Source organism: Natrix helvetica (genome assembly GCF_964273705.1).
Source record: "Natrix helvetica genome assembly, chromosome: 1".
In the NCBI taxonomy this organism is placed as follows: Eukaryota; Metazoa; Chordata; class Lepidosauria; order Squamata; family Natricidae; genus Natrix; species Natrix helvetica.
Genome location: NC_138548.1, coordinates 275,188,999 through 275,333,177, shown reverse-complemented (window position 1 = coordinate 275,333,177; position 144,179 = coordinate 275,188,999). Strand labels below are relative to the sequence as shown.

The following is a 144,179-nucleotide window of genomic DNA, read 5'->3' as shown; positions in this document are numbered from 1 at the left end:
GCTGAAACCATGCTGATTGGTGGTGTTTATTACTTAAAGCCAAAGCCTAAAGGGCAAGCACAGGCAAGTATGCAAACTCCAAAAAGGCACAACGCAAACCCAGAGAGAGTTGTCCCAGAGAGAGAAAGCGTTACTGTGCCAAAGGCTCCTAAAGCCAACAAACAAAGAAAACAGAAACAGATTGCTCAAAGCAAGCCTGAGGGTCCTCATGAAACTGTTAATGTTGAGAATTCACTAACTGGTAAACCTTTGCATTCCAGGTGTATTCACAAGTGGCACAGAAGATTGGGGCATGCCAGTTTCCGTGTTCTTAGAAAGATGCCGGAGTTCGCAAAAGGTTTGGATCTAAAGGGGTGTAAGGTGTTTTTGGATTGTGCGGTTTGCAAAAAGGCTAAATCCAAGGCGGCTGCAATTCCCAAACACGCTACACGCCGGTCAACACGCATTTTTGATTTGGTACACACTGACATAGTGGGTCCTTTCCCACCAACACTTGGTGGCAGAAAGTATTTTTTAACAATTGTAGATAATCATTCTAGATATGGATTTGTATATCCTATGAGAGAGAAATCTGAGACCTTTCAGATCTTTAAAGACTTTGCAGCGTTTGTTTCTACACAATACCAAGTTCGCATCGCCAGAATCCAGAGTGACCGTGGTGTAGAATTCATGTCTCAGCGTTTCCAGGACTGGATGCGTAAGAATGGAATTCTTCATCAGACATCTGCTCCATATACACCGGCTCATAACGGAGTCGTAGAAAGAAGACAAGGGGTTCTACAAACCATGATGCGTTGTCTTCTAGAAGATGCCAATCTCAGTAACGCATACTGGGGTGAAGCAATCAAATATGCAAATTACATTGTCAACCGTACTTGGAGCAGTGTAATCAATCAAACTCCTTTCTACATGCTGTATGGCTACAAGCCTAATCTCAAGAACCTCCATATTTTTGGTTCATATGCTATGGTGAACACTCCTATAACTCAAGGACCAAAGAGACTAAGATTTATGGGTATTGATGATAATTCAAAATGGTACAAATTCATTGATACTAAACATGTGATTGTCATTTCACAATCTGCTAATTTTGAGGAAGACATTGACTGGTCCAGGATTCATTCCAATGATCCTGAAGTTTATTTTCCTAGAGATGGTGTTCCAGATGCCACGCAGCCTGATGACAATTCGCAGGCAGATATTCCTTCTACCAGTTCTTCACAACCTGATGTTCCGTCTTCTCAAGTCGCGGATGCTGATGCTAGCGACGAACGTGAGGACGAGGATGATGATGAAGAAGAAGAAGAAGACTGGTCTGTTGTTCCTAGACGCTCCAAGAGGGCCACAAAAGGAATCCCTCCACAACGTTATTCATGGCAACTGACAAAATCACCAGTACCTTTGATTTGCAACGTTACTCTTCCTCCAGAGACATTCACACAAATCAAACAGCTTCCTGATTCAGAACAAGACAAGTGGTATGATGCAATGCAGGATGAAATGGACAGTTTAAAGAAACTTAATGTATTCACACCTGCAAAACCTCCAGCAAACAAGAAAGTCATTGGCACCCGATGGGTCTACAGAATCAAGAAGAAACCAAATGGTGAGTCTTTATACAAAGCCAGACTTGTAGCTCAGGGTTTCGCTCAACGTTATCCTGAGGACTACACAAACACTTACTCACCAACAGTCAGAACTGAAAGTGTAAAAATTGCTTTAACCACTGCAACTATTCTTGGTTTAGAAGTTTTCCAATTTGATGTGGACACAGCTTATCTACATGCAGACCTAGATGAAGAGATCTACGTGAGAAGCCCTCCAGGATTCCGAAAGCAAGAAGGGGATACCTGGTTCCTGAACAAAAGTCTTTATGGTCTGAAACAGTCAGGTTTAATGTGGTATTTATGTCTTACTGACAAACTAAATTCAATGGGCTTTATTAAGTCCGAAACTGATGAATGCGTGTTCACAAAAAGATCTAACAATGCATATGAGATAATTCTTGTTTATGTTGATGATATTGTTTATATTGGTCCAAATAAGAAAATGAGTGAGATTTTTGCCAAAAGTTTGCAGAGATACTTCACACTAAAATCTTTAGGACACATTAGCACTTATTTAGGTGTTCAAATTGAAAAGACACAGAAGGGGTTTGGTCTTTCACAAGAAGAGAAAATTGACCACATTCTACATCATTGCAACATGAAAGATGCTAGCACAACAAAGACACCCATGCAAACAGATTTTCACAACTTAACACATGAACCAAGTTCTGAGTTCGAGGATCAAACACTCTATCGTTCAGTCATTGGTTCACTATTATACATTAGTAGTTGGACCAGACCTGACATCGCACTTAGTGTTAATCTTTTATCACGACACGTAGGTAAGGCAACACAATTTCATTGGTCATGCATTAAGAAGTTGTTGAAATACCTGAAACACACTAAACACATGAAGTTATTGCTAGAACCAACACACACTGATCAACCAAAGTTGATTTGTTTTTCTGACGCCGACTGGGCGAGCGACAAGAAGTCACGCAAAAGCACTTCTGGTTACATGATGTTCCTAAATGGTTGTCCTGTTTACTGGCAAGTGAGAAAACAGAGTTTTGTTTCATGTTCATCTACTGAAGCTGAATATGCTTGTGTTTCAGATGCTTGTAATTCTCTAACGTGGTTTGATGCTTTGATCACAGATATCTGGACACGTCCGATTCGACCAATCACCGTGATGGAAGATAATGTATCTGTTGTCTATATTTCTGAGTCACATTTCACAGGTTCTAGGTCCAGACACATTGACATTCGTTATCAAAACACAAAGCAATTAGTTAAGCAAGGTTTTGTTAAATTGCAATATGTTTCTACACATGATCAGATCGCAGACATGCTTAACAAACCACTTGCCGCAAATCAACACGAGTATCTGCGAAAGAAGATGTGCCTTAATTGATGATTTGATGACGTCAGCCCAGACTAGCAAAAGAAGGGGTGTCACGATGTTAAAAAGTTTGCTAGGCCTGAACTGCCTGAACTGACACTCAAGAGTTAAACTAAGAAAGCTTTATTGCGCAGGTCATAAAACAAAAAAAGGTTCTTATCTGAAAGTGATTTATTGCGCACGCGTTACACATTCCAAAATTCCTCTCTTCTTTGTTCGGCAGCCAACTTTGGCTAACGTAGCTTTCATTATCAAAATGTAACCAATTAGTTACTTTTGTTTTTCATTTACTTTTATTATTTTATTATTAAAGTTTGTTTATTAATTAGAATATTTTCTTAAAGAGTATTTCTTTTCTAAATATCTCAAAAGATATGCAGAAGGGAATCAGCCACGGTTCATCGATCTCTAACAGGGTGTTTTTTTCCCCTGACATGGCAAAACCAACCTGATAATGAAAGGTCCAATAGAAGTGGCCAGCAACCTTGATTTACGACTACAATTGAGCCCAAAATTTCTAAGTGAGACAGTTGTTAAGTAAATTTTGCCCCATTTTATGACCTTTCTTGCCATAGTTGTTAAGTGAATCACTGCAGATGTTAAGTTAGTAACACTGTTCTTAAGTGAATCTGGCTTCTCCATTGACACTGCTTAGTCAGAAGGTCACAAAATATGACCACATGGCCCTAGGACCCGGCAACTATCATAAATATGAATCAGTTGCCAAGCATCTTAATTTTGATCACATGACTATGGGGATGCTTCTATGGTCATAAGTGTGAAAAGGGGTCATAATCCTTTTTTCAGCGCTGTTGTAACTTCAAGCGGTTACTAAATGAAATGTTGTAAGTCAAGGACTTCCTGTACAGGCCAATTACCTGCTTACTAACAACTTCAAATAGTAATGCAATTTGGTGGAATTTTTCATTGCCTATTGCAAGTCCCAGGAGAAATCACATTTATTCTTCTAACAAAAAAATAAAAGAGAAAGAAAGAAAGAAAGAAAGAAAGAAAGAAAGAAAGAAAGAAAGAAAGAAAGAAAGAAAGAAAGAAAGAAAGCCTGTTTCTGATTACAACTCCATCATAAACCACAATAAACCACTAATACTAATACAAACTCAGACTAAATTGAAGATTAAGATTGCCGCCATAAGTACCTGGATGTAAGATTGCTATTCAGAATTACTTATTCCTGACTCCATTTTGAATTTAAAAGCGGATTGAGTTTTAACCAGATATGTTAAGGCAGCTAAATATATAATATTATATTAACTTTAAATATATAATATTTAGCTTTGAATTAAAAATGCAAATCCCCCCTACCGAAAAAGAGCTATGGTTAAAGTGCTAGCATGGAATGGTACCCCAGTAAAAAGGAGTCATTATCTTCTATTTGACTATTCCTTCATCTGTTGACTCCCTTGTGTTTAGTCATCATGAGCTGCAAGGAACTTAGAAATCCCTTCACTGCCATCTTAGGAAAAGAGCATCTCAGAGCAATGCTTCTTTGCCTTCTCCATCCATCATTCCACTTTCTCTGAGCCTGTGCGAAGAGGAGTTTGCGACTGTGTAATTAAAGTTATTTTAATGTGCTCTGGATGAAAGGCTGAGTATACACTGTAATCTCTAGGACTTGGCACTGATTGTAAGAAGTGGAAGACTCTTTTTAAAAAAAAATGAAGATCTGTATGTAATTTTTCTTTGGATCATTGTATGATGAAGAAGACGAGCTTTAAACATCAGGGTTCAGATAATCTGTGGGTCCCAATCTGAATTTCTCTGCAATCTGATTATAAATCCTATCTCTCTCTGGGAGGCTGATTGATTATGCACAGGATAGGGGGTAAATTGATTAGTTCATGAAAATTGCACAGAGGAGGCATGCATATTCTAGTGACTCAGTTTATAAACAAATAAACCATTTATCAACATCAAGCCTCTTATGCTTTTATTCTGCTGTAGGAATGGGGAGGTGGGGAGAGGCACATTTACAGCTCTTCTCCAAACTGTACAAGGTCACATGGCCGAAACTCGACTGAGTGCTTTCTTGGCCAAATGCCATGCTTAAAGGCAAAAATTAAAACAAAGGCCTCATTCGAAAGATCCAGGGCTCCTTTCCGTCCTTGATCATCCAAGCCAGGCTCGGAAAGGCAGCACAGCATAAAAGAAAGGCACTGAAGTGGTAGAGCATTGAGATGCTGCAAAGGGAAAGAAGTCAAAAATTGGACCATGAATTGAAGGCTATTTTGGCAATGCCTCTATTTCAACTTGTTTTAATTATCGGAGAATGCTCTATGCTTGCCTGCGTTTTCCTGGGTTCCTTCCCATCTTCTAAAAAGTTACACATTTTCCTGGAGGGAGGGGTCCTGGCTGTTTCCTGCCCACCCTCACTGCTTTCTTGTCTTTTGACCTGCTCTGTTTGAGAGTTGAACAAGCTTCCTGATTCAATTGATCTGACTGTCTTTGCAGCTTTCTCTTTGTTTGCAAAGCTAAACAAACCAGTCGAAGTACCTACTGGTGCGACTCAGGTAAAATTTAGAATTGTAAATCCAAGTGTGGGGATAGAGGGGAAATGGCAAGGCATTTGATGCTTGAAGGGTTCATATGTCTAAATTTTTACATCACCTTTTTTCTTGTTTGAAAAGAAGGCAACCTGCGTTGGAAATATTTGCAGATGGTGTCCATGAGTTTTCATTTTGAGCTCAGGTGTTGCATTTCATTTTATTCTGAACAATGACCTTTTTCCTTGCTATTGCAACTTTCCACAACAAAGAAATGGTCCCTTTTGAAATTCTGTCCCTGACTTGGACACTCTAAAAATGCTGCAAGAAGACGACAGAAAGAGGATGGTCTGGTTCTAGTTGTGGAACAGCTCTGAATAGGTTTCTTTTCTGCCATTCTTTTGGCTTGGAATCCCAGAGTGCCCACCTGCTGTAATTTTGCTTCAGCTTTCCATTCCTGCATTCAGTCCAAAAAATTTCCCCCCCTCTGTTGGCAGTTTGTGCACAAGTGATTGTGTGCTTTAAGACATCAGGTTTCTGTTAAGTCAATGGAAAATACTGCAGTTAAATGAAAGATCGTTTACATTTTAATGCATTTTTTTTAAAAAAAGAATCACCTGACTTGCAGTACAATTAATTGCAGAAATTGCTTGGTTCACCCTAATCCTGATAATCTGCTTCAAAAAGCCGACATAGACTTGCATTGAACATGCTTTTGCATCTTGGCATGTTCTTTAAAGTGCACATAAAATTTGCTGGCAAAGATAGTGGCCATTATCAGAATTCTTGCAGACAAAGAATGGAAGTGAAACTCTTTCTTTCACTACCCCCAGACTTGGTGAACGTTTCTTCTCTGAAGCCTGTACTTGCAAGGGAGAAAAAAAATCACCAGTTACCTTCAGAGAGGAGTTTCATGCCCTGAAAATAATAGCTTTATAGTATTGTCATTAAGACTTCATTAAGAAGAATTAATCCCTCACATTCATCCTATTCCACTGATGCTGCTTGCATACACAAATGCATTTCGTATGAAAATTTACATTTCAGGCTATATCTAGCAAAACTGCGAGGGTGTATCCAAAAACCACTGCTAAATATCCTCTCAAACGAGACACTCTTACAACACTATTCAGGTCCCTTTGTGTGAGTGGGAAGAGAGCGTACTGCGCATGTAAATAATTTTTCCAGAAGATGTTTCCTTTTATTTAACCATGCCATCATCTTTGCCTTCTTTTATTTAAAGCTCTTGATAGAACAATTGAGGTTCAGTTTACTAAAGTTAAGAGGCCGGCATTGTTGGACGACTTCACAAACATCTGTTGCAGATCTCCTCATTTGGTTCGGGATAAAGCTGGCCTGGTATTTTCTGATATTAATTATACTGCCGTCCAGGTCATCTGGTTTTGTCTTTACACATTTCTCAGCAGGGGATTTTCAAAGACTGTAAAGGAGCTCAAATTTAAATACCATATTTTCCATTAGCAAAAAAGAAGTAGAAGAAGAAGAAGAAGAAGAAGAAGAAGAAGAAGAAGAAGAAGAAGAAGAAGAAGAAGAAGAAGAAGAAGAAGAAGAAGAAGAAGAAGAAGAAGAAGCACAGTCTCCGTACACGATCACTAATGCGTATGGCTTTTCTACAATGAGAGGGGGGAGGGGGAGGGTAAGTAAGCAAAGAGCTAAAACTAATTAAAGAAATTCCTAGAAAAAAATAGGCAAAGGGATGGAGCATCACCAATCCATGGAAACTAGGAGTAACAGCCCATTCTTTTCTTTTTTTAGCCTCTATGCCCTGGGATCAATTAGAATAATTGTGCCTGATTTGCTAACTCATCTCCTTTGTAAGCCATAGATTACAGTTCAAGTTTGTTTGTTTTTTAGAAAAGGAAAAGCTATATTTTCTATATCTCCTCTCTTGATCAACAAAAATTCTGTTCTAGAGAGGCTTAGGACCCATCCCAAAGGAACAGGAAGACAGGTCTGAACATTTCACCTTGGGATCCTATGATTAGGAGTCATAACGCTACTGAGTCCAGCCCAGCATCCTGCTCATTGCAAGAATCTAAACTAAAACATTTTGATAGTGGTCTCCTGCCTTCAATTCTGAGTTAGTCTTCCTTGGCATAAATGAAAAGTCAAGTTTACACAGGCCTCTTTGATTCTCCAAGAATAATGCATTAAGTAAAAAAGCAGAGAAAATTTTGTTTTTCCAAACTTCTCTTTATGCAACTTTCCCGTTGGCAAAATTGGTACTAATCAACAGACTTATGGATTAGGCATTCCACTTTCAGCAGAAGACTGCTGGAATTTTCACTGCCTGAAGAAAAAAATGCAATGACATCAGGTTTTGCACCTGATGTTTCCAGTTGTTGGAGATGTAACAAAACACATACTGAATTGTTCCCTTGTCTATACCTCCAACATAAGGAGCTCACCAAGCTAATTTTGTTTTGTTTTTTTGTTATTTTCTATTTTTTATCATGGATTTGTCAAGTTTTCCTTTCTAGTAATGCTTTTTTTAAATTTATCAGTCCCAAACCTTAGCTGTAGAGTTAGATTTATGGATGCATTATTCTATGGAAGGGCTATCAAACTCCCAGCCCACGTGCCAGTTGTATCACACACTGGCCATGCCCACGCCTGGTTTAGAGAAGGGGGGAGAAAGTCCTGATAATCACATGATGCCGCCGTGACGATATGAGTTTGGCACCCCTGTTCTATGGCATTGGAGTCCAAATTCCTAATGCTGATAATAACTTAATGCAATAAATGTTTGGGGCCTGCCTAATGAAGTAGGACTCCTTTTCATATTGGGCACCGAAAACTCTAAAATCTTCCTTTGAGAGACTTCCCAGCTATCCTCATTCAGGGGGCATTTACGCCCCGAGTCCCTTTGGGTATAAAAATCGAAATAAAGGTAAAGGTAAGGTAAAGTTTCCAAAGAAAGTTTTTTAGGGGGTGCCATTCCATTTTGGAAATACACTTCTCAGATATTATCTTAAGGCCTACCATATAGTATTTTTATATATGCAGTGGAGAACTTTTTATCCACCCAGATCTGTTAAGAGCTACTTTAATGTTTTATATCATAATTGTGATTTTGTGATTGTATGCTTCATGTATTGCTTTGTTATTGGTGATTGCTTGACTATGTGCTAACAGGTCTGTCAGGGGAAAATATTTCACCCTGAACTAGATGAGGTCTTAGATCGCGGCTTTTCCAAACAGGCATATCTTCAAGGTGCGAAAAAATAAAATAAAATCCCGGAAACATATTCTAATGAGAAACAAAACTTTTAATACAAAAATAAGAAATAGAAAATAAAACAAATCTATCTAATTGTTACATTTTGGTAAGAGCAGTTTTGTCTACCAGCTTCCTGGCAGACGGACAAAGATCAAAAGGAAAGAAGTCTCTGGAATGTGTGGTGTAATAAACATGTTAAGCATGCGCAATAAATCATTGTCAGATAAGGCTTATGACCTGCGCAGTAACTCATCAGTAATTATTCAGTTCAGCTATTCAGTTCAGGCTAGCAAACATTTAACGCAGTGACAAGGTCAATGGTCATTTTTAGCAACTGCATACAATATATAGAGTTTCTTTATCTTCTCCCCAACCCAGTCCTTCAAGTCTTTCATTGATATATCCATCACCACCTTAACTTAGGTTCTACTTTGCTACTAGTCCAGCTCCTTCTTCTCTTTCCTTCCAGTTTTCCCAGTACCAGAGCCTTCTCTAGAGAGCTGGGTCTTTGCATAATATTGTATGTCCAAAGTAGGATAATTTGGGTCTGATTATTTGTGCCCCAAGTAAGAACTCTGCATGGGTTTTTTTTCCAATGATCCCTTTGTTTGTTCTCATGCCTATCCATGGTGTTCTCAAGAATCTTCTCTAACAATTTTCTCATAACAACAACAACAACAACAACCCACCACCAATTGCAACCAGCCTGCCTTCCACTGAGGAACTGTATGCTGCATGAACCAGAAAGAGGGCTGAAAATATATCTAGAGACCCCTCACATCCTGGACATAAACTGTTTCAACTTCTCCCCTTAGGATACTGCTGGCATTGCATGCCAAAACAATTAGACAGAAAGATAGTCCCCCCACCATGCCATCACCCTGCTGAATACCTAATTCCCACAGGCCTGTCTTAGTCTTAAAGATATTTACCCACGGAGTAGGCAGTATTGCTATTATCCTTCTCATCTTCTCTTTTTCCATCTTTCCTATTTCCTGCTGTTGCTTTTATGTACACCATATGTGTACAGCTTATGCACCAGAGACAAATTCCTTATGTGTCCAATCACACATGGCCAGTAAAGGATTCTATTCTAACACCCGACTTCCAAAGCATCAATTCTCTTTCTACCCTGTTCCATCAAAGTCAGGATTTTTCATGATAGTTTTCATACAATGCACAGGTAAAAATTATTTACATTGCTTCTGCTATTCTGGTCTTTGTAGGTAAAGTCACATCAAGCCCCCCCCCCCCAATATCTTTTCCAAGGCCTCCATAGCTACTTTGCCAAGTACTACTAGTCTGTAGTCTATTTCTCAACTGGTCGTTGTTGTTTTTTACTGATCCTAAAACACAGAAGGTACCTACCACTACAGTATTATTATTGATGCTCCTGATTTTTATACTACCTGTGCTTTGTTTTCTACTGGGACTGTGTTCTATGTTGTTTTATGCTGTTTTTATAAGTTTTGTATTTTTAGATGAAGTATTGAGAACTGTTATTGGATTTTATTAAATAAATAAATAGTCAACCTATGGGTCACTGGACAGCCTTACTGGCTTCTATTTCATTACAGCTTCAGTTAAGGGATGCAATTAAAAATCTACAGCAGATATGAATAAGGTATCTAAAAGACTACCTCAGACCTCATCATTAAGATAACGTAATTCAAGAAATGTCCAAAAACCTGTGTTTACCAGGTCTTCAATTCAAGGCCTTTGCAGCATTGAGAAGCTGTTTGTACCGGACTTAAGCTGCATTAGTTTTAGTCAAGCCACTGACTAATATTTTTTTTTAATCAGCAGTTCCTACTCCAAAGAACAAATAATAATTGGTTTTGTAGAGTTTGTGTTCCCGGTATTCTGTCTTTGATTTGCCTTTCACATTTTCTTCTAACATTCTCTGGGGTGCTATTGCTCATTCTATTGGGCAACAGTGTGAGTGCCTCAATCTCAAACACCGCAGATAAGTCTAAGCAGAATTTCCAAAATGGTGAAATATGGTTTGAAGAGGAAGTAATTTGCCTCTTTAAGTTTCAGCTTGTTAGCTCAACTATTCTTCATTTTTCTCTACTCTGGTGTTTCCCCTTCAGCTCTGCATTTTGCTACTTGGCAGGTTTGACAACCATTTCAAATATTTTCCAGAAAAAAATATTGAGAAACGTTTGTGTCTGCACACGTAAACATTTATCAGCTTATCTTCATTCTGATTTTTAAAATTATTACTGTTTTCACAGTTCTCCGTTCCGCAAAGCTAGAGCCTTGTATGCTTGTAAAGCAGAACATCACTCAGAGCTGTCCTTCACTGCAGGGACCGTATTTGATAATGGTGAGTATCAGAGTAGAGATGTTACCTTCAGAGGAATGGAAAACATGGAAAAGTGATTTAAAGTGATCCCAAAGGTGCTTTTTCAAGAGGCAACTGGACTTTCTGGTTTTTGAAGATGTTTTGCTTCTCATCCAAGAAGTTTCTTTAGCTCGGACTGGATGTTGGGAATGAAAGGATTTATACTCCTTGCAGACAACTTGCTAAAAGAATGCACCAGCAAGGAGTATAAATCCTTCCATTCCCAACATCCAGTCAGAGCTGAAGAAGCTTCTTTTGGATGAGAAGCAAAACATCTTCAAAGAAAATCCAGAAAATCCAGTTGCCTCTTGAAAAAGCACCTTTGCGACAACCGTGACTTGGATGACTGAGAATCTTCATAGACATTTGATTCTAAGGGATGGAAGACATGTAATATGCTTCACATCACGTAATGTAACCCAAGATTTGATCCTATCACAACTGGTGATAAAGAAAAGAAAATTTCTTTCTTTCTGAGAAATACCACGAGCACTGACACTGCTATTTTCAGTCTGAACTTTTGTTACCAAAAGCCTGTTAGGTTTCTTTCATAAGGATAAGTGCTGAGTTGAACTCACTAGAGAGAAAGCTTCTAGGGATGAAGGGAGGCATTCAGTATGGCCTCCCATAATATGCAGCATCTCATTTCTAGGTCTGAACATTTGGAAACTCCAGCCAAATGCACATTTTTAGAGGAGCTTTTCCAACGCCAGAGATCATAATGCAATTTACATTTAGTAATGTTCAGGGAATTATACATTTGTGAAGGCCATAAAATCCGACCCTCCGTTGAATGCTGGATCCGTAATGCAGGATAAAATGACAGCAGCCAAAACAATTAGCCTTCCAGCCTTAGTTCAAACCCTGCCAATGAAATAGAGCACACCACCTATTGAATCAAATGGTCTCACAGTCAACAGCCTCAGCCATGAGGGAATGCTTTAAAAGAAGTGGTGGGAAACCTATGGGATGCACAGCCCCCCCCCTTTTTTTTTTAGTGTAGCCTCGAGTGTTATAATACGGCTGGGATTTTCTGCACCATTTCCCATCCTAGATATAGTTTTGTGGAAAGAAGGCGTACATGGGGCTGCACTGCCCATATTGTGATAGAGATAGGCATCCACAGAGGAAGCATGGGATGAAGCATATATCTCTTGCTTGCAATGCAAGCATTTTTAGTCAGGAAAGTCAAATGAACCCTGTGAGAAGTTAGAAGCAGCAGCTGGTAGAGGTCAGAGCTGTAGCCAGCAATTCATGAAGACAGAGCTGAATTTGCAGTAATGTAAGATTCCTGATTTTGTCTTTGGTCTGACCCCTTCCTTCAGTTCAGTTCCCCAATCAGCCATAAATGCACAATTCCCAGAGGGACACACTAAAACCAAGGAAAAGGAGATGGATTGAGAGCATGTGGTTCTCAGGCATCTCCAACTCCATTGTTTTTTGGAAGCCTATCCACATTTCTGAAATATACTTGGTACGGATACACATACAAAGCACACATACAAACACACAGAGAGGGGGCGAGAATGGCTTATGTTATATATTTCTATATATAATTCCTTGAGTGGTCACAAGATTTTCCTCTTGTTAATACTTTAAAATGGTTTTATAAGATACAAATACTGTTTCTTTGTTTCACTCTTACATAGTTCAACGTTTAAATCTCAGGAAGAAGTGCTCCTTTGTTTTGCTCGGTTAGCTATAAGAAGTACTTGGCTACCTTTAAAAAGAATGGAAAATAAGAGCTAGGTTCAATATTGAAACAAAATGCTTAATATTTACACGACTAAGCTCAGTTCTTATTCTGAAAAGGGGTTTTTTGAGTGTGTGATTTTTCCTCAATTTCTTTCCTTTTGTGTATATGTACAGTACGTCAGATAGAATGAAATATGAACAATGTACAGATTAGGATAGAAAATAGGAAAAGGATGCAGATTGGAAGTAATCGTCAAAATCTATTCATATACAAGGATTTACTAAAATGAAATCATAATTTCCATTTGCTAGCCTCATATTTGGTGTGATATATTTTCCTTCTTTGAGACCAAGATTACAAAAGACATTATGACATAACCATACAAGACCTACTCTAAAAAGAGGTAGAAATAGGCTAGCTGCTTGTGTAAAGAAGGTGAGAGGAATTACACTTCTCTCCCTAAAATCTAGCTTGAAGTTTCTTGGCCACCATCTTTGATGACAATTATCCAAGTATCTCTCAAGAAGTAGATCTCAGCCTTTTATGTAATTCCAGTGTGACTTATCACAAGGATTTTCATTTTGACTAATCTTTTGATTTCTGCATTTGCTCACACCATAATAATGACTGAAGAATCCTGTCCCCATGATCTTTCTACCTTCTTTTAAATGCTGCCAATCTGTTCTCTGGATCATTTGAATCTGAGGAAAAAAGTATTGATTATTGAAGCCAATGCTCCTCCAATGAGCCTTACCAAAGTATTTAAGCGCCATGGTGGTGCAATGGTTAGAATGCAGACTAATTATGTCAATTGCCAGCAGTTCGATTCTCATCAGCTCAAGGTTGACTCAGCCTTTCATCCATCTGAGATTGGTAACATTGAGTACCCAGATTGTTGGGGGTAATATGCTCACTCTGTAAACCGCTTGGAGGGGCGGTAAAGAACTATGAAGCAGTATATAAGTGTAAGTGCTATTGCTATTTAAGATAAGGAAGCACCAAAGGTTTTTAAAATGTTCTCCTAGCCCATATAATTTCTAGTTTTATAAATCTCAAACTATTCTGAACTAGCCTCATTCTGGTTCTAAGCCAGTAGATTGTTATACAGCAAGGTAGTAAAATATGCATGATTTTAAAATTAAGTGTAGATGTTGCAGGAAGCATTATCTGTAAAAAGAATTCTTCCAGAAAGTTAAGGATTAGCCTGTTATTGACTTATCTGACTCTTGAAAGTTGGGAGTATTCAAAAGATTTTTGGAAGAGGAATCCAAGAGCTCATTTATCAAGAATAGATAGTGTATTTAATTTACAAAATACCAAGTATAGTTGCTAACTCATCAACACCTGATCTCTATTTTTACTGACTTCTGACTCATAACCTATTATTTCTTAATAACTATTCGGACTGAGGTGTCATGGTGTAATTGCTTTTTTTTTTTGCTAATGTATACTGTTCACCTTAGGTTTAGAGAGTTTAATCTAAGATTACCCCAAGAAACAAAGACGGCTCCATTACTTTCCACATTTTTCCAAGAGTGTTTCTCTTGATGTCTTGATTCATGTTTTCCATCTGTCCTTGTGTCTAATGCCTTCTTAGAATTTAAATTAGTAAAGGAAGGACTTTATCAAAGACAACTATAGGAAGTCTCCTTAATGAGCAGGTCAGTAAGAGACTTTTATATATAAAGCCCTCTTTGCTCCCAAGAGTGAGTTTTACATTATCTGCATAGAAACAGCAATGGCTTCTTGACAATATTTCCTTCCTTTTTGCCTTCCTCCTCCTGTGGGTAACATGAATGGCCAGGATTATGTAACCATGTTGTCATTGGTGTTTTTCATAAACAGGAATATAATTTCCTAAAGCTTGTTAACTACATAAATACAGAAAGCTAAAAAAAGACTGGGAGGAGGAGAGGAAAGAAAGGAGGTTGTAGGAAGAAATATAACACAGGGAGGAATTTTAGTTTAAGATATAGGCTATGGTGGGAAATTAAACCTCAGTGCTACAGAAAATGAGATATTTTAGAGGAACTATGAATTAAGAGGATGACCTCTCCCTGTGGCTTGAACTTCCTCCTGAAACAAAACACTAAGAGTCATAAAGCTCTGTGTGATTAAAGTGTTCTTCTTAATTTTATTCTTCTTGGGTTCTTCACCTTAAAAATTTAGGTTGTAAGCTGTGTGGACTAGGAAAATCTCTTTGTTCATGAGTTATTCTTTGAAGTTCTAGAAACACAGGAGATGCGGGTTATTTGCCATTGATAATGGAGTGACCAAATTAATCCTTGAAGAAATTAAACAGAAGAAATGGCAATAGCAATGGGACGTAGATTGATATATTGCTTCACAGTGCTTTATAGCCCTCTCTAGGCAGTTTACGGAGTAAGCATATTGCCCCCAATAATCTGGCTCCTCATTTTACCAATTTCGGAAGGATGGAAGGCTGAATCAACCCTGAGCCAGTGAGAATCGTACTTCTGAACTGCTGGCAGTTGGCAGAATTAACCCGCAATACTACATTCTACCCACTGTGCCGCAACGGCTCTTGACTGCAGAACCTAGAGCTAGGTGGAAGCTTTTCTCTTCTGGGTAGAAAAGTGTGGGGAAATGATGAATTCTAATCTAGTATGTCTGTATGATTGTTACTCTGTTCTGGGCCCTTTATTGTTTATTCCCTAGGTTTCTTGGTCTTCCTTCAGTAGACAAGAAGGATATTGCGAGTGAAGGCATATATATACATACACATATACACCCACACCCACAAATACCCACCCACCCACACACACATGTATACATGTCCCAGGATAATGTTGCAGATCTAATCTAAGTCAATCACTGGGACCAGAGATTTATTTTTCCAAGCTTCCATTTTCATGCTGGAGCTTATCTTCAGGGAACTTCTTTCTCTCTCCAGAATGGGTTTCAGAATGTGTGACACTTCAGCCACACATTCTGGAGAGAGAGAAGTTCCCTGAGGATGGGCTCTGAAAGCTTTGAAAAGTAAACCTTTGGTCCCGGTGACTGACTCAGATTGGGTCCTACAAGAAGGGTAGGACACCTGCTTGGACTTCCCTAATTGACAGGAAAAGTAATCTGAGCATGGAAGTCAAAATGGTTGCCTCTTCCAAATCAGGAAGCCTGGACTAGCTTCAAAGGATAAGAAGTAACTGTGAGTATTCAGGAATAATTCAGACCCTCTCTGTATTGAAGAGGGGTGCTGTTATTCCTTGATTTACAACCACGACTGAAGTCACAGTTTCGGTGTGATGGTTGTTAAGTGGGTCACCGTGTGACATACATGATTTTATGGCCATTCTTGCAGCGGTGAGAAAGTGAACACCGAAGTTGGAAAGCAAACCCATTTTTCTCTATGGGGCATTTGGGGCAAGAAATAGTAGTAAATGCTGTTTTCCCATTTAAAAAAAAAACTTCATAAATGTTGATCATGTGACCACAGAACATTGCAAACAGCCATAAATTGGCCTGGTATCTAGCATCCAAAATGCAGGCATGTGATTGTGTGCGTAGGTCGGGGAAGCAGTTGTCAGAACTTTGAATCTGGATCACAGCTCTTCCCCCCCCCTTTTTTTTTTGAAGGGCTATCTGTCAATCTGTGTCTTCCTGTAGTTGAGACAAACTTTTTTTTAAAGCACAAATTATATAAACGCCACACCATGCTGAACAAAAGAAGTATGTCTTTAATATTTAATACATTTGTGGCTCAGCTGTAAAACGAAAGAAGGATATTGATGCCTGATTTCGATTTAAATAGAAATCAGGAGTACAACATCTTCTGCTTCCATTCCTTACCTGAGAACTAGGACTATAATCAACAAAACACTGAGTAACAGAAAGAGAGAAGACCTTGTCCCACCTCCTTCTCCATCCAGCCTTACTGTAGCTACTGTATAACCACGAATTCAGTTCAGAGTGAAACATGTGTGTGCACATTTTCCTCATGCATCTAAAGATGGAAAGAGAGAGAAAGAACAGCAACTCAATGGCAGGAAGTTCCACAGCCACGCAGTTCCAGGTCACCTCCTGTTCATTTCCCACGTCTTAACAAATCAGTATAGATGAAATTGCAATGCTTTTGTACAGGTAGTCCTCGACTACAACCGATCACTTAGGGACCGTTCCAAGTTACAACAGCATTGAAAAATGTGACGTCTGACCGTTTTTCACAGTTACGACCTTTGCAGCACCCCCCCCCCCCCCCATGATCCCGTGATGAAAATTCAGAGGCTTGGCAACTGGTTTATATTTATGACCATTGCTGTGTCCCCAGATCCTGGGATCCCCTTTTGCAACCTTTTGACAGGCAAAGTCAATGGGGAAGCCAGATGTACTTAACAACCGGGTTACTAACAATGATTCACTTAACAACTGTGGCGAGAAAGGTCGTAAAATGGGAGAAAACTCACTTGGACAAATGTCTCAACAAAAATATTGGGCTTAATTGCGGTCGTAAGTCGAGGACTATGTGTATTCCCTTAACCTTTTCAAATCAAATGCTCGTTTTCAAAGAACAACATTCTGTCTTGGCCCTACCTATATTTTTGTCACAGTAAGGGGACCATGAGAGCTTGTGAGTCAGTTGCCAAGTGTCCTTTGCACCCGTTCACAGGAGTTGTTCCCCACAGCATCTACCCATTTCTGGTTATGGCTTAACAACGTTATCGTCCCTTCTGCAGAAAATCAATGATATTTTTCTTTCCCACCCATCCTATCGCTCTTCATATGTGCTACATTTTTATAGCACTAATTTGCTTAGGAAAAGCAGATTGATTATAAAAATAAATAAATAAAACTCTGATAATGCCTGGGAGCATCAGGATATGGCAATATATTAATAAACCCGCATCTATAAGCCCTTGACTTTTCTTGCCCTTTCAGACTGCTAGCTTGCTGACAGGGCATTCACCTTGAAGAAGAATCCTTCTGAGTAGCAATGATGAGAAATGAAAGAAAATTGGGTGCATAAGCTGTGCCTCCACTAAATTCTAGGACATAATTCTGTTAAGCTAAGGGAAAAGCGTTACAAACTGGAGGAGGAGAGGGAAGATCAATTGTACATGTTGTTTTGTCCTGGTTTCAGGTAAAAATGTAATGTTGAAACACCACACATGTGGTGAGGTGAGGTGAGGAGAAACAAATGTTTCCTATAGAAAACAAACTGCTCCTCAGAGTATAACAGCACAGATGAGTTCATTTTACAACCAGATTGGTGGTTTCAAATGAGAATTTGAAATGAGAAACTGTGGCTCTTCACTATCGGCTTCGTTATGTGCTTGATTTTAAGATTCTGAAGCCAGCCAGTAGATGGAGCATGCCACTGGTGGACAAAAAGTACTTCACAACATCTGGAAAACTACTGTAAGCTTGCCTGCCTGTTAGGTATGCTTTGGCCTCTGGGGTCATTCTGAAAGGCAGATCAGTGTCATGTGTGAACTAGAAGTGCAGATGAATGCAGATTTGTAAATGCAAATCACCAGAATACCCAGGCCTTTTTGAGAGCTGAGAAAGAACATATCCACACAGGACTGACCTGGATTGTAGACCCCCAATGTACAAAGCTCCGAGGGGCATCATCAAGACAAAATGATGTTGCGTCTCTGTCCCTACTTCTTTCTTCAGCAACGCAGAACGAGAAACTGACATATATATTGGAAAAATTCAAATTTTGTTTTGAATTCTCAGATTTACAAGTTTAATAACCTGCATGTATCTTTCCAGTTCATCCATCTCAAGAACCTGGCTGGTTGGAAGGAACCTTGAATGGGAAAATAGGATTGATTCCTGAGAACTATGTGGAGTTCTTATAACTGGACATGTTCATAAACAACCCTGCGGAGCTTTACATGGTATCCATGACAACCGATTAAGAGTATTGTAGATCATTTGCTGTTTACAACTGTGAAAAGCAAGGTGAAGGACTCTGATACCTGTTCAGAAGAATGTTCATGTAAATTTTTAAAAAAATGTATGTTTCTCTTTATATAATGTGTTGTTTGCACAAAAATGCAGCCGACAAAAGCTGGAGAAGAAACTAGTGAGGATGAAGGGCTTCACTGGAAAGTGAACTGCTGTGAGAAGCGTTAATGCCACATTTCAAATTATGTTTTGTCCTAGACAAGATATGTGTAAATGTAGTAGCTTAAATTGAGCATGATTACTGGAGACAATTTAACTGGAATTCTACATACACACAGATATACATTCTCCTCCCCCACCCCAAAAAAAAGGAAGAAAGAGAAAAAAAGAAAAACAGGCAGAACTAGCTTTTTGATGTCCTGTATATATCAGCGTCCAGGAAAGATCAGAAGGACAAAGATTTAGTTTTCCACTGCCTGGCAAAAATAAACATTGAATTTCCTGGGAAGAAAGCATGTCTGTCCCTTTTATCTTTAGCAAGTAAAAAAAAATGTTCGTATTGATCAAGCCACTAATGGCTTTCTTTTGCAGAGGCTGGCTGTCCTTGATAGGGTTCACTCCATCCTCAGCATATAAATAATTCCTATAATGAGAAATGCATCATTGCATGTAGACCAAAAACAACACACAGCAAATACACATACATATCAAAGCAAGACATGGAACCAGATTTGAATATTTTTCCACAGCTTGCATACATCGATGAAGATTCTAGTCGTCCAGGTGGACTTCTCTGGAAGCAGCAAAATGTTTCTAACCAACAAGAAAAGAAGTCCAGTTGCCATGACTCAACTTCTATACAGCTTGTGTAGCGTTTTTCTTCCCCCGCCCCAAAGAATCATCAGCATTATAAATCAAGTCATATTTTGGACCAAAGCACATGAAAACTTTCTCACTCTTTTAATCAAAAACTTTTTTAAAGGTCTGGCTGAAATCCTTGCAATGTTTTTCAATGTTTTCCCTGCTATCCTTCCTAGAGGTGAAATAGCAGCTTGTTTCTATTAGCACTTAAACGCAAATGACCTGTGTTCTCTCTGTTGTCACCAGCACAAGTTATAGAAACAAGCACCCACATTTTTTGGAGTATTTCTCAGTTTTGGGGATCTTGGTTACTTCACTACTGTTTTCTGAAGTATTAGCTCCTGTTTATTTAATAAACTGGCCTGAGCAGGCTGCAGTTGCCCTGTACACTCAATTCTCTTCAAAGCTTGTATTTATTATGTAGCCTAGTAACAATGTTAAAACTTGTGTGTGCGCGCACAAACAAACACTCACTTACTCTTACAGTTTTAAGTTTCTCAACTCTTCGTAATTGATGTCTTTCGGTAAAGGCTGTCTTGGTGAAATATCTATTTAAGGCACACTAACCTTTATCTGAAGTTGTTCTCCAGATGTATTGTACATTATTTTTCATAGCTGTAGATTTTACACTTAAGGAAAATCGTGTTATTTGAAAGCCAAACATTTCTGATACTGTGTTTGTATTTTCTTTTAAATAGAAGTGTTTAACTTGAAATTTTATGCTTTTCCCCCCGCCTTGCTCTGCTGTGTTTTCATACATTCGTGGCCATAGACAAGTTTCTGGTTTAAAATGTGCTTTTTAATTTAATCCTAAACTGTTCAGTGGTAACATAGCTGTATTTTTCACTGACCTTTGTTTTAAAATTGAAGTGTAAATATGACAATTTGAAATATGTTGAAGTAAAAGATTTTTATATATTCAGATTTTTAATGGAAGTGTGGACATTTGAAAAGTATTTAACAGGAGATGTGCAATGTATATGCCAAAAGTTGAGTACCTTCCCTGCTCAATTTCATCTGATACCTTTTTAGTACAGCAGCTGGTGTTAAGCTTTACACATCTTTAATCTGTTTTAAGGATTATTTTTGAACGTTTTTGAAAGAGAATAGCAGGTATCACCTCCTCGGATGCTAATTCATTTTAAAGGTCTTGTATTTATTAAGCAACTGACATGCATATTGTATGCAGTTTTCATGACGGTTTGATTTTTTACATTTTCGGGGATGCATTTAATAGGCATTTCAGATTCCTAATGGTAGAATCATATATCATTGCCAACGTCATCATCCACATATCACTTTTTGGGGGAAGTTGTCTATCACTTTATAAAATACGCCCATTCACTTACACACATGATGGGAACAATTAAGAGTGAGTCTAGGGCTTACACACTTTCCACGAGCAGATTAGTAGTTTCCATCCTCATTTAATATTTTGACAATCCAGAGTATATTAAAAAGATTTACAATCCATTATTTGGAATTGGCTTGTTTCAAGCATTTTTGTGGAATGTAGTTATAAGAATATTTCTGATTTTTTTTTTCAGAAATCTTTCCAATTCATGTGTTTTTACTTCTACAGAATGGAGAAATGATTTTAAATTTCATTACAAAGCTCTAAGTGGAATGGACGTCCTCTCATTTCTCTTCCAGAACCTATCTCCAAACAAACCCATTTACCGTATTTTTCAGAGTATAAGACGCAACCTTTTCTCTCAAAAAAGAGGCTGGAAATCTGGGTGCATCTTATACACTGAATACAGCACTTTTTGCCTCCCAAAACCCTGCCCCCTTCACCAAAATGGCTGTGCATTGCCTGTAGGAAGCTTTTAGAGAGCTCCTGGGGTCTGGGGAGGGCAGAAATGAGCAAAAATAGGCCTGGTTTTTTGCTCAGTTCCCCCCCCCCCCCTCAGCCCCAGGAGCACTCTATAAGCTTCCTAAAGGCTAGCCAGGCCCTTTTTTTAAGGTGACCAACTTTTTTACGATGAAAAGGAGGACAAATAAATTGGGAAAAATATATCGTAAATGAAAGAAATATTTTATTCATTGCAACAATAATACACTAAAATATGATATATGCATAATGAAAACATTTGCAACGTTTTATATTGTAATTATGCTTACATGCCTGTTAATTATTATTTAAATGAGTACTTTTCCATTGAATTAATATTTTTTGTCAATGTATCATCTTCTAACAATATATTGGAAATATCTGAACAAGAAATATCCTTCATATTGAATTTTACGGCAAGTGCTGCAGCTAGAATATCAACATTCAATCTCGATTCTCACTTGTCGAAAAATCATTGGCAATTGAAAAAAACTCTTTCAACTGCTGCATTAGTTCCAGGGCAGCACAACGTAAATTGAACAAGTATAAATAAATGTTCACATGGAATATGTTCATTTTTGAAATGGCTGAAAATATCCACCCATCTTTTATCAATTTCAACATGTTGATTTTCCCATTGTATTAATTTTTCAGAATTTAAATATACATTCAGTCTTCTAATTTCTTCAAAGAGACAATTATCGTCTATTTTAATGTCTAGCATTTCTTTAGATAAAAATTCAACACAAGATTCAATATCTGTTCAATATACTTGCGATGAAGTAAAAAAAAAAACCATTAAAAACTGTTTAATAAAATATGTCGCATAACGCGCAACAGATTAGCCTTCAAATATCAAAAAGGAGGACATGTAGGAGGACACTTTTCGAGGGAGGACAGAACTTACAAAAGAAGGACTGTCCTCCCTAAAGGAGGACGATTGGTCACCTTACTTTTTTAAAAATGAAAAACAGGCCTGTTTTCGCGAAAAACGGGACATTTTTGCCTCCCCCCCCCTCAAGGAGCACTCTGCAAGCTCCCTAAAGGCTATTCATGCCTTTTTTGGGAGAAAAAATGAGTCAATTTTTGTGAAAAACAGGCCATTTTGGGGAGGTTTGCAGAGTGCAAAAACTTTTTTTTAAATTTTCCTCTTCAAAACCTTGCTGCGTCTTATACTCCAAAAATACAATACTTTCAAATGTATATAGCTAAGTGTGACCTAACTACCACATATACTTATTTCTCCCACTTGAGGCACTGCCCAGTGGGACTAAAAGCAATTAAACGACAGAAAGTTTATTTTTTTCAGAGCAAATAAGTTTCTCTCCCTCAGAAGCTGCAGTATGTATGCAACGTAAATAATATCATCTAATAAACTAAGTATATCTAAAGCACTATCATATACTACCACTGCACATTATTGTTCCAGGATTCATTTTTAATGACAAATGTAACTGATTTTTTTTGTTTTATTTATTATTAAATTTGTTTATGACCCATCTTGCAGTTCGAGGTGATGCTAAGTATAATACCCATACTCTTAATAAGGGAATATTTTTCCTTTATTAAGGTTTCCAAACACACCTAATGTACATAGGTAATATTTTGAACTTCACCCCCTGCTTTGTGACCTGTGTTAGTTCATAAAGTTGGGACTACCTACCACAGAAACTTTACATATCTACTCAAACTAAACTACTGAACTAGAAATATGCAATTGTTATCTTCTTTTCTCTCTTCAAGATATGTTACACTGAAACAGAAAGAGGTGAAACATTCTGAAAGCAAAACTAGCAGCATTTTAAAACCTGCCTCCTATCAACCGTTAGCCTATGCCCAAATCAATTCTATTTCTGTTTACTATTGAAAGCTGCCTTGAAGCTTTACATGCTCTTTGCTCACTGTATGACAAGAACTGGTATAAATGCAAAGTATCCTGCTTGTACCTGGATGGCGTAAGTTAATACTGGAAATATGCTTTCTGGTAACAGTACGTTGATATTGAACTGTATAATTGTTATGTAAAGACGTACTTTGAAAAGATTTAACTGAAAAGATACACTGCCCCAAAAAGGCATCTTAATGTATCTAGATAACTCAGGGACTGCATTATTTTGACACCTGCAGCCTAGTAATGGAAGTTGATCAAGGCTTGTTCCGCTAAGTAAACAAATACTTCTACAATTTTTCAGGCTAAGTCTTTTTCAAGCCCTGTGTAAAGTTTTAACTTAGACATTGTTCAACCATCAGATATTTTTTTAAGAGACTGCTATCCTCAGGAAGAGTATGCCTCCATAATTATTAGCCCCAATAATCTCAGAATTTATAACACTTCTTTTGTATATGAGATTACAAAAGCCCAGTCTAGCACAATACCAATGAAGAAGAAAAATAACAGTTCCCAAAAGAAACCAGCATGGCTTCATAAAGAACTATCTGACAAACTGAAAGACAAAAAAAGGTAAGTATAAAAAGTGGAGGAGGGGGACATAACTAAGGCAGAATATCAGCAAATAGCCCGAGCCTGTAAAGATGAAGTGAGGAAAGCTAAGGCTCACAATGAAGAAAGGCTTGCCACAAAAGTAAAAATTAGCAAAAAAAGCTTCTTCCAACATGTTAAAAACAAGAAAAAAGTTAAGGAAACAATTGGTCCATTGCTAGAAGAAAGTGGCAAGAAGGTGACAAGCAACAGGGAGAAAGCAGAACTATCTAACTCATGTTTTGCATCTGCATTTACACAAAGGGATAAAACAGTCCAACCTATGAAAAGCAGCACCACAAAAATCAGATTAGGAACACAAATTGAAATAGGGAAGAAAATGGTAAGTGAGCACCTGTCTACCCTAGATGAGTTCAAATCACCAGGACTGGATGGATTACACTCCAGGATTCTGAAGGAACTAGCAGACGAGATCTCAGAACCACTGAATTATATCTTTCAGAGATCCTGGAACACCGGGGAACTACCAGAGGACTGGAAAAGAGCTGATGCGGTTCCCATCTTCAAAAAAGGGGAAAAAATAGATCCAGGAAACTACACACCTATCAGCCTGAGCTCAATACCAGGAAAGATTCTGGAAAAAATAATCAAGCAACGAATTTGCGAACACCTAGAAGCAAACAAAGTAATAGCCAAAAACCAACATGGATTTGTCAAAAACAGAGCATGCCAGACTAATCTTATTGCATTCTTTGATAATGTGACAAAATTAGTGGACCAGAGGAATGCCGTTGATATAGTTTACTTGGACTTCAGTAAGGCTTTTGATAAGGTAGACCATAATCTACTACTAGATAAAGTAGAAGAATGTGGGTTAGACAGCATCACCACCAGATGGATTCGTAACTGGCTGACCAACCGCACTCAACGTGTAGTCCTCAATGGAACTGCACCTACATGGAGGGAAGTATGCAGTGGAGTACCCTAAGGCTCTGTTTTAGGCCCAGTACTCTTCAACATCTTCATCAATGATCTGGATGAGGGAATAAATGGGGAACTCATCAAATTTGCAGATGACACCAAGCTGGCAGGACTAGCCAACACTCCAGAAGATAGGCTTAAGATACAGAAGGATCTTGACAAACTTGAACATTGGACACTATCTAATAAAATGAAATTCAATGGTGAAAAGAGTAAGGTTCTACATTTAGGCAACAAAAATGGAATGCACAGGTACAGTATAGATGATACCTTGCTCAGTAGTAGTAACTGTGAAAGGGATCTTGGAGTCCTAGTGGACAACCATTTAAATATGAGCCAGCAGTGTGCAGCAGCTGCCAAAAAAGCCAACACAGTTCTAGGCTGCATCAACAGAGGGATAGAATCAAGATCACGTGAAGTGTTAATACCACTTTATAATGCCTTGGTAAGGCCACACTTTGAATACTGCATTCAGTTCTAGTCGCCACAATGTAAAAAAGATGTGGAGACTCTAGAAAGAGTGCAGAGAAGAGCAACAAAGATGATTAGGGGACTGGAGACTAAAACATATGAAGAACGGTTGCAGGAACTGGGTATGTTTAGCTTAAGAGAAAGAAGGATTAGGGGAGACATGATAGCATTGTTCCAATATCTCAGGGGTTGCCACAAAGAAGAGGGAGTCAAACTATTCTCCAAGGCACCTGAGGGTAGAACAAGAAGCAATGGGTGGAAACTAATCAAGGAGAGAAGCAACTTAGAACTGAGGAGAAATTTCCTGACAGTTAGAACAATTAATCAGTGGAACAGCTTGCCTCCAGAAGTTGTGAATGCCCCAACACTGGAAGTCTTTAAGAAGATGTTGGATAGCTATTTGTCTGAAATGGTATAGGGTTTCCTGCCTAGGCAGGGGGTTGGACTAGAAGACCTCCAAGGTCCCTTCCAACTCTACTATTGTATTGTATTGTATTGTATTGTATTGTATTGTATTGTATTGTATTGTATTGTATCATATATCTTGGAGTCTAGGCTTCAACTTGAGGGGCTAGTAAAGAATGTGTCCCCTTTGAGAAGCATTCTCTTCCACCACCACCACCACCACCCATGGATTTTACAACTGGACTAGTCCATTGGTGGGTTCCTACCGGCAGAGCTACTGGTTCAGGAAAACCAGTGCAAACCAGTAGAAACCCACCACTGCTAATACCCCTGTGAATCCTTCTCTATCTCCTTTGCATGTTTACATATTTGAAACTAGGAGCAGGACTGGTTCAGTGGTGCATTTCTATCGGTTCGCATCAGTTCTCCTGAACCTGTAGCTCTGTCATCAAGCAGAGAGCAAACTGGTTCTCTGTTGCTTTGAAAGTGGGCCCGCCTGACCCTGGGATACACTTACCTTTATTTCAGCTTTTGAAGCCCAGCTGATCAGGGGCGGCAGATTGAATTGCTGCTGTTTTCCTTGCTTTCTGAGCAAATTTCTTTCAAGTGCGCACACACACTTAGGAACCAAGCTGGATATTACTGAACAACTTCCCGTCTCTCCTATCCACTGCTAATTTCAATCCTGCTGATTATACAAGATTATGAGAATTATGTAGCTTTGGGGTTTTTCTTTTTAATTAGTTAGCAGATTCAAAGTCTTTCTAGTCTGATCTGTGGAAGCAGGAAAAGACTTGTATAAACCTCATCCTATTTCTTGTTCCAAAGACATGTGCTTCTGAAACTATGGAAAAAAGGAATCGTGTCAAGTAATTATAATCAGTAATCAATTGAGGGAGTTGTTTATTTAATAGCAGGACATCTGGACCCAATCAAAAGTTCAACCAGAGCATCTCTGCCCATCTGAGTCATAGTAAAGATTTGAATTGGGTCAAATGAATGCCTAATCAATAAAACGTTCAGACATCTTTTGTTTTTTCCAAGCAGATGTTTTCATGGCAGCATTGCCTGTTCACCTTTCCAGATGGAGATGCATTTCTGGATTTATCCTCCTATAATGCCCAAATCAACACAGCTTGATAAATAAGCTGCTGAGATGTTTTCTTTTGTTTTGCAAATCAAGTAGGAATTTTATGGTTCTTTGTGGCAGTTTCCTCTGGGGTAAATATTTATCTATAGCAGTATGACTAATTTTACTTAAGTTTCATTATCTTGCAGCTTTAGATGGGGGAGGGGGGAATCCAGAGAAAATTAAGCTGGTTGAATAACAAATTGGTAATTTAAAGCATACAAGATTTATATCAAATAATTACAGTGCACAATTATACTTGATAGCTTAAATAGCATGTTTCATAATTCTTAATTAAAGTAATGGATGCTGTTTTGCAAATCTTTTTCTTCGTTTTCAGTTAATATATAAAAAATAATAATACCTGGTGTGGATAATATACAGTTGCTAATACAGAGGTGATAGTTTTTGGCACATTTGTAAACAGCATCACTGCGTTAATTTATGATACGTTTCTGTGTTTATAGAAGCATCATTTATTTTTTCATTCCTTTTTTTAAATTATACAATGAACAGAGTTCTCCCAACAGAATGATTAAAGCAAAAGGAAGAAAAAAGCTTGTTAGGCCACAAATCTTTGTGAAGCAAAGTAGACTCACTAGCATTTAGACTTATATATTGCTTCAAAGTGCGTTACAGTCCTCTGTAAGCGATTTACAGAGTCAGCATATTGCCCCCAACAATCTGGGTCCTCATTATACCGACCATGGAAGGCTGAATCAATCTTCAGCTGATTAGGATCGAACTCCAGGCTGTGGGCGGAGCCAGCCTTCAATACTGCATTCTAACCACTGCGCCACCATGGCTCATGGTGAAGAGAAAAATAGAACTGAGGTATTTTTTGCAAATCTTACCAAGGAGGAATGGTGTACAGGGAAGAAAAAAGCTGCCTTCTCCTTTAGGTCTGGCTAGATTCTGCATAATTTTGGTTCTATAACAAGCTTCCTCAAATTCAGCTAACTTAAATATGTATAATGAGGTGAAGTTGGCAGGTGCCAAGTTGGCATTCCTTCTGTACTAAAAAAATCCGCTGAGATATTTGAAGATGACATAATATTACATGATCAATTTTGCAGCCTGGGTTCTTTCGGCAGCATTTATCGTCATGCTTGGGGGTTGCGCCTGATAACAGACTTCATTTACAAGAGATAACATATTCCAAACAAAATGCATACTTTCTATGTCACAGGATCTAGAATTCATTGCACTTCCGTGGCTTCCATTCTACTGGGAAAGCCAAAATCCCTTTGCCACATAAAAGGATTATTAAAAATAAAAACTGGAGCAACTATTTTTACTCATCCATTTCAAAAATAAATAAATAGAATCCCCCAACCAAGCTGGCATTTATTTCCACAGGAATCAAGAGGAGAGATTCAGTAACTTCTCTCCAATGGGAAAACATGCCATCTAGAAGGTCTGCAGAACTTCACCGCTGCCAAAAGGAAAATTGTTTTATGGTGTGTCCTTTAATTATACTGTTGAACTAAAAATAAATTGGGAATCCAGAGAAGTCTAGAGCTGCTATGAAATCAGCAAAAAATCATGATGGCTTATGGATGGCTAAGACAAAAAAAAAAAGAGTAAAAATTTCCTATGATTCATTCAGCCAATAATGAGTTCTTAAAAGATACAATAAAGATTAGTCTTCCAACATCTTAAAGACTGATTTCTTTCTTCTTTTTTTAAAAAGTGAATTAAAAAGTGAATTGCAAAGAAAATCTCAACCTTACACGGGAAAAGACCCGAATACAACAAAACCAGCATACCTACACCCGTGAAAATCTACGAAAAGAAATATATATATATACACACACACACACACACATCCGGCCGGCCACGCCCGGGAGCTGCGGAGGCAGAAATGTTGTCGGCGCTCCCGGATGACGAAGCCACGAACGCAAGTGGGGAACGACGAGAACCTTCCTGCCTCTGCTGGACTTGCGCAAAGTCCAGCAGAGGCAGGAAGGTTCTCGTCGTTCCCCAGTCACTTTCGAGGACTGTGGAGCGCGAGCTGGCGGAGCACGCTCAGGAAGGCGGGGAATGAGATCACGTGAGCTGGAGGCTGAGGCAGCCTCAGCCTCCAGCACACTTGGTCCCATTCCCCGCCTTCCTGATGACATCAACAGCCTCACCAGCTATAAACCTCACCACACGTCACTGTAGTCCTCAATATGCAACCAGACATTTAGTGAAGATTTGAAGTTACAACCACGTTGAAAAAAATGACCTGTGACCTTTCCTTGGGACCAGAGCAGCATCCTCATGGTCACATGATCAAAATTTAGATGCTTGGCGACTGACTTGTTTTTATGACGGTTGCAGTGTCCTGGAGTCATGTGATCATCTTTTCCAAGGGCAAACATAACGTTAGCAATAATACTACTCTGAGCCTTTTTCTTGCATCCATTATTTCAATTGCTCCGAAGAATCCGAGGCTGAATGGGCATGTAACACTGTCTGCACAAGATTTATGGGACCTGTGTATCTTATGTTAGAAATTACCTCACTGCTCCTGAGAAGCCCTTTTGTCAGGTCACTCCTCATAAGAGGCGATGTCTGGCAGCTTTTCTGTCTCTGACATAGTTTATTTATCTAGCTAAGGAAATATTACAAAGGAAAATAAACCTGATGACATTTTTCCTTCCAGAAATATCTCTGAAAAAAGCTTAGTACATGGACTTCGACTATATATACAAAGAGGACTTGCACACAGAATTATGGTTTGCATTATTTTTTTTTCTTTTCCTGTTTTGGGGTGGGGAAATACTTGATTCTTTCATATTATGTGGATTCAAGAGAATCACTTTGCAGCCGTAATGGAACTGTTTTGGAAGGAACAAAACATTGGACATTATCCCAAGACGTCAAGACCTGACTTCATGCAAGACTGGGAGATTTTAAGTTGCTGGGGACTTTTGCACCTGCTTTTAGCCATATCCGTAGACCTCTTTGAGGCTACATATTAGGTATTCTGAGGAGCTTCCTAAAAGAGCTATGGATGATTTTTTTTTCCCCTTGAATCTTGGCCAAATTTCCATCTTGGTTTATCCTGCTGTATTAGTTGCTCATCTGAAAAAACAGCTGGCTCAGTGTCAGAGCTATGCCTTTAGTAGAAGTCACTCAGACGGTGACCTTTCCAGACTCTGCCTGCGCAGCCTCTCTTAATACTGCATCGATCCAGAATTGCTGAACTCTGAGGGCAACAAAATACTGGGCCATTTGTGATTCCCAGACGAACACGATAGGCTCAGGTTCTGCTGATTGAGATCATCCATTATTACTTGAGTGAGAATTGGAGTGCGGGGAAGGGGTGGAAGAGCTAGCTTTCTGGGAAGTTAAACACTGTTCTTTGACTGTGCTGCTGTGGCAGGAGGACACCGGTATGTATCCATGCAGTTTGAGGAGAAGCATGGCATGCTATTCATGGGGGAATAATATCTGGCACCCGTTCGATTCGCTGTGCCTCCATTACGTGGCTTGCAAAGAGATTTTTCAGCACACAGCAGCCTTGCCAAGAAAGATGCAGTGCACAAGGTCCATCCTTAGGTAATGCAGCGAGGTTGAGATTCTGGGAATGGAGAGAGCAGAGCACGAGTTCTCCTTGTTGATTTTCCAGAGATAATGCCGGGGCTAAAATTAACCCTGCCAAAGTCCAGTAGTCTAGCCAGCCGCTCCCTGTTCTTTGGCTTGCTGTTTCTCTTGAAAAAAAGCAAAAGCCATGGAAGCTGATGCAACATAGCTGGAGTGCCCTACGATTTAGCTGGCTGGGACATTTTGCTTGGCTTGCCCATCTCCAGGATGCCCTGAGTATAGATCGTCACTTCCAACAATTTGGGCCAGGGTGAGTCAAATGTAATGGATTGGGTTTTTTTTATCCATGGCTAAAAGGCTGCCTGCACATCTCAGTTAGGACTTTTCTCCTTTTTTTCCTGAAGCCCCTTTTAGTACTTCGATAGGATTGATAGGCTTGCTAATATTTTTTGCTCAGAGTCTGAGGGGTGTACATGTAAAAAGCAAGATGGCAGCCATGAATAGGTCATCATAGCCTGACCTTTTAAAAATATGCCATGGTTACGGTGGCCATCTTGAATGTTTTGAAACACACACATGGACGTATACCTATGCACTCCCATTCTTAGTTCACATTAGGAATTGATTTCTTTACTTAGCAGGGAGAGAGGGATACTTGAGAAATGATCTTCTGTTCCATAAACAAAGCAACTATGGAAACAAGGAACTATTTGAAAGCCTTGACACCTTCAGATTTACTCACACAAGATGAGACCCCACCAAGGCCTTTCAGATGCCATGCCAGTAGCAGCTGTGCAATTGTTTCGCCTGTATTCATGACCCTTCAGTACCCTGAGCAACCCACTGCCCCTTTGCCCCAAACGGTTTTGGCTGTGGCTCGCCGACAAGGTTGGATAAGGCCAGATATATTCCTTGGCACAAAGTTTAAGGGACATTCTGTTGCTTGCTGCTACGTGCAAAGACTTTCCATGAATTTCTAGCTACCAAAAACATTCACAAGTACCTCAGGTTTGCAAATTTTTATCCCGATATTATTATTGTTATATTCAAGGCAGTGAATACATCTAATAGAGTTAGTCCTTGACTTAAGGGCCGTAACTAAGCCCAAAATTTAAGTAAGACATTTGTTAAGGGAGTTTTGTCCCACTTTACAACCTTTCTTGCCAGAGTTGTTAAGTGAATCATCGCAGTTGATTAGTTAGTAAACTGGTTGTTAAGTGAATCTGGTTTTCCCATTCAATTTCCATGTCAAAAGATCACAAATGGTGATCACATGACCCAGGCACACTGCAGCCGTCGTAAATCAGTGACTGGCCAAAGTCACCCAGCCGGCTTTCAGTCCTAAAATAGAACTAGAACTCAACATTGCCTGGTTTGTAAGCCAGCATCTTCACCACTAAACCAAACTGACACTGCCCACTTTTAGGAAGGTAGTTAAGACTTGGCTGTTTCCTGTTTTATTCAGGGTGAACAGAGTCCTCAATTGCACACTGTAGATTTCAATACTGATTGTCATTTTAACATTAATGGCAGAGGTGGCATTCAGCAGGTTCTGACCAGTTCTCAAGAACCGGTAGCAAAAATTTTGAGTAGTTTGGAGAACCGGTAAATATACCTCTGACTGGCCGTGCCCCCCCCCCCTCTATTCTCTGCCTCCCGAGTCCCAACTGATCAGGAGGGAATTGAGATTTTTGCAGTATCCTTCCCCTGCCATGCCCACCAAACCATGCCATGCCCACCAAGCCACGCCCACAGAACCTGTAGTAAAAAACAATAATGAATCCCATCACTGGTTAATGGGATATGCTGTATAATGCATAATGCATAATGCAAGCCTGCTGTATCGGAAATGCATGTGGGTTTTTCAGAAAACATTTGCAAGTTTCTTTTCTCAGTTTTTCCCAGCAAGGGCGTGGGAAGACTTGTTTGGACCTTGAAAGACGGCTGTGCAAAAAATTCCCAGTGTGGGCCGTGCAATATTGATTTAAAACCCAACAGCTTTAAGACAGAGACGAAGAGGTGTCTGACTCCCTTGCTGATGTTATGTTATGATTAGAAGGTGCATTATATTTTAATGACTTCAATTAGTGAAATTGGGAAGCTTTAAGCAAGTGTAGCTTATGAAGCTTCTGCTAATTAGACCTTAAATAGACCTTAATATTAACAACAACAAACAAATTCCTGGTTCGTTTCGTTTCGTTGCCTGTTTCAAACTTCGGCTTTTCTTTCTTTTCCCTGGCTAGTGAAGCAAATATTTGAACAGGGATGACCCTCCCCCCTCCCTCCCAAAAAAGCCGACAAAAAGCTTGTAACCTAGGCCTGCCTTTCCGAAGGCTCCATAAGTCAGGGCCTAGTTACTGCCAATTGCAAATCCTCCCTCAGGTAATGAAGTTTATTCTAGTTTACAACCTCATGGAGAAGAGGTTTGGCAACAACAACTTGGCTCTAAAACTCACTGACGCACAAAGCTAGTAGCTAGTAGCCACGGGCAGACGGACAGGCTCTGCTGTCAGCAAGCTATTTATTCTCTGTTTAGGACAAGGCAACGGGAATGGAGTGTGTTCCAGAATTTAAACTTGAGATTTTTATTTTTTTAAAAAAAGCTGTTATGTAAAAAGTGCCATGGAATAGTAGTCTTGTGTTCACATGGCTTTCAGTACTCAGCATCCTCTTGAGAGCTGAAACGTAACTATCAATTGAAAGACACATTTTCACTTCCGGTGTGCCCATCCTACCATAGTCATATTTCAAGAAATGATTTCAGTTTCGTATTGATGCAATGTGTGGAAGCTGAAACATATAGTTTACGAATGGATCAGCCACTTCAGAGCACTTTGCTGTTGGCAGGATACTGCGGTGCCCAAGTTCCCCCTGTTTATCGTGCCAATGTAAATTGGCTGGTTATACACTCTGGGAGTGGACTCCTTCTCATTAGCTTTATTATTCAATGAAAGAATTAAACAAATAACCCTCAACCAAATCCTTAATCTATCCCAAGTAGGCCGCTTCCAGTAGGCTACAGAAAAGCTGCTTTCCTTAACTTTCGAAAACCTGTACACCAACTAAGGATTGGAAAATGCAACTGTAAACCTCTATGGTGTGTGTGTGTGGGGGGGTGTTTTTTGGTTTTTGATTTTGTGGGGTCTTTACAAAAAAGTGGATGATCTAATTAGCCAAAATTGCACAGAATACTGTTAAGCAAAAGATAGAGCCAGAAAGTCCTTGTAGATTGTAATGAAGGCAAGATCAGCCTTTCATCTGATGTTTTCTTGGGAGAACCCAAAGGAAGAGAATCAAAGGATTAACAGTTGCATATAAAAAAAGAACACTATTGCAACAGCTGCTTTTAGGCTAGAGTCCTATTGAGGCTTATTAATTCTGGTATAAGAATGCCTCTGCTGTTAATTCTCAAAAGCGAGTTTTAGGAGGTACTTGGGGTGGAGAAGGCCAAAAAAACAAGCATGTGTACCGGAAGTTGAGAAAAACATGCCAGGAGATATTGTGGATCTTGAATCAATTTGGCTTTTTGCCAAGCATCTCAAATCAACTACATATTTAGACCAATGCAGGGTTTGTTTATTTTTTAAAAAAATACACTCTGGAGTTAGAGTAGTCTGCAGAAGAACAGTGGTTTGTTTGGCCAATGACACCATGGAAATTCAAAATGGGATCGTACATCAATGGTGGAGCACCTGCTTCGCCTTTTCATTGAGAAAAGATGAGCACAACTTTTGTCTGACAACATGATTTTGGCATATGTCTCGCCACATCAAATTGTTGCCTTCCTCCAAAAATGTTCCTCTTAGAACTAGAGACAAGAATAATCTCAGGTTTAGATAGGACTACCTAAAGTAGTGCTAGGACATTTGCACTACAGGAAAGTGGACTAACTTAAAGACTTGCTCTTAGGATGCTACTGTGGTAGTAGATTGACTTTTAGGGATGCAGTGGCTCAGTGGCTAAGAGGCTGAGCTTGTCGATCAGAAAGGTTGGTAGTTCGGTGGTTCGAATCCCTAGCGCCGTGTAACGGAGTGAACTCCCATTACTTGTCCCAGCTTCTGGCAACCTACCGTAGCCATTTGAAAGCAGGTAAAAATGCAAGTAGAAAAAATGGGAACCATTTTTGGTGGGAAGGTAACAGCGTTCCATGTGCCTTCAGTGTCTAGTCATGCGGGTCACATGACCACAGAGATGTCTTTGGACAGCGCTGGTTCTTCAGCTTTGAAATGGAGATGAGCACCACCCCCTAGAGGTGGGAACGACTAGCTCATATGTGCGAGGGGAATCTCTACCTTTATCTTAGATTGATCTTTAAATTTAATAGACTTCTTAAATTTTTCTTATATCTAGCATCTCTGCTGGATTGATAATATTTTCTTATGCAAGGATCGGAGGAGAGAAAAAAAGGGCAAAAGAAACAGTAATTGAGAATTTTTAAAAAAACGGTGAGAACCTAGAGTTGAAAAAGTGGTCAGAAATGAACAGGTTAAAATATTGTGGGATTTTGGAATACAAACTGATAAATACATCAAATTTAACTGATTGAAAAGAAGAAAGTGTGGATAATTGATTTGGCAATACCAAAAGTTAGTAGAATAAAAGACAAAAAATTGGAAAGGATCACAGCGTATAAAGATCTGAAAACCAAAATTGAAAGATTATGGTATAAGCCAGGTGTGGTGGTGGTGTTACCAAAAAATCTTGATTAGCACTTAGAAAATCTGTGCTTTGACAAAATTTCCATCTGTCAATTACAAAGGGCCGCATTGCTTAGATCTACACATATATAGTATGCTCTGCTGATAAATCTCTCTCTCTCTCTCTCTCTCTCTCACACACACACACACACACACACACACACACACACCCTACTCCATATAAAAAAGCTCTCTTCACTGACATTGTAACAAGCAGGATCTTTAAGCCCCACACCCTCCTGGGATTAAATTTCATTTAATAATAGCTGGCTTTATTTCAGGCACCATTAACAAGAGATGCTAGGAATTTACAGCTTAATCAAACACTCTGTCCAGTGCACTTATCCTCCCATAAATTCAATCAGTGTGGTTGGCTTTAATGTGAGCTTTCCAGGAATCATGATAAAGGAGCATATCCTGTTGAGCTAACGGGAAAGGTAGGCTGACTCTGCTTGAAATGGAATCAAATGCTGCCTATGAAGAAGACCATAACGGTGGTGAGACGATAGAGATTTGGGGCTTAGGGTGGGGGGCTTCCTTGATTTTTCTGGAGGTGAAAGGGGATAATACCCCTCTTCCTTACTTGTTCTAATGCTCTTGGGCTACAAAGACTGTGTCTGCTTGAATATGTGGTCCTAAGAGGGTACACTGTTGTGGTCGGGGCCACACTTTCTGTGACATTGTAGGAGGAGAGTTGTGTTAGTCTATGGTAGCCAAAAAATGGGAAGGAGTCTGGTAGGGTATTTTCCAATTAGCAGCCCTCTCTCAATAGAGGGGGAGAAATACAACATCATCTATCTCCAGTGCACAACATAGTCCTTTCAACAGTTCTAAGAAGGCTCCACACCCATTTGCACCACTCAGGTGACCCTCACGACACAGATAAACCTCCAGGTGGCCTTAACGACTCGACTCGCTAAAAGAATATAAATGACCAGCTGCCCGCAAGAAGTATAAATCCTTCCATTCCCCACCATCCAGTCAAAGCTGAAGAAGTTTCTTGAATGAGAAGCGAAATGTCTTCAAAGAAAACCAGAAAGACTCCAGTTGCCTCTTGAAAAATCACCTTTGGGACAACCATGACCTGGAAGATGGAGGATCTCCATACACATTTCCAATTAATGTTCCAATGTTTTATTAAGAGGCATCAGCTTTGTAAGTTACTGATCACTTCATCAAATGCAGTGGAATGACTAGACTGATTATCAGGAGTGGGAAGGAAGAAAAGACAGAAGAAAGGTTGGTTATGCAAACGGAAGTTACTTGTGAGACAGGATACAGGTATCTTATCAATTAACTATGTTAAACATCTATGTTGTTATTGGGACATTCAGAAATTGCCTGGAACGTTTTGTTACATGCGCCTTTAGCAGGCTCTTGCTCAATAGTGTGAGTAAATGGTCCCCCCCTCAAAATGGCTACTTTGAGATTTGTAATAGAGGAGTGTCCTAGAAGGTTCAAATGCTCTGATGTTACACTGCCCATATTTTGACTACTATATCAAACTTTGTCTCCGTTAATGTGTGTGTGTGTGTGTGTGTGTGTGTGTGTGTGTGTTTCTAAAGCCTGGCTTAGTTGTCAGAATGCTGATGGCATATATCACATTATAGGAAAGATACTTGAAGGCATAGTAAAGAAAGGGTATGCAATGCATGGGAGGAATTGTATTTCTACTACATCACAGCTTGACTTCCAGTTGTTATTGTTTATTTGTTTAGATGCTACCCAATTAAAAAATGACTCTGAGCAACCCAGGTTAGCCTTGGATTTGATGAGTTGGTTCTGGTAATAGAGTTGGCTGCAATCTTCCAGTGACTCCGGTGCCTCACCATACTGCTTGTGAACATGACTTACAGTCGGAAAGAACAGGAATTGGATGAATGGAGATCAGCCTCCCTGGATGGAGATAGACTCCACTTGGAATGGAGCCATTGAATGATGCACAATCAGAAGATGCTACACATGTTCTGGCATAAAAAAAATGCAGAGGACTTCATACTTTACTCTTGGCAATCGTTTGGAATGTTTTTCCCCTCATCTCAACTTCCCAGACTAGCTTATAAAAGCAGAGTCCTTAAATATCACTTTTGGAAATTCACTTTCCCAGGTCTCGGGATAGAAATCAGTTTGGCCTTGGCTGCTTCATTCACTCAACACTTGATTTGGAGCTGCAAGTTGGGAAGATAACTTCTAGTAGATCTTCCTTATTATGTGCTCGTGGACTGTGAGAAACAAGAAACCGATCAAGTGTGACTTGGTGATTACCGTAAATGCCAAGATAGTAATATCAATTGTTGCCTCTTGCACCATTAGTTTAGTAATCCAATTGATTTTCAAGATATCCTTTGTGTATATGTCGTTATGTAGCTTGCTCTATTGGCTTTGCCAGAAGAGACTTAAATCGTGGCTTCTAAGAAAATCTAAATCTTTTCATGATAGGTAAGAAATGTGAAAATCGTATTTGAGAAGAAATAAACAGCCTTGCTGAGACCTCTGGACTAAAACTAGCCATAGCCAGTTTAAAATTGGAGTCATTGATTTAAATTTAAAATTGGAGTCATTGATTAATCAAAAATCAAATTATTATCAAGTCCATTTTATTGTTCAGTCATTCATCAGTAGGATATATGGAGCTCATGCTGTTTGTGTTGTGACTGTCATACTTTATGTGAGAAGTTGACAATCCTTGCCTTTTCTCTGATATACTTATCGCCTGGTTTGAAACGTATAGTACATAGGCATTCGTTTTAAAGTGACTTTATTGACTTATTTCTGGATTTCTTCTACATTAGAGTTGTGCAAAATAATTCAAACTTGAATCACTGTGGTCCCATACTAGGTATTTTGAGCTTAATGCATCTTAGAAGGCTTTGTACATCTGTAACATGCATCTCAGCTTTGGTGCTTCAATCTGAAGCCTACCAATAAAATGGAAGATGAGTTACTTTTAATTAGATAGGACGAATGATTACATTGGACCTCTGTGAAATGTTGAGTTCTGTTAAAAGGAGATGAAGGCCACTTATATTTGGGGGGAAAGATTTGGGATTTTATGTCCAATGGATGAAGACAAATATTCATTAATACTTATTATTTTTAGATGTTTTATGCCACCTTTACTATTTTTATAAATAACTCAATGTGATGAACAAAGCTAATACTCCTTCCTTAAACTTTGGACTCATTCCCTCCAATTCTACAAGGCTAGAGCCACGGTGGCAGAGTGGTTAGAGTGCAGGCTATTTCTGCTGGCTGGCAGCTGCCTGCAATTTGGCAGTTCGAATCTCACCAGGCTCAAAGTTGACTCAAACTTCCAACCTTCCGAGGTGGGTTAAATGAGGACCCAGATTGTTGGGTCCATATGCTGATTCTGTAAACCGCTTAGAGAGGGCTGTGAAAGCACTGCAAAGCAGTATATGTCTAAGTTCTATTGCTATTATATAACTGGGTTGTCCTGATAGAAAAATTCACATATCCTTTGACCATTTCTTCCTTTTCCCTTTTCAGTCACCAATAACAAAGGTCTCTCTATACTTGTGTGTGCACATATATAAAACACACATATAAAACTTCCTTTCTCGCTTTCTTTCCATCTGTTTCCAGGCTTAGGCTCTGTGCAGCCAATGAAGGAGACTTTAACTCACAACAACTTAGGTGTTTATGAATTTGTTTCATCTTTAAGGTGCCTTGAGCTTCTTGGCACCATAACTGATAGAAAATAAAATTGAACAACAGAACTTCCATCTGGTTTTTGTCTCTATTGACTTTTTTTTGGTCCTGTTGGTTTGTTCTCTGTATTTGTCCTATGGGTTATATATCAATTTAAAATATATTTTAAAAATGCCACAACTGTTCCAACTGCACACTAGTCTGCCATGAAAGAGAGAAAAAAATAGAATGCACATCTTAGGATGGCCTGAAGGGTCACTTTGGACTGTGGCCAATAGCAATAGCACTTAGACTTATATACCATGTCATAGTGCTTTGAAGCCCTCTCCAAGTTAGCATATTGCCCTCAACAATTTGGGTCCTCATTTTACCAACCTTGGAAGGGTGGAAGGCTGAATCAACCTTGAGCCAGTCAGAATCGTACTTCTGGCAGTCAGCAGAATTACCTGCAAGACTGCATTCTAACCACTGCGCCACCACAGTCCAAAATGCTGCCATGAAGGGAGCGTAAGGAGGAGACACATGAAAACTAGATGGCCATTTGCATTGGTAAAAGGTGCTAAGTTGTCCCACTGCTGTTTCAATTAAACTACAGAAGCAGAAATAAAGAAATGTCATCAAAGAGTCTTCGATGGAACTTCTGAATCAGGTGCTTAAGAGTGGCTTTTTATTATTATTAATCGACAAAATGTTGTAGAGGTCATTTCTTCTTCTTCTATTCAATCTTGTCCAGTCTCCTTGGCAAGATTTTTCAGAAGTGGTTTGCCATGGCCTCTACCCTAGGGCTGAGAAAGAGTGACTTGGTCTAAGGTCAGCCAATTGGCTTTGTGCCTAAGGCAGGACTAGAACTCTTGGTCTCCCAGTTTCTAGTCTGATGCCTTAACCATAACGCCAGACCACTAAGCATATGCAAAAGCAATATTGTAAGAAATTGAGAAGATCTGCTACAAAGTTCGTTTTTCCAAGTGAGGAGATAGTTAGACTCAGGGGTGAAATCCAGCAGTTCTGACAGGTTTTGGAGAACTGGTAGTGGAAATTTTGAGCAGTTCGGAGAACCGGCAAATGCCACCTCTAGCTGGCCCCAGAGTGGGACTGGAATGGAGATTTTGCAGTATCATTCCCCTTGAATGGGGCGGGAATGGAGATTTTGCAGAATCCTTCCCATGTCATGCCCACCAAGCCACATCACGCCGACCAAGCCACGCCCAAAGAATCGGTAGTAAAAAAAAATGAATTTCACCACTGCTTAGACTGTTTTCTTTTTTTAACTTACAGTTTTGCATTTAGTATTTATTCCTATTCCCTGAAATCCAGCTCAGTAATTATGCTCAATTTCTTTAATATGGCATAAGCCGTTTTCTCTTCTCTCAGTCTCAACCCTGCTGAGCAGTCAGCATAAATGCTATTCTGTTGCATTAGTGCCCAAAGCAAGTGCTACACCAGCTTTTTCTCTCAATGCCTTCCATCTGGTTTTAGGTACAGAATCAACAAGAGGTCTCAAGATGAGTCAGCTCTTCAGTTTCCATCACCTCCATTTTCTCCTCCCCCACCCCTTGCTAGAGGAAACAGAGTTTTATGTGCTCAAAATCATTTGCATTGCATCATAATGATCTAATTCATGGAAGCAGCACGAAGGACTCAGTTCCAGGATTGTAAATGTTTGCTACAGCATAAAGTTTCCCTGAGAAAAGATAAGAGCAGCTTATTTTAAAGATGATTGAAATTTTGCACTATAACTCCTCAAGATGAAAGGAAAAATAAAATAATCAGTATTTTAATTCTTCTCTTAAAAACTACAGTGTTCATTTTTTTAATGCAATGAACGAAAATGGCAATGGGAGCACTGAGAAAAATCACACAGCTGGCCTGCTTACAAGTCAGCCTCCAATACATGATGAAGAATCATGATAACTTTTGCAACACAATCTGTAACGTGGCCACTTAAATATAGATCTCTTGCATTCCTTATAAGAGGCATTTTTATGAGAGAAAAATGGCAAGAGAGAGATGGCATATATGCGAGGTAGTGCTTTTTCTTTAAGAGAGTACAAGTTGATAAATTAAGCAGATGAATAATATGGCCTATATTATCAAATCATATCTAACCCATTGGTGATAGATTAGTTCTTCACAACTGGTTTTTAAAATATAGAATACACATCATTTAAAAGAGCCATGGTGGTGCAATGGTTAGAATGCAGTATTGGAGGCTAATTCTGCTGACTGCCAGCTGCCAGCAGTTTGTCAGTTCGATCCTCACCAGGCTCAAGGTTGACTCAGCATTCCATCCTTCTGAGGTTGATAAAATGAGCACCCAGATTGTTGGGGGCAACATTGTTGACTCTGTAAACCACTTTGAGAGGGCTATAAAGCACTATGAAGCAGTATATAAGTCTAAGTGTTGTTGCTATCACTATGTACCAGTCATGTCTTGTAGTGGTACTGTATGTAGAAATTACCATGGGATGAAGAGTCAAGGCAATGGTTGATTTAAAAAGGCAGCTTAGCCCACAGCAAGAATGTGGGTGTGGCAAATGTCATAGAAAGGACCTAATTTCTTGGGCTTCAAAGGCAAGGTGGATGGGGTGGGGGGGTGGGGAGAGAGAAATTCACTTTCAGATTTGCAAGAGTCTGATAATGTAACATCACAGTAGAATTAATCTGAGTGTGCTTCTTGTCTGGGCTATCTCATGAGGCTGATACTTTGATTTGGGGGGAGGTACCTTTGAGTCAGTGTTGATTCCTGGAAAAACTGCCTGGATAAAACTTGGTTTTCGTGGCAAGATTTCCTTCCTAGGGCTGGGAGAAAATGACTGGCCCAAAGTCACTATGTTGGCTTTCTGCTCAAATCAAAACTAGAATTCATGGTCTCTGGTTTTCTAGCCTGATGCTGTAATTATTGCACCAAATTGTTTCCAGTATTTTATTACATTAGAATAACTTATATCAAATTTAACATTTGTTTTGTATTCAACATTGGCTTCAGAAATTTAAAATAAGGGGTGATGTACAGTAGCTTGGTTATTCGGATGAAGCCTTAAAGCGTGTCAAACTTGCGTCGTCATGGCATCACGTGACGTATCAGGACTTTCCTCCCTTTGCTAAATCAGGCAAGGGTGTGGCCAGTGCATGTGCGTGACACATCTGGCCCACAGGCCGTGAGTTTGACAGCCCTGCTTTAGAGGCTGGAAGTCTATGGTTGTGTTCTCTCTGGCATTTGGACTTTTTTGGAGGGTGGAGCAGATGTTTAAATACATGATAGTTCCTAGTATTATAGATCGGTTCTCCAATATTTTATTTTTATTTCTTACATTTATACACCTAAATTTATATTACTGATTTCCTTTCATTATATTGTTTTCAGGCCAGATTATGAACATTGAAATTAGAATAGCCTATAAACCCACTTAAAAAAAAAAGAGCACATATGCACAATTAAATGACAGAAGTGAGAGGCTTACATACATTCAGTGCTTTTCTATGTGAGACAAGCAATCCAAGAGAATAACTGATTTTATGTTTGATATATTTATTAGGTATGTGCTCCCACTCAAGTTTGATGTCCCCCCCCCGACTCTTCAGTTGCACCAAAATATTATAGATCATATGAATTTAAGATGTATGGTGGACTTCATACAAAGCTACATCTGACAAATATTACTATTTCTTTTTGTCTTGCACCGTTTGTCTGTTGAAAATCATCTAATGACAATATTATGTAGGATTCTGAAGTGATATTCAGTCATGATAAGTATAAGAATATCCTTAAAGATTTCATGCGTGTGTAGTGGAACTGCTGAGAGCATGCAGCTGGCCTACGAGGCAGAGTATATACATAAATACATATAAAGAATTTATTTTACATCCCTAAACATGTCTGAATTTTTCTGCTGTTCTGGAGAAAAGAAATGGCACAGTCTGCTCACAAGTTCCTCGGTTTTTCCCTTGCTCCCATGATTAAAAAGATACAAGTGAGGTCACTGGGGCCATAAAGTGAGATTTTTTATCTACCCGGGAGAGGCAGAACCTCCTCAATTTATACCAATTATTGTACTGCTACAGTGCCAGATTGCCTTCACCCTTAGAACTTGAAGCGTGTGTGTGTGTGAGTAGTTTTGTAGACAACTGTGAAGATTAAAAGGGGAAAAATGCCAGTGAAGTTCTGCACTCAATAGACCAGGCAGTCCAGGATTAAAGTTAATTTGGGAGAGGAAGTTAATAGAATAGAAAGAAGTTAATAAGCTTAGATTCAGCATTCTGCACAAGAGAAAAAAAGCCACTTCAAAATGGTTTGAACATGTAATGAAAAAGCAGAATTTTATTGTCATTTTGTCCATTATTCAGCATTGCTGTAAATGGCTTACATTTACGGCAGCTTCTGTACAGACGTGTGGCTTTGAATTACCAGAACAGCAAAATTTAAAATGAAAATAAATGCTTAACAATTCCACACAAGATTTTACAGTCCAACATTTTCACTGATTATGTTGAAAGACACTGTTACTACAGTTATTCGGCATGAATAAAAAACTACAACTTTTGTTTTAAGACAGGAGTCACTTGTTTTAATTTTTTTTACACTGTTTAAAATTACTGTGATAAAAATAATGAAAAAGCTTTTTTTTATTAATGCCATACACCAGCATAATATAACATTTGTCCCCATTATATATTGTCCTATAATATACAAAATAGAATGTTGACAAACTGTTGAATCCGTGCTATTAACTTTCTTCGGTGGAGTGGGTGGGAGGTGACAATTTTCTTATATGTGGTCTTTTATCAGAAAAGCCTCAAAAGGTCCTTATTTTCTTTCTTTCTTTTTTTAAAACAACCAATATGAGGCTCTGCCTTGCCTGAAAGTATTTTTCAATGTAACAGCAATAGCATAAAAATTTAGATACACTCAGAACAGCCTAATTCACTTCAGTGTGAACCAGGCAGTAGGTGAGGCTTGCGTATGAAAGAGGGTGAAAATGCTGGTCCCTTTCTATAAAATACTCAAGTGCATACTTCAAATTAAAGTGGCTTGGCCACCAGGGCCTTGCCACCCCTTCTCAAAAATTATTGGTCTTAACCCTACTACACTCAGAGGTATCTCAACAGACTTCAAGAACCATGAAGAAAGCATATTTCCATCCCTGTTGTTTCAGCTCCATGGATTTAATATAATAAATCTAGTATTTTTGTGATGATTCTCTTCCGCGTGTGTGTGTGAGAGAGAGGGGGGGGGGAGGGAGAGAGATTTTAAAAAGGTTATTAGAGCGATAAGGGCAGAACATGAAGGAAATGCATAATATTTACTTTCTGAAACTTCACTACGAATTAGACCTACATGTTTTTAACAAGAAAGATTCCACATTTGGGTGGCTCTTTAGAACAGAGAGGAAATGACAATAGTCACTGGTTCAGTTTTGCAAAGGCTTATACACAAGTACAAAAGGAAGGAAGCATGCATGCAGCGGCCTAAAGGGCAATTTCTACAGCCTTCTTGACTTCTACTGTACTTATGCAAAGGGGAAAAATCTTTGGACTGTTTCACTTTCCTTTGGCACAAAATAAAAAGAGCACCTTCTGTAGATAAAATGATACTTCTGAATCCAACATTCAGTTTGAAGGAATATGTGCATTTTTCTCTGCAGTTCCAAGTCTTCTGGAAAGTCTACAGGAATTATAAACACAAGATACCATGCCTGCATAATGCACTCCTGTATAAAGTCACACACTTTTGTATTTTTGTTGTGTGAGATGTATTTGATCCAAGGTAGATATCAAAGCTCATCTCCTCCACAGGGTATAGAAGGGTTAAATTCCTTGCATCATAATATATTGGACTCTATACCACCATGAAGAATTAAGATCCAACAAACGTTTTGAAACAAATTGTATGATTCTGGTGTTTCTAGGCAATGCCCATCACTTCAAATTCTGTTCATAGGGATTATAACAATACATCTCGTTTCTCCATTCCCTGATTATCCTTTTTCCTTGTCCTAATATGAAATTATGAATCTTAGAAGCTGTTTTTAAAGATAGGTTGGCATTTGTTTCCATATTTGTGTTCATTTTATATTTCTCTGATTTTTTTCCCTATCAAATGTACTTTTAGACTGGCAAGATTGGCATACTAATCATAAACATTTTCTTAGGAATCACTTCAACAGGTAGTAAATGTTAAAATAAGGATATTAGCCAAATAAGCTCTTCCTTACTTTAGCATTTCATCTCTCCAATGCCTGAACATATTCTATGAAAGCCTATTCCTACCAATGACCTTGTGAAATGTTAGCATACCACATTCATATTTAGTGCTATCCAAATCATTTCCAGGTCAGCATGATGTGGCAAGGCACTGAAGAGACAGAAGTCATAATTTTCCCTGTTTTATTTGCAGTGCTGATTTCCCACAGCACAAAAAAGAATAGCCAAACAAAATCACATTTTGTTAAATGCTTATATATTTAAATGGCTTTTGTTTAAAATCATTTAGCACATTTAAACTGAAATTTTCTAAAATCAGCATTTCTATGTTTAAGAAATTCATCAATTCAACAAATATTTTACATAGAATAAAAGCCTCTTTCCAACCCAGACTTTGTCTTCACACAGACACAGGATACCTCTCTGGTTGGTAAACCATCACTTCATACAGACATACTTGTTAATCACACATTCCTAGCTTTCTTAAACTTTGCAGTGGGGGTGAAAATATTTAATACATGTCACTTTCCAAATATAATTTCTGGTATCCTCCTTGTGTGTTATCCTTTCAGGAGCACTTTTGAAAGTAAATACTGAAACCTGTTAGTGTTAACCAAAAACAGTCAAAATAGATTTTCAATAGTTTGCATACTATTGCTAAAATATTCACTGATGCTTAAGTAAATGGCTAAACATCTAAATGTTTACAAGCTTATTCAGCAGCACAGATTATGTGCCTGTTTCTGGGTATCTTGTAAATTATCACTTGAGCAGTAATACTTGGAACTGCTACGTGAATAGCACCTGAAGAGAAAATCATGCAGAATGCTGGCTTTACACAAAATGCTATTCCAACATGTGGTTTCTTGGTGGCTTAGTAGGCTTTGTAAACCCATACAGGGATATCAAGGAAAGATGGCTTGGTTTTGCTAGGTGAACCAAGCAAAATCTGGTATAGTCAATAAACCATGGTTAAGCAACTGATGATGGAGAAAGCTATTTTCCCTGTGCGATAGTCAGAAGAGGATTATGTGAAACGGGCATCTCTCTTGCTTTCTATTCTGTGGTTTTTGCAACTGCACCTCAGGGCTATCCAGCTGTTTTGAGAAAATTCACAGCAGCTGTTCACAGCTCCTAACTCTGGAACTGCACAGATACCATAAAAGAAAAATCTTTCTTTTCATTACGTTTTCTATTTTACTCCCAAGTACTGAATGCAGCACTCAGGAGATTTTCAATTATAAGCCTCACATTTTAAAAGAGGATTAAGACAAGACAAAAATAGCTCAGGTAAAATCTCTTGTTTTACAAGGAGCAATTTTGTTGAAAAATTAGAAATGTATTTGACTTTGTTCAAACTATGATCTATATTTACATATTGCTGGTAGCTATATGCATTTTATTGCAAAATTGGTCTGTTTTGCTTTGCTCAAAGAGAGAATATTTAAAAGGTTGGTGGTGTGGAACATATAGGCTAAAGGCATACATGAGCCAACTATTTCATTTTTCCTTTCTGTGTGTTTTGTCTGTGTATGTGTGTGTTTGTGTATGTATGGAGGGCTTTCATAAACCCACCCAGATTCTGCAGATTCAATTGGGGAATGTGGGGGAACCAAACACATAAATTGGATTATCATACTTAATTTCCAACCTTTTTTTCCCTACAATAGTTTAATGGGTTTACATTTCTGCCCCAGGAGCTTCCACTGAATATGGGTAAGTTCATTTAGAACAATAAAGAAAAGAGAAATAACAGAAATACATAATAAAATTAGAGTACCTCTTAGATACTGCAGCACAATGCTGTGAAGACTAATACTTCCAGACAAACCACATTTTTATGGGTTATCATATCAACACATTTGTGACCCCTAGAAAAAATATATGTGTCATGATAAAGCAATCTGTCATCTAAAAACCTTTCTTATGATACACTATACACGCTATTATACAATAAGTTGATAAACTGCATTTAAAGCTGTATTAGCCCTTCCTTTTTTTCTCTTCAAACACTATCAGATTCTATACATTTGAATGTATTAATTAAACAAAATTGTATTAGTAGCATAATACTAATACAATATGATTGTTAATTCTTGTTAAGCATTTATACCTCTTGTTTTATTTTGACCACTGAAAATATTTTTTGTTTTGTTTTTAACATTTAGAGTGGCATAGTATTTTAAATTTACTGAAAATTCTTAAGGTGCTCAGAGGATGGGCTACTACAGCTTGCACATTGTTTAAAACAACAAGGGAAAAAAATCACAAGACATATATGGTTGTTTTATGGCACACTAGGAGTTTGATAGAGAAGGACTGGAGCTGTACAGAAACCAAGTACTATTCTAAATCACAAAATAAGCAGTGGAATCTTGTTCTCCAGATTGGTTCACTTGAGCGAGAGAGTGAAAAACGGAAGTGAAGCCATATACAAGTTTGGGATTTTAATTTTCCATAAAAGTTTTCTTCTTCTTCTTGTAGTTTGGTCTATTTACTTTTCTGCATAAAGCTAAAAATCTTATGAATTAAAATCTTTTAAGAACCATTAGAAACATATACAGGGTAGAGGTACAATTATTTTGTAAATCCTGGTTTATATATATTTATATATATGTATTTATATATAATGTATGTATATGTGTTTGTGTGTGCATGTATGTATATGTATGTGTGTATGTGTGTATATCACCCATACACGCACAGAGAAATGTAGTCATCAATTTCTAACTTAAAATGGAGTCAGGTTTTGTATACATTTGCCTTCAATCCAGTGTGCAATCTAACAACAGAAACTGGCTTTTTCAGCTTGCTGAACTGCTTTATTGGGAATCAACATAGCTACTGCAAGAATAGGTGGGGTTTAGACTCCATATCCACTGGATATGCACTGCCCATCATATTAAGTCTGAAACTTTTCACCCTACTTTCCAGCAGTTCTGATCACATTTGAGGGAAGAGGTTTCCCTTTAGAATCTACCAATTCTGAGATCCCAAGAGGTAAATTTGTTATTTGTTCTGAAAAATATGAATAGGCTACCAATACTGTTTTTTTCTCTACACACATATTTTAAAAGAACAGGTTCTGCTATGTCTGGGTGTCCAATGAGAACAGATATGCCAATTTCTGTGCACATTGATTTTGGTATGCACGTTATAGCTGCTCTGGATTGTGGCCATTGTATATATAATATACACTGATACACATTGGAGTACACACTTATATGGCAATAATTGTGTATGGAAAAAGTTAATTTCTCCATGTATAAGTAAACTTTTAAACAATAATGCATATTTTCCTGAAAGTTTCCTGATGGGCAATCAAGATTGATATTTTTAATGTCAATCCAGCCCAAGATTCTTACAATTATGGCTATTGCATTAAATGCAAATATCTAGGCTGCTTTAAAAAATGTTTGTGTTCATTAACACTTGTTTAAGACAAAGCTAGTTTTCTAGTAGCTCACAGAACATGCATGACCAATATCAAAAAATAAGCAATTCCAGTGTTCAGGTTAGATTTGGAATACATTTCAATCCCCATTCCCCACTGAAGAAGGCTGAATTATAGGCCAAATTTAGAAGGGTTATTAGGACAGTCATATTAGACAAGCCACCTTATATTCATATGATTATACTTGAAGTTCATCATCTAGAAGTCATTAAGCTATGAGCTGCCCCACTTTAAAAACAGCTGTACAATAGGCATCTTGAAGTTTTACAAAAATTATGTAAGAAAAAATGAGCAAGCTAGTCCACTGTATATAAAGGTAAAGGAAATTGCTAAAACCAGACAGTAATAGCTATAAAAGGCACAACTTCCCTTTTCTGATATACAGTTGTAAACTTTCCTCATGTTACATGCATAAATCAAAATTGCTACTTTAACTATACAAAACAATCTATACCAAAACAAAAATCTAGAAAATTTTAACCAGCCAACTGCAGAAACTCCTAGCAGAATGTTGACAATGCGGATTCCAAATTTGACAATGATGCTTTTGATGCATTCTATACCGCCAGCATGATGGTATATATAGAGGAAAAATTCCAAGCCATACTTCTTTCTTTCTCTTTCTTGTATTCATTCAGTTGAGGTGTCTTCTGAAAGCTAGATCTTGGCCCTCTGTAAACCACATGTAGTGCATAATTACAAAACAAAAACAAAAATACCTAATATAGGTACAATAACAAAATTAACATGTCTCTTAGTTTATAAAAAAAGAAGTTACAATTTGACTTTTTTTTTCTTAAGGCAACCTTTCTGTATTAAGGCAGTCACTTCTGATGAAATAGGAGCTTCTTGATATTCCCATTTGAATATTTTGGTAACTGATTGCTGATGATTTCTGCCAACATTTCTGGAAACTCAATACTCATGGATTTATCCAAAAATGTTTGGAAGCAAAAGGTTAGAAGATTCTCAACCACCTGTAAATGATAAGAAGGAAGGAAGGATGAAGTCAGCTGTCTCTGATAGTCTAAAAAGTTTAAGAATATTTTACTCCTACATCTTTAATCCAACCAACATGTTTTGCTAGCCTTGAGTGCTTATATAAAAGATAGTATTTGATGTATACACATATTCACATCCCCACACATGTGCACACACACACACACAGAATAATAGCAAATAAGAAATGTGTTTATATTGAGGTGCAAAATAAGATGATAAAAGAACACTGCCTCAATTCAACTATTACATCAAACAAACACAATGCCCATTAAACATGGAAAATCTTGACTGAATAGATTCATCGTTTATCTGCATTCTATTCTGCATTCCATATTCTCTGGGGACAATACATCAAGAATAGGGCAATTATTTAGGCATCATGCCAACAGTAATCAGAACAACATAGTTTATCAACCAACTTTAACTTTGGTATCCAATTAACTGGAAACCTCTTTATTTGAAATGCAAATTGTAAAATATAATACAGTAAATTCAGTTCAATGTAATGGTCATAAGAAAATTCAAGAAATTTGTTTTTCTACACATCCTAGCTTGTTACCTTGCGAGGCAGAATAACATGCAATTTAAATACTGTATATATATATTTAAATAGCCTGCAGCTGATGTTCAACTTCTCAGAAGGGAACAGCTGTTCAATAAGGATTACAATACCTGCTATCAATAAATGTAAGTTCTTATAGCTATGCTACATTTACTAATGCTGTGCATTTTCATTATTTTTATGCTCACTGAAACAATTAAAGCAGGGTGAAACTATGACCTTCCTATTCTTCTTTCAAAGAATTTAAATATCAATGCATACACATTCACCTGGCTTAATTTTTTCCATTACATGAAAACATCATCCTTATTGGTGAACCAATGCTCTCCACATTTTTACTGACTACACTGAAACAATACATAAATTACATATTAATAAATCTTACATCATGCATGGAGTCCAAAAGTTTCGTCAGTTGGTAAAATCGTTGCCAGTTCTGACTAGAGTTTCCTTCTCTCTTCACAATGGCTTTCCCCAACTCTTTGATGTATGTCATACGAATTTCATCAAAGAGAGCCTGACTCCTCAAGCCCTCCTTAGGAACTGGATTAAGATGACAGAATATTCAATTACATGTTACCATTTTACATTCACAATAACCAATGCAACGAAAAATGCCCTGATCTATGCTAGCTAACTCAGTGATTATCAACGAACAACTGCATGGATCATACATGCATAGTAGATTCATTCTCCTGTGCATTATTGATCAACCTTATATATAGTTAAATACTCTGTAACAATCTGTTTCTAAATATAGTTACTGGTTCTCTCATTTTTATCCTTCATTCATCTACTGTAGTTTGAAAAATGAATCTTTTTCAAACAATCTCAACAAACCAGCTTCATTATGGCACAGATTTACTGTCAGGTTCAATTCAATTATGCATTTATTTATAAAAGGAATGGGAAATTTATATTCAGTAAGATACGGTTGGACTTTTCCTGTCCCCTGGCCTCTGGCTTGGACAATGGGAGTGGTTCGGATAATTTATTTTGATTTTTTTTGTGCAATATAACAATCTGTCTCATCAATATTAAATATATTGGCCATGGTGAAAATTCCACCTACAACAAAATTGGAGTCATCTTAACAACCAAGCACTTTTAATAATTTCTGAAAGTAAAAAAAAATTCTGTCTTGCAGAAATTCTGCAATCTTAATTATCATTCGTAAAATAAACAATTTTGATACACTAGAAAATATATTTATAATGGATTCCTTACTCATTCCTACTGATTATCCTTAGACTGGTAAGAATTGAGCAGTAATAGACAAAAAGCACAGCAACATCTAACGGATTGAAACTAGGTTTCATATTCCCCAGATCACTGTTCAATGATGAAGAGGAAGTCACAATTTGCAAAATAGATCAAGATTTTTTTTTAAAAAAAACAGTAAGGGCAGAAATAACCACTTACTTGTAGAGAGAAGGAGCAATGTTTTCATGCAGAGATATTCTTCATAGGAAACCTGAAGCCGGGTTAACTCATTAGTAACCATCAGTAAACGTTTGCATTGATCATACATGCATGGTAGATTCATTCTCTGCCTGAAGAAAGAGCACACACACACACCCATATCAGTATAAAGAAACCAATAGATTTCTTTATGGAATTATTTTAACACCTCCTGAATATCCCAGAAAGTTGAATAAGTTATATATCTTCAACCTTAATATTTTTTGAAGAAAATAGGACATATGGCAATGTACCATTACTCTCAAAAGAGACTGTTGTTCAACTAGTTTGGCCGCCAACTATTTAGCATGTTTATAAACTGTATTTACAAAGGCCTCAAATAGGACTTAAGAGTAAATGTTTTAAATGGACTTTGGACAGCAACTTCTATCAACTGGAACGTCTGGACTGCTATCAAGAGCAGGCTCACATCAAGCATCTTACAGTAATCTAAACTTGAAATGGCTGGAAGATTTAGCAACTGCAGCAAAAATAGACCAAAAAAGGCTCCTGCTGGCCTACCAAATGAATCTGGACAAAAAACTCTCATTATAACCTTCATTTGTTTCTTAAGGTGATAAACTGGGAGTGATCCATAATGAAGTAAACTTCAGAGTACAGATAATCTCATCCAGAACCAAGTGATTGCTCTACTTAGATTTCCTTCCCCTCCTCGCAACAATACTTCTATTTTGTCTGAATATTCAGAACAAAAAGATTCTGCCAGACTGTTAGGAGCCTGGATCAGAGTAAAAGCTAGAAAGAAAGATTTGTATCAAATTTCAATGAACTTACTCTTCCAACATTACAGCATCATACATGTACTCTAAACAGAACATGACATAGCTTAAATTTCTCCATTTCTCAAAACTATCTTGCAGTTCTTTGAAATACTAACCACTGGTAGTCCTGTTACCAACTGCCTTCTTTAGAAACTATTCAAAGTTACAACCGTTGAAAAATAAAACACCAACTGTCCTATTTACAGCCACTGCAGTGTCCCTGTGATCAATAATTGGGGACTTTTAAATGAGATGGTATTTGGACAATCACAGCATCCTGCAATCACGTATGTCACCATTTGTATGCCTCACAATCAGCTTCTGACCAACAGCCAACAGAGAAGCCAGCAGTAAAATCGCAAGTCGTGGTCACATGATGACCACACTTAACGTATTTGTTTTAACGACAGTAGCAGAAGTGACACTGTAAATCCAGTGCAGTCACATGAATTTTCACTTAGTGGCCACTGCCTTTAGTACTGGAGTTGCCGGTCCCAATTGTTGTTAAGTGGGGGCTACCTGTATAATGATGGAGGAAGCAAGGAGAGAGGTCAAGGCACACAATGTGCTGAGCCTTCTTAATGCCTATGAAGGTGGAAACTGCTGATGTATCTCTCAACTCTGAAGAATGGCAGCCTCTGAATGAGTAGACCATATTGTATTACTTACTCATTAATGATCAAATCTGGAGCAAAACACAGTAGACTTCCATTCGACTGTTTATATGATCTCCATCCTAGAGCAAAAGCCATCAGAAACATCCAGGAATACTGCAGTAGAGTCATCTGGTCATCTAGATGCAAGTTTCTGAAGCCTGTTAGAAAATAAAAGTGGATCCTCTGGACATTATAATTGAAGGACTGCTTACCCAAAGCATTGATTTCATATTCATAATGGTTTATTGAGAAATTGCTTTCTTTAAAGGATTGTTTAAAAACCAAGAGTGGGGAACCTGCAGTCCTTTGCCTAATCTCAAATGTCAACTGACTAGACAAAGAGTGAATTCAGCCTTTTAAATTATTCCTCTGATTTCTTGGGAGAAAGAAGGAAAGAAAGAAGAGTTAATATGAGGTTCCCACAGATTATCTATGCAAACTATGCAAAAAAAAAAAACACCTCTCTTCTTTCCCACCCTTCCCCTTCAACTCTATATTAGGGATCATATCACCTACCTGGTATTGCCTTTGCCCATTTCACTGCAGCAACCACTTGTCTTCCACCTAACATATTGAGAGTTGACATTATGCGCCAAGTTGTGTCTGGTATTGTGCTGTCATAGCCTGAAAACATCACTTCTGGCTCAATGACTTCCAGTAAGGAAACAAGGGTAGGAGTCAGCTGTGGCAGTGTGGTAGGAACTATAGCTTTGCTTGTGGGATTTTCAGCAGTATCCCTTCCTGCAGGCAGGCTGGATTGTTGAATTCCTTTTATTTTCTTTTTTGTCTTTCGTGCTAGAATGTTATTAGAAAATAAAATTTTAAAAAAGCAAAAACATAAAAAAATATTCTGTTTCAACACCACGGACATTCAATTGGCTTAGTTTTATTTGTATGAACAAAAGATGAAACCAGCAATTATATTTGAAAAGAAACACTGCATGGGGAGAATGAACAAAGCAAGAAACAAATAAAAATATTTGTGTCTAGCAGTTTTAATCAGCTCTTCTAATAGTAAATAATTATGAAACAAAATGTAAGGGACAGCATGCTGTAGAACTGGGCATCTTTTATTAAAGAATAAAATTTTGAAACATGAATTATACAAAACTGAAGACTGACTGCTGTACAGTTGGACCAAAACTGAAAATTTTCCTTGTCAATTCATAATACTTTACTTAAGCCATGGATAAAATGTGCTAGATATACTGCTTAAATTATTGCCTCACAAATATTGGTTTGTAATTTGTAAAGCAATTATTTCATCAGTATGACTTTTCACTTTTTATGTACGTAATCCTAAAAACAACATTAATTCATGAAACAGCCATCTCTCACTAGACAATTAAATAGGAAGACAGAGCTCCAATTTTCTCTATATGGTGGTGATGTAAATTATATCACAGGAATCACACTGGTATTCACATTTCCCTGATTTAATTATTTCCTCTACCTGGTTATCTGCCAAGCAACACAGACAATAAGCAGAGAGATGATCTTTATGTAGCTCCTGTTATTATTCATTGTAAAAGGACCTACTATTTATATTGTAATACCAAGAGTTTAAAGTACAAAAGGTCCAACCAATCATCATGACCACTATCTATTACAGCGATGGCGAACCTTTTTTGGCTCGCGTGCCACAAGTGGGGGGAGCGCGGGGGAGTCGTGTGCGGGCGTGCCGCACCCATAATGCAACGCCCGATCCCCGTGTGCATGCGCGCACAACGCACGATCCCCCCCATTTTTACATGCTTTTTTCGCCCTCCCCAGGCTCCAGAGGCTTTATAGGAGCCTGGGGAGGGCGAAAAGAGCCTTCCCCGCCCCCCCGGAGGCTTCAGGGACCTTCCGGAGGCTTCCCTGAAACCTTCGGAACGCTTAAAACGTCCCTGAAGCCTCCGGGGGGGCGGGGAGGCTCTTTTCGCCCTCCCCAGGCTCATATAAAGCCTCTGGAGCCTGGGGAAGGCGAAAAATAGCGTGCCATAGGTTCGCCATCACTGATCTATTAGTTAGATGCCACTCATTCAGGTTCAGCTTTTTCTCTGCATGAAAATACGATTATCATCTTGACCTCTCTTCAGTAATACTTTGAATTTCTTACAAAGATGTTCCAATAATCTCTTTGATGGCATACGCCCACTTTATTCGGAGTCAATGTCGTCTTCTTCCCTCAGATTTGGCAATTGCATTCCTCACCCCCAACCCTAGGTTACCATTTGGTTATGGTGCATATTCAAGGCATACAACTTTCTTCTTACAGAGAGTCTAGGGCGGCCTGACAAGAGTTTTCTTTTCATCCATGGTATTCTTATTATCCAAATACAGATTCTTAATTTGAAAGTGTATCATTCTTTCTCTTATTCCCGTGATGGCGGACCTATAGCACACGTGCCACAGGTGACACACAGAGCCCTCTCTGTGGGCACGCTGGGCTTCGCTCCAGCCGAGCTCTACTGTGCATGCCTGCTGCCAACCAGCTGGTCTTTGAGTCTCTGCCACGCATGCGTGCTCAAATTGCATTTTGGAGCCTTGCGCAGTGCCCCGTTTTGGCTTCCAGTTTGGTGCAGGAAGACTTCCAGGCATAAAAACGGGGCATGGGAGCGCTGCATGAGCCTCCCACCGCACCCCATTTTGGGCCTGGAAAGCCTCCTGCACCAACCTGGAAGCCAAAAATGGACGAAGCGCATGCGCAGGTCACACACACAGTGCATTTTGGGTGCAGCCGCGCATGCACACTTTTGGCACACAACGACAAAAAGGTTAGCAATCACTGTCTTATTCTGTTTCAGGATCCAGCTTTCACAATTGAACATTACTTCTGGAAAGATCATTTTTTAAATTATTCTTATCTCTCGGAACATTTTCCTTTCGTGATCTTGCCTAAGTTTGTCATTGCCTTCCTTTTAAGATTAATTTCTATGCTTTCCAGTATGCAGTTCCTTTATTCTTGAGGACAAGAAAATTAAATTCAGTACTGTACCTACGTTCTCTTCTTTGTTGTAGACCACATTGTCACTAAGCTCACAGTATGGTATTATTTTTTTGTCATTTTATGTTTAATATTATTGTGATTTTTCAACACGTTGTTCCAGTCTTATTACTTTCAACTAACAAAATAGTGTCTGCATATCCCAATTTTACTGGTTTTTTTAACTAGCAGTTCTCTACCCGCTCTGGCAATTTCCTCTGATCCCATTCTTGTAATTTATCCTCTGTGTAAGTTAAATAAATATGAGGAAAATATGCATCTTTGTTTCACTCTCACCACTAATTTGAACCATTTCTCCAAATTAAGTACTTACAGTAGCTTCTTATTTACTGTAAATATTCCTCACAAAAAATATAAATGTATTCTGCCACACTCATTAGTCTTAAACCATTCTATATTCTGGCTTCATCGACAGGGATGTGATGGGGTAAATAATGCTCTATTATCCATGTTAAGTTAGCTAAGGCAGTCCTACATTTTCTGAAATCTGTTCATTTATTATTTATTTATCAAATGTCTATACCAGGGATGTTAAACTGGGGCCCCGCGGCCTGGATACGTTACATGCAGGCCATGCCCACCCCAGGAAAGAAAAACATCCCAAAATGTCACGTGACGGCAATGTGACGCTGTGAGTTTGACACCCGTGATCTACATTGTCCATCTCACCTAAGTGGGCAGCTTACAATTTAGCATTTTTTTCTCCACATCTGTTCTATTATTTAAGATTTTACAAGTTTCCTTATGTTAGGTATTAGTATAATGGTGAAATAATGTGTTCATTTCTTACATCTCTCTTCTTTAGCTGTACACACTGAATTTTTCCAGTTGTTAGGCCACACAGTCTTGTTCCTTGTTAATATGAAACTGCTGGCAGTTCAACTATTCTTTCTTTTGTAACTTTACTCAATGGGCAATTTCATCTATTCTTGCAACCTTCCTATTTGACAGTTGGCTCACTGCTTATTATATTTCACTTCCTAGTAACAGTGGTCCCTGACTATATTGTTTCCCTATTTATAAATATTACTCACATTCAATACTCCTATCTGCAAAGGGTATTCATCTTTCCACCTTTCTTCATTCTCATTTGCCTCTATTGGTTAACTTCCATGATTGCTCTTAAATATTTTTTTATCTTAATTTTTTGTATGTTTTTTCTTTATATTTCTGTATGTTATATTTTGATAAACTAATAACAAAAGTTGAAAGTGATTTTTCGGATCCCCTTTCTTATTATTTTTTGACATTTTTGATATTATTGTTTATATGAGATGGAAATTTACATTAAATCACTGTATCTTTTTATTGCACTAGGATTTTGTTCTCTGTCCTATTCTGAGTATGAAAACAGCTTGTTGTGAAAGCCACTTGGATCTGTTCTACTTTGAAATCTTGGATTCCTCTCCCATCCTTCATTTTTCATATTTTTAAGGCATACTCTGTGTGTGTGAGAGAGAGGGGGGGAGGGAGGGAGGTGTTAAGCTACTAAAGTAGAAACTAGGAAACTGTGAGTTCTAGTCCTGCTTTAGGCATGAAAACCGGCTGCTTGACCTTTGACCAGTCACTGTCTTAGCCGATATCAGTCTCAGATGACAAGCTGGTTGGTCAATTCCTGGGGCAACTAATAGATCAATGCTTGATTAATCTGAAAAAGTTGACCCACATTTGCAGAAAAAAATGCTAGGAAGAACAAAAGTACTGCTTTTTTATTCTTGTAGTCTATATTCTTTGTGGAGTATCTTGCTGACACATGTACTGTACTGTATATAATTAGCAAGTTTAATCCATACATCTGACATCAACAATTCATGGTTTGTTCCAAAATTAGAACAGGTTTTGCTAACTGGATTGCATTTTTCCATCATCTGCTTCCTATTATGTAGTCTGTTTGAGTCCAATATTGTCCATGCAGTGACAATGTATTATTTGTTGTCTATGTAATCTAAGGCAAATGTGTATAGTGTCTATGTAATCTACGTAATCCGAGGCAAATGTGTATAGTGTAGTCTATGTAATCTGAGGCAAATGTTGGTAATAAACAAAAATTCTTTTTAATAAAATTCTAGTATCCCCTACATCATTGCATCTACTTAGCCTATTTTTTTCTTTTGATTCCCCTTTCTGCCATTCCAACTATCCATATTATAACTGAAACAATTCCCTGAAGTTGCCTGATGTATCCTTATAATTTGCCATAACATTTTTCAATGTCTTCCTTCTGTAGTAAGTGCATATATTTTCCAGAAACTAAAATTTAATGACTATCCACTAATTTTAATACATACAATCCTATAATTTATTTATAACTTATAAGCAAGCATACAACTAGTGGTGGAATAGGTCTCTGACTTGTTTAATGTATGGCTGAAAACTGTATCTGTGTTTGACAACAGGAAGAATGTATCAGAAGCACCAAGGCACTTCCAGGATTAGCCAGTGACCTCACCATTGCCCAGGGGACACTCAGTTGGGGGTTCTTTTCATGTCCCACAGTAGCACTCAGGTTCTAACATGGGCTTCCTAACTTCCAACCTAGCCTCCTAATCATGTTAGCCACTGTGCTCCTTAAGAATGTTATTACCGTGTCCTTGTAAAAAAGAGAAAAGCTAGTAAGAGTGAATAAAGCATCTACAAGAAGGTCGTTTTATTTTGTCTGATAATGACTGTTGGCTTATCTGAATTGTCGTTCTCTGGGCACTGCGGCAGAGTCCAAGCATGGGTTAACTTCAGCTTGCTGCCCAAGGACTGAGTTCGAAGTTCATGTAGCCACGCCTCCTGCTCCCTTTAGAGGTCAGTTTAAAAAACTCAGACACCCTAAAAGGATGCAGCTGGGGAGCTTCAGTTCTTGAGCAGCAAGTTGGACTCTCCAAACAGCATACTGTAGCCTTTTATAATTTTTGTTCTTAGCGTACATTAGGTTCTTTACCTTTGTTGGTTTTTTTGCTGTAAAAATCTTCCCTCAGCTCTCCTGATGTATGAAGCAGGCTGCTCGGTGCTAAGCTGCCTTCCGTGATCACGTGGTTGGGGCACCAAAGGGGAGGCTTGTTTAGCGGCCGCTGACAAGCCCAGGGGGCAGGTAACATTAGGAGCAACCAAAAACTGTTGGAGGACTGCATTTAGCACTGGATGCTCTCCTGAGCTCTCCGGATAGTTGACAGCTTCCTGGTGTTGCTGTGAAGTGTGCAGCGGCCATTTTGGAAGGAAAAAAAGTGGCACGCTTTTCTCTTCAAGCCATTGCCTTTGCCTACCTCCAAAGCAGATCGCCGCTGGGCGGGGTCCTAAGACTCTGACCTCGTTCCGGGCCTCCAGACAGGTCTCCCCCTTTCCAGAAAATCATTGCAAGCGGCTGCAGGGAGTTTGGCTGGTTGTTTGGGCCACTCCCTCCTTTTTAATTAGCACGGATCTGCGGGCACCCTGGACTCTTTCCAAACAGGCACCATTTTATTACTTGGCCCCTAGTTAGACTTGCCTCAGGACAGTAACTGAACCAAGGGGCTCTTCTATCTCCTTCTGGGCATCTTCTGGTGGCAAAGACTGTGTTGTGAACCAAAGACATTTATCATGACTAGCACCAGTGGCACCAAGCCTAGGGACCAAACAGGGCCTACCACCAATAAACGCAGCAGGCTCAACCCTGCTGCCAAGGGTGAGAGCACTGGGTGTCCATCGAAGGGGAAGCAGCCAAAAAGGTATTTAAAGCAGTGGAGAAAATGGCTGAGAGACGCCAAAGGGCCCTGGAAAAGCAGTTTCAAAGGGTCCAACAGCTCGCCAGGGATCCTCACCACCTGTGGAGGCCTCTGTAGGCCTTCCCTACCCAATTTCCCCATCCCTGGCAGAGGAAGAGGAGTTTGGCTTTTCTCCCAACCCCTCCAGGGAGTCTCTCAGATCTCAGTTCAAGCTGAAGTTAACCCATGCTTGGACTCTCCAAGCAGCGCCTAGGAGAATAACTCTGGCAGAATATTGATAAAGAGTACCAAAAAATGTATCTCTTAAGGAATTGATCAGGTAGATGTGTGAGTGGCTTTGGGCATGCATTGTGTTTTTGTTAGTTGTTTTACCTGATGTTAGTCACTCAGAGTCACATTTGCAAATTGTGCAACCTTGGAAACTGACTGAAAGACTGATTAAATAAATAAAGCACATTATGATGCTGGGCAGGAAATGTGCAAATGTAACTTCTGCTCTTTAGCAAGTCATTAAAGGGTGCATGACTGGGAGAAAAAAATGCATGCTTGCCAAGTTAGAGAAAATCTATGTTAAAGTTAATTAGATTAGCATTATGGGTACAGAGTATATAGTTATATGGGTATGGAGTTGAAGGTTGGTTATTCAATATTGTAAGACAGAAATACAGTAAGAATCAATGGAATGCCTAGCAACTGGTCCAACACTGAGCAGGGAGTAAGATGAGAATATGTGATATGCCCTGGGTTGCTTGATGTATTTATGGATAATGTATAGTATGAGGGACACATCTGGTGAAATTAGAAGTCTGCTTATCCATCCATCAGATTTATATAGCCACTATCTCACAATCAAGTAACTGTTGGTAATATGAGTACATGTATAATCATGCTATGATCTGTAGTGACTATGTTTGACAGAAAAGTGAACATAGCAATTTATACAGAAATGATGAAGAACCAGAACAAATATATATTGTCCTGTACTCTTAAGTTAACTAAAAATGCTAACTAAAAATTGAGAAATGGATAGAGAAATTTGAACGTGTAAAAATGAGGGTAGATATATAGTGAGTATTATGAAAACTGAGTAGGGAGGTATCAGCAGAAACTAAATGTTGAATGTAACAGGAATGGATGGAATGGAATAGAAACGTTCAATATAACAGGAATGGTATATTTAAATATCTGTACTAAGAGAAGAAAGAGGATTAATAATTAATTGGGGCAGAATGAATGTAGAAGGAATATAAACATTAATTGCCATGATGTTGTGGTGATGATGGCTTTCCTAGAGAAAGAGTATGAAGACTGAACTATATATATGTATGTGAAGGAAGAATCAATAGAGCGCAAACAAGAAAGTTATGGCTGGGTAAGATTGATAAGATTCTTTAAAGAGAGATAATCAAAACAGTGATATATGAAATTGTAGAAATAAAAATGGCTTGCAAGGTCAAGAAATTACCAGTAATATCTACTATTTCAGATGAAATCTAGATTATAATTTTCTATTATATCTCAAATATAAACTATATAATTGCTGTGTAGTTTTTTTCAGAACAAAATTACTGTACAAGTAAAAACATACCAACATATAAACATTATTTTTGGAAACCCAATCATGCCTTTAGCTATGATCAAATGAATTTAGTGAATTTGCCTTTCAGTATTCACATCGTAGGACTAGATTCTAAATTTCTTTCTAATAGCAATTATTAAATGTTTACTTTCTAATAGCAATTAAATGTCTACTCACTCATGAGCTTTATTTTGGTCTATGTAGCTTGTTATACTTAACACAATTAAGTATACAGGCCAAGATCATTAAAAGTTATTTTATGTCTTTCGTGACAGAGCAGTATTTCAGAAAAATGGAGTTTGTTTTGCTATTTTAAGTTTCAAAGCACTGTGTTAAATAATTAAAAGGTTAAATGATAACAGACTTTGTAGTTTTATATATACTGTAAAAGAATTTAGCAGAACATGCAGAATTCACAAAGAATATACACGCTCCTTCCTTAGTCTGTATATAAGTATATGTTTATTTATATCCTGATTTTCTGCTGAGATAAGACTCAAGGCAGCTAACCATTTTTAAAAAACACAATGCAAAATATTAAATTTCATTAATACCATTCTCAACCAACATTTAAAAAGATGGTGAAAGCACTATGTCTTCCAATTTGTTAAAATGCTGACACAACAGGCATTAAATGAATTCCTGAAATTGTATTGTACGGCTTGGAAACAGTATAGGAAAAGATCATTTCCTGTACACCAGAGGAAAAAAGTCTCAGGCAGCAGGGTGATCTTTTAAAAGGGCCTCTTCTGCAGTTCTCAATGAATGGACATATTAAGTTTTTGCACCAACTACAATTTCTAGACCCATGAAGAGTATACTGAATATTTCAAATGGACAGGCATCGGTCACTCACTATCTCTAGATCTGATTAAATCAGGAAACGTTTCTGCCAACTCAACAAATGTAATTGTGCAATAGCGTACCACCCCACAGTTCTCAACTGGCTTTTAATGAAGAATTAGATAAAAATCAAGGAGTATCCCCAGACTATCTTTCAGGGGAATAAACGCTATCTAAAACAAACTGTACCTTCACCCCCACTTTCTAGTTTTTCATTTACCAAAAGTACTATCTTATTTAGATTTCAATTTGGTCTCTCTCATTAGCAAACATAAGTAGTGTTCAGAGGTGTTGATTGCTATCTTAGAGCTAGATGGAAAACTGTGATATCGCTAGCATACTGATGGTGCCCAATTCCAAAAACTCTGAATGACACCGTGAAAAAACCATAGTTTCTTAGAACTTTTCCTCATGCCTGCTTTCCTCCTACCCTTTAATCAGGACAAAAGCATGTGACTATGGAAAGCACTGCCCTACAACCTATTTTATTTGGATCTTGGCCTCCGTTCAATGTAATATGGGGAAGTTTCAGAGAACCGACTGGCAGAATTCCTGCCATCCTCTCCATTCATATCTGTATAAACACCCAGGGAAAATGGGTAAAACCTTTGTTGCACATTCAATAGCTATCCAGAGCATCCATTCCATGCCAGGAATAGAGTTACGATCCTGCTGCATCACTGTGTGGAATTTTCTGCAATGGAGTAACTGGTAAAAGGAAGAATGAATTGATAGTAAGTAGGCAACATTGAGGAAATAAAGAACCGAACACGAGAAGGAGGGGGAGGAGGAAGTAGGGAGATTTAGTGAAATCTCGAGGTGAATCATATGAACAGATACTGAATTTGAAACTGAGCCTTTCTGCAGATTCATTAGTGGTTTGGTACTTTATAGACCACCAATACAGAAATAATATGGCTAAAAAACCAAATATTTTTGTCAGTTTGGGGTAATAGGGGTTGCTAGAAACTAGGAGACTGGTGATTTTAGTCCTGCCTTAGGCAGAACAACCAGCTGGGTGACCTTAGACCAGTTATTCTTTCAGCCCAACCCATGAAGGTGGGGAAAAATCTAATAAATAAAAATATTTCTTGCCAACTTCTCCATATAAGAAAAAGGGAAGTGTGAAAAAAATAAAATTCATCATAATTTAGCTCCCAATCTGTAGTCTGCTTAGTGTACTTATACAAAAGAAACAAGTGTATGCCAAAACATCTCCTGTTCTTCCACAATCTTCTGAACATATCGAATTACAATACAATAGCAGAGTTGGAAGGGACCTTGGAGGTTTTCCAGTCCAACCCCCTGCCTAGGCAGGAAACCCTATACCGTTTCAGACAAATGGCTATCCAACATCTTCTTAAAGACTTCCAGAATTGACTTCCAGAATTGAACCATAAACCCTAGCTCACTGAAATCCCCAAATTTAAAATTCTAGAAGATGTAACACTATGAGTAACACATTTATTTGTTTATTCAATCAGCATATGCCATACCATGTGTGAAGGCCGAGTGATTTTTAATATTAGTATCAGGACATTAAAAACAAAAATCAATTAATATAACAATAAACAATTAGTCTGATGCACCACCATTCAATCAATAAATCAATTTATTATAGTCTTCTACATTCAAAGTAATACGATTTTGTTCTTCTCAAATATCCTTCTAAATACCCATGTTTTTGGCTCCCCAAAAGCATAGTAAGGAAGAATGAATAGGATGCGCAAAGTTAAACTGTTCCAAAGGAGTGAAGTCATCATTGAGAACATTTGAGCTGAGGTCACTGAAGATGACATTCCCTCAGTTTGACCCTCTTTTCCATATTTTATTTGATAGGCAGATTCAACTTGTACCCTTCTGGTTGTAATTTAAATTCTTACCCAGAGCTAATTGCAGGATGTATTAGTGGTGTCATATAGGTGAACTTTGGTGCACTTATTATCTACCTGGATGGCTCCATGTTGCACCAGCTGAAACTTTCAACCACATCCTCATGTAGATCATACTGCCATAGCCCAACTGACAAAGGCATGAATAATTGTTAACAAAAGGCTCTAAAAGAAAGGTCACAGCTAGTGCAGAAGATGCAATTGTGCAAAGCACATGACCACAGCTTCCACTTGCTACTGTGGCTGGAACTGTGAGTCCAGAAAGAGCCTCAAGTTGCAGCTCAGATTTGTTTAGGGAAGAACTATTTCATTCAGACTAAAACTGACTCTCTCCCCACTGACTCAAATCGGTATTAAAGACCACAAAAAGTCCAAAAGAATCTGTGTCCTAATCCAGCCAAAAATCCTCAACAAGAGTCACCAATGTGGCCGCAATCCTACACTACGCTTGAAATCGAATTGAAAGGGATCCAGATAATCTCTTTCATCGACAATTGTAACTATAGTCCAAACTATTTTCTCAACAACTTTCCTAAAACAAGGTAACTTACAGACCAGTCAGTGATAATCTAGAACTGTTATCAGCAGGAAACCTAAACTGAAACACGTTAAAGCAACTACCCATCATCCCCACAAAAAAAGTGGCTGCTGTTTCTGTAATTCAATTTATAATAACAAAGAGGCTGTTGTATAATTTGACTTTTAAGATGAATTTGGGTATCTTTCAATTAGGCTTTGTTTCATTAAGCCATTTCTTAAATAGCTTTGGACTAAATAATGTCCAAAGATGGGGGCTGGTGCACATCCTTAACATTAGCAATTTACATACATAGAAAATCAGGCTACAATTGTTTAGCCTAGAAAGAGAACTTCAGTACACAATATGGAAGACAAAGGTTTAAATTATGAATGCAGAAAAATAGTTCAATTCTATCAAGAATAAGGCAGGCATATGACAAATATAAGCAGTAATAAATATATACTGTAAGCAAGAGAAAACTGTGGTCATTAGTTTAAGCACCTTCATGTATTATTCCTGCAAACAGGAATAGGGGCTAAATACATCTGAATAGGGGCTAAAAACTCATGAAACTTGGCCTAACCTAACAAATATGCAGTATACTAAAATTCAACATATGATAAATGGATTTCCAGATAATAAAAACCCAATACACATAAATCATCCAAGTGGATTTGGTGAAGAATTCATGAACAGCAACAGTTACGACTAGATCAATGTACTCAGCGCATACCTGTTTTTTTAAAAAATTCAAGTAGAAAAAAAAAGGGAAGCAATACCTACAATCGTACTCCTGTCTGAGCAGTAACAAAAGAAGGAAATTAGAATTTACCTTCAAGGTTCATCCCAGCTTGAAGACATTTCCGGTAGCGGCAAGCAGGGCAGTTCTTTCTCCGAATTTTATCGATAATACAATCATTTCTTCCAGCACAGAGATAATTGTGCTGTCCTGCATTTCAAAAGAACAGAAATTATAAATTTTACAACCGGTCATTAAGCAAATTGCTGCAATCATTAAGTGAATTGCATGGTCATTAAGTGAATCCAGATTTCCCAATGGACATTTTTGCCAGAAATTGCCAAAAACAGGGTGTAAATCATGAACATGTGACTGCAATTGATAGTAAATATGTGCCTGAATTGTGATCACATGACCATAGGGATGGGGCAATCAGGTTACTTTTTCAGAGGTGGTCACAACTTTGAATTGTCATTACATGATTGGTCATAAACTGAGAATTACCAGCATTTTTCAACATAAGAAAATATCATTAAATTTTTATGTGATTACTTTTACTTACTATTTACATTTTATTTTTATATGTGAAGAAAGTATCACAATTCAAGATTATGGCTGTTTTGTGTTCCTTGCATATTTTCCTTCCCTTCCCATGAATGATTGCAACCTCCTTCCCTTTCATGCATACAATTAGGGAAAATGACGTCTCAATAGGTAAAGTAAATTCTGCATGTATCTGTCTGATCTCTCTAATCACATTCCATCTTTGACATATAAAGCAAAGCTTTCAAGCCTGCACAATCTGTTTTATAAAACTTACTACAATATGGATCTATGGTAACCACATAAATATACCCCCCCTCGAAAAAAAAAAGAAACCTGTCTCAGAGATGAGAACTTATTACCATTTGTATCTTTATCAGTCCTGCCGATATTGTGTTCTTTAATATCCAGAATTCTCAGAAATAGCCATCCTATCTTGGAATTCTAAACTCTGCAGCCTATAAATATGTGTCTGTGTGTGTGTTCATATTTTGAGTCAGCACTGAATTTCTGGAGTTTGCTTGCGCTAGTCCCTGTAGTTTTCTTGGAAAGATTTTCAGAAAAGATTTCCATAGCCTTCTTCCTAGGGCTGAGAAAAGTGACTTGCCAAAAGTCACCCAGTTGGCTTAATGCCTAAGGCAAGACCAGATCTCCCAGTCTCCCCGTTTCTAGCACGGTGTCTTTAACCAGTGCACCAAATTGTAGACAAATGAAGGCAAGGCTCTCCCAAATTGAGAACACTGACCTAACCAACAGGCAAGTAAACTATATGTAGCAAGAAGAATATTAACATCAAATTCATCCCCACATATGGCCAGCACAGTGAAACAGCCCATGATATTTTATTACATTTGCTATTTTTAAGGGTAGCAAGCTTAAAATATAATCAGCATACTTAAACTCAATTTTAAAGTTAGGAATATTGAGACTCTAACTTAAATAACTTTATTTTTGAGACTTTTAATGTACATTATTTCTTCAGCTATATATGTTTTATAAGATAACCACATTGCAGTTTTACTCAATTATTCTTTACTAAATGCTGCAGGAAGAGAATACTGCTGGAAGAAGAGAGCAAAGATAGTACTGTGGAAGAAACTGTGCATGCACCAAGACGGGGATGATCAAACCCATACTGAATGAGACCAGTGCAACTAGATATGCAATACTCATCCAAAGAATATGTGGCCATTAGGAGCAACAGAAAAGGAAGAAGAAAAAATTGTCAGAAGGATGCAGAATGGGAATATACAAAGTACCGTATTCCTCCCCTTCATCCCCTCCTGCTTGTTTAGCAGTCTAACTTAGCTGTTGCAGTGTAATATTCCTCCAGATATCTGAATTGATTTTATTTATTTGTACCCCATCTTTATTGTTTTTACAAATAACTTAAGGCCGTGAAAATATGTAACACACCTTCCTCCTCCTGTTTTCCCTACAACAACCACCCTATGTATGAGATGGGGTGGGCTGAGAGACAGTGACTGGTTTAAAGTCATTCAGCTGTCTTTCATGGCTAATGCAGGACTTGAACTCATGGTCTCCCACTTTCTAGCATGGTGTCTTAAACACTAGACCAAACTGGCTCTCTAGTTTGATACTGGTTTTATTGGAGGCTGGTAATTTAATTCTCTGAAGGATTCTTTAGGAGTGAAAGTAAGAGTTTGGGAATTTTTCATTACTTCTTAAAAATTTGGATTTTGATTTATTGCCATGAAAAATAATTGGTTAAATGAAAAATATTTAATGACTATGCATGCACATGCTCACCCATATATATGTAATTTCAACTGCTTTTCTAATAGTGCTGCATTGCCACTCCAACATACAACTTATTAGAATAAGAGCAAAACTGTATTTTTATTACTATGGAAAAATTCAATTTAAGATATCTATCAGTATCATTTTCTCAAGAAAGGAATGATGCATTATGTGCATATTTTTTAGCTTACATGAAGCTGAAATACCACAGTAAGCTTCTAGCAAGGCCAGTTTGGGAAATCTAGTTTTGAAATGCTGCTTTAAGATATATTGATTTTACCACTTTAAAAGAGCAGGGAGGAAACAATTTGGGTTTTGGAGCATATGAAGTGGGCAAACTAAAACCTTTGGAATTTTTATGGAACCAGAGATTCAAGTATAAGCAAATCTTGGCAGCAAACTAAATCTAACTATAGCTTTTAAAGACCAGATTCTTTCCAAATTGAATTATGAAGCAGTATTAAACATGAGCAAAAATAACAAAAATAAGAGAAAGCAATGAATGATAACAGGTCTCTTTTTATCAGGGTCAGAATAACAGAGTTGGGAGGGACCTTGGGATCTTCTAGTCTAACCCCTTGCTCAAGCAGGATGATGGCGAACCTATGGCATGCATAGCAGTTGCAACTGCTCTTCTGATTTCCAGTGCACACATGCAAACTGGCCTTTGTGGGCGTTGGAGCACCAGAAAATGACTTGAGAACGGCCCAGAAAATGGCGGAAAACTGCCTGAGAAACCATTTTTTGGCCCGTTTTCAGGCCATTTCTGGGGCGTTTTCGCCCAGGAAAACGCCCAAAAAACACCCATGCATGTGCCGGCCAGCTGGTGTCCGGGTTTCTGGCACTCTGGCATATGCACATGCATGCATATCAACACGTTCCAGTTTGGGCACTCAGTGCCGAAAAGGTTCGCCATCACTACCCTATACCATGGGTGTCAAACTCGCAGCGTCACGTCACCGTCATGTGATGTTTTGCGATGTTTTTCTCATTTGCAGAGCTGAGATGGACATGGCCTGCGCACGATGCATCCAGCCCTTGGGCCGCTAGTTTAACACCCCTGCCCTATACCATTTCAGACAAATGGTTGCCCAATCTCTTCTTAAAAACACCCACTTTTGGAGCACCCACAACTTCTGGAGGCAAGTTTAAAACAATTAATTGTTTTCCCTATCAGGAAATTTCTTCTTAACTCTAGGTTGGTCCTTTCCTTGATTAATTTCTACCCACTGTCACACAAACTTAGAAAGCAATAATTATTTCTTAAAAATAAAGGGAGGGAGGTAAGGTATTATCTCTGAACATCACAGTGAAATCTGGTCAAGGAGATTAGGGAAAACTGACAAAGAAGGGATATTGGAGATTCTATAATGTAAAAACAAACCATTCTTTCCTGGTTCATTTTAGAGCTGGATTAGAGGGCATAAGCCTGTTCAGCTTCTTCTTCAAGAGGTTCTTAAACACTAGCCCTCTGAAGATTTCTGGACAAAATACAGCAAACAAAGCATCATGATAGATTCATAATTTGGAGGTCCAAAACAGAACGTCAAACCTTTTCTTCTGTATATTGCTCCACCCTGCTTCAACACTACTCCACAGAGTTGCCTTCTCCACTTGCACAAATAGGACGAGAAGACTGAAGATGGGTTGCAAAGTAGATGCAGGGAAGCTTTGAGCAGCTGCATTATGCTACAGTAGTAGTGTAGTTCTCCTGCATGATTTCTCTTGCTACTTTTTGTTTGAACTAGAATCCTTGTCTACTTTTATAATATGCTAATAATTCCGCAAGAAAAAATAGTTGTACTAAGATTATGGATTTGGAAGAAAACATTGATTACTTATACCATACAATCCTAATGATTCAGATTGTAATAATCACATTGCTTCTTACCTTCCACAGCTCTTTTGAAGAACACTTTGCAGCTGCCACATGTCAGGACACCATAATGACACCCAGAAGCCTCATCTGAGCAAACAAGGCAAAGCTTGGGAGGTGGTCCCGTAGTTGCTGAAGAGGTAGATGGTGAACTGCTCACATCAGATCTTACTCCAGGGCTAAAGAAATATTTCAAATAAAATTACATTTCAAAAAGGAATCCAAACACAAGAAATGTTATATGAAGATTTCCAAAATGTATCTTTCTTTTTTGTTCTGTGATCAAAAGGCAATTCAGAAATAAGTTTATAAAATAAATAGATTTTATTTCTATTTATTTCTGAATTAGAAAGGAAATTTGCTAGGATTTTTATCTTAGCAAATACTGTTAGAATATCAGTTAGAATCTACCCAAGACAGCTTTAATCTTTTAAAAGCATTGTTTTGAGGCCATTAGGAACAGCAGAATACTTCAATATCTACACATGATACTTTCAGAGAGATAAAACCACAATACTTTCTTGAGGAAGAAGCATTACATAATTACTGGCACAGAAACAACTGGAACCGAGCTGGCTGTTGAAGGAAGTTAGAAATTCTGATGCAATAGTTTCCATTAAATGAAAGTTAACATCAAAATTATACAGCAACCTGGGTATTTATTTCTGAGACATTTGCTCTGAGTTAGAAACCAGATTCAATGACCTTCCAATTGACACTAAATTGCAATGGCCAAAATACCTCCATCACTGATCATAATAGCTTAAGCTTCTCGAAGCAAGAAAGCATATCTGGGGAGCCATGTTTTCCACACTATTAAAGTGTGAAAAAAGGTCATGTCACTTATTTCAGTGCTGTTGTAACTTTGGGTGGTCACTAAATGACTATTTTAAGTCGAGGACTACCTGTATAATGTTGAAAGCAAAAAGAATCAGGATTGGAATGCCAGATCTAAGCAATTACTGTCAGTCATGAGAAAAGCAATCTATAGTTAAAATTACAAGCAGAAACGTGATTTAGAAATAAATATTTTAGATATTTCAGAAACATTAAAAATTCTATGACTTTTCTTAATTATGAATTAAGCTGAAAAAAATTAAACTTTATTTGGGTTTTAGCTCCAAAAATTACTTTTGCTTAATGGCTTATGGCCCTTTCCTCTATCACATTAATCAGCAATATAGATTCTTTTCCACCTAAACCTTCATTAATACAATATTACAGATCAAATATATGAGCACAAGCTTCTATTACCATAAACAAGGTCAATAAGGTTTCCTTTAGCCCTTCAAAACAAGATTGTTATGACAACTTACAAAATATTCCCAAAAATACACCCAGAATATCCCAAGTTTATTTCTTACATCCTAAAGTAAACTAGGAAACATTACATTAGTTTTTTGTTAACAACAGTATTTGGGACTAGAATTTCTGTCAGGACACGATGCGGTTGCACAGTGCAATGTCACATGAATACCACCCAGAATATCCCATTTCTCAATGATGAGGAGAGGGAGGTGCTACAAGTGGGCTATCGTCAATCTTGATTGGTCCATAGATTGAGAGAAAATGTTGTGGCCACTCCTCTACTCCTTCTGCCCAGTTTCCTCTCAGTGTATGGTCCAAATAGGTTGGTAGTTTCTTGGCTATTGCTAGTTAGAGATCTAAACTAAATTGAATGTTCATTTTGGCTAATTCGGTCTTCTTCTAAATTCATTTAAAATTGGCTTTGAGTATTGCTGTCAGGGTTCGTCGCCGTCTCACGGGGGGTGCCGGATTGTGATCGGACTGATCTGGAGTGCCTGCAGCCAAAGTCTCCACTGAGGATATTGAGGTGAGGGTGACTGCCTTTTAACTGTCGCTGGGCTCACGTGTGGTTGTGGCCCCGGGGAGTGGGAAAAGTGTTGCGGCTCATTTAAAAGTGATACCCTGACAGCTCTCTCCTTCCCTTGCAGCGAGCCAGCAGTCACCTCCAAAGCACCTTCTCAGGATGCCGGAGATCGCAGCAGCGCAGATCTTCTTAGGGAGCTCCCGACAATAGCGATTGCAGCTTGAGCGCACAGGCGTTGAAATTCTCATCCGCGCCGCCCACCATTCTAATGAAGCGGACAGCCGTTATTCTAGCCGGTGGCCATTTTGAAGCCTTCCTTAAGTGCGGTGGGCATTTTATATTGGCCACAAGGCGTGTGCATTGCATTGAGATTGCCAAGACATTATACAAATTGCGGCCGCAATTTTAACGGGGAAGGAGGACCTAGACAGCGGTTTCCCACTAGGTTACCAGTGAAGGACCTTGCCTTTTTGATTAAGTCATAGAGAGTGATAGGATGGCATCCAGGCAGGAAAAGACAGATGCACCTCAGAGCTCTGAGGTAACAGCCTCTGGGTTTAAGCCTAGGGCAGTGGCAACCAAGCCCATGGCAGCGCAAAGATCATCAAGAGCCACGCTCCGAGATGAATAGCGGAGACAACGGGCTTTGGAAAAAAGAGTGGCCCAGGCAGAACGCATGCTGCAGGACAATCTAGTGTGTGGTAATAGTCCTCTCTCCAGGGCATCTAGCCCGGTGTCTTCCTTGGCCCCCTCCCCGAGCAGAGGGTGTGGGAGTGTTAGGATGGATGTCTCCCCTTCTCCCTCCATTTCTCCCAGGGCCATTCGGGGAGTCATGGGGATCCCCATGGAAGGGACATCCAGGGACTTTCTGCTTCCGCATCCCACCCTAGCACCTTGACCCGAGTCTCCTGGTGTGGAGGACATGGGTGATGAATATGACGAATTTGACAAAACTTGCCTCCTAATATTCAAAGACTTATTGCCTCAGCCATCTCGCATGGCATTGCCTCAGGCATGAAACAACAACAGGGCAAGCATCCAGTCCTCAAGAGGGCTCAACCTACCTCAGCTTCTGCTCTACCTCCTGAAGAAGGAGATGCCCCTGGTTCCCCTTCCCTAGCTAGTGAGGGGTCAAGTGTCTGGGGAGGAGCCCGTGCATGGCATAGTGATGTCCAATGAGGAGGACCCTGGGAAACAGGATTCCCTTTCCTTTGCTGGTCTTTTTCAACCCATATTGTTTAAACAATTATTAACTAAGGCTAAGTCCACGACTAAATTGGGCGGGAACAAGTCAACTCCCACCCCAGAGTCTCAGAAGAATCCGTCAAAATTCCAGTAGACAAGGAAGAGGTTCCAGCCCCTCCTCTCTTCCTAGAAGTAGTTAAGAGTCAGTGGTCTCAACCAGGCACTTTCCCAAACTCTGGAGTGAACGACAGGAAATTTTATAACATGGATCAATCCTTCTCCCAAGCACTCCAGGTATCCATAGTTGACAATCCAGTGGCGGCCTTGTCATCATCGGCCGCAGTGGTTGCAGGTGACGTGGCAGACACTGAAGCTGAAGGCTGAGGATAAGAAAGCTGAACTCATCCTCAGGGTTTTCAGGCTTCAGCTTGGGCCATTAAGGCAGCGGCTGCTGCCTCCTTTTTTAGTAGAACAACCTTATTGTAGTTGCAGCAGTTGAAGGACCGCACACCCCCGGAAGACGCCTGCACAATGAGAGATCTTAGCAAAATTGTGGTGACACAATATTCCGCGGACGCTACTCTAAATTCCGTTAAATTTGCCTCTCGAGCTTTAGTTGCCTCTGAAGTCTCAAAATGCCTCCTGTGGTTAAAGAACTGGCAGGTTGATAAGTCGAAGTTTCACATGACATCAGTACCATATCCAGGCGGCAAGCTATTTGGCGAGTCCTTGGACCCAGCCCTGATTCTGATTTCCACCATTCTGATTCTGATTGGGGATAGGTTTCAGTCCAGGAACTATTTCCAGGACAGGAATAGGGGTCAGGGTCAAACCAGATGGCCCTTTTGAGGGGGGAGGTCATCCATTCCACAGAAGAAAGTGAGTCCAATCCCTCATTTCCTGTAGGCGGCCGCCTGAATCATCTTGCATCACAATGGGAACACATAACTTCAGATGCCTGGATCTTGTATTCTGTCCAACAGGGCCTCAGATTGGAATTTCTATCTTCCACCATGAATTATTTCAGGTCTTTGCCTTCATCCCAGAGCCCGGCCAGGCATGAGCTGATTCGGCTCGCAATTCAACACTTATTGGAGATTCGAGCCATAGAGCCGGTTCCTTTGGAGGAGCAGGGTTGGGATTTTATTCCAACCTCTTCATAGTTCCAAAAAGTTTAAGGGGGAGGGTGGAGAGTGATCCTAGATCTGAAACGTCTGAACAAATTTATTCTATACCGCCGGTTTAAAATGGCGTCCTTGACTTCCATATTGCAAGGTATTCGACAGAGCGACTTTATGGCCTCCAAAGATCTTACTGAGGCATAATTGCATATCCCTATCTTACCTTCCCATCGGAAATATCTTAGGTTCTCCAAGGACAGGGTACATTATCAGTATAGGGCATTACCCTTTGGTCTAGCTTCGGCCCCAAGGACTTTTACTAAAGTCATGGCAGTAGTGGCGTCTTTTCTTAGGTCCATCCCTGTACAAATACAATTTTATCTTGATGATGTTCTGGCCCAGGCTCACTCTTATGAGCAAGCCCTTAAAGATGTCCAACTCACATCAAGACCCTACAACGATTGGGATTCTCTGTAAATTTTGACAAGAGTCATCTTCGGCCCGTCACTAGGTTATTGCACCTGGGAGCAATTATAGATTCTGTGGATGGGGTGGTCCTTTTGTCCCAGGAACGTAGATCCAAGTTGCAGAAAATGATAAAGGAAATCCACGGCAAAAGGGTAGTTCCTATAGTGGACCTCTCTAGACTATTAGGAATGATGATTTCGTGTATAGGCATAGTCCTGTGGGCACGCTTCCCTGCAAGAACACTGCAGTGGGCCTTAATCCCATACCAACAGGAAATGATAAGCAATTCATCTTTGGCCATTCCAGTGCCTCGGCAGGTCCGCCCGTCGTTCCGGTGGTGGCTGTCGGCTGCGATCAACAGAGGGTCGCAGTTCAAAGAACCACAGAGAGTAACCGTGACTACAGATGCAAGCCTCTTCGGCTGAGGGGCGTTAATGGGATCAAAGATAGCGCAAGGTCGATGGACAGCGACAGACCTGCATCACAATATAAACTCATCTAGAGCTGAAGGCAGCACGCTTAGCCCTCCGACATTTCCAAAATGGCTTGCAACACAAACACATGTTACTTCTCACCGACAACATTGCCACGAAGGCACATGTGAACAGGTAAGGTGGGACTCACTCCAAGGCCTTGTGGACAGAGGCACACAAACTGATCTCATGGGTGGAGACACATGTGATATTGATAATAGAGATCACATTTCTGGGACTGCCAATCACCAGGCAGATTGGCTCAGTCGAGCCACTGTGGATCACGGGGAGTGGCAGCTTCACCCGGACATTTTTCAACGGGTTTGCCACCAGTTTGGGACTCCAATAATCAATCTGTTCGCAACCCTGACGAACTTTCAACTGCCGAGGTTTGTGACCAGATATTGGACTCAAGGAGCCGAGGACACGGATGCGCTGAGATGTCGTTGGTCTTTGGGGCTTCTATATGCCTTCCCCCCTTCCCCTCCTCCCAGGGACCATCAAGAGGGTAGTGTCAGAGAGGGTGGAGAGAATCCTGTTAGCACCGAACTGGCCCAGGAGGCCGTGGTATGCGGACTTGACCCAACAATCAGGGTCTCCACTTGGAGAATTCCCAGGGAGGAGATTTGCTTGTGCTAGGGGGTGTTAATCCACCCAGAGCATCAGTGGCTAAAATTAACCGTCTGGCACTTGAAAGGGACATTTTGAGTGGAGCCCAAGTGTCGGCTAAGGTTATTTCCACCTTGGAAGCAGCCAGACAGCCTTCGACCACTGGAATATATAATGCTACGTGGTCAGCATTTGAAAAGTGGTATGAGGTGGTGTCTATTAGGGCAGAAGATGCATCGGTGCATCAGGTTTTAGAGTTCTTGCAAGATGGGTTAGATAAGGGTCTCGCATATAACACCTTACGTCGCCAAATGGCGGCGCTGTCCACCATTCTGCCAGGCGAGGGGCGGGTCCCCCTATTTCATCTCCCTTTAATTAGAAGGTTCCTAAAAGAGGCTGCCAATCTTGCCCCTCCGGTGGTACATAGGTACCCCACATGGGACTTACCTTTGCTTCTACAGGCTATGACAGAATCTCCTTTTGAGCCAATTTGCTCGGTGTCCCTTCAACTTCTAACTCTGAAAGTGACCTTTTTAATTGCCATAACATCGGCTAGGCACATCTCAGAGATTGGGGCTCTGTCTTCACGTAACGATCTATGCATTTTCTACCAGGATAGGGTTATCTTACGATTAGATCCTACTTTTCTATAAAAAATTAACAGTCCGTTTCATAGGGCACAGGAGATAGTGCTTCCAAATTTTTGCCCAGCTTCATCTCACTCTAGGAAGCAACTCTGACACAGGCTTGATGTCCGTAGAGCACTGAGAATTTACCTCAAACAAACAGCTTCATTTCGTAGGTCAGAAGCTCTTCTGGTATCTTTTCAACCATCCAAGCAGGGTTCAAGGGTGACATCTAACATGATAGGTAAGTGGTTAAGGAAAGCGATTTCCTTGGCATATGAGGCCAAAGGTAGAAGTCCTCCTCAGGGAATTACAGCTCATTCTACTCGCAGTGCAATCACAACAGTGGAATGGGCAACTAGAGCACCATTCGAAGACATCTGTAGGGCAGCTTCCTGGTCTTCCCCTACTTCATTTATTCAACACTACAGATTAGACGCTTATGCATCAGCTGAAGCATCTTTCGGCCGTAGAGTGTTGCAGCAAGTAGTGGCTCCATCAGCCGCTACCGATTTATAATTCTTCCCTCCCTATGGACACTAGCTTGGGTACGTCCCACTGGTAGCACCTACCTCTCCTCATCATTGAGAACGATAGTTGGTACTTACCTGAATGTTGATTCTAATGATGAGAGAGGGAGGTGCTACCTCCCCGCCCTAAATAGGGTAGTGGCTCGGGGGGAGGAGTTTTTCCCATGTTGTGAGATTTGATTCACAGGCTTACTCCTTATGACCTCAAGGAAACTAGGCAGAAGGAGTAGAGGAGTGGCTGCAACATTTTCTCTCAGTCTATGGACCAATCAGGATTGATGATAGCCCACTGGTAGCACCTCCCTCTCTCATCATTAGAATCAACGTTCAGGTAAGTACCAACAATTGGTTTATTTCTGACATCCTAAAGTAAACTAGGAAACATTACATTAGTTTATTGTTAACAACGGTATTTGGGACTAGAATTTCTGTCAGGACACGATACGGTTGCACAGTGCAATGTCACATTGTTAAGCAATGACTTCCTATGGACTTCCAATAAATAAAATCAATGGGGAATTAGGGGCTTGGGGTGGCTGGTATTGGAGCGGGAGAACACACAAGCAGCTATATCAGCCTAATGCAAAGCTGTAGCTGCCCCCGGAAGCAGCATTGTATGCAAGACCCAACCACCCCAAGCTCAGCTACACAGCGGGAAGACCCAGCCATAACTGCCCTCGCCAACCTACACTCCATGGATTCTGTGTCCAGAGGGCTCTTCTTGTTCTTTGCTGACCAGTTCAGGAAAAAAATCAGACAATGCAACTGACTTTTCCAAATAGTATTCTTTGGTGCCAAAAAAATCTTTCCAATGAGGAATGGATGGAAACTTTCTATGATTATTCAAGGGGAGATCCATCATTACATTGGAATTTAATGCCAGATCCCAACGAACAAGCCAAATGTATTTAAATGTGCTTCCTGGATCCTTAAGTCAGCATAGAATTGATAATGGGTTTACTCCAGAAAGATAGAAATCAATGTGAGATTGTTAAGATATTGGAGAAACGATTGTGACAATGAAACTCATACACTTGCATGCTTTGAATATACTGGTTTTTTTTCCTCTTGGAGATGATGGCTGGTATCATCAGCTCCAAATGATAAACAAGACATTAATGGCAATGTGTCACCATGCATATTGAATAATGAACTCATGAGAATGAGTTTAATAACCTTCTAAAAGGAGGATGTGTATTTCAACACTGCGTGGTTGACCTAGCTGCTAAGAATGAAGGTGAGAGGCTGAGTTACATGAGAATGAATCAAGCAACCTTGAGATCAACAATACAGAGGCTTCACTGATGCATTGAAGGGTAATGATTTTAGAAACATCAGAAGGTGCATCATCCTCTTCCCTCAACCTTTGCTGGTGGACCATAATATATGATGGAATAATGTCAGGAGGCCAAGACGTATATATGGAAGTATGACAATGCTCTACTTTTCATTACAATGACATGCAATCCAAACTGGCCAGAAATATAACAGAATCAGCAGTCAAATGATCAGACAAAATTAATTGCAAGTGTATTCTATTTGAAGAGAAAGTACCTCACTGGAACATGTAAAATATTGGTGTGTTTAAAAATGACATTGTCATGATTCCAAGAATTATGCTCAATATTCAGAAAGGGAAGATGTCCCTCTTCAGGGACACAGTTTCCAATACAGTCATTGAGAATGTGCTGATTTAGTTGGAAAAAGTGGTATTCCAGCATGGTCAGCTATATTTTGCATATTAAGGTGAGGAAAAAAAGAGCAAAAACACTACAGTATTCCTAAAGAATGGCAGATAAACTACAAATATTATCAGTAAAAGTGCCCTAAGTAAAACAAAAAGCATATATATTGTTACAAATCTTTCTTCTTTAATAAAATGCTTTTTTATTTTAAAACCAAAACATTAGAAATCTGCCCAGTGATCATTTTGTTTTTCTGTTTAGATAAGGAAATATTTCGGAAAAGATAATCCAACAGCTCGTGGATTATCCAGCAACGTTTAACAAGAATCTAGTAGCCACCTCTTATAATAAAAAAAAGGAACCACATTACTTTATACAAATTCTATGAAGTATTTTATAAGTACATTCTCAGATGCTAAGGTTTTGAAGATAACCCTCAAGATATTTACGAACAGTCACTGGGTGGGGCATGTATTTCTAAGCCATATTTTTAAAAAATTTCAAATTTGAAACTATGGGTTTTGATTTATAATATTCTGAAAATGAAGCGTAATTGGTGCTCTTTATACTTGTATGTGCAAGAATAGAATACCTATCAGTGAGTGTATCAGCCTTTCAAATGATTTGTTAAGTCCCTAAGAATCACTATCACTCACTGCTAGAATAAAAACAATTCTGTCTGCAGTTATTAAATTTTCAAAGTATCATATATGACAGAATGTGCTATTAAAGTTTAGTTTTGAGCATTTCCTTTACTGCCAGTCCCAGAAAAAAAACATTGAAAGAACTTTTCTTTTGTAAACATTAGGGTAAGTGAAATGTAAACTTTGTATTATACAAGTGTGTGTGTGTGTCTATATACATACATACATACATACATACATACATACATACATACATATATGTATTTGTGTTACAACCCCTGGTATGATTAAAGTCTCCCTTTATTTATTTATCAGTACAATTACAACACACACACACACACACACACACACATACATATATATATATGTCTGGTATTGTTAACATAGCAATGATTCTATATTAGAAGACTCAAAAACATGTTGTTTCTTTAATTCATTATACTCAGGGAAAGCATGCCTGCTTTGCATACTAGTCTGATGATATTACAATACAGCAATTCTAACACAGGAAAACTAGCATATGTGTGTGTGTGTGTGTGTGTGTGTGTGTGTGTGTGTGTGTTGTATTTGTGCCGATAAATAAATAAAGGGAGACTAGTATAGATCCATTTCAAGCTATTTAGCTCTCATCAGCTAGCCATACCCTTACTGGGATTCGAACCTGGGCTGTATTACATATTAGGCAGGAGTCTTAGCCACTAAGCCACAGGCACTCCTCCTTTATCAGCTGAGCCAGGGAAATAGGTATGTATTTGTGTTACAACCCCTGGTATGCCCAAATATGGGAGGAAGCTCACTTCCTCCCATATTTGGGCATACCAGGGGTTGTAACACACACACACACACACACATATATATTGTCCCAGAGGTGCTTTTTCAAGAGGCAACTGGACTTTCTGTTTTTTCTTTAAAGACATTTCGCTTCTTATCCAAGAAACCTTTTAGCTCTCTTGGATGAGAAGTGAAACGTCTTCAAAAAAAACCCAGAAAGTCCAGTTGCCTTTCAAGCATCTTTTGGACAACCATGACCTGGATTATATCTTCTGATAAAGTGTTTATTATCAGAAATGCCAACATGATTATATCTAGCCGTAAAATTAAATGTATATGCAAATATTGTAGAAACTTCTATATTCTGTAAAATACTTTCTTCTATCCTCCTTTGGATAATCAATATTATTGACCAGTAAATTACTGGTCTGTAAAACGTTACATGAAATTATCATGCCACATATACATCCAGTTACAATTCTGGAATACTTCCTGTGAAGTCAGAAAAGGGTTTACAGTAATTCAACCACAAAACATTTTGCACAATTCTAGTTGTAATTCTGGTAAATGGTTAATTCCTGGTTTGATTTCTCAATTTCTTATGCCAACAATCAGAAGAAACAAAGATAACACAAAACCAATAAGGAATAAAGTAAAATGCCAATTAAAGCTCTAACAAGCCATATTTTAAACAAACCATGATTTATAAGTCAATTGTGGTTTCAAAGTATAGTTTTGTGACAAAATAGAATACAGTTTCATTAAGGAATTTTCACCTTAAGGTAAGTCAAAAACAAATAATATTATGCTTGGAACTGTATGCAAAAAAGGCTGAGATTCTTTATTCTATTCTTGGAACCTATACCAACATTCAGTTATTGAATACACAGGATTCAAAGAGCTCCATGTTCAGACATTGCAGCAGTGGCCCACATTTCCCTGCCTGATTTGTAGATTTATTTTTAAAAAAGTAATTAAAATATTAAATGACAAGCTGATATTTTCCTAAGTTATTATTCAAGAAAGAAAGAGAAAGAAAGAAAGAAAGAAAGAAAGAAAGAAAGAAAGAAAGAAAGAAAGAAAGAAAGAAAAGAAAAAAAAGAAAAAAAGAGGGTGGGTTTGCAACTTGGTGCTAATAAAATGGCACAGATTAGCTATTGGGATAAAGAGATATTTTGACAAATATATTAAATGCCCAGCAGAAGGGTCACAAGTTTTTGCTTTTAGCAAATGGATATTTTGTGTCTGGATACTTGTTATCATAGTTATTTTGTTATGACCCACAGATTCCTTTTAAGGATTCAAAAATGCCACTTTCATGAAATGTTGGGGAGTACAGTACACATCAGGTGTTGCATTATTATTCAGTTCTAAGGCAGATTTTCATGAAGTGGATTTTGGATGCTCTGTAGAAAAGAAGTAAAAACATATATTTTGTTTTAATTACCGAATACTTTCAGTGGTAGGAGGCGTAAAAGCACCCCAAAACTTATTCCAGACTGAATAACAAGACTTTAAAATAACAAATGCGGTTCAAAGTAAGCAAGGGCAAATGAGTCATATCTGTTGTAAAAATTCAAACTTTATATATGTATCAATGGGTCTGAATTGGTAGTGACTCATCAGGAAATGGATCTTGGGAATCAGTTTGGATAGATGAGTCATATTCTTAAAATAGAACTAAACATATACTGAAGTAGCATTATGATTTGAAAGAATAAAACTGCCAATATAGTAATGATTTGCATAATATAACTACATTTGGAATACCATGACAATTCTGCATACAGGCAGTCCTCGACTTACAACTATTCATTTAGTGACTTTTCGAAGTTATAACACTGAAAAAAGTGACTTATGACTATTTTTCACACTTATGACCTTGTAGCAACCCCATGGTCATGTGATCAAAATTTGGATGCTTGGCAAATGGCATGTATTTATGACAGTTGCAGTGTCCTGGAGTCACGCGATCATCTTTTGCAACCCTCTGACAAGCAAAGTCAATGGGGGAAGCCAGATTCACTTAACAACTGTGTTACTAACGTAACAACTGAAGTGATTCAATTAATAACTATGGCAAAAAATGCAAAATGGGGCAAAACTCACTTAACAACTGTCTTGCTTAGAAACAGAAATTTTGAGCTCAATTATGATTGTAAGTCAAGGACTATCTGTTTTGGAGATTTGGTTATAAAATACAAAAAAAAACCCCACTTTGGAGGAATACACTTATTTTTACTCTGCCTTTATTATTTTCATAAATAATTGAAGGCAGTGAAGGAATCTAATAAGCCTTCTTCCTTGCATTTTTCCCACAACAACACCCAGTGAGGTGGCTGGGATGAGAGAGAGTGAGTCTGCCTCAAAGTCATCCAGCTTTCAGACCTAAGGCAAAAATAGAACTAAGAGTTTCCTGTTTTCTATGCCTTAACCTAGATGTCGGCAATTTCCGGCTTCCTGTCCCATCATTGGCTGGCCCCTCCCCTCCCTGTCACTCGTCGCCTGGCCTGAGAAGGTAAGGGCAATGGCGGGGAATGGAGAAGCTGCTGGGGCTGATTCTCCAGCGCCTCACTCTTGCTGGAGTTTCTTCTGGCCCTTGCTGGGCGTGTCTCTCCGCCATGAGACACTGGCCCGACCCGGCCACAACTGATGCTGGCCTCGTTAACCCGAGGGCTGGCAGGGTGGGAATGGGATCCAGGAGAATTGGGACAACAGAAAGGGAGACAGGCCTACAGCGCCCAGCTGCGCTTTAAGAAGTTCACAGCAGCGGGAAAAGAGGGCTGGCCCTGCCCATGGCCTGCCCATCTTGGAGGTCAGGAAAGCTGAGTCTGGGCCAAGCTGGCGAGCTGTCCTTGGGGCTCTTTGCTACTCCTTTTCTTTCTTCTTTTTGGAAATCCAGGCTGGCTAAGAAACAAGCGTGAACAACAGCGGAGGTTTCCTTTTGGGTGACCCTCCTCCTCTTTCTCCTCTTGCAACATCCTGGCCAAAGAGCACTTTTGCTGCGCTTTGGCCAAGACTGCCCACTTGAGAAGGGTCTCCCTGATTGTGCGCATATTCCTGGCCTGCCACAGCCAACTTGGGGGCAGGGGCGCAAGAGGATAAGGAGGAGGAGGAGGGTTGCCCAAAGTGAAGACTCATTTCTAAGCCAGCCTGGATTTCCAAAAAGAAGAAAGGAAAGGAGTAGCGAAGAGCCCCAAGGAGAGCTCGCTGGGCTTTCCGAGAGAATGAGAAGTGACACAGATACACAGAGATAGATACACACACACACACACACACACACACACACACATGCACAGAGGGAAGATAGAGAGACAGAGAGAGATATGGGGGCGGAGATATAGAGGGAGAGAGATGGGAGAGAGAGAACGAGTTACAGAAAGAGGAGAGATACAGAGGGGGGGAGAGGGGGGAGTGATACATAGAGAGAGGGGGAGAGAGAGAGAAATAGAGAGAGAGAGATAGGAAGAGGGGGGAAAAGATACAGAGAGGAAGGGAGGGAAGGAGGGAGAGAGGGAGAGAGGGAGAGAGGGAGAGAGAGAGAGAGAGAGAGAGAGAGAGAGAGAGAGAGAGAGAAGAGTGTTCTGTGGTTCCCTGCCCTAATGACTGGCTGGGTAGGTGTGGCTGGGGGGGTGTCACGTGACTGGGAGTGAGTGATGTCAAGTTGGCCACGCCCAGCTAGGTTTTGTGTCTCCCGATGTTTTTTCTGAGGGAAATAGGTCCAAATGGCTCTTTGAGTTTAAGGTTGCAGATCCTTGCCTTAACCAGTAGATCAAATATAATTATAAATTATATGAAAGAAAAATTAATATAAAGTAAGAAAAAAAGAAATTTAAAAAAAGCTAAAAATACAAGGAAGGGAAAAAACTAAAAGAAAAGTAGAAAAGAAAGAAAACAGATAGAAAGAAGTGGCTTTCAATTGCTTCACTGCTGTTGTAAATAGAATTATATTTTAACCTCTCTCTCTAAAGTTATATCACAACTCTCCCCTTTCTATAATCTGTCCTGTTTCATCAACAAAGGCATAAATCATAAGTCATTAATTTTTAAGCAAAATGTCCACAAGGAGTTTACAGTCAATAATAAATATAGATGTTATCTTTAGTTAGTTTAATCAATTTAGCAAGATATGTTAATTTCACTCTATCATTCCTCCATAGTGGGTTGTATTGGATTTTTCCATTTTTGTCCATATAGTAATCTCTTTGCAGTAATCATATATAGTATTAAAATAAGCTTCCATGATTTTTATCTCTGTATCTAATAATCCTAAAAGGAATAGTTCTGCTTTCAACTGAATATTAACCTTTAAGATTCTCTGTATCTATGTAGCAGTGGTGGGTTACGACCGGTACGCCCCGGTACGGGCATACCGGTGCCTGCTGGGAGCACCAGATACCGGTACGGTGCTCCAGAGGGTCACCCACCTGCCTTCCTTACCGATATTTGAGGGTTTCGGGGCTTCTGCACACACGCAGAGAGCGTACGGCACCTGTGTGATGCTCTGCTGAGCAGCTGGAGTGTTGCAGAGCATCATGGGTGGTAAGTATGCATGCGCGTGCTGAGCGCACGTTAATGTAGTGGACACCTGGCCCCGTTGCACTGTACTGGTTGCAACGGGATCCGTAACCCACCACTGCTATATAGGCATTTGAATCAAAAACTTTAGCTATTTTACATGTCCACCAAGCATGATAGAATGTTCTTTCCTGTTGCTCCCAATAAAGATTCTGAAATGCCTATATACATTTAAGATAATTTATCTGGCATCATGTAGCAACAATGCATTTTATAAAAATTCTCTTTCAAAACATCATATAATGTATATTTCAGCACTTTTAACCACATATTTTCCCATTGATCAAAGGTACCTCTTGTACTTCCTTGCTGGACTTTCTGGACCCTTGGACTTTCTGCCCCATCACAGCTTGTTCTACTTACCCTTCTGAAGACCTCCTTTCTAAAAGAGTGCCCAGTCAATACGATAGTCTTCCTGCATAGGCCACCTTGCAATATTTGGTAGGTGGATGTCACTTACACTGTAAGTCTTACAGGGCAGGGCAGAGGAATTTGGGAAATATCTGCAGGATAAAATCGCTCAAATCCGGAGGGAATGGGTCCCTTTCAGTGGGCTAGGGGAGACGCCCGAGGCGAGTCTTGAGAGACCACTCTGGGAGGAGTTTGACTCGGTTGCCATCGAGGATTTGGATGGGTTACGCGGGCGACTGCGACCTACCACATGTTTATTGGACCCGTGTCCCTCCTGGCTTGTACTGGCATCCTGGGAGGTTACACGTGACTGGCTCCTGGGACTAGTGAACGCTTCGTTGGGCGAGGGGTCTCTTCCGGCCGCCTTGAAAGAGGCGGTTGTGAGACCCTTACTCAAGAAGTCTTCCCTGGACCCAACGGAGCTAGCCATTTATCATCCTGTCTCCAACCTTCCCTTTTTAGCGAAGGTTGTAGAGAGTGTGGTGGCCCAACAGTTCCCACGTCACCTGGAGGAAAATGATTATCTAGACCCGCGCCAGTCCGGCTTCCGACCCGGGCACAGCATGGAGACGGCCTTGGTCGCGTTGGTTGATGATCTCTGGAGGGCCAGAGATAGGGGTTGTTCCTCTATCCTGGTCCTATTAGATCTCTCAGCGGCTTTTGATACCATCGACCATGGTATCCTTTTGCACCGGCTGGAGGGGTTGGGGGTTAGGGGCACCGTTCTACGGTGGTTCAGCTCCTACCTCTCCGGCCGGATGCAACGTGTGTTGGCAGGGGAGCAGAGGTCGACCCTGAGCCCCCTCATTTGTGGGGTGCCACAGGGGTCGGTCCTTTCGCCTCTCCTGTTCAACACATATATGAAGCCGCTGGGCGAGATCATTCGTGGTTTTGGGGTGGGATATCATCTGTACGCTGATGATACACAGCTGTACATTTCCACCCTGAACCACCCCGAGGCCGTCGAACTGATGTCCCGGTGTTTGGAAGCCGTACGGGTCTGGATGGGTGACAACAGACTCAAACTCAACCCCTCCAAGACGGAGTGGCTGTGGCTTCCGGCCCCCCGGTTCAACCAGCTGCTTCCATCTCTGGCCATCGGGGGCGAGCAACTGGCCCCCATGGAGCAGGCGCGCAATTTGGGCGTCCTCCTGGATGCCCGGCTGTCCATGGATGACCATGTAACAGCCGTGGCAAGGGGGGCGTTCCACCAGGTTCGCCTGGTGCGCCAATTGCGCCCCCTATTGGACCGGGATGCCTTACGCACAGTCACCCATGCGCTGGTGACGTTCCGCCTAGACTACTGCAATGCTCTCTACATGGGGCTTCCCTTGAGATGCACTCGAAGACTACAGTTGGTCCAGAATGCGGCCGCGCGGGTGATTATGGGGAGTACTAGATACTCCCATGTAACACCTCTCCTGCGCGAGCTGCATTGGCTTCCTGTGGTCTATCGGGTGCGTTTCAAGGTTTTGATTACCATCTTCAAAGCGCTCCATGGCACAGGACCTAGCTACCTGCGGGATCGCATCCTGCCCCATACATCCCTACGACCAATTCGCTCTCACAGAGAGGGACTTCTCCGGGTGCCGTCCACTAAACAATGCCAGAGGGCGACACCCAGGAGTAGGGCCTTCTCTGTGATGGGCCCAGCCCTTTGGAATGACCTCCCCCTCGACATTAGGATTACCTCCGATCTCCGCTCCTTCCGTTCAAAACTCAAGACCCACCTTTTTCAATTATCTGGCCTGGCTCAACCATAGTTCCATCTTTTTCCTCCTGACAAGTCTTTTTAAATCAGTAATTTTAAACTGGGGTATTTTAATTTCTAATTTCATTATTATTATTTTATGTATTGTAATGGTTATTACCTCCTCCGTGTAATATATATATGTGCCTTTATTTATTGTACGTCGCCCCGAGTCCCTTGTGGAGAGGGAGCGGCTAACAAATCAAATAAATTGAAATTGAAAAAAAATTGAATTACATCTACATGATCTCTCAGAAGGGTGTGATTTTCCAAAACTGAGAGATTGCAAGAATGGTGGTCATTTCCAGAATGGCACAAGGTGGCCTCTGTAAAAGGCCACATATTGATCAGCTGGGCACTCTTTTGTAAGGGTGATTTCTGAAGATTGCTTTTCTGAAAGAGTATTGGTCAATGTAGCTATCCTATACAGAAGCCAATTTGTGTCATCCTGAACTGGGCAGCATTTTGAGAGTGGTTGCAATTCTCAGTTCGTGAGAAGCTTCCAAAATGGTACCCACTTTGGGACGATACAAAGTGTGGTGCATCGGCTGATTCTCTTTTGAAAGGTGATCATTGGAAGAGGCAAGTGGAGCAAGACATGATAAGTGTAAATAAAAAAACCATTACATCTATATCTTTCTGTTATTCATTGCTCTCTTGATTTAATTTTAAATACCCCTTGATGATTTTCCAATAATTTCCAGTACATCAACCATTTTATCTTTGCCTGCCATTTTACTTCTAAGATATGGTTCTTAATACCCACAACATATTTTTGGGCACAATCTGGGTTTATTGCCAATAGATCATATATAATAAAATGATTAGCCCCCTCAGAGAAGGCTCGCAACCTGGGAGTCCTCCTGGATACGCGGCTTAGTTTAGAAGAACATCTGACGGCCGTGACCAGGGAGGCCTTTTACCAGTTGCGCCCCTTCCTGGATCGGGATGCTCTGTGCACAGTCACTCATGCCCTCGTCCTTTCTCGCCTGGACTACTGCAACGCTCTCTATATGGGACTGCCCTTGAAGAGCACCCGGAGGCTTCAGCTGGTCCAGAATGCGGCCGCGCGGGTTATCATGGGGGTAACCTAGGTGCTCCCATGTTACACCCCTTTTAGGCGGCCTGCACTGGTTACCGGTTGGCTTCCGGGTGCGATTCAAGGTACTAATTATGACCTTTAAAGCGCTCCATGGCTTAGGCCCAGGGTACCTGCGAGACCACCTACTGCCACCAATAGCCTCCCACCGTCCAGTACGATCCCACAGAGTTGGCCTCCTCAGGGTGCCATCGGCCAGACAGTGTCGGCTGGTGACCCCCAGGGGGGGGGAGCCTTCTCTGTGGAAGCACCTTCCCTCTGGAATGAGCTGCCCCCGGAGCTTCGCATAATCCCGACCTCTGGTCCTTCCGACGCGGCCTAAAAAGTTGGCTTTTCCAGCAAGCCGGCCTGGCCTGTTAATTTTATTTAATTTTTAAAATGTGAGTGTTATATAAATTGGGTTTGTTTTTTGGACTGTTTCTAATTTCCTTTTAACTTTTGTACTATGTGTTTTTTAATGCTGTACGCCGCCCTGAGTCCTTGGGAGAAGGGCGGCATATAAATCCAATAAATCCAATCCAAATCCAAGTAACACTGTATAGTTTCTAATGATGGTGAAACAAAAGTTGCTGTCTTCAAAAAAGGAGAAAAGGAATTCATGAGAATGCACTAACTGATTGATACTTGAGAGGATTCTACAGCTATTCACAAATGTGGTAATTTTCAGAAGTCAGCATGCATTTATCAACAGGTTTTCTACAGGTAATCCTTGCATTGTGATAGCAATTAGAACCAGAATTTGTGTTGCTTAGCATCATACAGTGGTTATAAAGTTCAACGTCATGTGATCACATCATTTAATGATAGAAATTCCAGCATTCTTCATTGCCATTGTTAATGGATCGATACCCAATCAATCCAAGCCATTCCCAAATTTGTTCCTCCCTGACCCTTGGTTCTTTTAAGGTAAGGATCTGCCTGCCTTTCAATTCCACTACAACTTGCCTTATGGAGCAGCAAGCTCAAGAGTTCTTGGCCCACAGTGACTCTGAGGCTGCAAGAATCCTTGAGCTGCAGCCATACCAGTCTAGTGCTGCAGCGTGACATAAAACTTTAGTGCCCTGGGAAGCCCCAGGCCTCCTGTGATCTAAGACCCTGCTGCCCCTACTGTCCTGATCTTCACCATTTTCTTGCTATGCTGCTGACAAGGCATCCTCAGCCTAGTCCTTAACAAAGCAGCTGCTGGTCAGCAAAGCTCAGGCGGTAGAGCCCAAAGTGCAGGGGGCCAAATGGGGAAAGAGAGGGAGGAGATAAATGAGTGGGGGAGCTGACGAACCCTTGAAGTTGTAAGTGTGGGTGGTTATCAAGTACCCAAAGTCTGATCTAATCACATGACCCCTGGAACAGCAATATTTCTGGGAACCGGGCTTAAGTACTTCATTCAACTCCTCTGTAACTTTGAACAGTTGAACCAATGTTTGTAATTTGAGGACTGCCTGTAGTCTGACTAGTACTACTACGATCCTGTCAGGAGCACCAAACACTTCTGAATTGAAAGGATTGAATGGTGACATCATCATTTTTCAGAGGATGACTAGTTGTGGTCTCCTATTTTATTTTATATTGGATAAATTCCAGAGTAGATTAGGGTAATGTAGACCTTATCTGTCTTGATTTCAGCAAAGCATCAATATTCTATGGTTTTCTGGGAAGCAAACTAAGTAATGTGTTCCGAATGATGTGACAATTAAGTAGTCAGGTGGATGACTCAAATATCATCTTTTATTAATTTACTGTTTTTCCTCAAATTAGTAATACAGACTGGAATGCCACAAGGACCAGTCTTGGACTCTCTAATTCAGGCCCATCAAACTGTCAGGCCACAACTACCCTGGCTCTGTGAAGGCAAAAAATGTTGTGGTATGTCACAATCCGGCCTGCAATGAGATCAAGTTTGACACCCCTGCGTCTAGTTTTTATACTTTTATTAAAGATCTGGGTGAAAAGGTAGAGCTAATGCTTACCAAAGGAAATAAAACCAAATGCAAGATATATAAGGTGGAAACTACAGATTGGTAATATTAATTTTTTTTGGGGGGGGGGGGGAGAAGAATCTTAGAGCAGAGATTGAAACGGAATATGAAATATATAGATAATAGTTGCTTTCTCTTCCAAAATGAAAATATTTTTCTACTGATCTATTACTTCAACTGAAAAATCAACATTTTAGCCATTCAATGCTTTATACTGTGCATGTTTTGCTACATTTCTGAAACACTATGATGTATTATGGAGATTTACTGAAAGATTCTAGCATCTGATTGTATCTTTTGCCTTACAGAAAAAATTCAAATTACAATATATGAAACATTTTCAGGAGCTATTTGATAGGGTAGCTGCTTATAGATACTTTGGATTTCAACTCACATGCTAGATTACAAACCAGACTGTCAAATACATAAAGACAAATTTTGCAAAGGAAAAATAAAGTCTGAGTTAAAAACTAAAACAAAGCAATTCTTTTAGATAACATATATAAAAAGTGTACTCTACAATTCTAGGTAAAATAAAGTAAAATAGCAACTTGCTATGTTCATTCACATTTAAAGCATCTGAGAATATTTCATTCAATAACTCACTTAGTACCTCCTAAGCAGAGGATTAGTTACCTTGAGGAAAAAACAAAATGTATACAAAATCAAAGATTTGTTTGGAATAAAAGTCTTAAGCTTATAATGAGCTATTAAGAAATTCCTCATTCTAGTTTAAACTAAGAATCTTCTGTTTTGAACTTTATATTCACTTTAATCCTAATTTAGTTTTAAGAATGTATAAGCACATACAATTATCCCTGGTTTGTGTCCAAATCAGCAATAAAGTCAAGTCTTTGAAGGAATGACACAGCCACAAAGGTATGGAGGTTCTACTGTATTTATGTTTATTTGAAGTGGTTTTTTTAAATGTTAAATTGATAAAGTATAAGCCAACAGGCAAAGAACAAAGGAAACCCTGGTCCTAGGCTTTGTTCGTTCTTTCAGTAAGCTCTTATTAAAACCTCTGGTAAAACACACGGTTTTAGAAGGATTAACATAGGAACCAAATTTATTGTTGTGCATTTAGTGTAATAGTTAGGTAATATGTTTTGTGAACTATTCCTATCTTATTTATTTAATTTCAATTTCAATTTTATTAAATTTATAGACCGCCCCCTCTCCCCGAAGGGACTCGGGGCGGTGTACAGGCACATTAAAAACCATATACAAAGAATAAATACACTTAAAATCAAATTAAACCTAAGGCTGTACAGAGTAATAAAAATTAAAAATCGACTTAAAACCAACCCCTAAAAATTTAAAAGTGCAGAATTGAGGGACTATACTGGGATTAGGCCAGGCCAGCTAAACCAAACAGGTGGGTTTTAAGCTTCTTGCGGAAGGAGCGGAGATCGGTAGTTGCTCTGATGTCCGGGGGGAGGTCATTCCAGAGGGTCGGGCCCATCACAGAGAAGGCCCTACTCCTGGGCGCCGCCCGCTGGCACTGCCTCGTGGACGGTACCCGGAGGAGTCCCTCTCTGTGAGAGCGGATCGGCCGAAGGGATGTATGGGGCAGGATACAATCCCGCAAGTACCTAGGTCCTGTGCCATGGAGCGCTTTAAAGATGATAATCAACACCTTGAAACGCGCCCGAAAAGCCACAGGTAGCCAGTGCAGCCCGCGCAGGAGAGGTGTTACGTGGGAGTACCTAGAGACTCCCACAATTGCCCGCGTGGCCGCATTCTGGACCAACTGCAGCCTTCGGACGCATCTCAAGGGGAGCCCCATGTAGAGGGCATTACAGTAGTCCAGCCGAGACGTCACAAGTGCATGGGAGACTGTGCGGAGGGCGTTCCGGTCCAATAGGGGACGCAATTGGCGCACCAGGCGAACCTGGTGAAACGCCCCCCTTGCCACGGCCGTCACATGGTCATCCATTGACAGCCGGGCATCTAGGAGGACGCCCAAATTGCGTACCCGATCCACGGGGGCCAGCTGTTTGCCCCCAATGGCCAGTGATGGAAGCAACTGGTTGAACCGGGGTGCCGGTAGCCACAGCCACTCTGTCTTGGACGGGTTGAGTTTGAGTCTGTTACTTCCCATCCAGATCCGTACGGCTTCCAGACACCTACAGCCTTTCAGTTTGATAAATTTCAGAGTATATACAGGAAACATTTTTAATATGTGTACAAACTACCTTTCATTCACAGCTTCAGATTGGCATAAATGGTCAGAAATTTATCATCAAGACGGAACTAAAAAAGGAATATTTTAAAAATACAACAGTGGTAAAAGAATCAAGTACATTTAGCTAAAACTAAAAAAAATGCTTGAGGACCTTAGCATGAAATCATAATGTAAAAATCATCATGCCAAAAAGGTAGCCTTTCACATCATGCCATTTTTCAAGTAGTCTTTGAGTTACAACCAGTAGTTCAGTGACTGTTCAAAGTTATGGAAACATTGAGTGGTACAGTACTTATGCCTGAGTCCCCAGAGTTCGAGGCGGTACAACTTCATTTCACAGGATCAAAATTTGGATGTTTGATGGCCCACCTTACACTTACAACCTCAGGGAAGCTTCAGATTCCCCTACCTGCCTATCTCCTCCACAACTCCGCCCCCTGCACTCTAAAGCCCCTACTGATCTGGGCTCTGCTGCCCCAAGATGATGTTTGCCATCTTCTTGCTCCTGTGGCTGCCAAGTATTCTAGACTGGCACTTCATGAGACAGCTATTAGCTATCTGAAGCTAAGATTGTACATGATGGTTTCCTTGCAAGGCCTTGGAAAGAACGCCTCATCTGGCCAGCAGCTGCCTGGTGAAAGGCGAAGCTGAGAATGCCTCACCAGCAGCAGGAACAAGAAGACAGCGAAGATCAACTAGGGTAGCAGAGCACAGGGCAGTCAGGGGTGGCAGTGGTTGGGCTTTGCACTATGCTACTGGGCTGGGGCTTCTCAGGCCGGGAAAGATGAAACCAGAAATGGATTGTATCAGAATGGGTCATTGGCTAACAATAGCAATGGGGATTGCTGGGATTGCTGTGGCTAAGTGATATGCCATTGTGATGTTGAGCTTTATGATTACAGACCCTACAGGTAGTCCTCACTAACAAATTGCTGTGTTAACCAACAGTTTGAAGTTATGATTGTGCTGAAAAAATAACTTTACAATAGTCGCTGGTCCTCACAATCACATGATTGAGATTTGAGCACTTTGGAACTGGCAGACATTTAACACCATTGCAGTGACCTGCAGTCATGTGATCACCATTTGCATGCATCACAACTGGCTTCCAACAAGCAGAGTTAATGGAGAAACTGGCAGTAAAATTTCAAGTCACCACTGTGTGATGTCTCACTTAACAACTGCAGGTGATTTGTTTAATGACTACAGCTGAAATGAGGTTATAAGTCTGCTCTGCTCACATGATGTCTTGTTTAATAACTGTGTCACTTGGGTTGCTGGTCCCAATTGTGGTTGTTGAGGCAGGATTAACTGTACCGCATTAAATATTCCAAGTTCCAATATTTGCAATATACAGACAAAAATTCTTATTTTGGATTGTTCTCCTATCAAACCCTAGTATTATTGTATCTTTCTAGAAATGGGTCATCAGTATTTTCAAGTATACAAAGAAAGATTTTAATTTCTTTTTAGCTTCAACAGCAGAGGGAGCTGTGAGTATAATAAGGAGGAGGTAACTGAAATGCTCTTTTGAATATATATTACACTGGAAATCTGTCTTTAGTCTGAATCCACTAAGCAACTCTTACAAATGCAAGTAGTACTTGTTTAACATCCTTCTAGAATTGGGCCTTTATTTATTTCCAGTTTTCAACAAAACCATTGGTTCACTTGGCAACCACCCTGTGTTCATTTAACAATTGTGCCGGCCACTTAATGACCCCCACAAAAAATATCATAAAATTGGATTGGTCACATGACCCATGTCTTACAATTGTGACAAGTTAGAGGACTGTGATGGGTAGACTCTATTATGGTTGTAACTTGAGAACTACCTGTACTGTTACCATCGCTACAGATGAATTAGAGATATTCATTTATGGTTAAGAGATGTTTCAGCCAGAAAGTTAGCAAATACATCAATGAAACACAAATACTTCATTATACTCCTGTAACTAAAGGTAATCATATTATTATAGTTAGGGCATTTAATTCTCAGGTTTTTTTTAAATAAACTGTGAAGTAACTACAAACTCAGCAAGGAATATTTTAAAAATAAACTTTTCTATCTCAACCACAAGTCTAGAAATGTAATGTACTTTTATTTCACTTAATAACAAGATCAGTTAAAGCAGCTGGCACAAGATCCATTTGTTTATTTGAAACATTTATGGCCTGCCCCGTATCCAAAGACTCTTGTAGCAATTTTTTATTCATAAAATGAGAAGTGTAACTTTTATGCTCTCTCTCTCTCTCTCTCTCTCTCTCTCTCTCTCTCTCTCTCTCTCTCTCTCTCTCTCTCTCTCTGTGCCCCTTTCTCCTCTCCCTCTCTCACACACATAAGAGTCAACTCTTAGCCACTACCTAGATTTTCTCCTTGATGATCTGTCCCTAACCTATTTTTCAACAGAGCACCCATTGCCACTGTAATTGAGTCCATCTTGTTGCTGGTTGTCCTCTTCTCTTTCTTTCCTCCTCTTTCCTCCCAACATTGGGAAGACAGCTAAGTCTTGGTGCATGATCATTTGAGCCTTTATATCTCCAGAGAGAACTCCTATGTTGATTTGTTGAGTTGAGTTGTTAAGCAAACATGGAGTAAACCCATTGCCTGCAATGGCCATTTTTTAAACAGTAACTGGAAATAAAGTCAGTTTCCGGCAAAAAAGGCCATAAATCACAGTCACATGGCTTCAGGATGCTGCAAATGGCCACAATGTGAGCTGGTTGCTGAGTGCTCAGAATGCAATCATGTGACTGATAGTGGGGTGGGGAGGAAGCCATTGGAACTTGGAATCCGGGTCATAAATACACTTTTTGGGGTCTATCTACAAAGTAATAGGATGAGAGCCATCTCAGGAGTATTTTCACTCAGGAATATTATCCAACAACAAAGTTCAAATGGATCAATATTCTTGCTATCTTGCTTCTTTAAAGTCCAACTTTAGCTTACATGGAGTATCACAGGAAATACCACTGCATGCACCATCTAATATCTAATAAACACATCATAGCACTGTTTTCAAGGCTTTCATGATTGCTCTTCCAAGTGCTAGTCTGAGCACTGAGTACTCTGAGTACTAGGCATCACATTTTTAGAATGATTTGGGAAACCTGAACAGGTTCAAGCAATTTCAAAGAGGAATCAAGTGACAAGAAACTAAATCCTATGAAAAGACACTGATGGAGCTGGGTCTCCTTGGTTCAGAAAAAAAGATTACTGAAGGGGGGATGATAATATATTTTAATAAATGAAGAGGAACCACTTAGAAGGTTTTCCCTCATAATCCAGATGCAAGTTTCAGAAAAATGGATTTAAGTTATGAAACAATGAAGATCTAGTGGACTTCCCTTCTGTGGCACTGTTCAAATGGAAATTAGATGTCCACCAAGCTAGGATGTTTTAATTTGAATCCTTGCACTAACAGGACCTGCATTTAATACTGGCTTATTCCAATTCTACTGTGGGAGATGACAAAGGCTGAGCCCTAGGGGTCTAATGCATCATCAGTCTCAATCCCTTCATGTCCACAAAGGATCTAAGTCTAGCCCACCTTGAATTCTGTTGACTCATATCTACTGACAATTTGCTTTGACTATTAGTTCAGAATCTTATAGAGAACTAAAGCTTCAAATAAACCAATGTATTCATTTGAAATGCCTGAACTCTTGATTTTCCATGCTTAACATCAATTATTATAAAATGCTAAGAAGAAGATACATCAATCTAGGCGAACAATTCAAAACTCAAGGCAATGTAAGAATCATATAGAATAGAATTTTAGAAATCCTCAGATTACTAATTTTGCTTAATATAAGAAATAAAACCATTTTAATAAAATGAGGATGCTAGTCTTATTCATATATTTGAATGGAAATCAATATTAAAATGCTTTTTGAGAAAATGGATTTGAACATATCAGAAAAAAATATTTATAAATTGTATATTTTAGGATCACACTAAAAGAATGTCACTTTGCAAAGACAGTTGCCAGTCTACTTGAAGTTTTATAAACAATGACTCAGCATTACATTTTAATTATGTGGCTGTTTTGAAATCGACATAAAATACATTTAAAATATTAATTTAATTCAAAGGACTGTGTGTGTGAATAACAAAAATCTAACTAGTGAGAAAAAATCATTAATCTTGCTGTTTCACGAAAAAAGTTTGCTTGAAAACTACCTTGCCACACAGCACAGATATTACTGTTTCTACCAATATATAGTTGGCAATAATCGAATAAAAAGTAATCAAGTGATTAATGTACCAATCCCAGTTTTAACCACAATGAGGCTAAACTGGCTGGTTGAACTATTTGTATAATACCTACCAGTCCTTTCACAAATGACTAATATAAATAAAGTGGGAGCGACAGTCCACTAATATTTGGATATCTTCCTGGAAATACTTAGTTCAAAGAAATAAGTTTTGATAGGAACAATGACCTAGAACAGCGGGCACCAACCTTTGCAGTTTGGGAGGGGGGGGGAAGAGAGAAGAACCGGCTCTCACAAGGGGTAAGCTGGCGTGCGTGCCAGGGCCAGCCAGACACTTGCATGACCCAGTACTAAACGGGCTCAGTAGTGGGCTGCAGGACAGGGGTTGGAGACCTCTAAATTAGACAACACCATACCCTCCAGTAATCTAAACTACAACACAACCTATAGAAAGTCTGGACAGCAGTATACACTACTGGTAAAGAAAGAAAAGCAGGCAACAGGAATAAATATAAACAACTTGTACCCAAGTCATTCCAAGCTGATGCCTTCCTACACAAGACAGGAGAAGCTTGTTGTATGAGTTAGACTTGTCCTGAAATGCCCAAGCTTCCTTTAATTCCTACACGTCAAAGAACAACTATCACACGCATACGTTAAAAATCCATCACTGGCAGCAAACTGTTTAACAGGTACCTCCGGCTACTGTTGAGTCAGCAAACTTTAATATTTCGCTCTATATACCCAAAATGTGAAATAGTAATACAGGATAATGTAATGTCCAAAATATTTCACAGATTTTAAAAAGCTTTACATAGAAGTGCACTTAAGTTTAATTAGAATTACAGCATCACAAATATTTTTGTAATCAAAATAACTAAAGATAAAGTTGTTAAGTATTTTAAAAATCATCCATTCCATTCTATAAAACAAGATTTTTCTTCTGATGATAGTACAGGGAATGGACATTTTTTTAATTTTGGTGCATGACATGTTAGTTACAATAAAACAAAATAACTGATTTTTTTTCCAAATAAGTACATGTTAATCTCTACGTTTGTGCAAAAATATACACCAGTGAATAAATAATCAATTCTAAAAAAAGTCTGAATAAAAGCATATTGTAAAATCATTCTCTATTTGCTTTTAGCAGGCTCAAGCTTGAAATGTATTGTCTGCTGAAATCAAATTCAGAATAAAAAAGAATGGGACTCAAGTCTTTCATTTTGCTACTGTTTTACTGAAAATGACGTTTAGAGGTGGTTTTTTTTTTATTCCTATGATTCAGATATACAGATTATCAGTTACTTGCTGTTGCCTGGAACATTACCTGATAAAATCTAATTGTGGATAGAATGCTAGCAAAATACGTACAGAAACAGTAGATTCCCAATTGCTAATTCTTTATAAATATGTTTAAGTAGGTATGAAAATATTAGAGCATGGAGAAAAATAATTATAATGGGAACACAATTGTAATGAAGACTATATTAAAAACCATTTATTAATTATATTTACACCCTGCATAATTTTTATTAAGTCAACATGGCATACTTGTTTCTTTAACATTGCACATCTCAGTCAAGTAGGTTAAGCTGAGATAATGACTGCTTAAAATAACTAAGTGAAGTACATTGTATAGTGAGCAACAGAATCTGGCCTTTTAAGTTCTTGTTGCTAAAATGTAAAATTTATTATAGATAACAAGTTACATTAACTATATAAATAACAGGTAGGAAAAATAAAAGTGTCACTGTACTATCTATTTAAAATTTAGGCAGAACCCATTTTCTGACTTGATGCCATATATATTTCTCCTGTTATCTTGTACATACGTAATAGCACTATCCATGTTCGCTATAGTAATATATCACTCTCTAAGAACATTATTCTTGTAGATACAAGTCACTTTGAATTGAACTGACTAGAATGGGCAAGAATGCTTCAAATCTTTCTTCATGTTCTGATACGATCACATGGTAAAGACTGGTTCTGTCTTATGAGTCCAAATCCAAGAACATGTTATTATAGTCCATTAGAAATAAAATTCAACGGATCTGAAATATGCTTTGTTTCGTGCAAATTACAGTTAAGATTAACAAATTATCAGTTGTGTAAGAAGAAACAGAAAATAGAATTCCAATGAAACAAAGACACGAGAACTGTAAGAGTCAGAGAGTCACTATACACTACTCACTTTTGTTGCCAGCAGTTTAGACATTAATGGCTGTGTTAGCGTTATTTTGAGGGGACAGCACATTTACACTATTATACAAGCCGTATCCTCACTACTTTATATTGTAGTCAAGTGTCATTTCTTCAGTGTTGTCACATGAAAAGATATACTTAAATATTTACAAAATGTGAGGTGTACTTATTTCTGTGATATACTGCAACTTATTCTTGTGACAAAATTAGCCACAGTTTGTAGATATAGGTCTGCAAGGTCCAATACAAATAAGAGTAAATGCATTATAAAATAAAAGCTTTGGTATTAAGTGAGAAAAAATTGATACAGGAAATTAACCCTCGGGGCAAGTTAAGAGATGTTTGCCAATAATATAACAATGCCTTAAATAGTGAACAGGATATGAAAGCAGATTGCAAATTTAGATTTCAACTAGTCTAAATAATAATCTGCATATATGTACATACCAATTAGCTGGCAAATTAACTTTTAACAAAAAAGCAGCAAGTTTTTTGAGGATTCGAGGCACTGCTTATATCCAGTTACATGTACCCATCCTATCAAGGCCACCAGAAGATGCATGTTACCGTCCCATCTACTAAGGACTGCAATCTGCTACGGAGATTAGACTTGCCCTAGGGTTCTAGCTGTGGTATAGATTGTACCGAATGTTACTGAATGTTATGAATAAAATATACTCTTCTGATTATATTTTTATATTTTCAATAAGTTTATAATAATATTTAGCATTGTTTTGTATATTTGTTTTTTATTGTTTATTGGGTTTTGTGTCCTTTTTTAAAACTATTGTATCCAGTCTCATCTATGGGAAATAGTGGCCATATAAATTGAATGAACAAATAAATGAAAGTATGTTTACATACAAGTACATTCATATTGCACGACTGTAGCTCTTAAGATGCTACAGTATAAATCCATGGGTGTTCTAAATGCTTCAACTGCATAAAAGGCAAGTTGGTGTCACATATTCTCAACAGCACAAAACCCAATGTTAGAAGGAGCAGAAGGAAGCACTGTAACACGAAGCAGGGACCACCTTGAGAAGGCTTATAACTGCAACAGAGTCAAAGTTTTTCCTAATCTAACATTGCACTGCATCAGCTCAATAGCTGGTGTAATCTCCCCTTTTCCCCCTGACACTCAGGAAGAATGAAATGCTTCTTGAAAGGAAAACGCTAGCAGAAGATTCCAAGCAAAGAAAATGTTACATCCCTCTATCACTTTAATACTGTTGGACTACCAGTGGAAGGACCTTTGAGAAATGAAGCACATGTTTAAAAGCAGGATTACACTAAAGTAATATAATATAAACATAATAAATTATTTATTTTCTTGATCTACAGACTGCCTGGAGAGGTCTGCTAGCTTTCTTGGCCATGTTTTTGAAAATGGTCTACCATTGCCTTCTTCCTAGGACTGAAAGAGCACCTAGCTCAAGGTTACTCAGCTGGCTTTGCTATCAGGACTAAAGTATATAGCCTCCTTTCTAACCGTGGTGCCTTTATTCAATACAGCAAACTGGCTCTCTCAAAAGAAAACTTCAATGCACTTAAAAATTGTGCAGGCCTCTAAGTACTGCATGATTTAGCACAATCTACTGCATCAAACTTGAGAGATAAAAAGGATTCTGAGGTTATAACTCCACTGTAATTCAAGTAAACATACAGGTGGAAACATGTAATTTTTCTCAGTCAGTTCACTAACTGAGACTAATAAACAGGACTAATAAACAGGACTAATAAACAGAACCATAATTGTAATTTTATCCAAAACATACTAGTTGCTGTATGTGATATGTATTTATTTTATGAAAAAGTATTGTTTATATCGTCTATTTTAACTATCTATCTCTTTAATTTCTTATGGAAAATTACAATTTCAAACTCTATTCAAAGGAAACCTCATCTAAAATAAACATATACTTCTACTAATTGAGTTTTACTTTCTTGCTCTATTATCTCAGTTTTTTTTTTTTAGATTTCAAGTGGATTTTCTTATTTTTAAACAATCACATACTGGTATGCTATAACTTACCACTAACATCATTTACCACCTTTTCCTCCTGTTTTTTCCCATTTTTCCATGACTGAAAAGGCCCCTTTCTGTTTTTTTAAAGATTATGCAATGCATTAGAAAAAATGTAGTGAGAGTATTTAGACATGATACAAATTGTTAAAAGCAGTTACACCTTTTGCTTAGCTCACAGACTACTGTATAAATTACTCCAGTCTATGTCTTGCAGGCTGCCTTCACATAAACATACAGATAGTCCTTGACATACAACCGTTTGTTTAGTGACCATTAAAAGTCACAATGCACCAAAAAAATTGACAGATGACCATTTTTCATACTTACAACCATTGCAGCATCTCCATGGTCACACAATCAAAATTCAGATGCTTGGCAAGTGATTCATATTTATAATGGTTATGGTGTCCTGGGGTCATGTGATCACATGTCCATGGGGAAGCCAGATTCACTTAACTGTGCTACTAACTTAACAATTGCAGTGATTCATTTAATAACTGTGGCAAGAAAGGTGATAAAATGTCTAGTTTAATGAAAAGAAGGGCTACATGATAGTTGTGTTCCGATAGCTCAGGGGTTGCCACAAAGATGAGGGAGTCGAGCTATTCTTCAAAGCACCTGAGACAGGACAAGAAGCAATGGATGGAAATTAATTAAGTAGAGAAGCAAGCTAGAACTAAAAAGAAATTTCCTGGCAGAACAATTAATCAGTGGAACAACTTGCCTCAAGAAGTTGTGAATGCTCCAACACTGTAAGTTTTTAAGAAGAGATTGGACAACCAAAAATGGTATAGGGTTTCCTGCCTAAGCAGGGGGTTGGACTAGAAGACCTCCAAGGTCCCTTCCAACTCGACTCTAGTCTACTCTATTTCCAGCAAGTATAATTTAAAGTTTTTGGCAACTTAAATACAAGAAGAGCTCAAACATTCATGGGCTACATACACGTTTTACATAACAGGAGATAATTTCTCAAATACAAAAAAATATATGTTCAGTTTTCTAAATGTGGCCTTTTTAGTTTTACCTCATAACAAAGAATACATTGTTCTTTGCCTGTCTAGTAACTAGCCATGGATAATGATGTGTAAAACATTGCTCTTAGTCTGATTTAGGTCTGAACACCCTGTTTTTCTCTGGAAAGGGATGGTCCAAGCATTGCATAAATGGGTTTATATATTTCTAAATATGGATGAAAGAGATTTAAAATATTCCTGATCAACTTCAAACCTTGTTACACTTCATGTTACAGCATAGTTGGATAACCAAACACGAAGGATGGGAGACAAGACATTCCAAGATTCCTGTTTGTGTCCTGATAAGATTAAAAGTGCTAACTGCAGGATAGACACTGAGTGAAAATGCTTTAATGATATTCTCTATATCCTATACAAAGCAAGCATGCAAAATACTATTATGTAATGTGACAGCATGTAAACCAGGTCTGACAAATGTAAGTATGGGCTTCATTCAATGTTAAATGATCAGTTTAAAAATAATGGTATTTCCCATCTTTTGTCAGTTTAGAAACTGTTGTTGTTAGTTGCACAGTCGTGTCCGACCCATTGTGACCCCATAGACAATGTTTCTCCAGGCCTTCCTGTCCTCTACCATCCTCTGGAGTCCATTTAAGCTCAAGCCTACTGCTTTGGTGATTCCATCTAACTACCTCATTCTGTCGTCCCCTTCTTTTATTGCCCTCAATCTTTCCCAGCATTAGGCTCTTCTCCAGTGAGTCCTTCTTTTCATTAGGTGGTCAAAGTATTTGAGTTTCATCTTCAGGATCTGGCTTTCTAAAGAGCAGTCACGGTTGATCTCCTCTAGGACTGACCGGATTGATTGCCTTGCAGTCCAAGGGACTCGCAGGAGTCTTCTCCAGCACCATAGTTCAAAGGCCTCAATTCTTTAGAATTGAGAATTCTTTAGAATGTATTTAGAAACTGTAAGTTCTCTAAATAGATTTAGATACATTAGTAAGAGATTTTAACAATCTATTTTGCTGGCAAAATAGCATTGTTAGAACAATGCTGGATTCCAAATAAAATATAGCCTAAATAATGTCTATATAAATTGGTCTGGAAGTCAAATATGTATCATTTAGATAACATATTAAATCATGTCAATAGGAAAGTTTAAGACAACCTCATAAAAATGGTTTTAATTTAGTATGCTGTTTAACATACAGTAGTAGTGTTTTACCATGATTGTTCCTAATATTTTGTTTCTTTTCCCAACCAACGTATAAAGAGAAACATAGTTGTTCCAGTTTGCTAGTATTGATTTCCATAACTTCACAAATCTGAACTAGTCTGAAAGGTAAAAGTGAGTAGGAAGACAATCTATTCCAAACCAATTGACACACTCAAGAATCACAATAATCTCTGCAATGATGCTCTGCTCCCATATGATTCATCATCTCAAATAGACAAGCTCTAATATTTAATATTGAAATATAGAGTCCTTGGTGCTCTCTGAGCTTGTTTTCTTGCAGATGTTTTGTAACCCAACTAGCTAACATCTGCCATGCTATGGAAGATGGAATGGAGTTTGCAAACTAAACCTTGCACCAAGGACTCCACAATTCAACCCCAAACTACATATATTCTCATCTATTGGTATGGAAATATTGCTGTGATGGAATTAAGAAACATCTGCTTCATATTTTTTTATTCTCTAGTAGAATAACTCTTGCTTTTCCAATTTTGTTTTTGCTCTTACATTTTCATTTCATCATTTGTTTCTTTCTATTTTTCCTTACTTTATAAAACAACTGCAAGTTCTTTTTTACCCATTATACAACTGTAAGCTCTCCCTGAGATAATAACTAAATCAAAAAGAGCTCAATATTTTAATGCTAGGAATCAACAGTGATAATCTTGGTGCTCAGAGGAGTTCTTATCAATAGCAACAAGACATTTACAACATGACACCTTGGTACTTAAGTATTTTTGTATGTTTTATTAAAATTTGGAATTCATATACATTTCAGAGACTTTAGATACACCAAATCATTTTTAAAATCTTTAGCATAACCCTAAATATAGGGGCATAACTTCACTACAGAAGTATAAAAACTGTTTAAAGGGTATTCTTTTTGTTGAAATATTTACGATTTAAGCATCTTATTTACAGAATTTTAATTCCACGAGATTTGTTGTAAATTCACCATATAACATTCAATATAATAAAAATATGAAAAGTAAGGGTAATAAAAGATAACTTGCAACAAATACGTACTATAAAATTGTTTCTATTAAGAAAGGTTGTTTAAAATCAAATTAATATGAAGCAATATACATTGCACTACAAATCAACCTTCTCTTTATATAGTGTCCAAACTATTTCTTCTTTTCATCCACCACAGTAATTATCATGAGTGAAAACAGAATATATAAAAGGAGAAAATTGACGTATGTTCTGTGCTATTTCATATGTGTGCTTATGTTCTTAACAAAGACTGAAAAAGCAAAGTAATAAAATAGTCCAATGGAAACTGGATTACTATATTCAATATACAATACTTTAATATTTTATTCCAATAACAAACTCATATATAAATTATATCTAGTTAAATGAAAATCCATTGGAACTCAACTTTCAAAGGAACAGCAAGTTTATTAAGAAAAATGAATGCCAACATTTGTTAGAAGAACAAAAATTAAGTACTGCAGAAATTAAAGATGAAACTTATCTTACAATATAGCTGCCTTAAATCACTTAAATATAAATTAAAACATTAAATGAAAATTAAATTTTACAGGAAAAAAGGATGTAACAATATAGAATTAAAATTGTTAGATTACAGTGACAAATTTTATACTTCTGAATGTGAATGTATATTCAACATTTCTTCCAACTAGCAGTGACAAAAACACTACTTCCCATAGCTTAAATCTGCATATCATCCTAAATTTACTTACGTTCAGTATTAAAATTGAAATCCTATTACAAAAATCCTAGGCTTTATATTTTACTGGCTAAAATGAGTAAAGAATAAATAAATAAATTAGATTTTTGTTCAATAAGATATCATGAGAACCAATACAGTACTGAAATAAATACGGAATCTAATTGAAATGAAAATTGAAACTAATTCATTGTTCTTAGTTAAAATGTAACCTGAATGGCAAAGTAGCCATTTATTTTTTTCTCCTTTATTATAATTATAAAATGCAAAATTGCAATGACTTGCCTGTACTGCATATAGCCTATTTTTCAAAAAATAATGTTTTAACCAAGAGGATAATAAACATGAACATATTACTACTACCTTTCATATTACATAAAAGTGTTTTATTAAGTTTAAATAGAAAAAGTATCTTACCTTGAATATCCATTGGAGAAGACAGATCTGTTTGAAAAATTCAAAGCCCCTACTGGTGTAAGGGCATCATCTCCAGATCCCTGGCACCTATTCCAATTTTCTGAACTAGCAGGATGAGATGGAATGGCATTGAAAACTGGTTTCTTATCCTGCTGTTGAGTGACAGACACAGTGTTCAAATCATAGTGGTAAACTTGTCCTCCAGAAGTGCTAACACCATGAACAGAAATGGCAGATGTTTTATTTCCAACCATACTTGACCCAGAAAAATTAGCCTGGCAGTAAGTTGTGCCTATTTTCTCCTGCTTTATTACTCCAGGGGTACACAATTCAATAAAATCTTCTTTTTCAGTTTTCACTTGTGGCATCTGCATTGTAGAACTTGACAAAAGATCCTCACATTCATTAATATTAGGCTTTGTGTCTGGTAAAATGGGAGGCTTGCAATCCTCCATTTCATTTCCTTCCAAAAGAAAACTCTCATCCCCACCAAGAGGCGAAAGCAAGCTACTTTCATCGAGAACAGGATCCATTCTCCAAGGGCTTCCATTTGTTTCTCTTCCAGGAGACACTGGTGGCAAATCAAAATCTTGCAAAATATCAAAAGTGCTTTGGTCTTCCGAAAAGAGCTTCAAGCTGCCACTGTTATTGTCAACCTGGCCTTGTGCTAAAGACCCTTGATTTAAAGTAAGATCACGACTAGTCATAGCTGGGAACTCTGGTTCTAGGGACACATCAGTAGATGCAACTCCTTTTGAGCTTTCTATCAGACTGGAGGATTTATTCAAGCTTGCTATGCTTTCTTCAAGGAGTCTAAAATCTGTTTCCCCAGAGGAGAGGCTGATTTGGCCTTGCTGAGGAAATCCAAGTTCATTTCCCATTACTTTTGTATCAGTTTCACCCATATACAGCAGTGAAAGTGACACTGCTTTAGAGAGATCCGGCTGCGGCACATTGCTTCCTAACCCCTTTGGCAAGTCACACAGAACAGGTTGCTTGGAGTCAGATTGAGATGAGGCAGACAGGGTAGATACAGGAGTCTTGACAGTAGCACCACCCCTAAAGGATGGATGAAAGTGAGCACTTTTCCCTCTTTCCTCCCCTCCGGTGGATTTCAACGATTCTTTGGGCTCCATTATTTTAATACTAATAAAAAAAATAAAAGAAACCACCATTAGCCTGAGATCAGAAATATAAGGATTTACAAAGCAATGACCACAAGAAAAAAAAGAATATTAAAAAGATAAATTTAATAGTTTTCAATGTCTCTAAGTAATATTTCTAATACAAAGCCTTCCAATGGCTTGAAAGCTATCTTGATTTAATCAAAGATTTGTCTAATATAATCAAACCACAAAAACAACAGATTAATTTAACTCATGTCAAATTAAATACTGTTTATAAATATTACAACAAAAAGTAACTTTAATTTGTAAACTTTTCCTAAACTATTTTATTTTCAAGAATTCTCACTCAGGTCTATTCAAATATTGTTGCATTTGTATCCATCACAACTTACAAATCCATTCATCATCTAGGTTTCTCAGTATGATCCACTGACTTAACTTTCGTTAAAAAAGAAATCGTACTATAGTATGACTGTTAATTTAGAAATAGAAATTTAGAAATAAGATCTTATTCTTAAAATACTAAAAATTATTTTAAATATGTAGTATAAATGTATTTAGATACATTTATCTGTCCTTAAGTTCTTTGCACGGATTTTCCAGAAATTTATGAAACTGCCTAGGGTATTTATGAATGGCAAGAAGGCAATTTATAATAAACAAAAAGGCAGCATATAAATGACACAGCCAATTCTGCAATATCCTCTTCAAAAGTTGCATGAAACTTTTAAAATTCCTTTTGGGCCTTGACAAAAAGAATTGTGCAATTTTAAAAGATCCACACTATAACATAGCTCTAAAGTAAAAAAAAAGAAAAAGAAAGAAAAAGAGGGAAGGACAGAAAAAGAACCGGAGTTACCACATTTGACAAGTATCTCTCCTTGTCATTATGTGACAGACAACGCCAAAGGGATAAATCTATCATATGATTCATTTGCTGGAAGAGAAAAAAGCAACTCCAAAAATATTTAATCTTTTTTGAGTTGAAATTCTCCTTGTAAAGATGAAAAAAGAAAGAAAAATGTGTCAGGACCTGTTGAGCATTTGCCTGGCACGCCCACTTCTGCAAAATAACATCAGCCCTTTGCTTTAAAAAAAAAAATTCCAACCAAGTCCAAGTTTTCAACTCCTTGTCTGTTACCAATCCGTGGGGCCGCCAAATAAAAAGGGGGAAACAGGGAGGTGGATAACATACTTTAAAAAAAAACGTGAACAATTTTTTTAAAAAAACCAAACAAACCTTGCAAAGTCTTTTCTTAAAAAAAGTCGAGGAGAACATAAAAGTGGAGGGAGGGAACCATTACATAAGATTTATACTACTTTTGCAGTGCAGTCCCATACACGTCTATCAGAAGGAAAGTCCGTTTGAATTCAGAATCCCTCACTACTAAGTAAATAGATACAGATCGCAAACTTAAAATCGTTCCATTCAAAGAAGGGATCCTATTTTGGACATTCTCTTAAACCGGATTAAAATGAGCCAAAGATGGTAGTGGAATAGAATAGGAAATCAACCCTACCCACCCACCCTCCCTCCCTCGCCTACATTATACATATAGGCGCGTACATATACGTACGTTACTTAAACGCACAGCAGACAGATACCCTTCTCCCTCGGTCCCCGTTTAATGTGGAGGACTTTAAAGTTAAGCGGCGCAATGGATCGAAGGGAAGGGGCTCCCACCCTTCTCCGGCCTTACCGCCACTCGGCAGCAAAAGGCTCGGTCTTAATGGCGGGAGTGGAGGGGGGGGGGAGAAGGCATTACTGACAGGGTGGAGGGTGACCTCTACAGAAAAAAAAAGCACTCGGCCGCCGCTTCAGCCGTGCATCTTCCCTTCGAGAGGGACAGAGCCTAAAAGTAGAAACCATTCCTTCTTCCCCCCCCCCGGCCCATACCTGGGGGTGGGGGAGAGCGAGAGAGAGAGAGAGACACCCCTTACCGTATCCAGTGGGGGCGCTGGGAGTCCTCCTAATCGCCAACTTCCATGGCTCCAGCAGGCAGCGAAGCAAATAAACAACTTGGTGGGGACTGGAAGGAAGCAGAGTTACGGGGCGACGGGATTGGGTGTGGGGTGGGGGTGGGGGGTGAAAGCAGCCGCCCCTTTGCAGATGAGGAGGTAAGCAGCCGCCCCCCTCCCTTTCCTCCCCACACGCACACACTTGACAGGCGGACCCGCTCTCTCTCACACACACTCACACACACGCACACACAACGCCGCCGCAGCCCCTCACCTGCTCCTCTCCAACCCGCCCCCGCTCGCGTGCAGCACACGCACACTTCTGCCCCCGCAATTAATTAAAGTCACACTTTCTCTCTCCCTCCTTCCCGACGTCTCTCCCGCCTCCCCCTGCCAGGGCGTCCCGCCCTCCCCTTCTTCTTCTTCCCCCCCCTCCTCCTCTTTTTCTTCCTCCTCCTCCTCTTCCTCCTCCCCTCCCGCCAGCCACTCCGTCTGCGCTCAGCTCTACGGTTTGTGCCCCAGCCACAAAATGGAGGACGACGACGGTGCTAGCAGCAGCCGCAGCCACGGCAGCCTCCGCCTCCTCCTCCTCCTCTCCCCCCCTCCCTCCCCCAGACCAGGGAAAGAGAGCAGAGACGCGGCAGAGCGGGGAGCGCGCGCCACGGAGAAGCGCGCGAGCGCACGGGCTCGCGCATTGCGGGGCAGCCGAGGGGGAACGGTGCAACCTGTTGACTGAGAACAGCAACTGCAACCCTCGGCAGGGCCTCCTCCCCCCCCCCCCTTTCTCGAAACGTGCCGCTTGGCGCTATCAGTTTCTTTTTCCTTCTTCCCTACCTTAATTTTTCTTTTTTTCTTTTCGGTTTCTTATCTTGCCCGCTGCAGCCTACGGTTTTATTTTATTTTTTTGCTTTGGTTTTTATAAGCAGCATGTTGATTTAGAAGTCAAGCCCACAGCGTTTTTAAAAGGTATCTGCGATGAGTGACAGGCAGCCTTAGTGTATTTCACTTATGGGGAAATCCTAATCAACCTGGTGAACTATTTTTTTTTTAAATCAAGTCTGGGCTGTTGAAAGGGGGCGAAAAAGAGCGAACGAGGGACGACGAAAACAGGCAACAAACCTTCAGAGAGGATTGAAGGGCCAGCGCTGACGCGTTAAGCCGAAATGACAGGAAAAGATTTAGGTATTTCCTAGAAAATAACACTTTTTAGAAATGTAAATGCGGGGTGCCACCTTATATATGCGTTATTAGAAAAAAAATCTACTTAAACAGGTGAGATTTTTTTAGGGGGGGGAGTGTATGTCTATAAATTGTATGCTATAGAGTCAGTAGACAATAATTGGCTATTAGAGGAGCAGGCCTCCTCATTACGTGTCTCATTTTGAAACAGTTTTCAATATTAATTACAGGTTAGCAAAAAAATCAAGTTCTGCATTAGCTAATGGTTTATACACCTCACTTGTAGGATGTACGAGTCCAATGAAAACAGACTGGAAGAGGACTTGCATGATGAATTTCTGTACATATAATTATCAATTTTGTATCTTGCCGTATTTTTTCATGTAGTGTCCACATGCAGACACATATTTCTAAAAATATACATACATACATACATACATACATACATACATGTGTGTGTTTGATTCAATTAAACTTTGTTTAATTCAATTTAAGGTACACAGCGCATAAGTGTGCCAACATGAACAGCACTGTTTTGAACCTAGAATGGCTATGTCAGCTGTCCCAAGTTTGAAAAGCCAGTGGTGATCTTGGAGTTTAATTTGAGTTCACATTAAATAGTTCTGCTCTGCATGTAAAATAAAGCTTGGCTGCTTTGAATGAATCCATGCTTGAATTTTATTTTTGTAGTTTGGGATTGAATTTTTTTTTAAAATAGAAAAACAGCCTAGTCAGTTCAATAGCAGGAATTGACATACCATGCTGTTTGTAGGTTAGATTAGATAGAGTTAGACAGGTGGGTGTCATGTACAGAATGCAGGGGCAAAGATGTAGTTTCTAAGCACTAGGAGAAAGGATTGAAGGATCCATGTTCATCACCTGCTTCTACTTTTGTGCAGTTTGAAGACTACTTGCAATTGTCTGCTTACCTGGTAAGCAAATTCTACCTGATAAATAAGTTACTGCTGTTTTTATTTATTTATTTATTTATTGCTTATTAAAAATTAGACGGCGAGTTATACTTCATGTTTTGTGTTGTTGTTTTTTTATAGCAGATAGCCTGCAAGTAAAAACAGGTAAACAGAAGTAAAACATAAGCATACCTTTTAAACTAAAAATCTCCATGGCACTTCTCAAATGTTTGCTCGTTGCTACCTCTTGAATCCTTTGAATCAGGATATTCTAAACAATTTCTCAAGCATATTTAACAAATGGAATCTCCGATTTTTCTTTAGTGTTCTTTCTTGCTACCCATGCAAGGAAACAATAGTGACATTCATCCAATCATGAGGCAGAGATGCAAGTCACTATTCACTTTCATTTCCTTGCCTCCCAACTTTATACACATCCGTGTCTCTTCAAAAATGGAAGCTATTCACCTGGGAGCTTGTATCTAGACTCTTCATACATAGTAGGTTTGAAATAGATGCCAGGGAAACTGTATGCCAAAGTCTCTATGGGGAGGAGAGGGGATGTAATGTCAAGCTAATTTGTTGGCTGAAAACTTGTCATGCTGCTGAAGAAGCATTGGCATTGAAATCTGCTCTAATTTGAGCATATGAAAAGTCATGGAGAAGGAAATGGGTCATTTAAAATAGCCCATAATGTCCAGCTGGCCAGCTATCCTGGCAGAGCAGCCCAATGTCTTTCTTCAAGGAAGGAAGATCTCTAACCAATTGTTGTGATGGCATTCTCCCCATTCCCAAGGAAAAGGAGAGAAAAAGAAAATGGAAGAATTGCCTGAAGATCATCTAGCTGAGCCTGTATGTAGGGATTCTGCTCTTGCGGTGTGCAGATTTGATCAGATAGGAAAAGAACCTTCCTTCCAGTCCAGTTTCCCAGAGTGAACCAAATACCAAAGAAAAGAAGGAAAAATTTTCCAGGTGCAGAATGGAGATGGGATGAGTATTGTAAAGTAGGGAATATTCTGATTTACACGATAAACCATCCACCAGCTTATTCTGCAAGCTAGAAATTTAAGAAATGCAAGTTAAAATGACGAAAAGAATGTGTCCACCTGAGCTGTGAATTTGTGAGAAGTTTGTTCCAAATTGTGGTCAGTTTGGATTTCCTTTGAGGAGATGGCACCATTGCTAAAAGACTTATTTAATGGCCAAAAATATCCTAGTTACTTTCATGTAAAAATATTTGCTGGAAAATACAGACAATCCTCAACTTACGACCACAATTGACCCCAACATTTCTGTTGCTCAATGAGACATTTGTTAAATGAGTTTTGCTCCATTTTACGACCTTTATTGCCACAGTTAAGTGAATCACTGCAGTTAAGTTAGTAATACAGTTGTTAAGTGAATGAAATCTCCCCATTGACTTTGCTTGTCAGAAGGTTGCAAAAGGTTACCCCATTACATTACCCCAGGACATTTCAATTGTCATAAATATAAGCCAGTTGCCAAGCATCTGAATTTTTATCATGTAACTATGGGATGGTACGACAGTCGTAGGTGTGAAAAACTGTCATAAGTCCCTTTTTTCAGTGCCATTGTAGCTGAACAGTCACTAAATGAATTGTAAGTCAAGGACTACCTGTATAGGCAGGTAGTGCCCTCAACTTGTAGTATAAAAGTGCAGATCCCAAGAGAAAATGGGAAATGTCACCCTGATCTAGATGATAGAGGGTTTTTAAAAGATTATTCCTGTTTGAGAAGAAGAAAAATGTGTTAGTGTGTTGGAATCCCATTCAAAATGAGCCCCCTTCTTGGTAAGATGAGTCTGGGTGTAGTTCGTGCAGGAAAATTAGGAAGAAATTTATTATAACAATTGGCAAGCTCTAATAAAACCGTATGTCCTTGATAGCCTGCAACTGAAAGAAGGTAAACAAAGATAAAATATAGGACACTTACAAATGCATTGCATTTTTCAGATTCAGCTCTTGACTCATTGATGATTTTTGTTCATTGTCACCACTTTTGAAGAAAGCTCTCAGAACTATATATTCAGTCTTAGTGTAGCCATTTGCTTTTTGTTTGAGGAAATACCGTAGCCTTTATAGTCCCATATGGATAAATCAAAAGCCATATCTTTAGTGCACAATAAGAGTTGTAGTTACAAAGGTGTTGAAGTATGGACACGGGGCAAATGGGAACATTTTTCCAATATACTACTACAAAAAATCCACAATTTGCATGAAAAATATATTTCAAAAATCACATGAAAACTGAGAAAAGGGATGTTACACTGGCGCATATCCAAATTTCTCATAATGATAGTCAAAGGCAATTAAATATTTGTTGTGTTGTGTCATGCAACTAAAAATATCAACTTTCCTTGATTTATTGAAAGGGCTACTCAGATACAAAATAGTCATGGAAATAAGTAGATGACATACGTTGACGTATCCTTCAACATTTTCATTTATAATAATTTTGTACGCCAAAGCTTCCTGACAGGTCACATGTTTTGACGGCGGCACCTGCCAGCTGTTTGGATGGAAAAGGGCAGAGATTTTGAGGAGTAGGAGGATGACACTTGAGTAATGAGAGTGAAATAGGTGGAGTTCCTGATGAAGAAATAATGAGTCATCATTTCACATCATTGCTCCTGTTCTTGGTGAAATCCAGCTTCAATTGTTTGGATCTCACTTAGGAGATGACAATGTTGAAATACCATTCCAACATCTATACTACTTCTGATTGATACCAGGGATAAACAGCTTGATCTTACTACTATAAATTATCATTCAACCACAAACTTTCTGACCACCTTTATATAAATGTTGATAGCAAAATGAGAATTTGGACTCCTATGTGTAGTGGCCATTGGACTACACAGAGGTCCTCTAAAACAAAGTTCTCCAACCTTTCTGGCTCAGTGGACTGGTGGAGGTGGTAGGGGAGAGAATTCATTTTGAATTCTGCTCAGAATATTAAGGCACAATGCAGTTATGTGTACACGTGTGCTGTATGACTGCACAACCTAAAATGAAACTTAATCTCTGCTTAATTATATCCTGTATTAACAGGCTACATCATCTCACCACAAAATTAATTTAGTTGACCTCTTTTCTAAGATGGGCTGTTTCCTTTCTTGAGGCCTCCTTATTGTTTCTCATATATTCCTGTTTCTCTATTCATTCAACAGGTTTTCTGTAACCATGACTTGTCCAATCAACTAATTTTCTTAGAGATGCACATTTTTGCAGCACATTTTTGGAAAGAATGTCATTAGAAAATGTGCTTTATTCAATTAAATAGACTCCACCCAATGGAAGATTTTCTGTTAGGACTTATTTTGTACAGCTTCTTTGTTCTTAGTAGTCTTATATTATGCAGGAACATCTGAAGCATAGTATGTTATAAGTACGCGTGACAATTCAATTATTTTTTGATTAGCTTTGCAATTTGGGTAGTAGCTTCAGTGAAAAAGTTTCCTATATACAAATTGTCCTTTTAATATGTGTGTATAGGAAGTGATGACACTGATCTGGTTACAATCACACTGAAATTTCATGACTTTTTCCCACATGAGTAATATGCAAAATAGGCCTCTTCTAATTCATTCTTTTCAAAACTTCCCTTCCTTTTCACTTTTCTATTTCCACATTAGAATTCTGTTCCTCCTCCATGTTTATATACTTTTTCTCAGTCTCATCTACCTCAGTTCCTCCTGTCTTCAAGTTCAATTTTTCTGCACGCAGCAGCAACCAGACAGACACTTTTTATTGAACAGGTGGGCTGACTAGCAACAGGAAGTACAAAGTAAATGTCAAATCATAATAGTAGTTAAACAGAAATAATAAATGAACAAGAAGAATAGCATAATTATAGTAACTTTAAAGTAAATGAATGAAATCACAAACCAATCTGCAGATATACTCTGTGTGTCTGTGTCTGGTGTATTTCCATACATTTCAATGATGGTGGAAAATCACCAAAGTAAAGGCTAGATGGGCTTTTTAGTAAGCTATCTTGCAGAAAAGAAGTACCCACGAAAAAGCCTTTCAGATAACTTCCTAATGCACTAAAGATGACAGAAAAGTACCTCCTGATTAAATTTAAATATTACGGACTTAGAAGAGGATTCACTATGTCAAATAAACTGGTCTCCAGATTGGTAGAGTTTTGTAGATTACATCAGAACTATAGTTTGACACTGCTGTTAATTAATGAAACTATGTCATGGTTGGACATTAACCATGCAGTTATTTAAGAATAAACATGTTCCAGGTTAACAGCATTTATTATACATTTATTACTGTGCTACATTTAGTAAAGGTGAACTGTAAAATGGAACTGCTTGCCAGTTTCCACAAAAATTGTTCAAATTCAATGAATTTTATAAACAGCAATGCATGAAACTATATCTAAAATTATATCTAATAGTGACACTGATTTTTTTTGAAGTCTGATTGACCAGCAATTTCAAAAAGAAATAATTCTTAGTTACTGTCAATAATATTTATTTATTTCCTGAATCCTAGTGAAGATACACTGAAAAGAAAACTCTCATCCCAGACATGCATATATACAGAGACTGCTTATCAGTACAATCTTTTTGCCATACTGTATCTTCTTGCCTGCTCCATGGCACAAGAGCAACAATGATTGATGGTGATAACTAACTTCTGATTAAGTAGCAGTGTAGATTCTCCTCTCCCTGCTATCTGATATTACTGTATGAAATTGTGATGAAATTACTGTAGCAAAAAGAGAAAAACTATAATGATGCTGAAGTTGTTTTGTATGTTCCCTTTCCTGTAGTTTGAATAATGCTTTTCTTAAATAATTATTTTAAAAACACTTTTTTCTTAATCATTACTTCTTAATGGTAACCATTTACAGTGCTATTTTTTCCACCTTGCATGGTTTTGAAAGATTTTTTAAAAATTGCTACAATTTTGCTTATCTATTTTATTAAGCTTATGTGCCCTTCTGAGTGGCTTATAAACAACATGTCAGCCCTCGGGCTGCCATCCAGGGGGACCCTGTCCATCACCAAGCCACGCTGCCACGTTGATGTTGCCTCTCAGATGTCAACTGAGCCTGTAGCTGCATGTGGCTCTTCTACCCGGGTGCAACTGCCTCCTTTGATGTAACTCTTCTACTCGGGTGCAACTGCCTACTCTGATGTAACTCTTGCTCGGATGCGGTTAACCAGGAAAGAGGCTATGATGACACTGAGTGGGGGTGTGGCTGGAGGTGTGGGCCATGGTGATTGGTGATGGTGGGTGGGTGTCATCTGGGTGGAGTTGTGGGTGGAGCTGGGTGTATATATATATTACCCCACCCAGGGTTATATATAAAAGACAGTTTGAGAAGCTCTGACATAGGGATTCCTTACAGATAGCATTTTTGAAGGATGAGAACCTGGAGGAAACCTTACATTACTGACTTCAAAGGACAAGGGATATAACATCAGGTAGAGGCGTTTCTACCCTGAACCCATAAAGGAATTTACATACATCAACTAGCACCTTGAATTACACTCAGAAAAAAATTGGTAATCATTGCAGCCCTCCAAGTAGAGGTGTTAACATGGGCAAATTGCATTCTGGATCATCTGAAGTTCTGGGTGGTCTTCAAATTTAGCCCCATCTACAGCACATCTGAGTAATCTAAATGGGAAATAAGGCATAACTGAGTGTGAGCAAGGCCATTCAGTGCAGAAAAGGTCATAACCAGTGAATAACAAACTATGAAAAACCTCTCATAGCTGCAGCTCCCATCTGTTGTTCAAACAGGAGCTATGAAGCAGGAGGACTCCAGATTACAACTCCAAAGCTGAAGATGGGATCAGAGGGCTTTTCCACTCAAAACCACTTTGATTTACTGGGTTTGAATTTGAGCAATCCAGACTCTCACAGCCACCAGGCACTGGAACAAAATCTTCACTGTGTCTCCTGTTTAGGCAGGAGTCAAGGTACACAGCCAAATGTCTTTTATAGATAGGATGATAACTTTGACAGATCTACACAAGAACTTTTACCTAAAGGGAGCTAATATATCATTCCGACCCATCCATTACTTATTCAGTCAATGGCAGAAATTCACTTCCACAAACACAGTGCAACATAGATTGCAGGTGATTACTCTTGCTTGGAACATGCTACATTATACATCAGCTTTACAATGGATAGTTATTTGAAAATAGTAGATAACTTCTGCACATTCCTAATTATGCCCAGGAAGTCAAAATGATTAGTTTTAAGAGGTATTTTTAATTGCATAGGGATATTAAAAGGAATATAGAAACTAGATATTCTCTAAACTGAGGTTCTTTGGTGCTCTCTTGAGTGCTAGACTGTTACCTAGTTTGGGTAATGAAACATTTGCACGAAAACAATCAAATTCAGAGAGCTCCAAGGAACCTTCATTTCAACACCGAGTGACAAATATTCTCCTTTATTGATATTCTAAACCAGTGGTCCCAGCCTTTCCAGCTCCACAGATAGTGGTGGTGGGGATGGGATGGTTTCACACGTGCACCCACCACTTGAGCAAATGGAGCTTTGCACATTCACATGCTCACCTGCCGCTTGCATGGCCTGGTTCCCAAGAAGTGGACCAGTATCAGTCTCTGGATTAGGGGTTGAATGCCCCTGCTCTGAACTATGTCACTGGTCATAAAAAACAAAAAGGAAATAATGAACACAAGTTAAAAAGTGGAAATACAAATCAGTGAGGCCAATACTATGCTTCATAATTCAGAAAATTTCCCCCTTACTGGTTTTGTCTCCAATGTCTATGAAGATTCTCAGTCATCCAGGTCATCATTGTCCCAAAGGTACTTTTTCAAGAGGCAACTGGACTTTCTGTTTTTTCTTTGAAGGTGTTTTACTTCTCATCCAAGAAGCTTTTTCAGAGCTTAAGAAGCTTCTTTGATAAGAAGCAATACATCTTCAAAGAAAAACCAGAAAGTCCAGTTGTCTCTGGAAAAAGCACTTTTGGGTTTTGTCTCCAATTTTGAAAAGTCTTCCCAATTAATAAGGCATTGCTAATCTGTGAGGTCATAAAACTGATTTAAAGACAAAATTAATCATTTAACTGTTGCACACCCTTGTTAGTATAGCAACCAAGAGATTATTTCTGGGAAACTCTGATACATTGTGAGTTTGTCTGCAAATCACAGCAGCTACAGCCTTTCTTTAATAACGGACTTGATAAATGAAGTTCTGTAATTAGGTTTCTGTTTGACACAACTGTTGAATTGTATTTAATTTTTTTATACAAATTTCCAATTTTATTCATTCCTATATTAAAGCAAATGCTTGCAGGCTGCTCTGGTTTCTCCTTGAATCTATTTTTCAACTCAGATGCAGTGGTCAGTAATAGTGGTAAACTACTTTCTTCTAATTATAGTTCACTTCCATTCCTTCTTTGAAAATTAACACCATACTCATCCACAAATTTAAAAAAGATTTTTTTAAATGGGTGCTTTCAAATCCTTTTAATTATCCTTTCTGGTTGCAGAATCATTAGTTTTTTGGCCGCTTCAAATGTGCTACTGAAAACAATCCCATCTCATATATTTTTGCCAAGTTATCAGACACAGAACTTTCTTTACATCCATGTTTTTCTTCCATAGCAGTGAAGTTACAGTTGAAAGGATTTAGTACTCTCAATGTAATTAGAATAAGAAAAGAAGTCCAACTAATCTGATTGAATATTCCAAAAGCTTTATTTTGTGGATGGCCATATTTTTCACAAGAGGATGAACCTATCAGTTTGGATAATATTTAAACTAACTGGTATTTTAAAAGGCTGATTTCTAATATTTTCACTTTCAAATAAGTCTGACTATTCCTTTACCTATTCAGAATGACTAAGCAGAGTTGACTATTTAAACAGCAATGAATCAAAACTATTCTGATTGCTGAAAGTTTTATTTTGTCTGAAATCATGTCTTTCTTAATATATGTTCTATCAAAGTGTTGACAAATCTTTTCGGCGTGCACATGCACACTGGTTACCTAGTCTTCTGATTTCTGGCGCACATGCACACAAAGACTAGCTGGCCAGTACACATGCATGTGCTGGAAACTGGAAGCTCAGCTTCCTGGCACGCGCATGTGCACTAGGGACACTGCTCTGATTTCCAGCGCTCCCACCTGCGCAAAGACCAGCTACCCAATGCGCATGTGCATGCCGGAACCTGGAAGAGCAACGGGCGGCGACTGGCATGCTCAGAGAGATGGCTCTGTGTGCCACTTCCAGCATATGTGCCATAGGTTTGCCATCACGGTTCTATCATATAACTAATCGATTAGTTTGTCAAATTTTAAATATATGTTGAATAGAATTGAATATATTTCTGAAGTTATACTTTGAACTCTTAATGAGCAAAGCTCTAAAATAGTAAACCATCATTCTCTCTGATCCTTAAATTTGTTTTTATTGTTTCTCATAGAAAACTGAAGTACTGTAATTGCAATAACCACTTTCATTTACTTCTAATTGCTCACATCATTAGTCAGTCCTGAAATACAATTAACAAACAACTAAAAATCAATTGCTTCAGCAATATGCTTTCTATAGTATATTTTATTTTCTATAACTTCATTGTACATTTTCCCCCTGAAGGGTTTATCCTTTGTACTTTTAAAAAAGGTTAATTTTCACTTTTTTTGCTGCAAAAAATTATCTGATCCATTTTATGGACTTTGCATCTAGGGTTCTCCCCTCCCCTCTGCCCTTAGCCTTTTTTTGACTGCCTGTTTCCTGTCAGCTTATCCTGTCGTTAGATATGCTGAGTCAGAGCTTGCAACACGGCATTTCCTCCATACAAAACAAAATGCAACATCTCCACCAAGTGAATACTCTGACATTCCTGTAATTTGCAAGCATATTTCTGCAAATGGTCAGACAATGACATTTTGGATATGATTTAGAGGTACCTAAATCAGATGATATGTAAAGAGGAAAATATCTATCCATTAAATTATTTATTTGTCCAATTTATGCAGCCACCCATCTCTATGAGTTAATTTTCAGTTGAGTTATATGTTCTCTTTCTAAAACAACTGATAGACAATGAACAGTTAGATTCAGCATTTTCAACTCTTGAAGAAATTACCACTTTTCCTTTGATAGTAGTTATACAATTACATTTATTCTAGCAAAGGAAGCATAGAAGATTTATTTTAAAGTCACAACAGAGGCAATAGTAGAGCCGAATAAGGGTCTGCATTTAAGAGCCAAGGTAAAGACTGAGTTTTTAAAGCTGTGCCTGTGCCAGAAACTTCACAGTTTACAAATTTTATCAGAGTCAATCACAAAATCACAGGGTTTAAGGTGCAAAAGCCTGGGCTGACTTTATGATCACTTCAAAAATAGGTGCGTAAAGATTGATCTTTTTGTCTTTCTCAAGCATTTCTCACAGACGTATTACTCCGTCTAGCAACATTTATGATCACCAGCTGCTCCTGAATGTCTACAGTGGAGGCAAGAAGAGCAAATGATGGCATGGGTTTATTGTGCAGCAGATCTCATGGTATCATCACAGCTGTCATCATGCAAGAACTTAATTGGGTCATTTGCAGGAGGACATCATGGGACCCAAGTTATATTGGCACCGTGGCTTGTTTCAGAGGCCTGTGCTATTCAGGCTTCTTTCTTTCTGAGTCTTTTCCAGCAGTCACTTTGCCTAGTGTTTTTTTCTGCCCTAAATTATTTGTTTAAAAAAGGAGAGCAGGGTGGAGAAAATGCAGGATCTTTCACCTATGTAGAGGCTTACATATTTGTATCTGCAGTTTCTGTGATTGAATTAAAATTATTAGAGGAGAATTTTCCTACCAGTCGGAACATTTTATTAATTGCTGGAGGACCATTGAAAACTTGGGGTTTCGGCATGTCTGTTTGAAATAGCCATAGAAAAAATAAAAATTAAATCCTTGGTAGATGGAAACAGTGTCAAGAAAAGAGCTAGTTTCTGTTGTATTTAGTTACTTCTACAATATTTTTTTCTTTGATAAGTAGATTATAAACTTTAAAAAACCTTCAGGCTTTAAAAGAGTCTGTTTTTATCTTCTATCCAAAGTACTGGACTATTGGCAGCATCATTTGACTTCTTAAAGACAAAGTCTTTTATTTGTGGTAAATAAGCGATGAAAAAATAACCTTTGTATTAACAAAAAGCATTTGTGCTAAGACTCCTGATGGTGCTACAAAACTCTGGATGTCCTTTTAGAGACAGAAAATATTTATTTTGATGGTTAGTGTTTTTTTCCCCAATCTTGAAATATTTTCTCTTGCCTAGACCAGTCATTGCTTTTTGTGTGTGTTTTTTTTCCTTTGTAAATAAATTGTTATCCTTTTGAACTGTAATTCTTGGGTGAGTTAATCATTTCCCTTTGCTGCTGTGAAGATAATGAAAACCTTTTTGTGTGAAAATCGGAGAATGTGAGCTAATTAGGTAATTAATCCCTATTTGAAAGTTAGGAAGATCAATTGCATAAACTAGAAAAGGCTACAGTGCATATGTCTGCTCTACATGTACAGTACTTTTCTGAAAACATGTCTTAAATCTGTTTTGAAACTTTTTTTGCCTCCAAAAGAATTTATATACCCGTGAGAACATAGAATTCCCAGAAAGACCATTGGAATCAAGTTTTACAACAACAGAGATTCAGGAAATCATCTGATTGGGTAATGCCTATATTTTCCAGATTTATTATTTTTAACAAACATTTCTTCATGTGCTAAAGTTTTATCAAATTACATTCTGGAAGACTGAGTTGGAAAATTCCATCATCATGTGCTTTATCACTATATCTAATAAGCATTATAATACATAAACATTTAATTATAAAATATTAAAAGTAATAGCTAGGTGATAATCAGGAGGATTTCATTTTGTGTGTCTCTAGCACTGGCCAATCTGTTTCTGTAGACTTGGTGCTCACAGTTGTTATGGATGCTATGACATTCCAAAATGACACCAAAGTATCAGTTTATGTAGGGTATCCATCATCTCATCTAACAAATGAAACTTGATTATTTTTCTTTTAGTGACAATAATCCCAATAATCGGAGATTTATGTTATCAAAACATGGAAGGTTTTCTCTAGTTCTTTAGAATAAAATTTAGGACATTTCCAAGGGGTTATAAATAATATTCAAAAGAAGTTAACCTACTATTTCAGAATAGGACTGTGAAAAAGTAGCATATAGTTCAAAAACTCAGATAATATATAAGAAGCAAGAAACAAGTGTATTGGGGGGGGGGTAGAGAGTTGATTCATTTAATTAAGTAGTATAATTTTTCTAAGATCATCTTTAGATGTAGAATCATAGGCACACAAATTAAATGCATTGAAATATTATGAAAACATCTGGTATCAACATGCAGAAATGAAAAAAAAAGTAATATAAAACAACTTCTTGTTGGGTAAATGATAGATTGGAAGGAACTAAAATCCAATCATGTTTGATCTCGATCAGTCTTCAGCCACTACACCCTTTTTAATGATTTTTTTTAAATCCCAGAAAGAGGTTCTGAGAAGTGATCTACTTCAACACTAAACTATAATTGGTTTAATAAGAAAAAGTGTATCTATAAAGCTTATTTTCAAAACAAACGGACTTTAGTTAATATGACCTTGTATTCAGACCCAGCACTTTTTGCAATATTATTAAATTGATAATTATTTAATTGCTATTTAATTGTTACTGTTGGAAGCAAAGAAAAAAATGTTCAACTGTTAGTCTTGCTAATACAATTTAAATATGGGTGGAATTACATAAAGATTGGAGGAGAGCCAACCTGCTCTTTTTGTGAAAAACCTAATATGTGAACTATTAACTTTGCAAGGAAGGTTATCGGCTAGTTATCAAAAGAACGTACTGAGTTCCACCTCTCCTTTTCAAACAGTTCAGCTTTTCCATTTATTCTAAAGTTTCTCATATGTATTGTAAGATAAAACTGGGAGAAATAGACTCTAAAGCTTTTATTGGGAAAGAGGATAAAAGTCCTAAAATATGTTCTTTCCTGATTACACCATGTAAGTTAAACAAGGCGGAAAAAAAGAACTTTTCTCCAGCAAGAATGGCTCATGAGGAGATCTTCAGCATTTCAGTAGTAGCCCAACTGTCTTTATGTGTAGATTTGCAGGCAGGCAGATATTGCAGATGAAAACTCTATTATTATTTCAAGCTCTGTCTGAAGAGAACTAAAGCTTCCCATGTTTTGTTAATGGCCTGTTTTCAGTTTTAGACTGTCAATGTATGTTTATCTCAAGTTCATAATTAGATATATATTTGGGGTCTTTTTTAAAGTTAATTTTATTTTAAAACGTTTAAAGAATAAAATAAACAAATCCATGCACACACACAAATGAGATGAGACATGGGTACCAGAGGAGAGTTGCTGCCGGTTTGGCCCAGTTCAACCCAACTGGTAGTGTCCCGGAGCAGCTGAGAGCAAACCAGTATGGTGGCTCTTTTGGCCTGCCTGCCCGCACTCTATACCTGTTTCTATGGTAAAAGGCAAATTGCGCATGAGCACACGGTGTGCAGCGCCTGTGTGAGCACCGACAATCAGCTGGGTGTCACAGGTGTGGTGGATTGTGCAAGTGCGTACACCGTGAGTCAGGCACGCGCGTGAACAGCGAATCGATAGTGAAGGTAAGCAACACACCACTGATGGGTACATAGAAAACAAAACATCAGTAAATAACAGGACATATGATAAGACAATCTTGCCTTTTGCTTCAGTTTCAAACTCCTTTTATTCTGGAGACAATTATTGTAAGAAATGTGTAATTATGTATGCAGATATAGCATATCCAGAAATAGACAAACGACATAACAAGAATTGTTTGGTGAAGCTCAAAATTTGCCATGCCTGATACATTTCTTGATTGCCAGAAGAATAAACAACAACTTTAAGTTTTTAAGACAAGTGACAGAAACTGAAACACTTATACTAAACTTATGATCACCTATAGATCATATATAAAATTGCTATTGATACATGACTTGGAAACAGAACAAGTTAAACGGTGTATGACAAAATGGATGCATAATTTTAAAGAAACAATTAAATTACAATAATGGGAAGACTTGTGGAAAATTCAATAATATTTATTCCAATCCATCATTTAAGAGAATATATAAAATGTTTTACAGATGGTATAGGTCAGGCATGTCCAAAGTGCGGCCCGGGGGCCAAATGCGGCCCTTTTTCAAATTGCAAGCAGCCCGCAGCCTCTTCTCCCCACCGGAGTTATTTGTTTAGTCTTTCATAAAATACCATATTTTTCGGAGTATAAAGATGCATCTTTTCCCCCTCAAAAAAGAGGCTAAAAATCTGGGTGCATCTTATACACTGAATACAGCATTTTTTGCCTCCTCTCTGCCCCCTTCACCAAAATGGCTGTGCATAGCCTTTAGGAGGTTTTCAGAGTGCTCCTGAGGGCTGTGGAGGGCATAAACTTTGCCCCCCCCCCAACCCCCAGGAGCACTCTAGAAGCCTCTTAAGGGCTATTCATGCCCTTTTAAAAAAAGGCCCATTTTCACGAAAAATGGGCCGTTTTGGGGAGAGTGCAAAAACTTTTTTTTTAATTTGCCTCTTCAAAATCTTGGTGCGTCTTATACTCCGAAAAATACGGTAGTCAATTCGCATTTAATGTTAAGGGTTCAAAGAATGTCAAGCTGAATGATCGGCCCCACACATTTTCACCTCACCAAATCTGGCCCTCCTTGGAAAAAGTTTGGACACCCCTGGTATAGGTAGTCATTGCTTAAATCAGTGACTATTAGAAGCTACAATAAGGTTGAATAATGAGACTTGTAGTTGTGGTTGTCATATCACACCTGATGTCATATGACAACCAGTGTGCATGATCACGTGATCACCATTTGTGGCCTTCACAGCCAGCTGCCAAAAAAAGGGGGAAAGCTAGCAAGAAGTAGCAAATCACAGTTAATGATTACAGCTGCAAGTCATAATGTTGGGCACAGTCACTTGATTTTTCACTTTATGACACTTAATAATGGATTTGCTAGTCCCAAGTGATTTGCAGTCAGTAAGTGAGGACTACTTGTGTATTATCCTATCCATAATTACAAAAATAGACAGAAAGAAGAAACACTTCCTACCACTTGCTTAGGAAATTTATTACCATCTGCTTTACTATGAATGTTTAGTAATGCAAATACTAAAATACTCTATATCAGTGATGGCGAACCTATGGCACATATGCCACAGGTGGCATGCGGAGCCATTTGTCAGGGCACTCGAGGCGCTGCTGAGTTCACCCTTTTTAAAGCCGTTTTTCGCCCTCCCCAGGCTCCAGAGGCTTTATAGGAGCCTGGGGAGGGCGAAAAGAGCCTCCCCCTCCCCCCTGGAGGCCCTCTGGAGACTTCATGAGCTTCTCTGAAGCCCCCGGAGCGCAAAACACCTGCCCTCAGGCAAACCGGAAGTTCGGGAACGGACTTCCTGTTTGCTCGGAGGGTCGTTTTGACTGCCCCGGAGGCTTCAGGGAAGCCTCTTGAAGGTCCCTGAAGCCTTCAGAGTGCTTAAAACAACCCTCCGAGCAAACTGGAAGTGACTTCTGGTTTGCTCGGAGGGTCGTTTTGAGCCCTCCGAAGGCTTCAGGGAAGCCCCCTGAAGGTCCCTGAAGCCTCAGGAGGGCCTCTGGGGGGGGGGCGTGGGAGGCTGTTTTCGCCCTCCCCATGCTCCTATAAAGCCTCTGGAGCCTGGGGAGGGCGAAAAAAGCATGCAAAAATGGGGGGGGGGTGTCGCACCTGTAGTGCGTGCATGCGTATTGGGGGTCGCACATTGCATTATGGGTGCACCACGCCCGCACACGGCCCCCCTGCACTCCCCCCACTTATGGCACACGAGCCAAAAAAAAGGTTCGCCATTGCTGCTCTATATGATATAATGTTAGAATACTATATATTAATGCTATAAAATACTAACAATACAACTTTATGGAAATGTTAGAATAATCATTGTATTTACAAGGTTAGAAACTCCAGTGTTATCATGATCTTATACAGTATGTTGGTCATGGATGTGAGACCCAACTGGCATCTTGATGTAACTTGAAAGTGCTGATATTTGTATAATTCAAGCACCGCAAGAGTTATGTGATTATTCAGAAGTGATTTGTCACCAAAACTGTGGATCAGAATAAAGAAGTAGAGGTGATATGTTAACAAGGACATGCATCACTATGTGTTCAGTGAACCAGGAGAAGCCAGCTTTTCAGTCACTTAGTTGTCATGGTCTTTATCTTGAACTTCCTTTTCTTGAGAAGCATATATTGCTACACCAGGAAGTGGGAGAACATAGCATTGAAAAAAAAGAGGGAGGGAGAGGGGGGGAGAGAAATGAAACTGAAATAACAAGTGTAGATTGTCTTAATCATGATTTATTTAATCACAGTTTTTTAAATAAACACAATTGGCTAGATTTATTCATACAATAGCTGATACAAAGGAAATAATGTTTTGGTTTAAAGTGACGTTTTCACTTAGTCAAAGTTTATGCTACAGGATATTTAAATGGAGTCATGATATTATAAAGGCTAATTATTTACTGGACCTCATGTACCACTACAATCCAGGAGAACACTGAGCCTTTTAATACCCAGAAGGACATCAGAGCTGAGCAATTACTCTTTTGCCATGAAATTGTTTTGAAGCCAGATGAACAGAGGAGGGAATAAGATCTTAGCAGGCATGCTTTTAAACCCAGAAATCCCTATTTGCCAATTTCCAGAGACAGGATAGTATTTCAGAGTGCTTGCTGAAGACATCTGGAGGAGGAATTGGGGTGTGTAAAGGCATCTCATTTTTGTCTTTAGAAAACATTTTGGTATAGCTAGAAATTGCAAGCGATAGGGTAGCAATGATGAATGCCTGCCCATTGGGAAGTAAAGTTTCTGTCAAATAGAGCTGGGCTAGTTTTGAAGAAGTTCTGGGCATTTTGCCAGGAAAATACAGAGTTAGAAGACTTGGAAGCAGTGGTGCAGCAAATAGCGGCAAGGGAAGACAGGATGCAATTAGGAATGCAAAAAAAAAAAAAAATCAAAATTAAACTAATGAATAAAGGAGGGTCCCTATCATTTGCTCCACTATGACATGAAACTTTTCCTCAATGGTTTATGAGAAAATTCAGGAGACTGTGGTGTTATATTTTTATTCAGTGACTAAGGTAGCTATAAACAAAATAAATAGTACTTTCCTTAAATCAGCCCATTAGTCCTTTCAGGACTGACAAATCTATTCTAACTGAAACCCATTCTCTAGTTCTTTTATCCAAAGGCAATGGAGACTGAATCTGAACTATTATTGTTAGCTATTTGGATGTATAATATGTACTTTATCACAGAACTAGTCCTATAAGAAATGGAAATTGTTGCTCAGATTAGCATTTGAGACACCATCACATTACTCAAAAATCTCCCCTCAGCATTGTCTGGATATGGAACTGAGCCTATAACAGTACTATACTAGTACTATATCAGGGGTGAAATTCAGCAGGTTCTGACAGGTTCTGGAGAACCGGTAGCGGAAAGTTTGAGTACTTCAGAGAACTGGCAAATACCACCTCTGGCTGGCCTCAGAGTGGGGTGGGAATAAAGATTTTGCAATATCCTTCCCCCAGGAGTGGGGAGGAAATGGAGATTTGGCAGTATCCTTCTCCTGCTATGCCCACTAAGCCACGCCCACAGAACCGGTAGTAAAAAAAATTGCATTTCACCACTATACTATATAGTATCTTCCATAACAGAAGTCAGCCACTTGATTAGTTTTGATAACTTTGCGGTATCCCTCCATATGGTATATTCCAAATCTGTCAAAATTTTATACATGGCCCAAATTTATCATTCTATCATAAAGAAAAATGGAAAGGTAGTCTTAAAAGAATAACAATTACTAATTTAGATTGTGCATGTTTTTAAATGACCTCGTTGGAGAGTAATTCCTAATTTCCTGTAATGGTTTATAAAAACTGCCTCAATTTTTCCTTCCAACAGGTTCTGGATGCAAAGTGATCCACCAGTACAGCAAACCATATTCTCCAATTCCATAACTTGTTCCCAGAAGAAGATTGAAAGCATCTTTAATTTAGACTCATTCCCCTCCCAAACAAACAGACACCATCTATTGAATATATTCTTATGAGTAGAGGCATTCTAAACAATGTTTGTTCAGAAATATGTAGTTGAACAAAGGTAGGGTAGTTTGGCGATAAATCAAAAGGAAACAAACAGGGTCCTTTACAGACCCCCCCAAAGGTTCAAATGAATAATGTGAAGACTTTATACCAAGGTTCAATATTAGTTGATAACAATATGCTGCTTGCAGTAATGTTTATCTGACCTTGATGGAATGTTCTGCGGTAGTACATTCCTGGAATAAGGTACTGAATAATACAGATGAAAATCTCCAGTAACATCACAATATAATAAACTGCCAGGAAGAACTAGCATTTACCAAGTCATAACTGCTTTCTGTATACTTTCTTTATATGCTGAAATAGTTTGTGTAACAATTGATTTAATAGCTGGTTATTTTCTTTTTATAGAAGCAAGGCATTTTTTGCCCTCACCTTTTGGGACTTGGTCCCATAATTTTTATTTCATTTCTTAATTTCTTCAATGGCCTCTCCAATGAGGCCAAAGTGTAAAATTCTCCCCAGCAATTTTGATCCAATTCTTGCAAATTCAGAATGCTCAAACTTACATATCTGCCAACAAGGATGAAAAAAAAAATCCAATGTATTTACACTAGCAGAGGGGACCAAAGGAGCACAGAGTGACCTTAATCTCAATATTACATATCAACAAGCTCTACATTTAGTACATTCAGTGGTCTTAACAATTCTCAATAGAGCAGATAAATATTCCTCTACTCCTGAAGTTGCCAAAAATATAACCCACAGATTACACCCTGCAAAATAATAATTCAGACCTCTAATAAGAACAATATGCTCTTCTCACAGGAGCCCAAGTGTTAGAAAAGGGCAGAACAGAGAAAAGAGTTGAGCAAAAGTGGTTATCAGAAAAGCAGAAAAAGAAGTATGGCATTCATATTTGACTTAATCCACTGCTAACCAGAATGTGACTCTGCCAAATAATGCTGGCAAAGTTCTTCACCTTTGCTGTAGCTCGTGTAGCAGCATCCAATTTTGGGGTGGGGTATTATACCCCACACCTTTACTACAACAGATAAAGAACTCCTGAGGTGAAGCTCATTATAAACATTCCCCATCTCCCCTTTTCTCCTTCGAACATATATTCTGGCCATGAAAAATAAAAGTGCTACAGTGGATAACTGGTTGGACTAAGATAGGGGAAATCCAACTTAAATTATTTTTTAGCCATTGAAAATATTTGGGTGGGACAAGGTATTCTGTCTCAGCCCAACTTTTATAATTGTGGAGGAAGAATGCAGGAGGAGTTGCTATGAACACTATCACAGGGGTTTTTCTTTTTTTGTGAGGGATGGAAGTGGGTATAAATCTAACATATTTTACAGATGTTTTTGGAATATGAATGTCTCTTACTCAGCTAGGGTGGCCATAGTTGGACAATCTGGACAAGCAATAGTCATTAATCAAACTTACCATTTCTTATATTTCTTTGCTGCCATCTTGCAGTTATTTGGATCTTTGCAGCCTAGGTATAGTAGGGTGCCCTAACTCTTTAGCTCTTGACAATAAATGCCAGAGGAGGGACATTCTTAATGATAGGCTGCACTCAGAAAAATGGGGCCAGTTGTAGTTTTGCTATGCTTCATTCAGTTTCCTGCTATTGACAGTTATCAGGAAAAGAGCTTTGGTTCAAGAGAAGTCACCTTTAAAAAAAAAGCTTGTTTCCTTGAATAACTAAAATGTAAGGAAGATTATGTTCGGCATTCTGAACTACTAGAAACTATTTATAACCAGCTTCCAAAAACTATCAAGGTACAACTTTTATTTAGATGAATAAAGCTATTGTTAACATAAAACTGTTCTCACTTTTTCACAATCAATAAAGGAAGATGATTAGGGTTTGCAAAGGTTTAATTCTCAAAAAAGGCTGTTTTGAAAGTTCCAGGCTGGGAACAAAATGCCTTGTGTTTTGGAGTTATATAGCGTGTTGTTTTAACTCTCTGACATTCTGAAATAAGCTTTAAAAATATGCAGGCCAAGGAAACCCGGAGCATTACTATATTCAGTAATAACTACCAGCACAGAATCCATCCTCGCGACCAGTGGCAAAAGCTAATTTCAATGAAGAGAAAAGTATCCTCCTAAATACATACAGAGATGGAGAAATAGTTGTAGAAATAAGAAAAAGGCTGGTAGATAGATATATGCTGATTTTGGAATTTTCAGCTATAAAGAAATTGGTTTTCACAGATTGCAATATATAAATGTGATAAAAGAAATAAACATTGTCCCTGTTTGTGTGTATTGACTTTTCAGATAGTTTGACAGGCGAAAAATATACTTCGCACGTATGTACAGAGGCGGTTGCACCAAGGTATGCACAGTCCTCATTGGAATGAAACATTACTTTTCTGGACCACACCCCAATGCAGCCTTTCAGAACATCATATTCTTTCAGTGTAGAAGTTTTATTATAAATTGCTTGGAAAGTTTTGGCTATTGGGCACTTAAAACATTTTTATAGAACAGAACAAAACTGACAGACCAGCCCTGCAGAGTTAGTATGATCTGGAGGAGGAAAAATAAACATTCTAGAATTTTCCAGAATGTTCAGTTTTTAAAATTATCTGCCTCACCATTTGGTATGTTGTTGAAGATTTAAGTTGCCAAAAGCAACAATTATGTTATGTTGTGCAAACAGACCTAAATATTAAAAAGTGCATTCTAAATGCAACATAAGCATTAGAAATAAGCTTCTGGCCAATAGCTAGAGAAATAGGTTTTTTGCTCTTGTTTTGTTGTTGTGAACCACATTTGAAGATTGTAGTTGTTGCTTTATGGCAGGGGTGGGGAACTGTGGCTCTTTTGCGACTTGTGGACTTCAACTCCCAGAATTCCAGAACCAACATAGCTGCCTCAGGAATTCTGGGAGTTGAAGTCCACAAGTCGCAAAAGAGCCACAGTTCCCCACCCCTGCTTTATGGGGTTCAGTTCTGAGGCTTTTTAGGCAGACATAGGTGGCACAATCTTCCTTTTATTTTAGTTTATGAAAAATTTTAAACGGTTTATTTTAAAATCATCCCCTTGACCATTTTTTCTTGAGGTTGATAGGTAGTTGGCATTTAGCACAGACTACTAACCTATCTACTTTGTTACTGTAGGTTGCAAAATGAAAAAGCATTGCCCTTTTTCCATTTCCAATTTCTCAGCTGTTTTCTTCTGAATTTAATATTTGTGTAATTCACTGTGGTGAAAAATGGTGACCCTTTAAGCATTTTTGTTGCAGTTAATTATTTGGTGGGTCAAATAAAATCCCTTCCAGTTCATACTAACTTGATCATTGGGTAAAAAGGTAGCTCATCCCAATTCCAACCCTCCCTGTTGCAGTGAGGAGTCAAGGTGCATCAATATGAAAAGAAGAGGCTGTTGTTTGAATAAGGCTCGGAAAGTTAGACAAAATTGGAAGTATTGAGATTTGCTTTTTCATGGAATGTATCAGCTGATTCTATTTATGCTCCGCCTCTGTATTTGCACTATTTTTGCAAAATATCAGTAAAATTCCACTAAATTCTTTGCAGGGAAATAAAATCTGGAATCAGACCAATGACAAAAAGGTGTAATTGTTCTGCATTTACAATATGTAGATTTATAATTCTACCTTGAACTTTGATATTTATTGTCATTATCAGTTTTTATTTACACAGAAAAAAATCCAAGTTAATAATTTCTGATTATGAACTATGTGGTTTAAAACAGAATGTTTATTCTGGCATTCTCCTATGAAAAACGCCAAAATATTTGTAGAAGAGGTATTCTGAAATACAATCTTAAGAATGTTTGGTCAGAAATAAAGTCTCTATCATTTAGTAATTTTAGTAATATTTAGAATTCTGCACTAAATTACATTATCATGGTTGAAATACATAGAACTGTAGCTTCAGCTTGATCCTTTTTTCTGTAGCTGCAGCTAGTTTTTTTAAAGTAAAATATCTTTTTAGAGTGATTTTTCTGTGTTAGTGTTAGCAATTTGTTTAGCGATAGCCTAAAAATACAAGTGTATATATTGTTACTGTTATGAATGATGTTAAGAAAGACAATCAGATTAAAATATCTAAAACCCATTGTATCATTGAATGTAATACATTAATGTGGTGTGGGGGAAAAAGTATAGATAGAAAAGAGAATATATAAAAGAAAAAAAGGAACAATCTCATTGCAACATAGAGTCTTTACTATCAAGATTTGCAACATGTACACACACTAATGATAACAGTCTATGATAAGTGTACCTAACATCATTTTCAGCCTTGGCAGCTAAACATTGAAAAAAACCCCTCTCACATCATTACTCATAATTGCTCATAAAAGAAAGATGCGTTTAAACATAATACCATGGAAAAACAACAGCAGTTCTGTAGAAATGTACCTCATCCTGAGCACTTGGTTTTGCAAAAAGCATAGATATAAATATTGAAATAGACAGATGTACAGATGATCTCTAATCTGACAGCAATCTCCTGTCTTGGTAGTTCCTGAAGACCTGATGGTTGGATTAACAGAGTGCCTTGCTGATAAATGCTAGAGTTGTCATTACAACAGCCATTACTTTAGGTGGTAGATGAGATTTGGCATATAACATTGAAACCTGGATGAGCAAGGGCAAAAATATTGCCACATCAGAAATTATCCAGCTTGGATTTCAAGTTCTCCATCAGCTTTGAAAGCCAGGTTAATGAGATGAAGTAGCATTGATCTGTTATGACAATTTACCTATGACCAGGGTCACTATTTTTGAAGTGGAGGCGTGAATGCCCATGTGTTATGTTGGTTACTAAAGACAAGAGTTCTGCTGATGTAGTGACCATCCTGTTGCCCATCAGATTTCTGACTCTTACTACTGGACCTGAACTGACAACAAAAAATATCTCATAAGTTGGTTGGGGCTTTCAATCTCCATGCTACTGAAGCCAGAGTGCTCCTTGAAGTTGATGATCGCCATGGGAGTTATTTGTCTCATATTAGTCTCATCAAACATACATACTTGGACACCTATTAGACATTGCCTTTGCTTCAATGTCTCTGAATACTGAAGAACATGGTGGCTGGATACCACCAAAGCTGACATCAGCCAGAACATAGAAAAACTCAAGCAGTGCATGATTGGAAGATGTGGAGAGAGCTGGCCTTTAGAATTTCCAAGAGTCAAACACTACTGAATGGACGGCAACATCATCATCATGACACTTTCCCATAGTCCGGTCACATCCTGGCCTGAGTGCCATGGTGGCTCACTGCAGCGGGTGGGTTGCTGCCAGTTTTACTACCAGTTCGCAACCTGCATACAATGCATGTGCTCTGTTCAATATAAATTGTTCTTTGAGCATGCACAGATCAATTTACAGTGAATTGCGCATGCACAGTCACTAAAAACCAAAATGGCGGCAGCCCAGCGGTGGTGAGGGAACTGATTCGGGAGCATGGCAGGCCTGGATCGCTGCCGGTTCTGCGACCCAGGCCTGAATTCTACCACTGGTTTGGCTGAACTGGGCTGAACCGGAAGCAACCCACCTCTGCACCAAGGCCTCTGGAAATAAAATACAGGAGCAATGTCCAGAGTTCTGGTGGGAAAAAAACCCTCTTATGGCAATAATAGAGGAAAAATGCCTTTGCTTCTCCTTTATTGCACTGAAATTTTACTCTCCAATGGTCCAGTTTGGGTGAACAATTCCCCACTGGCAAAGAGTCAACATCAAAAGCTTCTAGCTGGTCACTGTGACTGTGGGTGTAACATCTTGACTTTACATGATGCCATCTTACAAAGTTATTTGGGATTCATTTTAGCCTTTGAGGATATGGATAGGGTGTCATTTACAATGTTCTCTGCCACCTGTGGGTTAGATATCTGCACCATCATCTAGCATAATTCTGATTTAAAAGAATATCTGGATAGCAGCGGTCTACAGATATAGTTACCGTATTTTTCGGAGTATAAGACGCCCCCCCCTTAAAAGAGGGTGAAAATTTGGGTGCGTCATACACTGAATGTAGCCCCACCCACCCACCCACCGGCCCCAATCCTTTGTCCTCTGCCTCCGAGCAATTTACCTCTTTGCAGAAAACGGGCTTGCTGAGGCTTCAATAAGCTATAGCAATCCCTGCAGTCTGTAACAGCTGATGATCGGGAGAAATTGAAAGTGAAACTTGCTGTTTGTTCTTCCTGGCAAATTGCTGGGAGGCAGATTTTTTTTTCTTGTGCCAATCAGGCTGTTTGCTGCAAGGAGGTAAGTCAAATGCCTATAGAATATTCAAATTATTAGACTTATTTTTTAAAGACTGCTTTATTATTATTCTAGACAACAAAATGAAGAAGCTTTTTAAAATAAATGCTTGATCTGAAGAGGCCCAGTGCTATTGTTTTAAAAGTGCTATTCTTTTAAATAGCCTGGAATAACTATACTTCCAGAAAGCACATCAATTTTAACAGCATCTGTACAAGTATAGTCTGAAATATAACACTACAAACAGTGTATATTGTCTGTACTGTTTGTTGCAAGGAGGCAAATTGCTGGGAGGCAGATATTTTTCCCTTGTTTTCCTCCCCAAAATCTAGGTGCATCTTATACTTTGGAGAATCTTATACTCTGAAAAATACGGTAGTTTTAACTCTTCTGTCATGTCCAGCTCATGGCAACTTTATAGGCAAGTGGTTTCCATGCTACCTCATTAAGTACAGCTTCTTTGAGTTGTTGGATGTTCATCTTTGTATCAGCTTTGATGGTATCAAGCCAGTTGTTGTTGTTGTTTGCTTACCCTCTCTTCTTTATGCACTCCTAGCATCACTGACTTCTCCAATGAATTTGCATATGCCACATGGCCAAAGTAAATCAGATGTAGTCTTGTGATTTTGATTTCTCTTTCTGGTTCCTAGGAAGTTGTTGATTTCTTTGAATGAGCTCATTCATTCAAATCACAACTTCCTAGGAACCAGAAAGAGAAGCCTAAATAGTTTACTTGAGTTAATATTTGTGATTGTTATGCCTTCCATGGTAACACTTTTACAACAGATAAGCTTTCACGCCAGCTTTCATGTTTAACTGTCCATGACATGTTTTCAAAAATCCAAGTGTACTTAATAATACACATTTCCGGCCATTGGAACAGAGACTCCTAGAAAGATGTGGAACTGAAGTAGAACTAACTGACCAAGAAATTGCTAGCAATCTAACCTGAAAAGTTTTACTCCCTCCTCCATCCATCGATTGGTATAGGATTAGAAACATTTACTGTAATTGACAGTTGGAGAAAACAGGCTCTCTTCTTCTAATTCAATGTCAGAAGATCTAGCACAGCCCTTTTCGGTATACTCTAAAATAATTTCTGCATCACCTTATTTTCAGAATTATTTTGGTCAGCCAATAATGGAAACCTGGTTTATGGAAAAGGTCCTTTCCTGGAAAAAAAAAGTATGTGCTAAAGTACAGGTTTTTTTGTTTGCATGAAGCAAGCGCACCATCTGTTATAATATAAGGTTACATTATTAACAGAAGAATGTGAAATAATGATTTATGAAACTCAGAGCCACAATAGAAAGCATTGGGTTTGTAATCACTGAAAAAGACTGTACACAGTTTACACTGGTTTGCAAACGCTAAATCTGGAATTTTTCAGATCTTGAACACAATTGTGCAATTGAACTGCTTTTAACCTCACCTTTATTTTCACATCAAGGTCCTTCCACTGTCCTTATCCAACCTCTCTTTCGTATTGCCTTTGTAAGAAAGCTTTGGAGAGCGCATATATAAAATGTCTTCATTTAACTGATTTCCTTGATTTAAAGCATGGTTTTCCAAACTTTTGGCTTGCCCGGGTCCCATTAAGTAAAGAGAAATTGTCTTGGGCAGCATATAAAATATACATTAATGTATATAAATAACAAATGTCAATTTTTAAATATTTTTTATTATCTTGTAGGGTTGCATTACTAGCTGTCCAGAGCCATGTGTGGTCTGTGGGTCATGCACTGGGCACACCTGATTTAAAGGAAAAGAGAAGGAGTAGGCTTATCTGGCTACTGCCTGGTTAAGTAGCCAGCTAGCGGGATGGACAGGGAGAGATTCCTCCTGATAAGTTTGATTTTCTCTTTCCATTTTCTTTTTTCTTCTAATAGGCAGTGTTAATTTTTCTTTTAAACAATAAAGACTCGATAGTGAAAATGCACTCATTCAATTGATAATTATTTATTCATTCAATGTAATTCATTCAATTAATATTTCATGTACTATTATATCAATAGGTTATAAGTTGAAGAATTGGAAGTATTAAGCAAATAAGCATGTTATACCTCAGTACACCTTAGTTTCTCGCAATGGGTTCCAGGCCAGATTCTAAGCTGCTTCCACAGATCCTACTGATCCATCTTTCAAAGAGATTATGACAACCATCAATTTTGTAAATATGAGTAGCACTGGACAAATATATTTTCAATTAGTAAATTCAAAAAGCAGAACTCTTTACATGTTTTTGCTGGTCTTTATTAATTAGATGTCATAAAATATTCAGAGGTCTTAACAGAGGCTGAAAAATATAATGTTGATGAATAATCCTTACTACTGATTTAGAAGTGGCCAATGGGTTGTAATTGGTGAGGTATTTTTAGTCTGCATGCATGAGAGGAAAATATAGGTAAGAGAAAAAAAACAGCAAATCAGTTCTGTTTTAGACAGAAGTCTCAACAAAATGCAGGGGTTTCATATCTAGACTTTGTTTCACAAATGGACATGTTTTGTTTTCATAACAGAACACACCTCTGCAACTGTGGAATGAAGTGCAAGATTTGAATTTTCAGAAGAAAATACTCAAGCAGTCACAGTAATGCATTTTGGGTTTTTTCTTTTACCAGGCCATCATTTTCAAGCAGTCCTTTAATAGTTTGGACTAGCTCAGAGGTGAGAAAATTAGAGACTTAAAACGGTTACTAACTGTAGCTTACAAAATTTCTATTGCTCACTGAAACCCTCAGCTGAAGATAGACTTTCTTTCAATCTGAAGAATAGTTCTTAAAATTTACCACGTATGCCCTCTGGCTAGAAAAATGAAATAGGAATCCGAAAGATCAGTAGTAACAACATCAATAACAACAAGAATAATAATGGGACAACCTAAAGAAATACAACAAGCAGGGGTGAGCTGTCTCCTAAACTTGGGCAAACCTGTAGCTAATGTTATGGCCAATTTGGAGAATCTCCAAATCCCCCCACCCCCTGGCAGGTCCCTCCCACCCTTTCCCTCCCAGGAGTTTCCATGCAGCCTGTTTTGGATATGAAGATAAGTGCAGGGCCCGTGTGGAGGATGGGGAAGGGGAAAGCCGTTTTCACCCTCCCAGAGGCTCTAGGAAAGCCTCCGGAGCAAAAGCACACACCCCCAGCCATGGTGCAGGAGTCCGACTAGGCCACGCCCATCCAGCAAACGGGCAGAGAACCTGTTGCTGAAATTTTTGAAGCTACCCTTGACAACAAGGATGAAGCTTGAGTAAAACAGGTGGATAAAGAAAAGAAAAGGTGGAATGAAAGAACTTGTAATAACAGCAGAAACGGTGGAGGAAAAAAAGCAAAAAGACCAAGAACTGGCCAGCATCCGATTAAGATGAACTATGTGTAACTAGTTTGCACTTACTCATTGCCACTTTCCATCAGTCCAATCCAACTCAGTGGGCTGTTACTGTGGGGAAAATGGGGACTTCAGAAGGGTGGAGAAAACAGACAAGCATCTGCCACCCAAAACCAGACTTAAATGTTATTGATTAGAAAGAGAAAAAAGTCTACTAATAGTAATAGGTGCCCTGGATGCAATCCCACAGCATCTGGAACATCACTTGAGCAACATCGATAAAATCACCATCAGTCCATTGCAAAAGCCAGCTTTCCTTGGAACATCATAAGTGTCCAACTGGTTGGCTTGCTAGGGTTGCATTGATTGAAGAGGAATTGTCTTGCACTGCATATAAAATATATAATATAGTTAACGTATATAAATCACATAATAAGATTAAAAGTTAGCAATCTTGTGGGGCCGTGTTATTTGCTGTCCAAGGCTGCATGCGGGAGTTGAACATGCCTGGCTTATGTTTTACAACATCTTTAATACCATCAAACAACATCTGTCCATCCTAGATCTTTGAGAGTTTTCGATAGGTTGATAAAAATATGAAATCTAGTCTTAAACATCTGGCTGACTGTGCATCCACCATCAATAATAATGCTTGATCTGACAAACCTTTGGAAGGAAGGTTCCCTTTGTAGTTTGATTGACAGAAAATCATTTGTAGAAACTGAATTGCAGCATTAAGGAAGTGACACAGTGCTGATGAATGTTGAAATTGGCATTGGCCAGAAGCTGCAGTTTGAAATGAAAACAAAAAGATTTTCAGGCAAGTGTATATTCATTGTCAGTATCAGAAAAACCTTTAGGGATGGGTCATAAAGGGAGCCACAATCAATTTTTAAACTAAACCTTCTGTATTACCTTTAGACTAGCAATGGATAAGAATAAATACAGTCTTTACTTTTATATGCATGCAATTCCTGAACCTAGTGTGGATGTGTATCTGCATCAGAGGTGGCATTCAGCAGGTTCTGACCAGTTCTGGAGAACCAGTAGTGGAAATTTTGAGTAGTTTGGGGAACCGGTAAATACCCCCTATGACTGGCCCCACCCCCATCTATTCTCTGCCTCCCGAGCCCCAGCTGATCAGGAGGGAATGGGGATTTTGCAGTAATCTTCCACTGGAGTGGGGAGGGAATGGAGACTTTTACAGTATCCTGCCATGCCCACCAAGCCATGCCATGCCCACCAAGCCACACCCACAAAACCGGTAGTATGTTTTTGGAATACCATCAGTGATCTGCATATTACATATTGGATTGTCTGTAATTTTCTGATGTTCTTTGAAACTTAAGAAATGTTGGAAATTTGAGTGACAAAAATATGCACTCACAAATATTATAAAAATGCTGGCAAAAATACCTATTAGAAAAAGGACACATAAAATTGCAGTATGTTAAGGAAAACATGCGTTTATTTTTCTACAGACTTATTCTTTGCTAAAGTCAGCATAACAAAAAAACAAGTTTATGATAGGAAAAATGAAAAATTGGATGAAGTCACAACAGGCAGATTTCCACAAACTGCATTCCTTTATATTGAGGTCATGCTTTTCAAGACAGAATTGGTTTAAAAAAGTTTTTTTTAAAGTACTCACCTGTTAAATATGAGGTTTTATTGGAAGAGTGGAACCAGTAAAATCTTGCCTAAAAGTGAAGTGTTGCACCATACATTAAAGGTTAACAGATCCTCAACCCCAAAAACCCCACCCCCTTTTAAAATGCTAATTTGTCATTATAACAGACAGTGCTCTTCACCATCAGTTCCATAGAGATAAGACCTATGTTCCCCTACTAAGAGCATTCCAATTGGTCTTATAATTCCTTTTAAGTTGCCTAACGAGAGAGGTGAGTTCAGGTAACCATATTCCAGACCACACAATGCTTTATAAATTAAACCTGTCACCTTACATAGCACTTAGAGACAAATAACAGCATAACAGGATAGCAGTATAGATCACTGGATACAGACACACATTAAAAAGTAGGAAGTGGTCATTCAGGTGTTGCTCAACTCCTTATAAATCTTCTGTTTGTAACCATATTTTATTCAAAGACTCTAAGAAGATTTCAATTTCATTCCATTCTAGGAATAGTGGGTTTTTTTTAAAAAAAATACATTGATGGGATTTTTCTACAGGAAGCTAATTTAGATAATCTAAAGAATGTTCATGTCACATCAAGTAGTGTTGAGCACAGCTAGAACCATAGACTGCAAGGCATGACAAGAAACATAAATTATATGCTATATTTTGGGGGAACAAAAACTTTGCTTGTAAAACTATTTTTTTTTTTGACATAAGCTGATTAACTATGCCAGGTGTAATATTTTGTACCACAGTTGGCACCCAATGTTTAATGAAACAAAGGACTTTATTGGTAGCTGAAGCATATCACATACCTCAAGGCTCTAGGATTATGTGAATCAACCAAATACATAAAGGCTGCAAGATTATTCTTGAATTTGAGATTTGAAGACAATGATACAATGCCCGGAATGCACTACCTGACTCTGTTGTTACATCCTCAAAACCCCATAACTTTAACCTTAAACTGTCTAGTGTGGACCTCACCCCTTTCCTAAGAGGTGTGTAAGGGGAGGGGTGCATGAGCGCACAAGCGTGCCTACCATCCCTGTCCTATTGTCCCCATTTATTTGTACCCATTTCCTGTGTTCATGTCTATGTTTATACTTACACCTGTTATCTCATACATGTTTAACAAACTAACTAAATAAAAATAAATATTGATCAAAGGCTACAATGAGGAAGCATCATAATTTCTGCTATTGTTTCAGCTTCTTTGGTGGAATAGAATCAAAATAGCAAGGGTGGTAGGCAATTAAGTAAACGATGGATGGATGGCTTGTTTATTGCAATATAGCAGGGGTGTCCAAACTTGGGAAGCCTAAGACTTGTGGACTTCAACTCCCAGAATTCTGGAAGTTGAAGTCCACAAGTCTTAAGCTTCCCAAGTTTGGACACCCCTGCAATATAGAAACACTGCAATATAGAAATACAATATAGAGATGAGGAATGGTTTGCAGAGAAGAATTCAGACTGCCCTTGAAAAAGACAGGCTAAATCAACGCAGAAAGTGTCGTACTTTGAGTTAAAAAAAATACTTTCAAAAATGATTTCAAAAGGAAGCTCTTTCCAAAGAAAAGTTACTACCACTGGCCACTTGCTTGTTGCCACTGGTAGGATTAGGCTGCTTCTTTTGAGACTCACTCATAACGTGCTCCTTATGCACTGTTTCGTTTTTAAAGCAAGAAGGGGTGAAATAAAGTCAGTATTTTGTTTGTAAATACTCTAAAAGCAGGCATGATTCTAATTCACTCAGCCAGTGGGGATATAGACAAGCGAAGAACAGAAAAAGAAAGTGGTTCTGTTTTGTGAAGTAGGGAGAACAAAAGAGAATGAAAAGAAGGTCTGGAAACAATCACAGAGACAATATGGGTCAGACAATACACTGAGACTGAAGGAAGATTTCAGATAGGTAGTTAATCACATCAGAACAAACCAGATTTTAAAAAAAGGAGTAACAGAACAACTCTTTCTGTCTGCCTCCAAGCAAACCTGCCCAAAACAAATTCACACAGAAAAGCAATGCAGCCAACATAAGAGGAACCCATCTTATTCCTTTGCTCCCTTCCCCTCTGCCTCATTGACAGCTGAAATTAAAGTGTCAATAACTTTTGAGAATGCAAGGTAGGGAGGCAAACCGAAAATGTATTGAAGTGTTTTTCAGTTGCTACTTCTGGGCACCAGACCTATTCAATCCCTTTCTTTGGCTAAAGGTACAGTTCAAATCTTATATTTGGAGGAACGATTCTCTTTTCTGAGTGAAAGACTTGATCTTTCTCTTTCAAATCAAATCATTTCTTTCAAGCTTTGCCCAGTCACTCCTACCCGGAGGATTGCTGAGACTAGATGATTAATAATGTTCCAATTCAGTAGCTTCAGAAATAGGTGGAAAATGTTTGGTTGCCATCCATTGTATTTAAAATGCAAAGAGTAATGCTTGGCATAAGCTTTTTTTTGCCATCACCTTACGAAGATGTTAGTTTAAAAACAAAAACACTAGTAATCAGAGCACAGACTGAACTACACAAGTAAGAATGGTATTATCAACCAGATTACTCAACTGGCCCCTATATTTTTTGACCTTGAACTCAATGTCATTTGGGTAAAATGGAAAGCTATACTCAGATTTAACAGGCAGTTCTGCTTCTCAACTTATTAAGATGTATGACTTTAAAAAGATAATGCTCTCCATTCTAGATTATGTCACCAAGGTTAGACATAAGAAGCTGGATGTTAATGAAAACAGTTTGGCTAAGACAAAGACAAATGATGTATAAAAATATTAGTGACTCACCATGCAAACCAGCCTCCTAAATTGCAGCTAGTGTAAATAAAAATTAAAATGTATATCTTTTAACTTTTTTTGGGGGGGACAAGGAGGCAACAAAATTGGCCAGATATGTCTTTTAAAAGCTGCATTTCTTGGATGAACACAGTCAGCTGTAATTTACTCCATAAACAATGATGAACTAAAACTTGGGTTTAAACAATTGTGGTCCAGAGAGGATGAAAAATTCATCACTATATTTAGTGACCAAGTAATGCAACTTTTATTGATAAACTACAGGTAGTCCTTGCTTAAAAACCACAAACCTCCCAAACGGCCCATTTTCGCAAATAGCCTTTAGGAGGCTTGTAGAGTGTTCCTGGGGGGTGGGGTGGGAGTGGGAAAAATGAGCAGAAAATGGCCCATTTTTCATGAAAATGGGTCCTTTTTGTCAAAAAAAAGGGCATGGATACCCTTTAGGAGACTTAAAGAGTGCTCCTGGGGGCTGGGGCAGCGGCAAAATTGAGCAAAAAAGCCCGTTTTTTGCTCATTTCTGCCCTCTCCAGCCCCCAGGAGCTCTCTGGAAGCCTCCTAAAGGCTCTGCAGGGCCATTTTGGTGAAGGGGGTGGGGCTTCGTGAGGCAAAAAATGTTGTATTCAGTGTATAAGAACACCCAGATTTTCAGCCTCTTTTTTGAGGGAAAAGGGTGCGTCTTATACTCCGAAAAATAGGGTACATCAAAGATATTACTTATGTTTTGTTTGACTGTCAACTCTATACCTTGATTATTTAACATCCTTACTTGAAATAAGAACAGCCCACCAAGATATGAATTGGAGCCCCTACCTTGTCTTGGATTATAGAATAATTCTGTTTTACCTCCAGCATATTTAATAACATCCTTTGAGATTTCACTGGGAAGCTGAAATTGCTCAAGAAGCAGTTATGGGATAGGTTTTCCCTTTTTCCTTGGGACTGAAAACAATAGTTTTGCTTTCAATTTCCAAATGAATAATTTGTGGAATGAATCAGCAAAACCTTTGTAACATTCTTTTCTCCAACCATTTTTTTAAAAAAAATTCAGATAATTTGATTTAAAATATAAATTCCTATTTGATTACTGAGAAAGCCCAATAGTACTTAGTTCCATTTAACGCAATCCTCATTCATCCAAACGCAAATTAAGGTCAGCATAAAATCCTCTGGCAGTGTTTCAAAGTCAGCGGCTATTCTTGAATTCTGGGAAGTTTTTCTTCCTGAAATAAGGATAAACAGTATTGTTGACCTTTGTAAAAGGCCTAAAAATAAATATTGTGCTCAAACTTCCTAGCAGAGATTTTTAATGTTTCAATCATTATTTTACTATATATTCTGTAAACCTCTTTGAGATGCCTTTCATGTGGACTAAAAGTAAACTGGAATATTTTGAATGTTAAAGAAAATAACGAATCCAGATAAAACAACTTTCCTTCTCAACTGAAATATAGAATTTCCATCTGCCACGTGACATTTGACAGACAGAAATGGAATAAGTCATCGAGTGGCAGACATGAAATGGATTTTTCCCCTATCCCTTGCCCAACTTGATTATATGAGCTCCACTTCTTGGGAATGCTTGATTAAAAGAAACTGGAAAAAATAATGAGGCTGACTGGTTTCATTTATTTCCTTCGTCTAAAAGCAGCCTAGACTCTTTCAGCTTTTTAAAAAAATACTCTGCTGAGATGCAATTAAGGAAAATAAGGAAGTCATTTATTATAGGATTATCCAGGAAAGGAAAAAGGGAACCGGGAAGAGAAAAATAAAGGCATTGATTTTTGAGCTTTAAATTGTGGTCTTTAGTAATGGGTAAATGGAAACTGTTCAAGGAGAGAGAGAAAATAATGGAGTAGATTTAAAATCAGGATGACTATTGGAGGGCAGCAAAAAGATACGCGAAACTCAAATTCCTTGCTGTCAACTTATGATTTCCATTTTTTTCCTGCCGAAATCTGTAGCTCTATAATGAAACAGGGTCACTTTCTTGTTTCTAGCTTTTGCCTAAGGAAAGTTAAAGAAAGCATTTCATGGATCTGGTCCTTAAATCGACAGGCACAGGATTGTTCTGAATATATCATAAATGTGGCATATGAAAGAGTACTTTGCCGTGAAGAGAATAAAATCAAGACTTGGTCAGTTTGATCCAGAAGGGATTATATATATATAACAGTCACTCCACAACTTCTGAGGGAGAAGTTAGATTCCCCCATATTACCAGGTTTCAGCCAAGGATAGGTTGTTTCCTCTGAACCCCTTTCTTTTTTGCTCACTTTAATGAACTGGACTCTCTGTTCTTCCCTGAACAGATTTTTTTAAAAAGAGTTGAGATCAGTGACTCCTTTAGTCATATATTCCTGGTCCTTGTCCCTTATATCCAGTCCAATAGCAGACTGACAAATTCAGGTTTCAAAATCTACAAATAAGAGAAGGAGAGCAATATATCTGGAGGTCTGTGAGCAATCAATGTGTTTAGTTGCAAGACAGAATTAACTGCCTTAGATTCTCCATTGCCTTTATTTATCTTCCTTTCAAGACAGTATAAAAATACAGCACCATTCACATCATCTTTAACTCCAAATAGTTTTATGAGAAGCTCTTTCAATAAAGCACAATATCCATTTCCCATATTTCTGAGTCCTGTGTCTGGAGAGGAAATGTACCCCACACCTATGAAACTCATGGGTATGGCACTATCAGCTGCACCCAAAGGAGGACAGTACTTGACCCAGAGAATATGAGTGCTTTGAAATAAATAAATATATATATGCTGGTTTTGTTGTATTCGGGTCTTTTCCCGTGTAAGATTGAGATTGTCTTTGCAACGTTTTGGCAAGATCTCACCTGCCATCTTCGGGCTTGGACTTAAAATGGGAACGGAACTGCCGTCTTTCTGTATATCTTGGTGGGAGGGGATGGGGTGCTGGCTTTGTTTCAGTAAGTGGAATGATTGGTTGTGTGGTTGTATCATGATTGGTAGATTGGTGCTGATTGGTGCTGGCTGTGTGTGCATTGTTGTTTTGTATTGTAACGGCTTGGGTGGTGGCTGGTGTTCATTTGTTGGCTAGGGCTGGTTTCCAGATGTTTGGTAGGTGGGAGGTATCATCACGTTTATTCATGTTGTGGGGGTGTTTCTCTATTTTGATGGCTTCCATAATTATTCTCTTGTTGAGGTGTTCTGTTTTGGAGATTAACCTGGCTCCTTCAAAGTTGATTTCATGTCCTGTAGCTTTAAGGTGCTGGAAAAGGGAGGAAGTTTTTTCTTTTTTTCTTACTGCGTTCTTGTGTTCTGTGATGCGTGCATTTATCCTCCTGTTTGTTTGTCCTATATATATTGCCGGGCAGATTACACAAACTCACAAATGTATTAATCTCCAATGGATTACAAAGAAAAACAATCACCAACCTAATCCAAAAGGAGACTTCCCCCAAAAACCAAGACACAGAACAGGACAATGGCATCACTCTCCTCCCTTACATCAAAGGCACCACAGATAAAATCAGCAAAATTCTCCACAAGCATAATATCAGGACAGCCTTCACCACTGACCAAAAAATAGCCAACATCTTAAGAAACCCCAAAGACAAAATCCAGCGTTTCGGCAAGATCTCACTTTCCATCTTCAGGCTTGGGCTTAAAATGCGATCGCAATTTAAGCCCAAGCCTGAAGATGGAAAGTGAGATCTTGCCGAAACATTGCCAAGACAATCTCAATCCTACACGGGAAAAGACCCAAATGCAACAAAACCAGCATGTATGTATGTATGTATGTATGTATGTATGTATGTATGTATGTATGTATTTGTGTTACAACCCCTGGTATGCCCAAATATGGGAGGGAGGGCTAAGACTCCTGCCTAATATGTAATACAGCTCAGAATCAAATCCCAGTAAGGGTATGGC

At 38.7% G+C, this 144,179-nt stretch overlaps 2 protein-coding genes across 3 annotated transcripts in view; one reads left to right on the top strand and one right to left on the bottom strand.

The window, feature by feature from the left end:
* The window catches only part of ARHGAP26 (Rho GTPase activating protein 26), a 257,550-nt gene extending 238,549 nt beyond the window's left edge, over nucleotides 1-19,001 (top strand). For both annotated transcript variants that reach the window (XM_081936142.1, XM_081936141.1), the window contains 2 exons: nucleotides 10,929-11,020; nucleotides 18,471-19,001. In XM_081936142.1, the coding sequence (XP_081792268.1) occupies nucleotides 10,929-11,020; nucleotides 18,471-18,559 (181 nt within the window). In that variant the 3' untranslated portion in view covers nucleotides 18,560-19,001. The remainder of the gene's footprint in view (nucleotides 1-10,928; nucleotides 11,021-18,470) is intronic.
* Nucleotides 19,002-42,927: 23,926 nt separating this feature from the next.
* NR3C1 (nuclear receptor subfamily 3 group C member 1) lies at nucleotides 42,928-107,343 on the bottom strand. The gene is made up of 9 exons (XM_081937986.1): nucleotides 106,965-107,343; nucleotides 103,897-105,042; nucleotides 69,194-69,357; nucleotides 65,092-65,208; nucleotides 53,264-53,542; nucleotides 52,761-52,905; nucleotides 51,271-51,401; nucleotides 50,234-50,391; nucleotides 42,928-49,261 (listed from the first exon to the last, which is right to left on the bottom strand). Exons 2-9 carry the CDS (start codon nucleotides 105,030-105,032, stop codon nucleotides 49,109-49,111), a joined length of 2,283 nt encoding a protein of 760 aa, XP_081794112.1. The 5' UTR covers nucleotides 105,033-105,042; nucleotides 106,965-107,343; the 3' UTR covers nucleotides 42,928-49,108.
* Between the last annotated feature and the right edge of the window lie 36,836 nt (nucleotides 107,344-144,179).

Bases quoted from the DNA above. Each gene is read 5' to 3' on its own strand.
- NR3C1 (XM_081937986.1), bottom strand. From the start codon at position 105,032: ATGGAGCCCAAAGAATCGTTGAAATCCACCGGAGGGGAGGAAAGAGGG. The intron at 53,543-65,091 runs GTAAATTCTAAT...ATAACATTCTAG, and splicing joins AGCTGGGATGAACCTTGAAG to CACGAAAGACAAAAAAGAAA. The intron at 51,402-52,760 runs GTAAGTAATACA...CTCTTTCTTCAG, and splicing joins CCAGATTTGATCATTAATGA to GCAGAGAATGAATCTACCAT.